Source organism: Cygnus olor, chromosome 3, assembly GCF_009769625.2.
Source record: "Cygnus olor isolate bCygOlo1 chromosome 3, bCygOlo1.pri.v2, whole genome shotgun sequence".
Taxonomy (NCBI): Eukaryota; Metazoa; Chordata; class Aves; order Anseriformes; family Anatidae; genus Cygnus; species Cygnus olor.
Genome location: NC_049171.1, coordinates 105269173 through 105413351, shown reverse-complemented (window position 1 = coordinate 105413351; position 144179 = coordinate 105269173). Strand labels below are relative to the sequence as shown.

The 144179-nt window shown below is 39.6% G+C and overlaps 1 protein-coding gene across 1 annotated transcript; it reads left to right on the top strand.

Moving 5' to 3' along the window:
- The first annotated feature begins 24450 nt into the window (after nt 1-24450).
- On the top strand, nt 24451-110252 carry LOC121067686 (follicle-stimulating hormone receptor). The gene is made up of 10 exons (XM_040552492.1): nt 24451-24738; nt 58309-58380; nt 81354-81428; nt 81848-81922; nt 88465-88536; nt 90710-90787; nt 93685-93753; nt 93869-93943; nt 99126-99311; nt 106992-110252. Exons 1-10 carry the CDS (start codon nt 24587-24589, stop codon nt 108217-108219), a joined length of 2082 nt encoding a protein of 693 aa, XP_040408426.1. The 5' UTR covers nt 24451-24586; the 3' UTR covers nt 108220-110252.
- The last annotated feature ends 33927 nt before the right edge of the window (nt 110253-144179 follow it).

Here is a 144179-nt window from a genome sequence, read left to right as displayed (position 1 = left end):
GGAGCTAGACACTCTTTACTCTAAATGGAGAATAAGGATGGAATAGAGTATAGTTTCAGAATATATATTGAGTGAGCTCTCTGAAAAACAATCTCCTGCAAATCTCGCTGCATCTGTATCAGATGATCATGACATCTGCTGATTACTTGTAGCTGTAGTGCTAGAACAATGTGACTTGGGCACTTCAGACTAGTACGTCTTGCACCACTGAAGAGCTTTGTGTTTGGGACTTTATTTTTATCAGTAAGTTAATAAACCAGTGCAACTGAGGCTTGGACGCAACGTCCTGCTGAGCCATCCTTGCTTCTGGTTGGTAACTTTTAGTAGGGGGACACTTATTTGACATCTTCAACTACTGAAATTAATTTACCAGAGCCTGGAGCCCGTCTTCACTCTGCTTCAGTCCTTGGAAAAATTATTTCTTTGATAGAGCCTAATGAACAGTTGTTACAAGTATGGGAAGAAACAGATTGAAAAAAATATCCCTATCTTTTTATTTTACCTGGGGGAAGAATTTCATATGGCAAGACTCTCAAGTGGTAGAATAGATAATAGTTCTGTGGCTCTGTGTTGCCTTGTTATGTATCTCCATGGGAGGCAGTGCCCCCTCAGTTGAAAAAAACGCTGCTTTCCACAGCCTAATGAACAAACTCTTTCATAATGTGTTCCCCCAGCACTTGGGAAAAAAAAAAAAAAAGTCTCAAATTGAATATATTTTTAGTGTTTGTAAAGTGAAAGGGAATAAAAGGGCTTGTTCCTGAGATATAAGATTTTAATTTTTTTATCTCCTATTTTGACATCTCTGATTCCTCTTGTAGGAAAAAGGTTATGATTGGTAGAACATTATCTTGGTTTAAAGAAATGCATCAGTATATTCCCTATCCTTGCATTAACCAGAAAACGACAAAAAAAATATTTTTCTTATTTTCCCTGACATCTGATTTCTTGGTGAATTACAATATTTATGTTATTATGTCATTTCTTACTCATTCCTTGCATAGCCTTGTTCAGTTGAAACCTTTTTGAAATTTTATAAAGCACAAGGGATCTTGATTCAAATGTTTATTTATACCAGGAGCCACATTGTCTGTCTCAACTCACCCAATTTATGTTTTCTCCTTCCTGGTGGTCATTCTGTCAAATCGCACCAACAGCAGTGAGAAGCAAACAGTCAAAGCAAAAGGCTCCCAGATCAAGGACAAGTCCTCTTCTAATTTAATTAATATATTTTCTTCCAAGATACCTGGCAAATATTTGCTAACACTAGCAAGGAGAATAAGTTTTGATTGGGAAAACCAGTCATGTCCAGACTCTGACATGCAGTGGATATGGGCCAGAAAAATGATACACAGATGGGGGCTCCATATCCAGCAGGATTCTTCGGTGGCCCAAACTTCTAACACTTTTTATGATCATGAATTGCACCAGCACAACAGAAAGCTGATTGTACCCCCTTTTGCTCTATCCTACTCTGTTACTATTTTAGTAGTAAGAGAAATTTTCTAATAGTCAATTAAATGTACTCATGGCAGGAAAGAAGCATAATCATTGAAGAAAGGATCTTTTTTAAGTAGATAACATGGATTATTCTTTACCTGTTTTCCTTTGATGTTTAAATGACACATATTGAGCTCCTAGGAACAGTGCAAAAGTACAGGAGGTTGTGATTTGGTAAACTTGTCAAAAACAAATCTGTAGTGTGCGAACATAAAATGCTACATATTCACAAAGGAAACTCATGAGTATTCTGATTTAAGGCATTTATCTGGCTGTCCTGAAAGATAACTGCAACTTCATGAACTATCATGATATGACCAGAATGAGCTCAGTTCTGCTTCAGAAATTGCAGAAATGTGATAGCAAACTGGCATAGTCATTTTAACTTGTACTTAAAGAATTATGGTTATATGTACTGTCTTTATCTTTTTCTTTTTAAAAATAAATAAATAAATAAAAGTTTTGCAGCCTCTGTAACCTAAGTAAATCAGTAAAGTACTCTTGTCATCCTCCTATAACTCCATACTAGATCCCACATTCATTTGTGATTTAATGATTCCCATTAATTAATCATCCTATGAAAAGCCTTAAGTTTATTTGTTTCTAGTGTATGCAGTCCCTGCAGTTATTAATCAAATTAGAAATAAATACCAAAAATGAATAAAGGAAATGAAAAAGAGAAAAAAAACTGCAATTACAATGTTAATGTGAGGCAGTCAAATAGCCAATGAGTGCTAGAAGACACTTGATTGTGAATTGACACTAAATATAACAATAATGCTTTTAACTCTTTGAAATCCTACTAAGAGTGCGTCCTTTTTCATTATAAAAGGGATTTAGTACTGGTGAAAGATGTACTGCAAAATGACGCTGCCTTTTTGCAAGATGGATGTGTAGTATCAGCAGTGAGCACTCCCACACTGTTTAGGTGTCAAATGGTCTGTAGGCTTGTAAAATTAAACCAGTTGTTTGGGAAGAAATCTGTTTGTAGAGGTGCCACAAATGTAGTAAGTCAGCCGAGAAATGGCTGTGAGGCCTGTTCTGGTCTCTCAGGAAACTCTTTTGCAGCAAATGGTTGCAATACTCTCCTTGCTATGCTACATCTTTGCTTATAAAAATCTGTGTGAATTTTTTGGGGTCATTCCTTGTCTCACCCTGAATTGCTTAAATTCAGAACTGTAGTTCCTAGGCCTCACTATGGGCCCAGCCTTTTCTGGCACACCACCACATCACAGTATCTCTTAAGCGCGTGATGGCAGGACATAAACTACACACTTCCATACAATAAGTAGGTAGGGACGCTGCCTCCAGCGCTGCTCTGAATTCACAGCTGCCCCATACAGACCAGTCCTATTGCAGTTTACCTTTTGCCATTGCTTTGAGCAGCTATTTGGACCCAGACCTGATCTCTATGCACAGTGTCTCCCTGTCGCTGACACATTTGTAGCAAGCTGTTTGCTTTGCATGGTACTTCTATAAGCTAATGTAAACTCTAAACAGGATCATATTTTATTTTGTGCAGTTTGTAGCAACAGCCTACTCTCGCCAGCTGGCCTCAGAAAACATATTTTGTATCACCTGCAGTTGGTGACACTTGCCCAGTCGAAGATTGCGGCTTATCATTGTTGTTTTTATCATATTTTATCTGGCTCCACAACCCAGCTGGAATCAAAACAGTCATTCATTTCATGGTATAGCTTCAGATATGGCACCTGAATGATAGGTGACTGACTTCAGCTGTGCATATGCTTGCTTTTACTGAAATTACATTGCAGGCATCTTCCTCCAAACTGAAGCCCTCTGCATTTTGGTGTGTATATGCAATGCTTATGCCGTTCTTCCTGAAATAGCTGCAGTGCTGGGGATTACAGATGGCTCCATTTCACATCCCCCTTACACCTTTCACTCTCTTCTTCTTCACGGTAGTCTTTAGCTTAAACCCATTTCTTTGTGGTGTTTTTTTTTGTTTGTTTGTTTGTTTCCCCAAACTGAGTTTTGGCCTTTTTCTCTAATCAGTCAGGTGGCTTTAGTGGGGTGGGAATATTTGGAGGTGCTTCCCTGGGTGGAAAGCATTCTCTATAGGCAAACTCTGCTGTAGAGTGCGTTCGTAGGGAGGCCTAAAGTCTCCAAAACTGCAGGTAGATGAAAAAGTTTTCAGTTCTGAAGCTTAAACTTCCTGATGCTTAGTTTTGTGTCAGTACATGGTTGATCTTTTCTTAGTTTGTTTGGGATAACAGTACTTAATCAGTCCTCCTATCGGATGTCAACACTTTCAGATATTGTTCTCGGAAATGGTGTTTATCTCACTTTGCCTTCTTTCCTTCCCAAAGAGAGAGCTAACCCTGCATTTTCAGTTCTTTATCTTTTAGCAGCCATCTCTCGTTCTCTGTACAGACTTTGTTTTCCCTGAATTTATGTTTGTGCCAAATTCTTTGTTAGAAATCCAGCATGGCCAACGGTCTGAGTCACTCTGTGCTTATCATATTCTCTTCCTTGCTGTGTATCTCAGTAGAATGCCTCCACTAAATTTCACATACCACGTGTTGGCTCGTAAAGCAAGAGGGTTTCATGCTGGTAAATGTAAGTTGCTCTTTATTTAGAGGATTACTTTAGAGGTACTGCAAATGCACCATAAACTCTGTCTACAATATAGAGGCTAAAGTGATGTTTTTTCCTTCAAACTCTTCCTCCTTGTGCATTTTATGCACTTCAGATTTTAACAGGGAGAATATCTCTGGGGCAGAAACAGTAGTTTTGCCTCTATTTCCCTTTAGTGTTTAGTACTAAGCAGACAGCATGCTTGCTCTTTCTAAGAAAGGCTGCTCACTATGCACCTGCACAACAGTTTAAAACTATGCCAGAGAGGCAGTCCACCTGATGAATACCACATCACTTCAAGGGTGCTCCTAGAGTTGTATGATTGTCACGTATAGTTTTCTGAGGTCTGTTTTTCTGTTCTGGGAAAAATTAATCTCTCTTTTCCCATTTGTCCGCTTCCTTGTAAGTAATACAAAGTGTCTCTAAATGCTTCTTCCCTATTTAATGAAAGGAAACACCTTTGTAACAGGACTAGGCTTTAAAAAAAATGTTTGGTGAGAGGGCATCTGAAAGGTTGGACTTGCTCTAGGAAGCCTGGGTTCTGGCCCTGGATCTGCTGCAGATTTTCAATGACCTCATCCAAGACATATATACTCAGTACATGTTAGATCTCCTATGTAAAGCAACACCTAGGCACCCTTTTCTGACTTAATAGGTAATTGTTTTGGAATAGGTGTTATTCTTTGACTGGCACCTAAAATGATGTGGTCCTCTTCTAGCCTAAACTGGTGAAATCTCAATATTGTCCCCTCCAGTTTTGTATAAACTGGGCAGAGACTGAAAAATAACTGCCCAGACTGAAGAAGGAATGTGTTTTTCAGATGGAGTTGGAGCTTGATAGAACTCAGGGGACTGAACTTGCCCCAAGGAGAGATTTTGCTGTGCAAAAAACGATGACTGCTCGTTTGACCTTGTTTCTTTTGTGCACATCAGTACAGTTCTCAACTTCAAAGCTACATACTGAAAATCTAAAACAGTATTTGAAAAATGTAGTTATGATATACCAGAGAATGTAACCAAGCTAGTGAAATCCACAAGCCCAAAATGAAGAACTTTTATGTACTGATTTTTTAAGTCACAAGTTTCAAGGATGCATCTAATACGTTTAACTACAATATTTATATTATTTATGCAATGCAGTATTTACTGATGTTGGAACATCAGAAAATTAGTTTCAGAAAAACAAAGATGTTCTTTTATGCTGAGCTTGTAACTTAGAAGCACTTTTCTCCCCCTCTTAAGGCATAGAAGTTAAGAAGCATGTACATACAGAGTTATGTAGAAATTCTATGATAAACTTATTACTCCGCCTATTATTTATCAGAAACCTAAGCCAAAGAGGATTGAAAGGGAAGAACACAAGATATCACGGCTGGAGCACTGCTAATAGAAACCAAACATTTTAAGAATTTTTTTTTTTTTCTTGACTAAATGGTGAATTTGGTTGTATTGCAAATGCTTTTTTTTTTTTCTTGATTGTAGTTGTAGAGTTTAGGCATATCTTAATACGTGAACTTTAAAAGGGATCTACAAAAAGGACAGACTAGATGTTGACTTTTTTACTATACTTCTGTAGATTTTGTGTTCAGCTAATTTGCCTGCATCTAGTTAAGTTTGCAACTTTCTAGGTTGCCTGGAGAATTCTTATGCCCTGTTCAGCCTTTTATTCTGCTTTTGTTTGTTTGTTCATTTGTTTGACTATTAGAAAACTTTTGATACTGCTGTAATAGAAACAGATGTAATATATCAACATATAAAAATATAAGTTGTTGTGTCAAAGTAGCACAAGTTGTCAGACCTATTTCCAAGCCTGACAAAAAACAGGGAGGTGGGGGTAGTCATATGTAAAGAGCTGCTTGGAATTCATCACCTCAACAACTGAAATCATTATTCCTAATTGTGGATAATCAACAAAGAAAAGAATTAAATATGCAGTTTTATTTAACAGAATGCTTTGAAGATGTATGGAATTCTTTGTGAATTATTCATGCCCTTTAAGATCAGAAACTTTGAAACAAAAAAAAAGGTAGGGAATTCTGCAGGGATGTGCCAGTTTAGAAACAAAGCAGCACTCCTGCTACATGTAAATGCACCTGAAGTGGGACAGCAGTAACATCAGGGAAAAAAAAATAAAATAATAAATCTTTGGTAAAAAGTTCGTAGCAATGTAGTCGATCTTTTCTTCCAAAATTAAATTATTCATTTTGTCCTTGATCAATTCCAGTTAACATGTATTTGTGAATCTCAACTATTTCTCTAAAACATAAAAGTAACTCACAGAGAAAAAAAGTCACACTTGGGGGAAAAGAATCAAGAAAACCCTGCCACAGTGTAGCCTTCTCCATCTTATTGCCCCCACCAAGCATCTCTGATGAAATAATCCCTTCAATGACTTTGGCACTGACAAGTAATTTAAATTTTCGCTGCCTCTCTCAGTACTTGTTTTTAGGCTGTATTAGGTACAAAATTGAAATAAAAAAGGAAAGGAAGTATTGGAATATTCGTTCAACTTGGGGTCACTGGTTGAACAGTAGTAGGTGTATTGTGAACTGTCAGGTGAAGCCTTAGGAGGGACAGGTGACACCTCTGTCACCTTATGCAAACTACCACATGCTCCCTGCTGTGGTCTGCACAGAAAGAGTAAAGTCTGAATTAATTTTAAAAAAATAATAATAATGTTATGTCTGCAAATAGAGTCCCTAGTTTTGCAGTCCAAACTGAAGGCGATTAGAGTTCTCTAGTGCTTAAAATTGATCCTTCTTGTTTGAAGAACTGTGACTTTGTGGATTGGACAAATAGTCACTGGGGTACTTATTGTAGTATATGCTGAACAGTTTGTCGTTACTGAGGAGGCCCAACTAATGGAGGCCTTACAGCTTGCTTTCAACTGTGATATTCTAGTGTTTGTTTTTCCCTTACTGATAGAGAGTGCATGAAGCAAAGTGTTCTCCAGAACTGATATTTCTGTCTGGTTTTCATGGTGCTTTGGTGACTTTTGGATCATCTGCAGCAAACAGATTTCATCTAACATTTTTAATTTCTCTGAAACTTACATGCAAACTGTTTATGATCAGCATCCAGAAGCAGAAATACTTCTGTGAATGTTCCTGCAAACAATCAGTTCTGCTTTCTGTGTGTGTGCTAGATATCAGCATATCTCCTCTCATTCCCAAGGATGAACAGAAGAGGACACCCTGAACTATACAGGTGCCTCATAGGCATGGAAAAGAAACATGATGTGTCCGGTTACAAGCTAATGCCAGGACATTTTCGCAATCCAGGTTGTAAAATGACAGTTGGCTGAGAAACTAAACAGAACATAAATGTGTTAGTCTTAAAATACCTCTTTACCACTTGCTACTTCTTTCCAAAATATGTATATATGAAAAAATAGTTTGGAGGTAAGATTCATACAAATGAAACTGTCTGAGCACTAAGCCATTTTTGGAATTACCACAGTGTGTCCTGCACCAGTTCTTTTCCATTTTACATGCATACAGAGAAGGTCAAGCAGTGAATTAGCAGACAGCTTTGATGGTGCCAAAGACAACAACCTGCTTCAATACATTATCAAATAATAGACTATAAATTATGTACGCACTGAAATGCCAAGCAGCAAACAGCATTTCCACTGCTAAATAGAATCACCGAATTCATTAGAAACTGCTAACCCTGATGATGTATTTCTTCTGAGGAGTCTGAACATTAACTATTTGTCACCAACCTTCCTTTCCTTTTTGTCTCTTTACCAAATGTGCTCATTTTTTGATCACATTCCCCCATTATGCGATTCTCCATCAAGCCCTTTCTCTATCATACAGAAGCTGTATTTCAATCTATGTTTAGACCAATTCCATAACCTGAAAGACATCCAAGGCACTAGCCAAGGCAGCTGTAGAGGAGCACCAAATAAGAATAAAAATGTTGATTATGCAAAGCTCAGGTGCAAAATGCCCCCAGATTGGTCTGTCATCAGGGAGTTCTAATCCTTTTTGTGCTGGTTAGGTCCAGATCTTTCACAAGCAGATGATGGAGAGCTGACAAAGCCAGAGCTCTGCACACATCTTTATATTACCTCCTAGCACAGAGACCTGCAGCCTGTGGGAAATAGGAACCCCAGCTGGCTAGGGCTTCAAGCATCTGTGGTAGTGAGAAGGTGTCAAGGGAAATGGAAACTAAAAACATTAAAGATGTAAAAGACAGATTTTACTAGAAATTTAACTATGATTTTTTATTTTTATCTATTTATTTATTCTGGAATGGGGAAGTGTTAAAGTAAATAGGACAGAGAGAAAAGAATTTTAAAGGGCTTTACACACTTCTTCTTGCATGTTCCTTGTAAGTCAGTCTGTATTTCTAGTTTGGTTTCCGTTACTTTGTAAATGGCAGCAAATTCTGTCCAGCATCTTCTGGTTCCTGGCGGAGTCTTTCCTGGAACTGGGCTGTTTGCTTCCCGTCCTCCGATTTCCTGCAGCCTGTGCTGCAGTCCACCCACTCTGGAATATTTGTCTTTGCTGCTACTGCTATTCCCTGCATGGTCACAGCCTTCTCTTCCAGAGCACACCCTGATCTTCCCCAAGGAAGACATCATCTCCTCTCCCTTCAGAAGGTATTTTCATGTCAAGTCTCCTTACAAGACCACAAAACATAAGTAGAAACACCAGGACAGATGCTCCCCGATGGACCTGCTATGTGGTCTGCACAAGTTTATTTCTGATCTCTTCCACCAGCATTGACCACCAATGTCACCACCAGTGCCATTGCTTGCAGCATCTGGCATGTAAGTGACCTAGTGTGTGACAGTGAGCATTACATTTTAGGAAAAATAAGTATAATCCTATGCAAAATATTTTAATTAGACCGAGGAGGAAGGATGTACAGCTGCACTGAACTGCAACTTACCGTTCCCAATGGCAAGTTTTGAGCACTTCAGTTTCAGGGATTGAAACCATCTCATTAGTGGTTGGATACATTTTTATGTATCCAAGTCAAAGAAGTCTTCTAGAAGCTGAAGCCTCCTTAAAAAGGTACGCTTTTATATCCAAGCTTATTTGTAAAGAAGTTTGCAAATGCTGTAGTCAGACAGTATTCTGCTAATGCAGTGGTTATACAAACAGGGACAAGTAGTGTGACATGCAAAATACCATCATCATTTATTGACAAAATGTTTCATCAACTCAATGGACTATGTATAAATTAAGCTAAAAATAAACAAACAAAAACCAAAGTAAATATTAATTAACAAAATCCATAGTCTAGCATAGCAGTGGGTCCCTCTTTAAGTCTGGCAAATAGCTTGAATATTAGGTGCATAGAAGGAAGGACTCAGAGGTATTTGCAGAGCCCTATAGGGAAACACAGTTGTTTATATACTGTTTTTATAGACTGCTATCAGTACATTATTTTGCAGAGCCACTAAAGCTCAGTGAAGTCATTACCAAAGGATAAAAAGAATAAAGTTAAAATACATCAGAAGTACAGGGTATGAGACCTTTGCCTCTGAACATTTTACTTTCTATACCTTTTTCTTTGAGGGGACTCTGCTGTTCCTAAAAGCATCTCTCTTCTTTACATGACTGCAAGCAGCTTTTAAGACAAATTAATTCTTAAAAAAAAAAAAGGCATCTTTTTTTCTGTGTTTTTTTTTGTTGTTGTTTTTGGGTTTTTTTTGCATTTTATCTGGATAATTCACTAAATAGAGTAATTTTGTTAAAGCCTCTAAGGCAAGGACAATTTGTGAATTAATTTCTCTACCAGCCTGAGAAAAGAAACCATCAAGAGAGCATTCCATGTCCTGTGGCACTGTGTTTTTGTAAGAGGACATAAGGTAAGGGACACATATGTTTCATAGCTGAAGTTTGCTCTGATGGTTTGTATGCTCATGATAATTTGCCAGTAATGTTGCTTAAGGCAAGGCTGTGGTAGTTTTGCCTCTTATTTCAGGTGGCCTTGCTTCCTTCTTCTTCAAGGAAGCTTGAATCATTGGAGAAATGTGTTTCTTCCCTTGTTTACTTCACAAACCAAGAGAGTGGAAGTCTTCTTTCAGTTACAGTTGCTCAAAAGTAGAAAGCTTAAATAAAGGATGAAGAAAAAGAAAATACTTTGAAGTATTTTCTCCGAAACAGGAGATGCCATCCCCTGCCAGTTTAAGCCCCTAACTAAGGAATATTCTCAATCAAGTACCCAAGTTTAAGCATGAGCTGTCATTTTAATGTGCATGAAATAATTCAGATGCATAAAATTAGACATGTACTTGGCAAGCAATGATTTCAACTCTTAGTAATGAACCACTGTCCTTGCGTGAATTTGGAGGTAGTAAGGATATATGACTCAAGAGCTAACTACTAGAAAGTGTCTCCGATTTCTAGAATTATCAGTTTTAGTGTTTAGAATTCCTTACAAGACAGTGAGCATATCAGAAAGACTTATGAGGTTTAACTAAATACAGTATTCCAATTAGCATAGTAGAATGTCCTCAGCTACTGTAAAAAGCTAATACTCTTTAAGTCAGGATTGGCCTTTGTAGGGTTTCACATGCCTAAAAATGGTGACAGTGTGTATACTAAGGACCCGCTATTCTAAGAACCCACTATTCTGTCTCCAGGTGTGCTAATAAATGGATACCTAAAGAAGAGGAAAAGCAGGGAAAACTTACATGATGGGGAAAACTTACATATATGGAGATTTCCTAATTCTCTTCTTTCCAGCCCATTTAGCAACCCTAAATCATCTGTCTTCCAAGTAATCGTCCAATCTTCCCTTGAATTAGTGTCCACTCTTGCATTCACAATATACTTCAAGAAAGAATTGCAGAGTTACATGAGTCTTTTGGTTTAGCTCCTTCTGAATTAATTTGATCCCCCTTAGATCTTTGTATAGAGGAGACAGTAAAAAAAAGTCACTTCCAGTCCAATTCTTAATTTGTAGATTTGTACCAAATTCTTCTATATCAGCTTTTTTCATAGCCTCTTTACTTTGATTCATGTGTCTCAGCTAGTTTTTTGTCCTGGTTGGAATTGTCCCATTTCTACCAAAGCTATTTGACTTCCTTAAAATCCTTTGATGAGGGACTTAGTCAAAAGTCTTTGGGGAATCCAAGGAGGCTGTATCAACTAGATCCTCCTTTTCTGCACATTTGTTGACCATTTCAAAGCATTCCAGAGGATCTGAAAGGCAGGATTCCCCTTTGTAGTTCCTCATATGTCTGGCATTTTTCTGTGTTCTGTAATTTCATCCTTTAGTGTACAGTTTCTGATAATTTGGTCAGTGCTCCATCATGATTACAGGCCTGTGATTCTCCAGGTCTCCCTGGGACCTTTTCTTTAGGGTTGACATTACAACCATTCTTCAGACTGGAGGAAGTTTTAAGCGGATACTTTAAGTGGGTGTTACTATTAATAACTCAACTTCATGATCCTTAAGTTCTCTTATACCTCCCTGGCAGCTGCCATTTGGTTCTTCCGATAAGTTACCACTCATCTGGAGCTGAAGTTAACCAGTGTAATTGTATTTTCTGCCTTCACAGCCTCTGATTCCTCTCAGCACAAAGCGGGCACCGTCACTGATCTAGTAGGGCAGTCAGTAACAAAGATGCCTCCTAACAGATATCCTTATTGCTAGAGGGTCTGTGGATGTGGTCCGATGTGACCACTTCACCCTCTGAAAACATCTAATCATTTGATACATCCAAAACATCCAGTGATGTTTCTTGGGCTAATCGTCCTCTACAAGCCTCTCCCCATCCTCTTTGTGGGCAGCAGCATTTAAAAATAAATGTAAGCCAGGTTGAATGCTGGACCTTTTACTGCATCAGGCCTGACCTTTTCCCATGCTGTGCCATAGTCAGTTCCCTCTGAACCGGGGTGGCAGAAGTAGGCTGATCTGAAAAGCCACATACAGTTGGAGCTGTGGAATCTATTGTTCCAAGCTTTTTGCAGCATGGGGTGGATTTGAATCTTTTAAATGAATCTGGCATTCCAATCTCATCGTAGGATCTGAAGACTAAGAAGAAACAATGTTTACTCTTCTGCCTTGTTCTGCTGCCAGAAATATGCCACATTGCCCTCTGACAAATCACTTGGAGACAAAAAAGAAGAAAAGGGATAAAACAGGAGCTGTTTACAGATTCATGGCTTAACTTTGGTGCTGTCACCTTCATATATGGCAGAAACATCACCTTCTCCTACACACGTTGGAGAATTCACCCTACAACAGCTGTGGTTTGTCAGTGATGAATACTGGAGATCGCAGTAAGATGTGAAAGTGTGAATATTGGCCATGATCAGCCCTGCAAACTTTTTCCTGCTGGAGCTGGCATACTTTATGACCATAAGTTGTATGACTTTATGGTGCTCTGTCAGATGATGCTAGCTCTAGATTTGGCCAAAATCCAAATCCTATATAAGGGTACACTTCAGCTGGGTTTCTGTTTCCCCCCAAACTGTAATTTCATAGACCTTTACGGTGGCTTATATATCATGGTTGTTATTAATCTTTTTTTCTTTAGGCACAGTTCTGCCTACTGTTATGCCAGTATGGCAAGGTTGCATAACCACCATGCAGAAGTGAAAGATTTCAGTTTCTTAGAGTTGCTTTTTTTTTTTTCCCCAGAATGCCTTTTTTAGTAATTTTCTTATTTTCTTTCTTATTCAAAACTCAGTTTTCTTCCCACAGTTCAAAGTCACCATTAGCATTTTGTAAAATCACTCCAAAGTGTATTTGAATTGAGGTATATTAGGGTGACCAGTGGCTTAATGGCTCAACAATAAAATACTGCTTGAATAAGCTCATGGGCAATAAGCAAGGTAAGAATAGTTCCTCATCTTGTCTGCTGCAGTACCTGAGGTCCCTGCAGGCAGTCATTATTACAAGTTACTTCCATACACTGTTTGGCCAGATAATGCCTTGCAATTAGGTCTTAAGAGTAAGCAATGGAAAGCTCTCTATAAAAGTTGATTATGCTAGAGCTCAGCAACATATCCATATCACTATTTTCCTAGATTTGTTGCCTTTTTGATGTCTCACTGTTGTTGCTCTGATATAGAGGCAAGCTCTTTAGCCAGACTGCTGCAGGCCAAATCTTCAGCCATGGTGCTCTGTCATAGCTGCACAGAGGTCAAGGGAAATATGACCTGGCTTCTTGTTACTTACATTCCTTCATACTCCATGATGTTAGTTGTATCTCATTGGTACGTTTTCGTTTCAATTATTGTCATATTCATCTTCAAGTGGTATAAATAGTGTGTCAGCATTAACTCAAAGGATCCATTATTGGAATCTGTTCTGCTTCATGGATTTTGCATGGATGATGAAATGTTTATAGGGTCTGTGGGGAATAGCACAGAAACAGCAAACCCTGAAAGTATGGTGAATGTCAGTCCAGTCTGGGAAGATGTCTTCACTGTTCCATATGGTTTCACTGCCATGTGTGGAGTGGCCAGACAGCACAAAATAGTTCCCAGCCGTAGCTGCATAGCTGAGCAGATGGAAACTGCTTTCATCATGCAGGATAGAAAATAAGTACAACTGGCTAAGGACAGCTCTACATGCCCAGGTTTCACAGATTATGGTGGGGTGAGGAATCTCTAACAACTGGGAAAGAAAGTTGATTTTCAGCTGCCCTGCATTCAGTAAGAGGGCATCAATATGTTGCCAGGAGTATTCTTTGAAACTACCAAAGGTAGTTTGTGGTTTGGGAGGGTGTAAAGTAATTTGCTTTGTTTTCAAACAAGCAACAAAAATCTCCCTGAGGCTGGGAACACAGTGCTTTCTCTCCAAGGGCACACCACACGTTATTTTGCAAACAGAGGCAAAGTCATTTTAGCCACATGCCAGGCCAATCAGAATTTATATGAGCAAGATTGGTTCATCGGATTGTTGTGCCTGAATAGTTCTCAGCTTAGCCCAAAAGGTTTTTTGTTGTTGTTGTTTTGTGTGTGTGTGTTTTTGTTGTTTTTTATTATTATTATTATTATTATTAGTTTGTTTTTTTCTCTTAGCCGGATGTAACATGATATAATGTGTCATTAGTGGACAAACTGTATCATACTAAACCACTTTGTGAGATTCAAAAGGATACAGAAAACTGTAGCAGAGGAATGAAAAAATGAAATATGCTGGTGGAGCATGGCTTTAAATTCTGCTTTGAATTTACAGTGTTCAATAGATTTATATTTTGGAGGAATATTTAACACTGTTCTCCTCTGATCCCTCAGTGAGCCATGCTCCAGAATTATCACAAGGGTGACAGCAGCCTGGAGACTCTTTCTGAGTGGAAGACATAATCTGTCAAGGTGTTTAGATGGGCAGGCTATGGAAATATGTTAGTACTTTTTTTTCTTTTTTCCCCACACAGGTCAGGATGTTCTGATACACTGGCCAGGTTTTAATCTGGGTAACTATACACCTCTGTGGACTTCAAATGTGGCTTCTATATAGTTTGGTTGAATTCTCTGAAGAGCACCTAAGTACTATGTAAATATCATGTGCAATGAAGATTTAGAGTCAAGCGAAAGATTAGGTGTTGACTGGGATGTGAGTGGGAGTGTCAGCACATCTCTGCCCTTCCTCAGGCTTCCCAATGGATGTCAGTGAGATTCCATCTACACAGGCAGTCAAATTTTAACTGTACATGCAGACAACAGTGCAAGTATCCAAACTGGCAGTAGTTAAGCTAGGGAAGACCAGGAGTCATATGTCTGGTTTTGCAGTGTGGTACCCTGAAGCACAGCTTCCTGGCATATCACTGTGTGAATATGCTTGCAGTGTGCAGATGTGTACCCCCCTGGGATCTGACTCTGGGGACCTCTGCTCTGCTTCCTAGTGGATCCACCCACCAGGCGTGGTGGTTTTACCCAGCAGGGCAGCTGAGCTCCACCACAACCACTCTCTCACTTCCCCTCCTCAAAGGGAAAAAGGGTGAAAATATGATGAAAAGTGCTCAAGGGTTGAGATAAGGACAAGGAGATCACTCAACAATTATCATCATGGGCAAAACAGACTCAGCATAGGGAGATTAGAGAAATTTATTACCTGTTACTAACAAGCTAGAGCAGTGAGAAACAACAAAAAAGCAAACTAAAAACACCTTCTCCCCAGCGACACTCTTCTACTTCCTCCTCCCAAGGGGCACAGGGGAACAGGGAATGGGGGCTGCAGTCAGTCCCTAATGCTTCATCTCTGTCACGGTCACTCTCTGCCCCTGCTCCACGTGGGGTCCCTCCCACGGGATGCCATCCTTCCCGAACTGATCCCACGGGGCTTCCCACAGGCAGCAGCTCTTCAAGAATGGCTCCCACATGGCTCCGTACCACAGGGTCCATCCCCCAGGAGCAAACTGCTCCAGCACAGGTCCCCCACGGGCAGCAGCTCCCCCCCAGACCCCCTGTTCCTGCGTGGGCTCCTCTCCATGGGCTGCAGCTCCGGCCCGGGGCCTGCTCCTGCGGGGGCTCTCCATGGGCTGCAGCCTCCTCCAGGCCACATCCACCTGCTCCACTGGGGGCTCCTCCACAGGCTGCAGCGTGGAGATCTGCTCCATGTGGGACCCAAGGGCTGCAGGGGGACAGCCTGCTCCACCAGGGGCCTCTCCATAGGATGCAGGGGAACTTCTGCTGCGTGCAGAAGTTTCCCCTTTTTTAAATCTACTCTCACAGAGGCACAGACAACATTGCTCACTGGCTTGGCTCTGGCCAGTGGTGGGTCCCTTTGGAGCTTGCTGAAACTGGCCCTTATCAAACATGGGACAGCTTCTGGATTCTTCTCATAGAGGCCACCCTTACAGCCCCCTGCTACCAAAGCCTTGCCATGCAAACCCAATACACCAGGGTGTGGGTGTGCCATAAATTTCTCTGACCCTAAACCAGATGCATCTGTAAAGTGATGCTAGAGCTCTTTCTGTACCCAGAAGTAGGGATAAAAATTGATATTAGAATTGTGAGGTGCTTTATTAACATGATAACGAAGGCTATAAAAGTACCTAAGTGTGATGGAGAAGATTGTTTTTCATCGCCTGCAGAATCTCATTAGTCTGCCAGCTGTTTCATTCTGTGCATTAAGAGCAACAGCAGGACCTTATTCTGCTCCTCCTCTCACAGAGAAATGTGACTGACCTCCTTACCATGTGCTGAGATCACTTGCAGACAGATGAAGAATGAGCCTCTCTGCCACCTTCCATGCAATAATCTGCTTCCTGGCAGAAGAGGTGTCAAACAAAAACTACTGCAAGGAACTATTTATCACTGAATAGTCCTATAGCACCAATTCTAGCTTGCTGATGCAGCTGGAACCTGCTCCTTGTTTAGACATGCCCAACTTTCCTTTCAGTGCTCATTTGCTTACATTTAAATGTGTATGTCATTTTTCATTATTTTATATGCTAAGGGACAGATTCTGATTTTTTTAAGCCATGTTTGGCAGAACCTTGTTTCAAAAATAATCCTATTAGCTTCAGTGGACCTGGGGGAGTACAGTTGAATAGCAGTGGAATAATCCCAGCAGGAAGAGCAAGGAAAAGTGAAAGAGGAAGACAGCTGCAAGAGATTGAATCACTATTTAGATTTTAATGTAGCTCTACATCAGGTATTGATTGAATTGTTTTGTTTTGTTTTGTTTTTTAATTTGCTGCAAAAGCTTCAGCCAGAGTAGGAAAAACCTTGGCTGCCCTTCTAGGGATGCCTTGAAACAAAGATGCAATATTCATTCTCACTGTGTTGTGTTAAAAAGGACTCCATGATTCTTTGGCTCCTAATTATCACCTCAGGCAGCTTATTTAGCCTACCTGCCAGGAAGGTAAGAAGCATACAGCATACTGTAACACTCACAAAGTAAGTGGGTCACTTTTTAGCCTTCCTCTATCAATATTAATAAACTGCACTAATTGCACAATGCTTTCATTTTTTTTCTCCTTTTTCTAAACCTGCTATAGGGATTTGCATCTTCTTTAGAGGCCTTAACAGATGTTAATTTGTATTCTTGTCTTGTGGTGTTTTGTTTTGTCGTTTGGTTTTTCTTGTATTAAGTGCCAAAAAAAAAAGATATGTATTTCCTAGAAGGATATTTAGTGTCTTTTATGTGTCAGTCAGGGCTAAGCTCTTCCTTTTCTCATGCGGAGGTGGTTTCTCCTAAGATGTAAGAGGTCGACAAAAGAGAAGGTATACATTGCAGCGTGACTTGAAAATAAAGACAAAAGTAGAAAGTTAAGTGACCTATGGTATCTGTCAAGATATTTCCATTTCAGACAGCTTTAATATATTTCAGTGCTTGAAATGCTCATCCAGTTTGAAAGAATTTCAGTAAATCTAGTTGCTCTGGCCAAGCAACAGGTTGTCAGTGCTGTCCATAGGCAGGTCATAAGTATTAGAGGAGTTAAGCAAGTTTTCCCTTTATGGATGTCTCAGCACTTCAGTCCTTGAAATTCCTCATGTGTGTTCTGCCAGGCTGCTTTCTTTCATTATTAGGATATGGTAATTACATTATATGTTATGGAGGCATTATTAGGATAAAGTTTTTTTAATTCATTTTATTTCATAATAAATTGTACTTGAAAATATTAATGAATTCTTGAATTTCAGTGAGTGAGACATTCAGGTTTGCTGCTAAACTGCACGGTTTTCTGGATGGCAGGCTCATGAACTTGGAAACAGTGGGCAGGAAGTACTGCCAGGCTATTTTTTCATGGATTAAAGACTAATGGCTGAGAAGTATATTGTAACCAGGCTCAAAAACAGCTGATAATGTAGGTTGGTGGAAAAGCATGAATAGTTGGCCTCTATTTTAAACATCCTGGAGAGACTGTTTTCTGAGCTATAAATATGATAACAAAAAAAGGTCAGGTAGCAAGGGACATCAGGAGGTGTCCAGTCCCATCTTCTGCTCAAAGCAAGGTCAGCTGTGGAGTCAGGCCAAGTTGCTCAAGCATCAGGTCTTTTAAACCACCAAGGAAACAGACAGCACAACCTCTCTGCCGACCTGTGCCACTGCTTGAATATCCTCAGGGTTTGTCCTCCGAGGTTCAGGGCTTTGCATTTGTCCCGGTTGAATTTCACCACATTCTTGTCAGGCTGTTTCTCCAGTCTGTCTAGGCTCCTTGGAAACTGGAAATTAGATCCTTAATTCCTGTGGATTTTTAATGAGGTTTAGGTACCCACGTTTTCTGGTGTATTCCTATTTAAACTATTTCTCTACAGATAATAATGACACGAACAATGGATGGTTGCTATTATTATGGATATGTCTACCTTATGGTACAGTTATGCAAGGTTTCTCTTGCCTCACACCTCTGGCCTTCAGATACACTTTGCTGATGGTGAAAGGCATTAGAGAAGAATACGTCATGCAAAGTGAGATTCTGGGCAGGCTTCAATGCCTCTTGTGTATTCTTTTGTTCTAGTCAAACCCATTCACAGACCGTGCAAAGGAAAATTATTTGCATAACTGTGCTTTTGCAGACATATGAAAGAAACCTAGGCTGTACCTTATTATTGACCAGTGGCGAACAGACTCAAGCCTGCGGAGTATTAGATGGGGTGGCAAGGCCTATTCTTTGGTTTCTGTGCTGCCTCTTGCATAAGATTTCTTTAGTCCTAAAATACATGAGGTGCTTATATCTTTAGACCACCTCTGAAAAATTGTGTAGATGAAAGGCTAGGCAGGACCTTGCCCACCATCAAAGCCACAAAAGTATCAGGCAGAGTGAAATAGTCATAATTCCCCTGACCCCTAGATCATAATGCAAGTGAGTTCTCACTGCAGGAAAGCATCAGCAAAAATGTTAGAGGGAGTTGAGACTCTTCCATGCTGGGAGGTGTCATTCCCTAGTTTAAATGGACAGGCAGGACCATTTACATCAGATGCTAATTAGGTTTTAAGGTGGGGCAGGGAGGCAGCAATAACAGGAGGCACAATGCAGTTGGTTATTGCTTTGTTACCTGTAATGCTGTACAGCATGCAGCTCTGTGGTCTGCAGAGGTGCTATATGGTAAGGGAATTGATCACGGTCAAGTTTTGAAGTCAAAGGGCAGACAGTCACAAGACATCTGTGTGAGACTAATTCCATACAGATTTTAATCCTTTCTTTATACCAGTTTGCTCTCTTTTTGAGTGAATGCACTCCCTCTGGTGGCTCATTTACTATCTCCATTTCATTTCTTTTTCAGTTAAGGCTGCATGCAAGCAACTGGCTTAAAATTGGGAGAGCTATAAGGTTATGCTTTTATTAGGCTAGCTTAATGTTTTATGTTCTCAGCGCTGAGGGCACAGATAAAGTTCTGTTACCATAAAAGTCAGTCAAAGAAACTCTCTAAGACTCAATTGTAGTTTTAGAAAACAGGTATTCTTTGATTGTGGCACTGGACATACAATTGAATTGTTCATGCTGGACACACACCATGCTGAATTGTTCAAGCTACAGGGGTTATATGCTATTGGAATATACATATTCATTAGATTTCCAAGAAATAATTAACATATTCATAACATTTCCTGTAACTTGTTAAAATATGTAAATGTCCTTGACGCACATGCATTTCTTTCTACTGGTGGTCTTTGGAGGTCTTCTGGTTGTGGTAGATAGTCGTGTCACTGTGTTCGGTGGCTGAACCCAGTTCTTGCGCATGCTCAGGTCATCTCCTTCTTCCTTATCTTATTGTTTCAACTTAGGCATGCATACTAAGCCAAGTCATTTATGTATCCAAGGACCTGTGCATACCATGAGTTCCTCACCTCTTCTTTTCAGACACATCCTCCAGGCCTGGGTTATCTTGTCCCTCCTCCCCGATCCTGAGATACAATTCTGCATGGTCTTACAGATAACGCTGACTAATTAGTGAGTAAGATGGCACCATAGATACAAAGTTTCTAGACTTTCTTCTATGTAACTAAACATAGTAAAGGTTTGGCCTATCTGTTCATAAAATTTTGTTCTATTAGTCTATCAGGGAGAGAGCCATATGTCCTTCTGACACCGTATCTGTCTAGCCATTCAAATGTCTTTTAAAATAGTCTCCATTCATGAAAAAATAAAACTTAAAAACAACAAAACCTGTTCAAAAAAAATTTCTGAGAAGGAAAAACCATTTTTTATCAGGTAAATATTTTGTTGGCCTCAGTGACCCACTCTTTTAAAACCCAAGTTGATCGTTCACAAAAGGTAAATCAATGATGAGTCCAACTCCCTCTTATTATTTTTCTCTTAGGTGTCTATCTGTTATGTCTCACACTAAGTTTTTCAGGGCAGAAAATGCAGAAAATTTTCTGATCATAGCATGGTAGGAAAATAAATGCCATTACTGCCTGCAAAGCCTACAGAAAAAAAAACATATGTGCTGGAAACCATCAAAAGAGTGAAAAATCTTCACTCTGAATTATGAACTACTTTTGGATGTGGTTTGCATGTCATCTGTTCATACAGGCAATTTATTTGCCTGAACATTTTATAGAACAATTATAGTTGAGCAAAGCCAATCTTACAGTGGTATTCAGTAATTAAACACTATTCTGAGACTAGGAAATATTATTAGAAAGAGTGTTTACTTAATTAGATATCGTGTTATGTTTCAAAACAGAGAAACACAAGCAGAAACTGCTGCAAACTTGCTTGCTTGTAGGTTGATGTACTCCAATATGCAGTAAACGTTCTGCTGTGCAACAAAACACTGTTTCCACAGCTCCAAAAGTTATATTTAGGTGCTGAGTTGACCATGTCCTTGCACTGCAGTGGAAGGACTTTGAGTCATTTTGGTGTATTTGAGGCAAGTTTAGTTAGAACAAGAGGGAAAGAGCTGGGATGTTTCCTTTTACTTCTCATTGTATACCCAACAATCCAGGTGACGGGCACCTTGGTCAGAGGGTGACATCTACAAAACACCTCAGTTCCTTCGGCTCAGTGCTTGCATAATTAGGCCAATGCTAATTTAGAGGCCAATCCTATTAACCAGATTAATTTACCATTGTCTTTAAAAAGAGCTCTCAGTGACCATATAACACTGAATTAACTGTCTATCCCAGAAGTCATCTAATTACGTAATTTACAATATCATTGTTGAGTTTCTGTCATAATTCACTTGATTGCATGTTTGTTGCTACAGTGCATCAATTTGAGGAAATTTCTGTTTCCTTACTCGGGAAAACAGTTTGCACTCTCAAGACCAATTTGCCAGCTGGAGCATAGTTCTTCAACAAAAGGATGCAAGGGCTCTTAGAAATATCTGAAGGCATCATCATCTCTGCATTTATACTTTCACTAGTATGTATGTCAGTGATGACACAACACAATTAACTATCTCCACGAGAGGTCCTTGCTCTGAGCATCTGAGCCTCTGAGGGCAGCAGAGTATGTAGTTGGAGCATGTCTATGGAGGCATTAATTTGCCCCCTGTGTTGCTTTGAACAAGCTACTGAGGAAAAGGTAAAAAGCCCTGTAGTGACATTAAGATGCAGGACATACATGTGACTAGCTTTAAGTAGCTGTCATGGATCTCCTGCAATAGGTTCTTTGGGTTTTCAGGCATGTTGTTTGTTCTAACATGGTGCTCAGGAAGGGCTTGTGAGTCCAGCCATCCCAGGAAGAGACCAGGAAATATCTTGGCATTTTTTTTTCCTCCTTTTCATGGGTGTTCATCCTGGGAGGAGACAATTGTATTCCTGAACTGGTAACACAACTGTAAAGGGAGGATCATCACCTGATTAATTAATCCAGGGGGCTTTAGTGACATGGCTGTATGTTAATTGACAATAATGAGCAGAAATCTGGAGAGAGATACCTGGTTCATTGAATTTAATGATAACTGCATATTTCCCTCAAAGTCTTACCTCCATAGTATTTTGACAGAATCATGGGTTTAGGCACTTTTGTATTATTGAATAATCAGCGTCTCACCTGTTGTAAATGAAAGTGGAGCACTGTGTACCATACTGATAAAAATGCCTCACCAAACAAAAACAGGAAGGAGACAACCTCCCTCCAATTTTTCTTTATTAAACTCATAATTTGTTGCTGGGCCTGACCTGATGTTTTAAAATGTCTCTGTTTCACTAACTGTTTTAAAATAAAGCACACTTGCATAGTTTTGAAAGTCATTAATAACTGAAAAGATCCCTAGTGATATTTTTTAATCTCCTGACTTGTGCATATAGAAAAATTGTTACTATGATCTGCAACAAATTTTGTAGTTTGATATATGAAACCCAAAGTTAATCAAATTGCTATGTCTTCACATTTGTCCTATTTATTTTGACATTCAGAGCATGTTACCGCTTTTTAAACTTTGTTGTAAATATTACTATCCATTTCATCAGTATAACATGACCATTTACACTGATATATTTCAGGATGAAGAGATATGGCTTACATTCATTTGTAAATAAATGAAAATTACTGAGGTCTCATTTTTGGTGGGTTTTGCTTTTCTTTTTTGTTGTTGTTTTGTTTTTTTAACTGACTGTAGCTGCAGAAACTGAAAATTTACTACTGAAAAAACAAACAAAACCAGAGAACCTAGTATGAGTTGTCTTCCTGGCCTTTGCTTAAATCATGAAGGGTCTAGCTAGTTCAGCTTTCAGTGGAATGCAGCCATTTTTTTCACTAAATGGGAATTTGTTTGACCATAAAACTTACTCCTGCAGTTTTCATCCCATTGAACAGGAAGGAAAGTAAAAGTTATGCTCATTAAAGAAGATCTCGTAGGTCTAAGATATTTCAAAGAAAATAATATGTATATGAAAGTATTTTCCAACCTAGATGATTGTATGATTCTGTTATATATATTCTATATTTCATATATGCATATATGAAAAGAACGAGGAAAAAGTCATTTTTTTTTAGTAGTCAGTCTGATTCTTACACTTACAAAGATGTCTTAACAAAATGGACTCTGTATTTCACACACATAGCTAATTTAATGCTCTTACAATTCATTACAAGCCTACCATTGTTAGAAAGAGATTGTCATGATTTTTTTTAAATAACTTTTTCTGTGTAAATATCACCCTTCTCATCCTGAGTAGGCTTGTGTGACTGGGGGAAAATAGCAAATATTTGGTAAAATTATGGTAACTGTTAAGGTAACTTAAAGAATTAGTTGAGTTATTTTTAAAAATAACTCAACTTCACTCAGAAATATGTGTATTTTGATACTTATTTTAAAGTTGAGGATGGTGGAGTCTTTCTACCAGCTCCTTATAGAGAAAAAGATGCTGTCTTGTGTCTCATTAGCTTTACTTACATTTTTGATTATGGAGGAATTGGGGGGGGGGGGGGGGGGGGGGGGGGGGAGGAAAAGAAACAGCAGTTTAACAGGTACTTTTAACAAGATTAAAATCCTTACAAGCAATCTGAAGAACTAAGTGTGAGTCAATTTCAGCAGTTACCCATGGAAATCCATCTGAGTTCACTTAACAGGCAAGCACCCTAACAGCTCTGTGTGTCTGAAACAGCCATTTACAGACTAAAACAAACAAACAAAAACTGTGTATCTCTAAACTCTCATTTCAAGTGTCTTCTAGACAAATCCTGGTTCCAGATGATAGACTGGTGCAGAATGACAGAGACAGGAAAGAGTTAGTAAGGTCCCTTCCACAAGGATTAATATTTGTAACAAGAAAGAAAATTTAACTCAGTCAAAAAGTAAATAGACAAGGACTCAAAGATGGGATTCTGTGTTCAGGCCTTATGATGATATTCTTGAAGCTGGTTTCCTCCTGTTGTGTCTCAAATCTGTTTATTTTCCAGATGATGAAATTAGGTTACTGGTCTCCAAAGACCTTTTGGGTTGTGGCACTTTCTCCCTTTGTGTTTCTTTAAAGATGCCGAGGAAGAAAGGAAAAGAATCAGCAAGTGCATGTAGAATAATCACAGCTAAAAATAAAGGTGCGTTATTTAGCTCTAGCTTCAGGGTTATATAGCTTTTAGCCTATCAAATAGATGACATACCTTATAAAATACAAATACAAATACATATATATATATATATATATTTACCTAGGAGCAACATAAAAGCAGGGACTCTTGGATTCATGAAGGGAAGTACAAATAGTACCTCTCCTTCGGTGGCAACAGTGCCTAGGCTCTAGGACATGAAAATACTTTCTTGTCTCGTCTTACCAAATAAAACATGCAAAATATAGCTGAGATGTAAGGCCCCTTTTCCAGCGTAGATATGCAGTGCACCAAAAGCACTCTAGTCCATTCAGCTGGGGCCTGTGATTTCAACGCCACTTAAAATAGAAAGTAATATTATAAAATAAATATTACAAAAAATATATTATAACTTTTATCATGGAAAACCACCATCACTTCTCTCCATCCCAACAGCAAGTCCATAAAGGATCTCTGACCATGAAGTGAAACTTGCTCAGAAGGCCTCCCCTAAGAGTCACGTGCTCTGTTTCAGCTTTTAGGGCGGATCTTCGACACAGGGAGACTCTCTGAGTTGCATAGTGAGGTCTTCACACTCCTTCCTTCTAGATGGAGGATTAGGGGACAGATGTGAAGACAGAGATGTTCTTGGTTCTCACATGCTCACTGATTCTCCTGGCAAGCTGCTCCAGCTGCCAGCACCACGCATGCCACTGTGCAGGCAGGATTTTCATCTGTCAGGAGAGCAAGGTGGTCCAGCTTCCTCGGGACATCCCCACCAATGCCACTGAACTGTAAGTGGGGAGAGGGAAGGGTTGTGAGCAGCAGCCTTCTTGCTGGCTTTCAAAATAAACTGCTGCCAAGGATTGGGTTTGTAGGGGTCACTGGGGAAACTTACACCAGCTGTTGGAAAAGCACAGAGCTTACTCTGACACTCAATTACAGCTTGAAGCTCTTCTCCCTCACTCTTATCATGCTCACTAAAATCTCTGTTAAGAAAAGATGCAAAGTGCAGAGTAAATTTTAAACAGGATTCTTTGGTACTGTAACAGCATCTTAAAGTATAAGGTCTAAGCTTTCTTTACAGCTTACTCTCACATTGTCAAAGCACGTAGTACAACTTGTCTGCCCCAAACAACTTGGTGAGCGTTTCTGTCTGTGCTGCAGGAGCTTTCTGAAGGTTTGGGCTTATTTGCCAAGAAGCAGCTTATTGTTTTCTGTTGGAAATCGTGAAGGCATTAAAGAAAGGGCTGCAATGAGGTTCAGAGAGTGACTCTCTATCAGAGGAGCTGCATGACTGAGTTGAAGAGAGTGAACCGTGTAAAGATACAATATTGCACTACTCAAAGATTTTTTATCTTAAATCTTACTCTTTGTTTTCCATAAAGTAACATGAACAATATTGTATGGCAGCTGTTTTCTGTGTCACTAGAACAGGCAAGCAAGAAAACTAATGCTATGTCAAGCACATAACTGTGCAAGTGATTGTTTTCTTTATCTTTTTTTTAAAAAGCAATTTATATTACCCCTTGCCTACACCCACAGGTGTCTGGCATCATTAGGACCTAACACAAAAAATGAAAGGAGTCGTCCTTGATAAACCCTTTTATTAATAACTGGAGTGGCAAGCTTGGAGGGAGGATACAAGGAAGAATGATATGTCCCTAGTTGAAAAATATGTCCCTATAAATATGTCCGTATCCTGACCTTACAGACCATATATATCCGCAGTTAATGTCCCACAGTTTTCCTAGCACAGAAGTTTTGTTTCATTCAGAAGTAGTAGTAGTTATGCTCACTGAATAAGCAGATTGTGGTGAAAACTTGAGAAAAATGCCTGAATTAACCACATAAGGTCAGTAAAAGTTTAAATCATTCTCACAACTAGAGGAAAAAATAATCCATCCATAATTTGGGTCATCTGAATCTTACATGAATTGTGTTCCAGGCACACACTGCTAATTTTGTTTAATTTTGCTGTGATTGTTTCTTTAGATTACACAGTTAAGGGCTGCCTTCCAGGGATTTAAAAAACAAAAACAAAAAAAAAACCTTTATAATTATTTTTGTAAAGAAGTAGAATTTTAAATCACCAAAAACACCTGCCAGTAAAATGGGGTTTGTTTCCAGCAGATCCTTGTTAACTTCTCTAGGGTTTTTTAAGGTTGCTAATTTGCTGGTTCTTTGGCACAACTGTGTGTTTCCGAGACAGGCTGACTACAACATTCTGTGACTGTAAACAGCAGCTGAATTCTTTCTTCTTGCAGTGTTGTATAAATATTGCAGTTTGAATCTCTTGCCTTGACTCTCTTCCCATTTACACCAACTTTTGTTTCCTCAGGGGGCAATTTTTGTCCTGTTAAATCACCATAGCCCTGCGATTAATTTCAGCACAGCTTAAGAATTTGTCCATGAAAACTCTGTAGACTCTAGTGTTAACGTGACAAAAAAAAACAGGTGCATTAGCTGAGGAGTTTTAAAGTGACAGACAAACCTTAGATCTTCATTCAAGGTCAAAAGGGTATTCTGGAATGGTGTCTTCCTAAGCTGAATACCCAGTGGGTTGTTTCAGCTGACCGAAACACTTTACCACTCCAGGTGCTGTTGCAAATGCACTGTTGGTAACAGAGAATAAGATCTCATCATGTTTCTTCCAAACACCTCAAGGAGTCAAAAGGGCTTTAAAACCAGCGTAGCAACTTGAGTGTAGATGGCAGTGGCATCTAAGGATCCTCTGTAGCACATGAGCACAGATTTCTCCCTGCCAAGTACAGCTCCTGCAAGGTGCTTTTTTCACTTAAGAACTCATTCTGAACATGCTGGATATGGTTTATGGTTAGACATACGTGTGTGTGTTGTTCAGTATTCTTGGCGCTCTTCACCTTCTATGAGAAGGTGGTCTAGACAGCTTTCCTAAGCTACCCTAGTGCCATTTAGATGATGAAAAACATGCACATGAAAGCATTGGGATGAAAAACATGCACGTGAAAGCATTGGAGAGAGAACAGCATAAGCGTCAAGCACTTCTGTTTCTGTGTGTTTCTGTTTCTCTACAGATATTTAAGTTGGGACAGTGTATGTGGCATTCGTAAGTACTATGTTACTTAGTAAAAAATCTCAGTATAAAAACATTGTCCTCACAGAATCACCAGCTGTATGCTGTACAGCAGTGCAAAGTTCACACTCCTGATACAAGAGCTGGGGCTCTGCTCCTGATTGGATTAGCACCAGCTTTGGCAAGGGTGGCACAAAGGGAAGAGGGGTTTGATAGAAGTAGGTACTGAAATGACTGTGAAAAATACATAAGGCTGTGACTTAAAGGACTGGAGACAACCCACGGGAAAAGGGAGGCAGAAAGTTGAGATGGAAAGCTTAGGATCATTTGTGTCAGTGTGTTAATTATTAATCACCTGGGGGGGGGGGGGCTCTGGAACAACTAATTATGGCAGTTCACTCCTCGAAGATTTAAAACAGTTTTAAAAGCCAATGTTAAGCTTATTAGTCCATTCTTACTATTGACTGAGATTTCATTTAGTCATTGGAGATCTTAATTAGAGAAAGTAACGTGAACAAAAATAACTTGTTCTCAGAATAGAAGGGATCCTTCCTAAGACTTAGCAAACTGCTTTAAGCAGAAATGTATAAATGTCAACTGGGAATACAACTAGAAATGCTAGGAAAAGCTTACTGATCTCTTACAGTACCCTTTCTTGCTTTTGGGTTTCTCATCTGAGAAGAGCCTTAAACCACTCTTAACCCAGGGAAGTAGAGAGCTGTACACCAGCAGTTAGGGGCACCCATGTGGGCAGTAGAATATACCTCTTTGACAAAATAAAGCAACAGTACAAGGCAACTTTGTAAGGGAAGTGGGAGAGGGCTGCTTGGTCCAATTCTACTTGCAGTTGGCAGAGTTATGTGAGAGAAATATTAATATCAGTGTTTTATCTGCATCCTGTAATTAATGCTATTATAAAAAAGTATTATGAAATCAAATTTGGTCATACAGTATTCATTATAAAGAGAAACTGTCTCCAACTCATCTAATTTCCTGATTTGCTGCTGCTGCTCCTGAAGGTTACTGTCTTGACGATTAACTCTCCTTAGCTGATATAAAAGTGAAGCAGCCCAAAGCAGCAGGGAGATGTGGACCAGTAGATACCTTCTGCTTTCCTGTTTTCTACACCACGGAGATGTTATAAGAAACATCTCTTGAGAATGGAGGCTCCTCAAAGAAAGCTTGCAAATGTGCCACTCAGCTAATTAAAAGTTCCCTTGTGAGCAATTGTTTAACATGTTAGCAGGCCAGAGGCTTCAGCAGGGGAATGATGCCAGTTTTAGAAAGGAGCAACTAAGGTGATTGAAATAATTGATAACAGAAATGGTCCATTGTTTTGCACCCATTGAAGTGCTGCCTGAGAGAGAGGAAAATTGCAGGTAAAATAAGTAAGGCTTAGGGTTGGTCATGTGTTGTTTTGTATTTTAAAATACCTTCTCCAGCTTCACTAACCAGTTTAGCCATCGACAGAGCAGTTTAGATGTATGTTATGCAGAAGGTTTTCTCCCAACTATCTGCAAACTATAAACAGTGGTATTTTTTCTTGCCCTTTGCATAGGTGTTTTCGTACAACTGCTCAAGGATATTTATTTTAGACTATCAAGTCAAGGCTGGGTAGACGTCTGCCCACTAGAACAGTGGCTGCCTTGAAATAGCAAGTTCTTTGTTATGAACTAAATGAGTCAGATGTGCTTCCCCGAGACACAAGCTACAAATGATGTGAACAGTAGCTGCAACGCTGTCATTGACAGCTGCAATTAGAATTTTTTATGCTTTCACACATAAAGTTGAAAGCACATTGAAATCTGCAAGCAATTACAGGTCTTACTCAGGTGTTTATACTGGAGTACTAACCTTAATATAAGACAGGGTGACGAAGACAAGCTAATGAAATGAAGACCCATGAAGCTGTCAAATATATATGTTACAGTAGTTAATTATCTAGTTAATCAATAAATCCATGCATTATCAGAAAGGGATGGAAATATTTGCACTGCAGAGCACATTCAGGGTATATTGCATGCTATCTAAGACTTTCTTTTTTCCTTTTTAACCAGCATTGCTTCTGCTATCAGTGTAGAAAAAAAAAGTCTGCAGTTAGTGTTAAATTCTTCTCTTTTCAAATTTATGACCAGTTCATACTCTGAAGCAGAAAGCTATAGAATTTGGTGTATGATCGCTGGCTGTATATTGCCTGAAAGGTCCAATGCATATGTTAGATTCTGTATGTGACATTTTCACTGTGAGGATAAAAAGAAATAAGCAGAGCATAACAGAGAATAAAGAAAAGCCCAAGGAAGGAAGTGACACTAAAGAAAGATAATAAACTCTGCAGGGCAGATCCTCAGCTAGTATAAATCGCCAAGTGTATATCTCTATAGAAACATCCAGTTTCTACAGCTTTAGAAGCATTTTAAGATGAGGCGGTGCACTGTGTGCAATACGAGGGGCTTTGTGCTGCAACACACTCTGCTGGATTACTCATTGTACTATGGCAATAAATACATGTGCGTGACTTTCACCTGACTTACAGTGACTGAGATGTATGATCTAGTCTGAAGACGGATCGGTGTGTGCACGTATCTTTGAAATGATTCATATTCATGTAATGTATCTTTGAAATGAAAGTGCATTCACTTAAAATGTAATGACAAGTATATGACTTGTTAAATCAGTAAGCTCTTTCCAGGAAAACACAGTGAAGGACAAGACTTGATTTTTGTTTTCATAGGGCACTGAGAGGGTAACAAGGTCTTACCCCAGCCTGTGACGCTGGGATCAGCTACAGATTGACTCCTGCTGTACAAATCCTGACTTTTCTAGCAGTCTCTGTCTTGCACATGCACACAGAAAACAAAGCTGATTCCTCATGAGGCATAAACCGGCATCCTACTCTGTCTGGAGCATCTCCACTCCCACTGCATTTTTGGAGCTGCTCTGCCTATGCAAACAGGTGTCACTAGGACAGAAGGTGTTTCTGCTCCCCTCCAACCAAACTGATAGCTTCAGTCTTCGCTATTTTACTTATTATTCTGAGGCATTTAAGTCATAAACTGTAACTGTCAAATGGAAGTGCTTGTTATAGGATGTTTAAAAACATTCCAGTTTAGGAAACAGAAGTTACAGAAGCACTGATCTCTGAATTTCATAATTGATAAAAAGGCAAGTAATTCTTTGCAACTGTGAAATTGAGGAGAGAAATATTTGTTTGGGACTTCATTGATGAGGGACATTTCTATTCTTCCTGTGTCTTTTTGTGTTAATGAGGAAGATATTTTATCTTCCTATATTCACAGTACGAGTGATGTTCAGAATCAAAGATTTGCATAAAGATTGGCTAATGAAGTACATGCTTATTTTTACGTTCACTCCAAGACTGTCCTAAGCACAAAAAGAACTGGGCTCATGTCACTTCCCCAAATGTCTGACAGAAGATGGAAAGAGTCTTGTCAGCTCTGTGTAGTCTTCTAGTCAGACATTTTAGATATAACCTGCTTCACTTCTACTTACAAAGAATCATAACTTGCTTATTGGATGAGTTTATTATCAATGTTTTTCTAAAGTGTTTGGAAGATTAAACAAATCATTTGTAGCTGTTTCATATTCTTCCCTTGTCTGGAATAGGATATCTTCATCTTGGGTGCCTCCCCATTCAAATCTTGTCTCATTTAATTATAACCTATGAGAGCCTGACAGTAATGTGATTTATAAGATGCAAGCTGGTAAGCACCAAGGTTTAGCACAGAGGAACAGCAAGAGACAAAAGTCCCAGTAAGATCAGAAATAAGTAGTTTTCAAACTAAATTGTGGTTAAAATGGAGAAGTTGTTAAGCTTAGGGGACATTACAATGGAGAATGGAGCTCAATCTTTTATCCCTCTGATAAGAATATGAATCAGAAAACAGACTTGAGGAATCTTGAATTCGCTAGTGTCCTGCAGCAGTTAATTTTCCTTTGCTCTAAACGGTATGCCTCACTAAACTCTTCAATCATATAAATGATTTCCTAGCTTCATTTACTCCCCTTTCTATGGCTTCTCACAACTCATCAGTTTTCACTACCCAGAATTAAAACACTGGTTTTTTTTAGACCTTGTTGCCTTCTCTTTCCTAATATTGAAATCTGTTAGTTTCGTGTCACATCCCATCCTGTAATACCAAGACTCTTTGGCCCAGAATCTTATTGATGCCTGTGTATAAATATTACTAGGCGGGAGAGCTCTAGGATGAAGTTTTTAAGAGTGTTTTTATGAGTTTGAAGGACATGCTTCTCAAATGGTTCTGTGTTTCTATTGTAGTTGTTCAGCTTAGCTAAATTACCCTCCCATTCCTTTCATATGGGCCTCAGGCTATTTATGCTGAGGTGGATCCAGAAAGATGCATGTTTGTCCTCCCACATGCCAAAGGGGTTCTCACTGGGCTGGGAACATCACTGAAAATATTAGGTACACGGAGAGCTTAAAAAGAGGAAAGAGAAAGAGAGCAGATAAGAGCCAGAACAGAATGTATGGTCATACTGAAGATCTCAAGTGAATATACTGGCCTGGAGGGGATAGCTGCTCTAAGTGCCTGCAGTTTGTATACAGGAAGGGGTCCTCTGAAGCCAAACCAAATTATCTAGCATAGCAAAGGAAAATAAACCTGTCAGACACCTAACTGAGGAATGGAAGAAATCCATGCAAAGTTCAACATGCTTCAGACAATCTCTTCTAACTTGACAGCTTTTTACTTTAGTTCTGCTTAACTTTCCTGAATGTCCTTGTGCAGGCAAGCTAAAAGATAATTGGGATAGGTTCACAGCTAATTTAAATTGTCATAGCTTCATTAACTTCAGTGGAAAGAACTGAGTTCATTTTTGCGGTCTGGCAATGAGGACCTCTGTCAGACACTGGTTGTTCATTTTGGTGGCAGTGGACTGGCAGTTTATTTGTGTGTGTATTTGGTAAACAAGATTTACTGGGCACAAAAGACAAGTAACATTTTTCATAATGGTGTATTAGTTTTACACTGTGAAGGACAAGCACTTTGGTAGGAAAAGTCACTTTTCTTTGTTTAAGACCTTGACCTTTCCAGATAAAACTTGTAAATTATTTCACAGTCCTTGCCTGTAGTTTGATTTGACTGCTCTTATTAGCAGTGAAATTTAAGTCATTAAAATTAAGTTTATATCAAATTATAGGTCAGAGTCAAGCCTGGGTTTCATATAAGAGTATAGAAAATTATTTCTTCTAATTGCCTTGCATAAGCTATAATAAGGAGCCCAATTGCTGCCTTTATTCAGGTGCAGCTTCCTTGATTTTTGTCATCTAGGGTTAGAAAAGCATGTGATTTGTTTGCTTTGCTTAATGTTTTTCTCCAAACATCCTTATGTGCTTCAGGAGCTCTGCCTGAAAGATATGGATGCTTCTTATCGCTCATTATCTTATCAGGCCACTTCAATGTATTTTTTCATAGTTAACTAGAGGAGAATTTGCAGATTTATTACATGCAAAGGGAGATATGTTTCTGCATGAAATGAAAACAGCCTTCAATCCAACTGAGCATGAACTAGTCTTTGTTTTCTGTAAGTATATTTCCATAACTTGTGAGCTTTCTGAGCCTGTGTCTTTGTTGGACTGGCTAAATAATTCTCTATCTTTGACTGTAACACATTCAAAACTTGATATAGTCAGGGCAGCCTGGACTTTGAACTTGTAGCTACTGGGTGAGCTGTGAGCTGAAGCTTTCCCCTCTGTACACTCTCTTATCTGCACAAGAATGTGGTTGCTAGTCAGCACGTTAGCATATTTTGCCTGGAAATCCTGTTTTGGGAAAGTCTTTGCTAGACAGCCCTAGTAATGTTCCTACTTACTTAAAGTTCCCCCATAGCACACATGAAGTTGTGATTTCTGATATGATGTTTTGCTCAAATATAGACCGTTACTTGGAACTAGTTTGTGAATAGTTATTTGTAAGTAACCTGTGAATCTTCAGTGGTTTTCCAAAACCACTATGTGCATAAACATGGGGTGGGGAAAAATTCCAAGTTTTCTGTGCTTGATTAATCCCTTGTTTGAGAGTAGAATAAGAAGGGAACATATGTTGAAATGATGCTTAGTGGACTTTTCTGGATTTGAAAGGGGACTGTGGAAATCATGAATTTAGATTCATACCTATTTGAACTGTTATATTAAATAAAGCACAAAGATACTTTTCTTTGCATTTCTGACCAACTGATATTATTATTCCAGGTTCCTTTCTTATAGAAAGCTTGTGGTTAGCAGAGCCATGAAAGGGAAGTAGCACCCAAGAACAAATTAATGGAGAAATATTAGTGGAATGCAGCAGGCTTGGGGAGAGCCCAATTTACACAGAAAGTTCATAAGCAGGGACAAACCACTCCACAATTTTAACTGTTAATGTTCCATAGGCAAACATGTCACCTTGCAGCATATTGACTTAATGGTTTGAGTATCTACTTTTCATAACATTTATATTATTTGAAAAATTAGCACTAGTTCTAGTCATAGACTATCTTTCAACCAGAAATATTTTAAATAATTTCTCATCAGCCTCTTAGAGTTGACCAGTCTCTATCAAGCTTAGGTTGTAACTAAAAACATTTCAGTAGGTACAGGACAAATCTTGCTTTCCCTGTTCTGAGATGACTTGTCAAAATAGGTGGGATTGCTTTTGTGAGTCAGAAAGGTAAGATTTAATTTATACGTAAATTACCAGCTGGCCACTCACTTCGTACAGAAAAATAATGAAGAATAGGAATTACCCTGAAGATTGGAAGAGGAAGTGGGAAAAAGTGATGTGTACTTATTTGGGTTTGTTTTTCTTCATTAAAGAGCATTGTCACACAGGCAGGCTAGGAATTCTAGTGGCTTTCTTTACGAACCTTCTGGAAAGACTTTCAGTGGTTTTATATTCTGTGCTATGCCTCATGCTTAGAAATGATCCCTGGTGTAACGCTCTTGCCAACTCTGGGCTTTGAGAAGTGTGGATTTCTGTGCTTTGATTCAGCTTTGATTTCTTTGTTCACTTACACCACTGCATGCAATAAATATACTCAGCTATTTACTTTTGTAGCCCACTAAGTATGTTTGAGGACAGAGCCTATGTCAAATGGCATGTTATTCAACTGGAAGTACTTGCATCTATGAGAGCCACAGACACTCATCTAGGCAAGACAGCAAACTTAGCTCCAGCAGTAGAAGTTACTGCCCATACTGCTCCCTCTAGCATCTCCAGTCTCTTCACAGTTGCAGAAAATGAGCACAGATCAGCCAAATACATTTTTTTCCTTGTTAACTACTGAGAAATAATCAATGCTGAAGTCTTTTCTTAGAAGAGTCTTGTCTCACAGATGGAATATTTACAGACATGGAAATTTCTGAGCAAGCTATATGTAAGAAGAGGGGTTATAAATCCCCCAATTCCCCACTACTGTTGGAAGGTAGAGGGTTGATGCTAAAAAACTTGCCTCATCCCTGAACTTTTCTTTGGCCAACAGAGCTGCTATGGAAATTGTTTCTTTTTTTCTTTTCTTGGAAAGTGGAGAGTCATAAAAGAAGTACAGACTGAGTCAGAAAATGACAGCAAAACAAGACATGCCCCAGCAGAACAACAACTCTCTGTGGGTGGAATTACTGGTTTGGGGAAACGTTCACTGTATCTGAATCCCAGGAGCTATAAATTTCCTATTTGCAGTATATTGTTGCCATGGCAGATGAAGCCCAGACCTTGTTCTTCAGCGCTTTGAAATTGCTATTAGTGGCCCCTGAGAGAGAATACCTTACAAGAAAATGTAGAGTTTGAGTCCACAAATATTTGTACACATCCTAATTGCTTGCCCAAGCAGCTCTGTGGCATTCCAGTGGGACAAATCACAGGTGCAAAACTACCCATCTGTACGTATTTGCAGATTCAGGACTTTGTGCTCTTGCACTGCACAGGAAACCACTCCAGGGAAAAATAGAGTTGTTGAAAGCACAAATGAGATATATATGTAAAAGTTAAAATATATTTTAAGTTATTAGTGAGGGTTTTAATTGTTTTAATAGGCCATACGGAGATGTAGACTTTCTTAGGGCTCACAAAGTTTGCTATAATTAGTAACAGATTTCACAACATTCTTGATAAGTAGGTAAATATAATTTTAGCCATTTCAGAAGTGGTAAAGCCATAAGATATAAGGGAGAAGTAGTTTCCCAAAAGTACAGGGTAACAAATAAATGGTGTAGCTGGGACTACAGCCCCTTCAGGATCTTATTCACTAGACCATACTCTTATGACAATGTATTCCCTTGCTCAAAAATAAAAAATAAAAATAACTTTAGCATATTCATATTACTTTCTAATAACTATTTCTTATCATGGAAATGCTTTGTGCTCAGCAGCATGAAATGCAGGCCTGCTGTTTTGGATCTCCTAAATAAGGAGTCATAATGTTCAAGCAATGTATATACAGTTTCAGGGTTTTTTTCCTCAAATGTATTTATACTGACCTGCTACCAGTGCATCATCATATTTTCCAATTTCTTCATTTGAATGCTTTCCTTGTATCAGTTTCTGTCACTTTACTAGAAGAGCAGCATTGCACAGTAGTGCTATAGTCTAATTTCAAGACAGCTGAGGTGAAGGTTTTTGTGAGCATTTCAGTTACAGATAATTGTTGGATCTGTTAAGAATCATTTAGGTTGGAGAAGACCTTCAAGGTCATCAAGTCCAGACATCAACCTAAATTACTGTGTCCCATCATTAAGCCACATCCCTTAGTGCTATGTCCATACATCTCTTGAATACCTCCAGGGATGGCGATGCCACCACTTCCCTGGGCAGCCCATTCCAATGCTTGACCATCCTCTCTATGAAGAAATTTTTCCTGACATCTAATCTAAACATCCCCTGACTCAACTTAAGGTCATTGCCTCATGTCCTATTACTTGTCATCTGAGAAAAGAGACTGACACCCACCTTACTACAACCTCCTTTCAGGTAATTATAGTGAGCGATGGGGTCTGCCCTCAGACTCCTTTGTCCAGACTAAACAATCCCAGTTCCCTCAGCCGCTTCTCATGTCCTCATACTTTCTAGTCCTTTCCCCAGCTTCACTGCTCTTCTCTGAAAGCATTCCAGCAACTCAATAGCCTTCTTGTAGTGAGTGGCCCAAAACTGAGCACAGTACTCGAGATGTGGTCTCACCAGTGCTGAGTACAGTGGGACGATCACTTCCTTAGTCCTGCTGGCCACACTGTTTCTGATACAAGCCAGGATGGCGTTGGCCTTCTTGGCCAACTGGGCACACTGCTGGCTCATGTTCATCTGGCTGTTGATCCAGCACTCCAAGGTGCTCTTCTGCTGGGCTACTTTCCAGCCACTCTTCCCCAGGCCTATACCACTGCCTGGGTTTGTTATGGCCGAAGAGCAGCACCCAGCATTTAGCCTTGTTGAATTTCATCTGATCAGACTCAGCTCATTGATCTAGCCTATTCAGATCTATCTGCAGAGCCTTCCTACCCTCAGGTAGATCAACACTCCCATCCAGCCTGTTGTCGTTTGCAGACTTAGTGAGGATACACTCAATCCCTTCATCCAGATCATTGATAAAAATGATAAACAAAACTGGCTGCAAGACTGAGCCCTAGGGAATGCCGCTTGTGACTGGCCTCCAACTGGGTTGAACTCTACTTATTATGAATCTTTGAGCCTGGCCATCCAGCCAGTCCTTCACCCAGTGAACTGTACACCTCCCTAAGCCACCTTCTGCAGGAGAATGCTGTGGGAGACAGCTTCAAATGCTTTACTAAAATTGAGGTGAACAACTTCTACAGCCTTTCTCAAAACTCATTATGTGTGTATACAGAGTACTAATTGACAGGTTTTCATCCATTATGAGTTTAGCTACTATCTTTGTGCAGGTTCTTAGCTATAGCCCTTCATAAATACATGAATAAATTTACACGATATGTTTTTTAAAATGTATATAGTATTAATGCTGCGAATAAGATTACTTTGGCTTCCTTCATTTTTGTGTATGTTTTTGCCATGTTATATTGTTGTGGATGAGACCATAGAATTCAGCGTGCATTCTTCTAGGACTTTACAGGAAGACAGTACAGGCTGGACATTGAGATAAGAGTCTCAATGAAGCACCTGTCAAAGAGTACTTTCCCTTGGGCATACTGATGTCCTGGTCTGGCAGGGACAGCCTGGTAGATTCAGGACTGTGGACTTGTAGCAACTGCTGCTTGTCATTTTGTTTGTCTGTCATAGGCGTGAACAGTCTGGATGAAGTGCTGTATGGTATTAGAAAAGAGGGAATCTGGCTCTTTGTTCAAGGCTTTTTTTTTTTTTTTTTTTTTTGTCTGTGTCAGGCTGCCAAGAGGTGGCCTTGGTTCTAGGCATAGATCCATCAGCTTGGTGTCCTTCAGGCTGAAGAAACATAGTTGTGATTATCAGCTAAAATAGGGAATGAGGCAGCGGGTGCTTCAGAAGTTCCTGCTTGCATCTACCTGAAGATTTTCTGCATTCCTTAGAAAGTTTGCTAACCTTTGCTTTTGAAGGGATAGCAGGCTGCTGTTCTCTATAAAGGAATGTACACATTTCTGTAAAGCACTTTATGGTGGTATCCTACTTTTACGAACAACATCTCTGGGCTTTAGCTTATATTGCATGGAAATATTCAGTGTTTCTTGGGTCCAAACTCTATGGATTCATGTGGGCTTTCAATCTTAGAAGCCCACAAGATCCAGAAGCTTTAATCTTCAATGTGATGTCAACTGCTTTTCTTAAAACACTCCAGAGATTGAAGACAGTGCACCTAGACTAGATGGAGGCCTAAATTTCACCTTTGGCATTAAGTATAACCTCATTGTAGGAGTTTCTGTGGCACTGAGCCCTTCCAACAGCAGTATCCATATTTCAGTAGCTGCTGTCACAGAACCCAGTGACCCTGGTTCTGTGTTAGCATGCCTAACAGCACACTTCCAAATTATGCTTGGTTTGCATGTTGATCCAAATGTTTTTCCCTCATGTTTATTTAAAAAGAAAACTCCATGGATCTTATAGAAAAAGTGGTGGCAGAAGATAATTTCTGGGGAAAAGAAGGTGTCAGACCAATTCCTGCCATCCTAAAGCTAAAATAGCAATGCTCGCTATGTCAGAGGCTACTTATGCCAAATAAAGGAATAAGTATCTGAAACACCTGTGTGTTTCAGGGAATTACTCTTGAATGAAGGAGGCAGGAAAATCAAAAGGCATACACAAAGGCAGATAATAAGTTAGTTGTGTCTTTCTGTACTTTCTTTACATATAATTTGTTCTTTTGTAACTCAATATATAGACCCTAAATACTGGTTTGGTGAATGATAGTATCTTATAAAAACTGTTACTTTTGCCAAAAGCAGCATTAAATAATCTTTTGAACAGTGCAGTCTAATAAACAAAGCCTTAGAAATAGATGTCCTTTACAACTGTCAAACTCAGAGCAAATGTTCATTTTCTCATCACTAAGAAAGTGGTAGAAAATGACCAAGATCATGCTAACTATTGCTCAGTCTATTTGCAAGAATAGATGTGAATGTTACCTTAAATAAGGAAGAAAAGAAAAAGAAAGAAAAAAAAAAGTGCTTGCATAGTGAGACGAAATAAACAGAAGTGCTGATTATTTACCAAGCGCTACATGTAACCCAACAGCTCAAAGGGTGTAAATTAGTGGTACATTTTCTCAACAAAGCTAGTAACACCAATAACCATTCATTTGCTCATTTTTTTTGCAAGACTAACTCTTCTTTAAAACTTAAGGGACCTTTTACCGAGTAAGATAGGGGAGGAAAAAAAAATGGAGATCCTGCAAGGAACCCATAATTAGAGGAGATCTTAAAGTAATGATACAGACCTTTGAAACAAGCCTGTATGTATGTAAAGATACTGCAAAGGTAAATGTGAAAATTTACAATGACGTTTCAGGTTCAGTAGTGACACTGACTGTCATTTTTACTGGCCCTAAAGCAAAACCAAACATAGTTAACCAAGTCTCTTGCAGCGGATTCTATCAGCTAGATAAGATGTGCAGCACTTAATGTACAGTACATTTGCTGATTGTAGATGTCGCTGGAGAAGAATGTGAGGCCAACTCATTTTTTTTGTTACAAACTCTGATCAGGACGATTCCATCTCTGCATAGAAAGATTATCATTATGTTCCTGATTAGTTTAACCTCTGTTCCCGTTACTCGGGCTTACGCATGTGATAAAAGGTCTATCCAATACACATTGAAAAATCAGTGGAAGAATTCCTATTGATTTCCATTGGATTGTGCAAGAATATTGGGTCTGGTCTTTTACTGCATTGCTTTAACATTTGGTCATCAGTACTAAAATGTCAGCTGATAAAAGCCAAGGAGCCTTGGCAACCTTTTTCTCATACTACTTGTGATTAAAGGTGTATATAAAACGAGAGTATTAGACAAAGCAAAGTTATTATACAATTTTTACTTCTTTAATTATCTTCTGTCACAGCAAGTTACCATTGCTTTTAATTAAGCATATGTCTTTGGAGTGGCAAGATGTGCTGCCTCATGTTTTATCCCTGCTGGAAATGTTTGTTTCTGTTTTGAAGTTGTAATATAAAATGTCAGGGGGTGGAAGGAGAGCAGAGATTTCACATATCCTGGTATCAAGTACTGTATATTATGTTTCCTTAACTCTGTCTTCAAGGTGAGCAGTCAAGATAAGCCACTGATCTGCAGCCCATCTAATTTGTTTTTCCATCATTTTCTCAAGTTGTCTTATGTCCAATAATCATTTCAGTGTAAGTAACACTGCTGGGAAAATCAATTCTTCCTGACTGAATAGAAAATAACTTACACTACAGTTGAATCATAATTGGTATTTTGTTTATTTTGTCAGACTTGCAGTTAACTTCTGACTTCTTTGGCCAAGGCAGTTCTGTGTCTTCTGCAAGGATACTGCTTGCAGAATTATGAAGTTAGTAGACTATGTAATATAAGTAGATTATGAAATCTACTCTGATGAGAATGTAATAAAAAACGCTTATGGATCTAAACTGAATTTTCTGTCAGATGGTCAATATTATCTCCTTGAAGACTAAAAATTCTAAATATTTATTAACAAGGTGTAAGGCTATTCTAGATCGCTTCTGAACCATGCTCATTACTAGAGTAGGTGCGTGACTTTCAGTAGTACATCTGACACGTATTGTGTTATAGTAAGGTTATTATTACCCTTTTGCTGTTTATCTGTGACAGACACTGCAACAAAAAAGAGTCTTATGTTCTATATGTGGGCACCAAACCCATGCAACCAATGGCAGCTTTTTAATGAGAGTATGAATGAGAGTTAGTGAAGGTTATCTGTACTGGGCATTACTCTCACACTTCTAAGGTGTCATGTGGTATGCAAAAAACCTTTTCAGTTATACTGTATTTGATTAAATACATTCAGGACTGGTAGTTTTGGACTTGGCTTAATTTTATTAAGAAAACTATATTGAAGGGGGAAGAGAAGCAGTGGTTGTTTGTTTTTACAGTGTTTCTTGTTGTTGTTGTTGGTTTTTTGTTTGTTTGTTTTACAGCCTCGTTTAGACAAGAGAAGACACCCCTTGGCTTATAACGTTAAGCTACTGCTTAGATCGATTTGATCTGTGCTTTTGTCCTTCATCATAATTTGAGCTATTGATTATATTTATTAAAACGAAATCTCAAGAAACACAAACCCTAAGTGCTATGCTGTTCCAGATCAGGCTGCTCTGGGCAGTCTGATCTGAAGCTAATCCATTCCCTGCTGATTTATTTTCACTCTGTTTTCAAGCAGAGTTCTGTTCTGTGTTTGCTTTTTTGTTGTTGTTTTGTTTTGTTGCTTTTCCTCTCTCTCTCTTAGGGGAAAAAAAAAAAAAAAACATTTAATTTTACACCTCTAATGGGAGCAGAGGGGTCTGGGTCTGGATTCATTTTTCTGATATACAAAGTGAGACCATGAAGTTTATCTGGCTCATATTTGTGCAGATTTTTCTCTCTGCACACCACAACACCACATGACACCCACACTTCACACTTCCCCAGACCTAGTCTAGGTTTTACTAACTCAGTACATCTTCAGCGTATCTTCAACTGCTGAGATTGTTGGCTACGTGCTACATGAAGGCATTTGATGCAGGGAATTACTCAGGGATCCTTTGGTTAATCCCAAGATCAATGAAAGCAGGATAACCCTTGGGGGATGAGGGGGAGTGGGCTAAAGTTGCGCCAGGGGAGGTTTAGGTTGGATATTAGGAAGAACTTCTTTATGGAAAGGGTTGTTAGGCATTGGAATGGGCTGCCCAGGGAAGTGGTTGAGTCACCATCCCTGGCGGTATTTAAGAGACGTTTAGATGTAGAGCTTAGCGATATGGTTTAGTGGACTTGTTAGTGTTAGGTCAGAGGTTGGACTAAATGATCTTGGAGGTCTCTTCCAACCTAGATGATTCTGTGATTCTGTGATGGTTTAGTGGGTGATATCAGTGGTAGGGAGATGATTGGACCAGATGATCTTGGAGGTCTTTTCCAACCTTAATGATTCTAAATTATCTTTTCACAAATTATTCATTAAGTCTGTTCCTGAGCTTATGGCAGCTTCTTGCATCCAGGCAAGCTGTATGAAGGAGTTCTGGCAGTCTGTGTGCAGCATGAAAAGCCACGTCATCTTGTTTGCTTACAATTTAGCTGCCTCTTGGCCTCACACGATGCCTCTGTTATTTCATGTCTTTGATCAGCCTTATTGCCCTTCTCTTTACCTCTCCCAATGCTAATATAACATTTTGGAGGTGAAGGGGATCAGAACTGTAACCTGTATTCAAACAGTGTGTGAACCACTGTTTTTTACATGGAAAACAGGGAGAAAGTTATTAGAAAAATAGTGTAGCAAACAGGTCACACACAGCCTTTAAGCATTTGGATTATTATGAGCCTGAGTCTGCTTTACAGTTCAAAAAGAAATCTATTCCAGCTGCTACCATCACTTATCCCTGGTACAAAATTCAGGGCTTTGTGTGTGAAGTCTGGGAGAAGCCAATCCATAGCACCCACAAGCTGTGAGCGAAGGAGAAGATCACCTTTTGGTCAGTAGTTTGCTTCCTAACGGACCTAGTCTATGAGAAAAGAAATTTCATTCTTGCTGAGTTTCTGACTCTCTGGCTATTTTTCAGTAGATTATCTATTGCAGTTTGATATGATAAGTGGGAAGCAGAAAGCTTCAAAGAAGAATGCTTTTGAGGAAAGTTTCGGACATGGAAAAATAAAATAATAAAAAAAAAAGAAGTACAGGTGGAGAGGGCGGTAAGGAAGAACTTGAAATTTCATACTGGCAGCATATTTTCCCTGTTGTTACAAAGATTAGCAAAATGACCTTAAAGAAGAGTTTGTGGAGAGATGAAGCATTCTTTTTATATTTTTATTATTATAGAATGCTGAAACATTTTGGTGTCATTTATTTTTGGAAATGTTTTGTAAAGCCAATTCTGTGGGATGAAATAAGAGTCTGAATGAGACACTGAAAGCATGACCTCTGATTCAGTTTTACCTTTTGATCTGCTGTCAAAGACAGTACACTAATCCTATAATCATTTTAATCTAAGGAGCAACCTCTTCTTCTGTGATGTACAAACACTTGCACTAGCTGTAAATATTGAAGAATATTTCAACACTTCAGTCTAGACAAAAATCACCTGTTCCCCATAGTGCTAGAACAGGTGGTGTTTGCCTGTCCTCATGTTGACATGTCAAACAGCAAGTCCTATTTTGACAGAGCTGCCCTAGGCAGGTTTTTTGTTCCTCTGATGTGTTTCTCAGTGGAGAGATGTGTGTCTCTCTAGCCCTGTCTGTCTCAGGGACATCTTGAGTGTTCTATTGTTTTTGTAGTCAATCCTTTTCACATATTTTACTTACATGAATTTATCCATTTCTTCTTGAATGTCCACCACCCAGTGTGTCCTATAGAAAGGAGCTGCATAGCTTAACTAGATGCTGTGTAAGAATTAAATCCTTCCATTTTTGTAACTCTTCTCACCTAGCTACTGCCCTGATCATCATGGACACTTGTCACCTTGCTCCTCACTCCACTTCCAGATCATTTTTGACTATGGTATGAAGACCCTGTGCAGGTCTCTGTGGAATGCCTATTATGACATTCCTTCACTTAGATAACCGTTATATCTTTGTTTCTTCCAGTCAGGTTTTATCCAATTTCACACAAGAAGTTGTCTGTCACTGTCATTCAGAGACCTTATAATTCAAGAGAGCTGATGGAAAGGTGTGTAGGAAGGGGGCAGAAGTATAGGTTTCATCCACTGAGGCTAGATATCGGAAAGGATATATTTTTCCAAGCATGACTGCTAAGGTTTTTCTTTGGGGTCTTTCATAATCTGCAGCTATGACATGAGAAAATCAAGCTTCTCCTGTCTCTGTATCACAATTCTATTGGCCTCTTTAATAGAACCATCTATGTTTATTAATTTTAGTTTTTAAAAAATACATCCTTCCACAGAGGGTTCATCTTCAAGCAGAACTTGGAAGATGAAAGCACTAAGCATATCTTTATTCTGAATATAAGCTAAGCTTTCATTTCCCAGTGTCATCAAGCTGGCATCTTTCTGAAAAAATAATACTTGCTTTCAAATTCGTTAGAGATCCATTTACGACGCTAGTACAAGATTTTCATTGTTTGCTATTTATATGTCAATCTTAAACAAAATACTATAGTTAGTATTTTTAAGGATAGTGGTACACTAGCTGTCCTACTGTATTTGTTCAGGATCATCATTTTAGCATCTAAAGGTAAATCCATGTCTAGTGGAAGGTAGATAAATTCAGCATTTCATAAAACCATAGAATAGTTTGGGTTGGAAGGAACCTTAAAGATCATCTAGTTCCAATCCCCCTGCCACAAGCAGGAACATCTTTCACTAGACCAGGTTGCTCAAAGCCCCATCCAACCTGGCCTTGAAAACTTCCAGGGATGGGGCATCCACAGCTTCTCTGGGCAACCTTTTCCAGTGCTTCACCACCCTTACAGTAAAGAATCTCCTGCTAATATCTAATCTAAACCTACCCTCTTTTAGTTTAAAGCCATTACCCCTTGTCCTATCACTACACTCCCTGGTAAGGAGTCCCTCTCCAGCTTTCCTGTAGGTACTCCTTAGGTACTAAAAGACTGCTATAAAGTTTTCCCCAGAGCCTTCTCTTCTCCAGGCGGAACAACCTGTTTCCTCAGCCTTTCTTCATAGGAGAGGTGCTCAAGCCCTCTGATCATCTTCATGGCCTTCCTCTGGACTCACTCTCATAGGTCTATGTACTACTTTTATTGGGGACGCCAGAGCTGAATGTGGTACTACAGGAGGAGTCTCACAAGAGCCTCCCTGAATCACTTCCCTTGACCTGCTGGTCACACTTCTTTTGATGCAGCCCAGAATATGGTTGGCTTTCTGGGCAGCAAGCATGCACTGCTGGCTCCTGTTGAGCTTCCAAACAACAAGCCCAAGTCTTTCTCCTTAGAACTGCTCTCAATCCATTCTCCACTCAGTCTGTATTTGTGCTTGGGATTACCTTGACCCAGGTACAGGACCTTGCACTTGGCCTTGCTGAACCTCATGACGTTCACATGGTTGCAGTGGTGAGCTAGTCTTTGCTACTGTCATGGAAAGTGCATTTTATTTTATTTTATTTTATTTTATTTTATTTTATTTTATTTAGTACAAGCGGAAGTAATAAGGCTTCCTGGGTTTGTCATTTGCTTCTGTATATCAAATTGGTGATGTCTATGGGGAAGAGATCTCAATAACTGAGAAAGACTGTGAAGGAGAAAAGAAACTGTCAGGGGAGTGAAGAATGAAATTGAAAGAATCCATCCACCTGCAATTCATATCCCTGTGAATGTTTCCCTCAGCAGTAGTTAATAGCTAATCTGAGAAAAGTTTGTGACATGGAAACTAGAAAGAGCTTGAAAGAACACCAGTGACTTGCAAATACACGGTCAGCAATGGCAATAAACAGAAGTGTTTACTGGACTTGAAAGCAATGTGCAAAGTGTGGCAGTTGTTATTTGAAAACCTCATTGTGGCTGTTGCTATTGCAGTGCAAGGACTACAAGCGTTCTTATGCACACAAGAAGAGCCTGTTGCTCTTGTTGGTGCTCCCATGCTTGGTGTGCCATGTCCTTATTCCTCTTGCACAGGCAGCAGCACAACCAGGAGACAGCTGTGGACCCCTGGCATTAGTTAGCTGGCATATTCAGATGAGAGGAAGGCCTGAGCAGAGGACATGAACAGGAGGTTTTGCTTCTTTGCAAGGTGCTAGAGTAAGAGGAGGATGGGATTTTTCAACTTTGTCACTTCTGGTGTTGGTTATTTCAAAACATAAGTATCTAAAATTCAAATGTACATTTTAGTATGTAAAAGGAAGGAAATGCTCCACTCACCACAGTGAGATGTGGGATCACATGGCATAGGGCAAGCATATTTCTGTATTAACTGAATCAACACAAGTCTAGCTGGTGCCCTGAGAACAGCAGAGGACATGCCGTTCACATCCTGGACCTTTCATTTGGGAGATGCTGTTTTCCCCAGACTGCAGGCTGAGTTAGTTATTTTGGCACTCATGATGCTCTTTGGAAAATACAGCACATATTGAATAGCAGAAAGAACATTTACAATTACACAGCTCACACTCAGACCCAGAGGGAAGAAAAAAAAAAAAAAAGTACAATTGAGTCTCCAAGTGCTATTTCTTAAACAGTTTCTGACTGCTCAGGTATTCGGGAATATCAGATATCTCATTGCAACTTCAAACAAGGCTTTCGATGTATCCAAATGAATCCAAATATTTGGTGGCAGCCCTGGTACTTCTTAGGCTGTGTGCACTAATTAAGGGAAGTAACAGTGAGTATCTTTTCTCTTTATTTTATTATTCCATGATATTTCAGCTTTGTCCCATTAAACAAAGTTGTCGTAGTGGTTATGAGGATATGAAGAATGTGAAAAGAGGTTGAAAAGCATGCTACTTGACACACTAGAGGGCTCAGCATTCACCAGTTGTATGAAGTTGAACAGGAACAAGTTCCAGATTCTGCTCCTGGCATAGGGCAACCGTGGATATACATACAGACTGAGGGATGAAAGGCTGGAGAGCAGCCCCACAGAAAAGGATCTGGTGGTTCTGGTCAGTGGCAAGTCAACAGTGTGCCATGACAGCCAAAAGGGCCAACCATATCTTGGGGTGCGTCAAGCATGGCATTGCTAACCGGTTGAGGGAAGTGATTGTCCCACAACTTGTCTGCGCTGGTGTGGCCTCACTTCAAGTTCTGTGTGCAGTTTTGGGTGCCACAATATAAGAAGGACATAAAACTATCAGACAATGTCCAAAGGAGGGCTATGAAGATGGTGCAGGGTCTAGAGGGCAAGACATATGAGGAGTGGCTGTAGTCACTTGGTTTGTTCAGCCTGGAGAAGAGGACACTGAGGGGAGACCTCATGGTGGCCTATGGTTTCCTCATGAGGGTGTGGAGAGGCGCTGATCTCTTCTCTCTGGGGACAGTGATAGGGCCCAAGGGAACAGCATGAAGCTACATCAGGGGAGGTTCAGGTTAGATATTAGGAAAGGGTTCTTCACTGAGTGGGTGGATTGGGCACTGAACAGACTCCCCAGGAAAGTGGTCACAGCACCAACCCTGCTGGAGTTCAAGAAGCATTTGGACAATGCTTTCAGACACATGGCTTGATTTTTGCTTGGTCTTGTGTGGAGCCAGGATTTGGACTTGATCCTCGTGGGTCCCTTCCAGCTTGGGATATTCTATTATTCTATGATCTTTCTAATGAATTAGTCAAGCAAGATGACAAAGGAATGTTATTTGGTGCTTTGCTAAACAGCAAAGGTTCAGCAATACATTATGCAGAAATACTTCCACTTTGAAGAGGGTTTTACCTTCAGTAAGGCATCCAAACCAGAGCTTATGGAATTTTGTCCCTAGACAATTTGTTTCAGTCAATAAAAACAGCATCATATATGGAGAGATTGCCAACTCAGAAAGTCCTGAGGTCTTAGAGATAGAAACACTACACACAAAGGACACCTGTCACCTTTCTGGTATGACCTCAGCTGATGAAGAAACCACTGCTCCTCTCCCTGCTGAGGAATAAGATCTTTTTAGACACATTCTTGGGACAGGAAAAGAGCTGAAGTGACCAGCTGTGTGTAAGCCAGATGGCTATTCTTGCTCCGAATCAAAAGAGGGGAAGAAAGTTTTGAAGAAGACAATACCTAAAAAGCCCCCCATCTGCTTAGATTGTAGACATTTTCCATTACCCTATTTTCCTTGACAAGTTGCCTGCAGGAAAGAACATAAAGTAAAACACTCTCTGTGGAAGAACAAAATACCTAGGACTTGTGCAGTGTTCCTTTTGTCAGGAAAGTATGAAGAGATATTAATATAAATAGATGCAACACTGAGAGTTTGCTCAGAGTGAATGAATTTTTAATAGCTCCTCACCATAAAGATGGTTGTAAACATCAAGGTCAGATTTCAAGGAAGTTGCATGTTTTATCACATGCTGTACATTTCTCAAAGGCCCCTGTAAGTTAAGCAATGAGGAATGAGGAAGTGCTCTTCCAAAAGTAGCGTAGTGTCTCACAGGATAATCAATACTAATAAAGTACAGCTATTTGTAAAAATAAAGCAATCACTATTTTCTGGTTCTCTGTAACTGAGACAGAGTAACTTCATTCACTTATGTTATTTATCTTAGATGAAACACTTTTCACAGCATGTCTTTGACATTAATAGAAGCAATTTTGTCTGAGTTTCCAAGCTTACTGCTGGCGTTTTTTGTGGGTAACTCATTCCTACCAGTTAAACTCTTCCTGAATGTGAGCATGGTAGCTGTGATTCTGTTCTCTGAACCTAAAGAGAACTCGTTTGTTTTTGCACTTTGTAACCTGTGACAAACTTTTTTTTTTTTTTTTTTTTTTTTTTTGTATGTATGCATGTACTGAAGATACCAACATCCTTGTGTCAGAGGGTATTCTGCAGTCATTCTGCTCTGGGCATGTCATTTGTGTTTGTTGAATGTGCTGCTTATTATTGGCTTGCATCTAAATCTTAACAAAATTATTTGTCAGACTCTTTGCAAAATGAGTTGACACGTCCAGGTGACTAGCCTGAATAATCACAACTCTGCAGAGCTCAGTTCCTCTCCAGCTTTATTTCAGTGTAAAAAGCAACTCAGCCTAAATAGATGCAGAATTTTCACTAAGCAAGGAGCACAGAACATCTCAGATTGAGCTGTGGTCCTGGTGTTTCATCTCTTTTCCTGGTTGTGATTCTTGTAATCTACTTTTTTCTCCATCCTGTTTTTTTTGGTTTTGTTTTTTTATTAAATCCTGAGACTCCAAATTCACCCAAAGCTACTCAAGCAGAGGTATTTAAAGTAATTTTGGAGCTTTATTTTTAACTGTCTGCACGTGTCCTTAGAAAGAAGCTATCTGCAGCATAATGGAGCAACAGTGTTACTGTTCAGTGGATGCTTTGTCCAGAAATGAAAAGTGTATCAGTTCTGAGACTAAACATGCCATGTTTTTTGAAAAACTAAGGAGAGGAGGGGAGTGAGCTTACAAGCATGTTGCTTGATGATTTTTTCCAGTCTAGCAGTATAACTGGTGCTTCTTTTTTTTTTTTTTTTTTTTTTCCCTCACCAAAAAATTGTGTTCTTCCTCATCTCTCCGTATCAGCTGTTAACTGGTGAGAGGCACAGCATGCAACTTATTAGCTGACCTAAGCAGGGACTTGATAGAAAAACAAATCCCACAGAGACATTTCTGTGTGCCTGTGAGCAGCATTGCAGCTCTGTTGGGGAAAAAGGACCTCAACAGGGCAGGCAGAGAAGTGCCTTGTTAACTATGTTACGGTATGGTGGGCTCTCCAATGAAACATCAGCTGTTCCATTAAAATGCTTCTCTACAGCTTTTTGTGTCTGGATGGCATTATTTCACCTAGTAAGTATTCACTGCATTTAAAATAGGAATGCCATCACTACTATTCATTGCACTTCTAATCTAATTTAAAAAAGAAAAGGAAATTGATTTTGAGGGAGACCACTAGTAAAAAAATGAGTAAATTTTCATGAGCAACTGCACATATTGCCTTTTAAATTCAGCCCTGCAAAGCAGGCAGACATTACTAATAACCATACCATCACAGTTCTAATTGTATTTACTTTGTCTGTACATTACTTTGTTTAATAGTGCACAAATGAAAACATTTTCTTTCTCAGAGGTGCTTACTTACGTCACTGCCAGACCTGGAGAGATTCTAGAATAGCATACCTGAAAGAGTGACATGTTCTTTCCCACATTTATAGGACATTTTTCAGCCAAACTTATATTACATTTTTCAGTCAAACAGAAGAATGGTGTGACTGTCCTATCTTCAGAAAGTATACAAACTTGAATGCAGCTGTAATGTTTGCACTTCATGAGTTTCATTCCAATAGTCTCTTGTAAAAATTTAATGTTTCATCAGTTTGCTTATTTCTGTTTGTGGTTGCCAGCTGTGATCAGATTGCTTCCATTTCTTCCATTTTGGTGGAACTAGAAAGACAAAAAAAAAAAATAGTATTTTACAGTAAAAGATAAAAGGGTGACTTTCTGACTATAATGCTGACCTGAAACTCAGGATCTCTAGTTACAAGCCATGACCATGTGACAAATTTCCTTTGTGGTCTAAGAAAATATCTTCTGGTTTGTGTTTGTATAACAAAGGCAAATGTAATTATTTCTGTTGGAAATTAAGGGGAAAGGGCAGCAAGATACCTGTAAAAATTTCTTATAACCAATTTTCTTTTGGTTTTGGACTGACTTAATCCTTTTTCAGGACCTGATGCCTCCTTTAAAATATATGCATATATATATATATTAACCAGACCTTTATTTTGCCCATTGATTCTGTTACGAGGTCTCACTGAGGGGATGTTTGGATGTTTGTTTTTCTTTGGAATACTCTCCTTTACCTGCTCTTCTCACCCCATGTTCATTAACCAGCTGCAGTCTACATAACTTTTCTTTTCACAAGCATTTGAATTGTTTGAGTAGCTGATTTAAGCGTGGACAGATCCCAGTATGTGAATGCAGTGATCAGATGCTTCCAGCCAGATTGTGCACATTAGCAAGGGATTACAGTTTCTCTCATAAGTCAATTTAAATGTGTGTAAAGTAGGGGGTTCTCAGACCCTTAAATGCACTGATCATGTCTCAGATGGAAAAAAAAATGAATTGTAAGACTCTTCCTCCATTATTCAAGCATGTCTGTGCCATTCAGGTCCTATTTTTGCAACAAGTTTGTAAATCAGTTACATGAATAGTCATTACGGAAAAATATTCTGCTTGGTTTTAGTTTTCATTTGGATGATGGAGTAGCTCTGTGAAAAGATGAGCCAGTAGCATGCTAGAGCAGTGTTTTATCAGTACTGATGCCATTCCTCCTGATACTGTCAGACATATGAAGTCTCAGCCTCAATGTCTCATGGAACTGAGGCAACTTATATAAATCTCACTCTTTTTTTTTTCTTTTTCTTTTTCCAAATTAAATCCTCATGACTGCTGAAAATAGCTTTAAAACATTATATGAATGCACTCTAAAGACTTGGAAATCAGAAAGGAAATAAAAGCAATCTTTTTGCGTTTAGCTCAATGATATATGAAGTCTTTTTTGTGATGGTTTTGCGTCTGGTTTATATGTTTTGAATTCCACTTTGCATGCTGATAGGAATGGGGAACCATAGCTATGTCCAAAAGCAGCTGCAGACTGCTTTGTAGATGACAGATATCTTCCCCCTAGACAGCTGATTTTCACACTGATCCATGAAAATAATATTTTTAAATGTAAAATTTAGAATGTTTATGTTTAATTACAGTTTGGGAAAGGAATCATACATTCATACATACATTTGTTTGTAGATGAACATATTGCAACTCATGCTTCAAGATTCACAGGGTCCGAAGTCTGTCTGGGCTCTGTATGCACCCTGAGAACAGTGCTCTTCCCCTTGATTCAGGGCACCTGCCTTGGGCTGAGTAATCTAGCCACCTTCATGCCAAAAAAACATGAAACAGCTGCCTTAAAATAAATTTTCTAAGAAAAACAAAAGGCTGAACACAGGGTCTAGAGAAGACAATTCTGCTTAGGGATTCAGGCAGCTCACTGACTTACTGTTAGGATTTCTGTGCTCAGTGTATGAATTTCTACTCCAAAATCAAAACTCTTAATTTTTTACCATTAACAAAGTAGGTTTTTCCCTGTTATATTAGCAAATTTCTATTTTCCCCTAATGATTCATTGAAGTATTTCAAAATCTTAAGAAAAATATATTTATTTTATGACTAATTCAAGGAAAAATATTTTTATGTTCATGTATTTCTGCATATTCCTCTTCCTAGGGACATATTAACTAGACCCACACCCTAGTCAGAGATAAGGCATTTCAGTGAGCTGGGGGCTTATAAATTTTCTTTACAAATTTAAATCAAATCAAATCTGAGCTCAAAAGAATTTCATGATTCATTCCAGTGAGAATTAATACAAAAGTTTAGGGCCAGGCTGACACAGACAGATTGGTTTACACCATCTAGGACATAGTCTGCAATGTCTATTTGTTTTCTGTTACAGAACAAAAAGCAAAATAATCCTTCACTGTTGCATTGACTCACCAAGCAAAAACACAAAAAAAAAAAACTTGGGGCAGGATTTTGTAGGTTCTTGTATTTTGTCAAAAGAACACCAAGTAGGTCATGGCATCATATTGTCTTCTCCTGAAATATAACACAGTCTCACCTGTTGCTTGTGCTGGTACCTCAAGCACATCTCCAAAGCAAGATGCAAAAACAAAGAAACAACAAAAGAATTACAAAGAGAATAAATTACATTTTATTGTAAATCTGTCTGTCTGACAAAATGCACACTGCTGTAGAGGATTAGAAGGTGATAGCATCAGTCTATTAGCTTGGAGACTAGAGTAAAATGTTTTTCAAAATTCTATATTTATTTCTTCGGAACTGAATTTGGTTATTTAGCATTATGGTCACCAAATCTTTTGGCTTTTTTATTTTGTTTCTATATCCGATTGACACTGTTCATTTTAGCATCATGAATTTGCCATTTACATAAGCCAGGATAGACAAATCTACAAGATGCGTACTTTCTGATTAACTGTGTAGATCAGAGAAATTGGTTTTAGAGTGTTTTGAAAGACCCAAATTCAGCCATGCTTAATGAAGCAGAAAGTAATGTGGTTTTTTTGTGTGTGTTTGGTTTGGTTTTTTTTTGGTTGGTTGGGTGGTTGTGTTGTTGTTGTTGTTTTACTAGTTTAATTTAGGATAATTGATGCAGTCCCTTGTTGTGCAAGGTTATTGTTGTTGGGGGGGAGCTTTGCTGAGGAAAGAAAGGAAGGGAGCTGGGAAGAGGGAACACCAGCTCAATGGGAACAAATTCTGGTGGAGACCTTTGCCAAAGAGTGTTTTCATAATTACTCAAGGAAAAGTCTGTGGGACCAGGGTCTGAGAATTCATTTGATGAATACAGAAAATACAGCATTTCATACGTAAGTGACTAACCTCACAAATACAGTGTATTTGCTCACTGCGCCCACTTTACATGTTTTCCATGTATTTTTGTTTCTAGAGACAATTTGCAGACCTTTATGCATCCACTTTTCTAATCTTGTCATTTACCAAGTCTTTTTACTTACCCACACCTTAGACATCAGACACTTGAATAATTACATACAGTCCTCTATCTCTTCTTGGTGAAGTCAGTCTGATTTCTCTCCCTGAATTCATATAGGGTTGAAAGGAAGGATATTTTTTTTTCTGGAGGATTTTTTTCCCCTTCACATCTTATGCTATGTCTGTCTGAACTACTTCAGCTGCAGAAGACTATTTTAGGAAAAAGTTCAATAAATCTCTTTGTAGCTGAAAATGTTAGAGGGTTATTCAGGATCACTTTACCAGCACCTGATAATTTCTGTTCTTTGCATCATGTCTCCTACAGGCTTTGAGATTAACTTGGCGCTGTCATATTTCTCTTATACTAGGCACAGCCATACAGAATCAAGATGTTTTTGGGTTGTTTGCTCTTCATTGTGATATAAGGTTGTGTAAGTCATCCGTGTCAGTGGGTTCATATTAACTGAGACCTTGCCCTCTTAAATAGCCAGCTTTATATGTCTCTGTATAAATAAATAAATCAGTAGGAGATAGCTCTGATCTAGTCCTGACAGGTCTAGCCTTAATTAGAAACAGTTTTTTAGTAGTTTTCTAATACAAAAACCTACTCACAGCTATTCATGAGATGAACAAAAAATGATAAAAGGCATATAAAATGCACAAAATTTAGGAATGAAACATGTGAAAACCTGTGGGAAATGTGCATGTTCAGTCCAAAGAAATATCTGATAGTAAGCTTTATTGTCTCTCCAGATGTAAAAGTATTTTACTGCACAAAAGAAACCAACTACTCCCAATGGTCAGAAAAACAGAAGGGAAAAATCAGTTAAATATTATGCAAAGTTGTATATTTAAGTGTATGTTTATACTGTAATTTTTATATATATAAAGTGTAAGTGGGTTTGCACAACTGTAGCAGCTAACTTTAGTTTCTATTAATAAGCTCCCAAAGAATCACTTTCGACAGATGTGTTTAAATCAGGATTTAGAAACCTCTCCAGCACTTTAGGGGTTCTGTGCAATGAGCAATGGGCCAGATTTAAATCTAGTTTATACTGCTGTACCTAGGTAATAACAGTAGTTATTATACCCATCTTGTATTTCTAGACATGTAGGACGCAGGATAATCATGTTCACCATTTGGGTTTTGTTTCATTTCCTGTCATTGTTTCTGCTTTCTCATTATTTTTTAAGTTTTTGGTGGCTCCAACACTGGGGGCCTTGCTAGAATTTCTAGGATGTATTGTGGCATATATAGTGATAACACTAACATTACTGAACTTTGGACTTAAGTTTTTTTTTTTTAATCTGTTCAAAGGAAATCAAATCTAACTGTAATGCCTCGAAAGAGAATGCTAGGGTTAAGATCCCTCTTGTCCTCCCTCATGGCACAAGGAGTATCATAGCCCTGGCTGCGCAATGCTTGAGCTGCAGCTGGGCGCAGGGAGAGGTCTCTTGGCTGCTGAGCACCACTTGGGGTGAGAGGGGTACTTGAAGCTGAGACTCCCATTCCCTGTGTCTGTCCTTCTGCTGCCAGGACAGCACTGAGAGAGCACAAAGCCTTCCTCCACTCCAGCAAAGCTGCTGTGAGCAGGGGCTCTCTGGCTTTTTGTACATGTGGAGGGCATACAAGACCTGGATGCTTAGGAGTTGAGATGGAGACCTGCATTTAGTTTCCTGGGGGCTAGGTCTGCACAGCTCACTGCTTAGGGTACAGATTTTTGGATCACCTAACCTTTGGTCTAACCTTTCTCACACCTTGTGCCATGCACCTGGCTCTTGGTTTTTAATTTCACATCATGTGCTTAACTTTGGTTTTCAGTGCTTTCTTTGCAGGTGCCTAAGTCCCAGCATTATTTTTTAGTACCAAATAATGCATCTCTCCATTAAGCACCTGTTTTTTAAAGGATGTTTTTGTTTGCTTTGACATAAAACATGCTTGAAGAAAAGTGGACTGTATTCATGTCTTTGACTTTAAATAATTCCAGTAACAAAAACAAGGAAATGTTTATCAATTATTTTCCCCATGTACCACAGCAAGAATTCATACTGAATATCAGTATCTCAGGTAAAGCACAGATTGATTCTTGGAGCCTCATTTGTGAGATTTATTGACAATACAGCATGCCAGTAGTTATAATGGACTCCTATTCATTACACAGTTGATAATTCAACAAGTAGCTGATTCTGATTTTCAGTGTTAGTTATAACATTAAAGCTAACTTTATTAGCCTAACAGGGACATTTAAATACAATTAACCTTAGTTTTTTAAGTGGAATGTGTGACTTCAGCTATTAAACTTCAGTTCTACTTTAGCAGCTCCAGGGCATCAGATATGTAGGTCCTGAATTCTGGCACCTTATTAGCACAAGAAGGCAGGCTATTCAACAAAGAAACCCAAGGTTTGATCCTTCTGTGCACTTATGGCTTTATTTCTGCGGGTAACCTCATGTATCAATGAAGCTTCTTTCTTTTAAAAAGTTTCAGGATCAGGCTGTAAGTTTTTATTGTGGTAAAGAATGGCATAGGCCAGTATCTAATTAAAGAATTGCAAACCTCTTGATGATCTACAGAGAGAGGATTCATTTTAGAGTATTGCCATAAAAATAAAAAAAAAATAAAAAAAATAAAAAAAAAGGTGGCTTTTCAGACTGAGCCCACTTTCTAGGGCTCCAAATTCAGGCATGTGTTTCTACAAAGGAGAGGTTAGAAAAGGTTTCAAAGCAGATCAAAAAGTTGCCTGATGGTTCATCTTTGCAGTACTAAGCCTGCTGGGTGTTCTGCACAGATCCAATATCTGAACTCTGAAAGTACAGACTAGCATTACACTAGCCATGTTTTTAGTAGGGCTTTACAAATTGCCTGATCCAGGTTAGGCCTTTTCTGGAAGCTCTTTAATCCTTCTAACATTTGCATAATGATCTCAATTCTGCAATACTTGTGTGACAGTATTTAGAAGCTTTTTCTGACTTACGTTAATAACCGTACAAGAATAATGGAATACCAAATTTATTATCTTTCAGGACTGAGAATACCATGCATTTCTTAATGCTTAAAAAAAAAAAAAAAAAAAGAAGTATGGGGCAAAATTCACTCCTCATGTAATCCCAGTGGCATCTGTAGAGCTAAATGAGGTGTACATTGACTTTGTCATGTGTAAGTAAATACTAAGTTGTATTTGGGAATATAAATAAGGAGGTAGATCCTACTAAGATCTACGATCAAAAATATATATATATACGTATATAGAAACCTATCACTGTGTAATTCTATCAGAATAATACCTTTCTGCCTACAATTTTGACTAAAACATGATAGTCTCATATGAAAATTCTAAACTAATCAGCTGAAATAAATAAATAAATGAGGCTTCTGTAAATAGCCCATGTGAACAAAAAGAAAGAATGTCTCTAGTTTTTTAGGTATTGTGTTTAAATTTGCAGGACTACACAGCAGGTAATACCAGGCTGAGTACCCATTTCTGCCCTTCTGCAGATGTTAAAATAAGGCAGCACAGACACGGACTGAAAGGAGACTCCAAGCAGTCATGCAAAACCAACTCTTCTCTGAGATGATTACAAATAAGTCTAGCAGGCATGCTCACTGGAAAAAATAATAATAATAATAATAATAATAAAATAGTAATTCAGAAAACATTTCCATTTCCATGGGAAAATAGACCAAGAAACTAAATGATAAATTGGTCTCATGTATGTAGCCACCATTATCTGATGTTTCATTTATGTTACCTGCTTGGTGTTTAACACCTGAGAGTTTGAGTATGATTTTATTTATGACAGTACTTCTCCCTGCAAACTCACCATAGGGTTTCTCATGCCTCAGCTATGCTTTCTTGACCTGCCATCTAGTCATATGCATATCATGTGAAGCATGTGTCTTGATGAGCAGGTCATGTTTATATATGCAGTGATTCGTACTCACTACCTATGAATGATTAAATGCATGAAAGAAAATAATTACCTAGCTAATACTTTATTTCTCCTAAGTGAAATTACAACTCCTAAGTTATTGCTCCTAAGTGTAGTAGATATTCTACATTTCATTTTTTGAGTAACATCAGAAGTTTTTTAGTCTTCTTTGTTTACTGTGATAAAAGAAGAGTTCAGGTTAACAAAAAGGTTTATATGGTATTTTAAATACTTATTCTTCATAAAGTATCTACAGTGACCTTTAAAAATGATTAAAATGTTGTCTTGGTTCCTATGTGATAGAGGTGTGTATTCTGAAGTCCCAATTTTATGGCATATTATGAATTAATTAGAAGGGAGACTTTGAGATTAAATTATAAATTATCTGTGCAACAGTTCAGGGCTTATCTTGCATAAGCATGCGTGTAGCACCTTACAACATTATGTAAGCAACTCACCCCAGTTCAGCTCCACAGAGCTGTTTCGTCCTGTGCTTGAGTATATTTCAAAAGAGAGGACAAGATGAAAAAAAAACACTGTTACCTCCCAGCATGCAACACAGCTGTGGTGACCAGCTGTTTGTTTCTTACTGAAGCCAACAGGGTGCTTGCGACTCAGTGGTGGATGCTTTTTTCCCACCAGCTCCAGCAGCAGACCAACACAGTGCTGTAATTTTGACCCAGGCAGGCAGCTGGAGATCTATGAAGCCTATGAACTTTATAGCTGTATTTAGACTGTGAAGCCTTCAGGCTGGACACTCCTTGTATCAGTGATATTAGCCTTGTATCAGTCTTGGGGCAGAGTGGCTTGAAAGCTGTGCAGAGGAAAAGGATCTGGTGATGTTGGTCGATGCTCGACTGAACATAAGCTGGCAGCGTGTTCAGGTGGCCAAGAAGGCCAACAGCAGTGTGGCCAGCAGGACCAGGGAGGTGATCAGATCATCCCCTTGTACTCTGCTCTAGTGAGGCAGCACCTCGAGTACTGTGTTCAGATTTAGGCCCCTCACTACAAGGACATCGAGGCCCTGGAGCTTGTCCAGAGAAGGGCTATGAGGCTGGTGAAGGGCCTGAAACACAAGTCCTGTGAAGAGCAGCTGAGGGAACTGGGGTTGTTTAGCCTGGAGAAGAGGAGGCTCAGGGGAGACCTTATTGCTCTCTACAATTACCTGAAAGGAAGGTGTGGGGAGCTGGGGGTCGGCGTCTTCTCCCAGATAACCAGTGTTAGGACTAGACGGAATGGCCTCAAGTTGTGCCAGGGGAGGTTTAGGTTGGAAATGAGGAGACATTTCTTCTCAGAAAGTAATCAGGCATTGGAACAGGTTGCCCAGGGAGGTGGTTTAAGAAATGGGTTGATCTGTGGGTGTTTAAGAAAAGGTTAGACGTGGTGCTTAGGGACAAGGTTTAGTGGTAGTAAGGGGATGATTGGATCAAATGATCTTGGAGGCCTTTTTCAACCTTTATGATTCAATTTCTGTTCTGTTCTATTCTATTCTAGGCTTCTTCTATTGTATTCTAGGCCTACCCTCTTCTGTCCTAGGCCTCTTCTGTCCTTGGCCTCTTCTATACTGACAAAGGCTGTCACGCAGGCCGGTATTGTGAACAGTGAATAATCACCCCATTTTCTCTATTTTCAGGAGATTTGTCCTTACCAAGATGAGAGTCATTCCAAAAGGAGCTTTTGCAGGACTTCATGACCTAGAGAAAATGTATGTATTGTGTCAATATCTACTAGGAAACAACTATTTTACTTTAAACAACAGTTTCTAGCTGCAGCTCCTTTTACTGCCTGTAAGCAACTCCTGTCTCTGAACTCAACCTAGTTTCATCTTTCTTTTTTTTTTTTTTTAATAATAATAATAATAATAATTTCTGGTTTTAGAACATGTTCCAAAACATTGTTGTCATAAATACATTGTTATATCAGCAAGTGGGCAGTCCTTGGTCAAAGGGTTCATTTAGCAGGGAGTGTCATTGCAATCACACTCAAACAGTTATGGTCAATGGCTTGATGTCCAGATGGAGACTGGTGATAAGTGGTGTTGCTCTGAAGTTGGTATAGGGACTGGCACTGCTTAATATCTTTCTTGGTGACATGGACAGTGGGATTGAGTGTGCCATCAGCAAGTTTGTGGAAAATGCTAAGCTATGTGGTGCAGTCAGCACAATGGAGAGAGGACTTGAGACATGGGCCTACGTGTACGTAATGAGGTTCAACAAGGCCAAGTCCAAGGTCTTGCACCTGGGTCAGAGCAACCCCAAACAGGAATAAAGACTGGACCATGACTGGATTGAAAGCAGCCCTTAAGAGGACTTGGGTTGATGAAAAACTCAACATGAGCCAGCAATGCATGCTTGCAGCCCAGAAAGCCAACCATATTCTGGGCTGCACCAAAAGAAGCATGACCAGCAGGTTAAGGGAGGCAATTCTTCCCATCTACTCTGCTCTTGTTAGACTGCACCTAGAATACTGTATTCAGCTCTGGAGTCCCCAGTGGGGGGTACATGAACCTGAGAAGTGACATGGACCTGTTGGAGTGAGTCCGAAGAAGGGCCACAGGGATGATTGGAGGGCTTGAGCACCTCTCCTATGAAGAGAGGCTGAGGAAACAGAGGTTGTTCCGCCTGGAGAAGAGAAGGCTCTGGGGAAACCTTGTAGCAGTCTTTCAGTACCTAAAGAGGGCTACAGGAAAGCTGGAGAGGGACTCCTTACCAGGGAGTGTAGTGATAGGACAAGGGGTAATGGCTTTAAACTAAAAGAGGGTAGGTTTAGATTAGATATTAGCAGGAGATTCTTTACTGTAAGGGTGGTGAAGCACTGGAAAAGGTTGCCCAGGGAAGTTGTGGATGCCCCATCCCTGGAAGTTTTCAAGGCCAGGTTGGATGGGGCTTTGAGCAACCTGGTCTAGTGAAAGGTGTCCCTGCCTATGGCAGGGGGGCTGAAACTAGATGATCTTTAAGGTCCCTTACAACCCAAACCTTTCTGTGATTGTATTAATTAATAAATAAAGTGCCAGAAGACCATGGGAAATGATTAATTTAAGAGTTTTCTAATAGATCACAATAATCAGTGAAAGATTAGGGAGGAAAGCACTGCTGTTCGTAACAGGTAAGCCAATTCTAATAAATAAATATGACTGTATTGTTCATGTTCAGGGCCAGTAGGAGGGTGTGAGAAGTTCCTTGCAGATGATAGTTCTGAAAAACTTAGCACATAAAGAGAGCAAGCATCTAATTTTAGTGATAAGCCTGAAGATATAATTATGAGCACTCTTGATGAACGGATGTATCAGGTACCCATTAGTCTATTATGGATGTATTTCAGTCCTCCACCACTAGTGTGATCATATATTTCCTAATATTCCTTAACTACAGAAAATCTATGGGTTAACTGGTGCTAGCACCTGAAAAGATAACGGTCACCATCAAATCTGAACTATTCCGGGGCATGTATGTTTTTTTCTAAATTATTTCATCTGTAACCAACTCACATTTTGTTTAGAAATGTATCCAGTATTTGCTCTCACTGGAGAGAACCACAAAGATGCTGTTTGTCCAGGAAGGGTCTGAGGCAGTGTAGGGAAATACACTTTTATATTATACCGTTTCAGTCTCTCTGTGTAGGGACAAAACTGGAAAGGAATCAATTGCCAACATTTCTTTGCTTCAGCTTCTCCTTTTTCCCCCTCATACTCTTGCATAAGTAAAGGATATAGCAGAAGATGGGCACACCAGAAGAGATGACAAATAAAGGAAATGTATTTGAACCTAGAAAAGTATAGACGGATGAAGAACAAGCAGTGAACATGCTAGGGGGATTCAAGAGTTGTTGGTCAATATCAAGTTGAACCACAGTAAATGCTTATTTTCTTGACAAGAAAAGAAAAAAGGTCTTATTTTCTGTGGTCCGGAATTGCCTGTTAGGGGTAAGATCAGCACTGTGTCACCAGTTTTTTGGCACTTCTTTCTCCGCATTCATGCTGGATTCCTTTAAGTCTAGTTCTTATGGAAAACCATTCAGCTCTCTGGGCAGTGTAGTGGGCTGCAAAGTGCATTGCTCCCATTATCTTTAATTACTCAGAAACCATATGTCAGATATGTATGAAGTTAACAATCACATTGAATGTGATGTCTCTAAGTGGTGATTTATTGTTGACCAAAGAAAACACATATGGAAGTAAGCTAAATTTGAAAATATATCTATGTACTATTATTACCTGGAAGAGAAATGGGGACAGGCAGTTTGTAGCAAAATATCCTTGAAAATAAAATGTGATAAATATGTAAATGAGACCAATCAACATCAACAAAGAATACAGTATTTGCAAATGGTGTGGCAAACAGATAAAATTTGAAAATGATCACAAATCCAAAATCTAACCCATAAAACATTTATCAGAAATATTCATGATAATGTAGGGAAAAAAAAAAGTGTGCAATCAAATGATATATTTGCATATAAAAAACAGAGTCTTTGTATGAAAGCCTCTTTTTTTCTTGCAAGATTATGCACAAAAAGGAAGTTTAAAGCAAACTGCAGTTTATTTAAAGAACAGAGCTATTAATAATGTGATATCTCCATGTGGTAAAATGTAGATAGCTTGATGTATACAAATGAGGTACTTCAATGTAATGCACATAAGTGTTCGCATAGAACTAAATAGATTAAAAATTAGGAGAGTGACAATATATTCCGAGTGTGTTACTGATGAAAAGCAATAGCTTATAAAAACCCAAAAGATCTGTGCATGTTTTCATCAGTTATCATCTCTGGTTGATTTCCAACAGTGTTTCTGAGAATGGAGTAGGTTTTAAGGTTCACAAATTTCAGGGAATGGTCATCTTTGCAATCATCCATAGGCAACGAGCTAGTCAAATACAGTCAGAGATGAGTCCTCCATAAGAATCTTAACTCTTTTGTGTTTATATTCAAAGCAAAGGAAGGCTTTTAAATACAGTCACCAAAAATGACCAGTTTTCAAAGAAAAATCATTCAATAACATTTTCCATTGTTCCTGCTTTCTTTATGCATTTAAGTTTCATCTTATACATCCAAACAACTGAAAACCTTGAACAAATGTTTTTGCCACAAAATGTTGAATATTTCCAGTCAGGTGCTTTCAGTCAAACTCCAGTCATGGTACCCACAGAAGATCTTGTTTGTTTTCCATTTCTACTGTCCAAGGAATCTCCAATATGGACACTAACTCCTATGGAAAAAAATAGTGTGACCTCAAATGTCAGCATGGAGAACCTGATCTGCCCTCCCTGTGAAGCTCCAGTTTTTAGTTACAGATCAAATTCTTGGTTTTCATCACATGCCAAATACAGATATTGGGGGAAGAAGAAAATTGTCACTGGAAAACTTCTACCATTTTGTGATTTTTAAAAGAATGAGAGCCCATCTGAAGCAATTCCAGCTTGTTTTTTTCTTCTTGCCCATCTAAATTCCTTCAGATACTGAAAAAATATGAAGTGTCCATTCTGCAGCCTGTCACATGGACAATATTGTCCAGGAAAAAGATCTTTGCTTATATATAATGTTCTAAGTTATGAAATATATTGGCAGGTGTAATTGTAAGAGATTTCTCTTAGTAATGGTGTAACTTAAGATTTCTTATTGAAAACTATTTCAGAAACCCACAGGTCTGAGGAGCAGCCTAACCAGCTTATTGCTATTAGATCTGCGACTTCTACACAGCTCTGAGTTCATGTTGATTTAACAAATAGTTGTTCAGGGAAGCAGCTTTGTATTCTCATTGCAAGTTTAGTTTTCTTCTGAGAAGTCTTGCCCAAGACTAAGCTGGACCATGGCAGCTTTTCTAGACCTCCTGCTCAACCAAATTATTTACACTACCAGAACTGATTAATTCTCCAGTTACTAAAATAAAAAGCAACGTCAGGCAGGCAACATAACTGGCAAAATCAATTCAGCATACTCTGCAGCTGCTATGTCATCTTCAACCTGCACTGAAGTGCTTAACTTGGAGGAGGAGAGAAAGCCTGAGCAATATTGAAATCTCATTTTTTTCTCTTGCTAAGTTTCCTACAGATTCTACGATGTAGCAAATTTTTGAATGTTGATTTAACAATGCGTGACTCAGGCATCATATTTATAAGGGAGTTTGGTCTGATCCTCAGTGGCTGAACTAATGATGGGAGAATTAGGATATATATTATTACTCTAGGGAAAGGTGAATGCCTCAGTCCACTTGGAAAAATCAATTGTCAGAAATGCCTGGTGCTAAGTGTGAGCTTTTATTTCAAGTCTTGGGCTGAGTGTGGTAGAGCAGAGAGAAGAGGGATGGTGACTAGTAAACCTTAGCCAAAGAAACTAGGGGAACAATTGCAGCTCCAAATCGTCATGTGGATGATAGAAGCAGTCTGAGGATGCTGGTCTCCCTTGGCTGTTGAAATACCCTGTAATGATTTTGGAGGACAAACCAAGTGTGACTTAGGACTTTGTCATATTCCTGATCTGTGTCATTGAGGAAAGATACTAAGTGTAGCCATCTTTCTCTGAACAGTGATATTGTAGTGAAGAGATAGTATTGCCTTACCCTGTACAAGCCAAATAGCCTTTACTTTTGTATTCTGAAGCACAATCCCCTTGAAAATTTGTTGTCAGTTATTTCTTCTTTTGAAAGGTTTAAGCGAAAAAAATAGTGCTTTACTTCATCATTTGCTATCAAATCTAATTTGTGTCCAACCCAAGGAAATTCAACCATGTGGATGAAAAAATTATTGAACTACAAGACATCACAGAGAAACACGTTTATTGACCTATTTTGTAGTTTGCATTAATGGGAGAAGTGGTTTTATTTTACGTTTCTGGCAACAGCCACATTTTATGAATGCAAGCCATACTGTGACCATCAGAGCTTGATGAGCTAGATCCTTTATGAGAGCTCTGAAAATCCTGGGAAGTATTAAAACTTTTAGAGTTGAGGGGAATCTGCCAGAGTTGACAGTCCTGGAAACTGAAGTCTTCTGTCCATGGAAGACAGAGAGTATGTAAGCACTAGCTATCTATAGCATCCACATGAATTTGTAGAGAAATATCCTCTGGATCATATATTTATTTCATCACTAAGTGCATTCAAGATTTTATGGTTTGTTTTTTTTGTTTGTTTTTGGTTTTGCTGGGACTGTTGACCCAGTGATGGTTCATTTGAACAGATTCTGCTGGTCTGCTGTGACCTAGATACATGGCACCAGCTTATTTCATATATGACAACCAATCCGATATGATGCCCAAAATCTTTCCCATTTGCTCCATAGGCTAAAAGGCTGGGGTCATGCATTCCTTTTCAAAATGAGTTATCATATAATGTCCAAACCAAAGGAAGTACTTGAGAACTGTGAAGATTCTCAGGAGAATAATTTGAGACATGCTAAAGTTGCTAAATCAAGGTATAACTTGCTTCCCACAAAATAGAGAAGGACACAAATTTCTTCGTTTGATTGTAAAAGTGTTTATCAGGAGACTCTGGCATAGTGGAAAGTATCACGGACTCTAGTCTTTGCTTTATTTAGCAAATTTAAGCAACCTGGCAAATTGGTGAACTCACAATCCAGGCCTTCTTCAATAGTAGCCTTCAGAGCTACTGGGATAGCAATGGCTAAGGGATCACCGCCTCTGCTCCTGAAATTGGTTCAGTCAGCCCAGGCATGGTTCATAACACTGGCAGCACATAGCTCAGAAAGAGGTGAAGAAGTGAGGAGGCAGAAATTTGTGATCACTTAAGGGTGAGCAGTTTCTATTCTGGTCAAAAGAAAGCTCGTCAGCACGCTGCACGTTCTCCATTTTTTCTTGCACAGTGTATTGCGTTCCTGCCTCATTCATTATGCAGAGAGGTCGTGATTAAATACAATTATTAAAATTCTTTGAGAAAATGGATAGGATTCAATGTAGACAAGACATTGGAACTTGGGTTTAGTCGGAGCTCGTTTCCATCTTTCGTCGTATCCATTGGAAAAATCTATTGCCCCCCCCACACACCACACCCAAGAAACAAAAATATGAATTTGCAGGAGCTGCTGTGATATGCAAATTAAATAGTGCATGTTTACAAAAATATTCTATCCCTAAGGTGAAAGGGGGACACAATGCAATTTGAGTATCAAAAATCTTACTGAATCAGTAAGGATCATACTTTGGTAATAAATACTCCAGGGTATATTCTCAAAGTGTAACTCCATGGATATTGAATTCTAGTCTATACATAGGAGTTATGCGTAACATTCTGCATCTTAGGGGCATGTCATGAAAATAAGTATGCTACTGATTCTTTTAAATGAGTCTAAATATGCATTTTCTGTTAGGGAACGGGGAAACTACAGTTCAAAAATACTAAAGCCAGTAATCAGCAGAGCAAAGAAATTCAAAGTTCAGGCTGACTCCCAAAGAATAAATCTTTCATTGGGGCCACTTTTATTAAAAGGGGATTTTTCCCTCCCTCTCCATGGTCTAATCCTTGTGGAACCCACAGCATCTAAAGGCTGCCCAGCATCACACACTGGTATGAGGGCAGTGATAAATCACATGAATTTTCCAGGTTCCTGCAGTTGACCTGCAAGTCTCAGAAGCCTCTGACACAGTTGACTATCCAATTTAACATTGATCAGTGATTCTGAACTATCTCTTGTCTGTATTGGAGTGTTTGCTTGCACTTCAGGCCTCTGGTTCAGCAGAAAAAAAATCATGTAAAGAAGCTTATCCTGCACTGTATGCATTCCTTAGCTCAACAGTGTCCAGGGCTTCAGCCTTCATTTCCCCATTGCTGTGCTCTGCCCTTTGAAATGGGTTCCCATAAATGGGGTTTGATGGGGAGCAGCCATGCAAGCTTCTCCCAGGGCACCTGCAACATATCATCAGTGGAGGAGCTGGGCAAAGCGCTGCCTTTGCTGCTGTTTCTCAGCAAGGCACTGAGTGGCTTAGACACATTTTCTTCTAGAATGAATGCCGTTACTTCAAATGACTATTCTCCAGCCTTTGCAAATATCATCTGTGGACAGCAAATTTTAGTGTTTGGTATGAAAACATATGAGGCCTGTTACGTCCTTAATTAAATTTATTTTCTGAAAGTAGAAGCTGTGCCTTTTGTTCTAAATACAATAAGTAATGAACCAAGACCATTTTTTTATATTCTAATCTATAAATGTTTTGCTGCATCCTTGCCTAGCATTCTGCTTTTCCTTGCCAAAGCTTATCTGTGGAAGAGATCTTACATGCTGTAATTGTTGTCACCCCTTGCACAGTTACAAAAAAGTGAAGTCGACATTTAATATCCATGTCAGTGACTCACTGCTGATGTCAAAGAGCAGAGATTTTAATTACAGCTTTGTAATACTTAAGTAAATGCATAACCTGATCTCAATCTTTTGATAGTGCTTGGTGGAACAAAAATCTACAAACAAATTAAAGTACTTAAAAGAAGAAGATAGGAAATGTAAAATCAGTTCATAGTATCCATATAAGAATTTCTTACTTTCCAATTTAAATGTCCCTTAGATCATACTAATAGATTAGGTATGATTTAATTTAAGTATGTTAGAGTGCAAAAAACGCAGGTATTCTTTCTGTGTGGTTTGGTATCTTGATGCTTGCTGATACAAAGAGTTTCCATGTAAATCTGGGGAAGGAAATGTAAGGAGTTGCAAGAGGATTATTATAAAAGGGCTTCTGTCTACCAAACAACAAACAGACAAAAACCCACAACCACCACCACCAAAAAACAAACAGTGCAATTCTGAGAGAACTCAACCACATGCATCAGAATCACAGAGGTTTCCACTTGGCTGTTCAGATCAAACATGTAGCAACTCCACCTCCTCTGCCTGACAGACTTGCTGGTGAGGGTCTATGGTTCAGTATGCACCACAGTACTGTTTTGTTGGGACTCTGTGGGAATTCGGGTGATGGCATATCCCAAGAGGCATAGTAGATGCCATATCCTTCCAGGTATATCCAGCCTCTGGGTTTTGCTTAAAAAGTACTGCTACGGAATAAATAATAATAATAATTAAATAAATAAAAAGTATGCATTTTTAAGAAAGGTAGGGTTTTTTCATTATCAAAAGTTTTTTATTATTTTTTCTATTAATCTTATTTCTGTGTGTTCCTAACTTCAACAGTGAGTGCAAAAGGTGTGACCTAGATGACACTATGCCTGACTTATTTTAGATGGGATTTTATTCAGTATTTATGTTACCATTACTAAATGTTTTTTGTTAGAAAGAGGAAACTTGGCACCGGATTAGAAATGGTAATTCAATTTGAGATGACTTCAGAAACATCGTCCCATATTAATTTTATCTAGCTTTTCCATTTATTTTAGAAATAATGCTAGTGGAGTTGGCACGTTGCAATGCAGAATTGCTTCCCATTGCTCTACAAATGCTGATACAAACCTCAACATTTATGGAAAACAATATTGAGATGAAGTCAAGACATTATTTTCTAAGCAGGAGATGTTGATTCTCTGACAACACTATATTGCACAGCCTTTATTTCTATTATACCAAATGATTGATGTGGATTTAATAGTTTGATGGCTGTTTTGCTCAGCGGAGAGGCAGTTGAGCATTCATCATTATAGTGAGCTGCATTTTGATTTTTCTATAAGACGCTCTAGCCTCAATTCATCCCAGGTGGAAATCCAGAGTTCCATTGTGCCCATTGTTTGCTTTGTGACCAAGCCAAGAACAATTTGCATACAAATTCAGTGAATATTGTGTTGATTTTTTAAGCGGAATATGTTTTTTGATGAAGATCTCCATATACGTGCTTAATTCTTTAAAAAATAAGGAATTATAAAGAGTGGTACCATTTGTGAGTAAACTAACATGGAAGAATATATATATATATGTATATATGTATATACACACATGCATACCGGTATATGTATATATGTTTATATATAGTAGCCTGGAAAAGATTTCAAATTGTTAGGATTTAGAATGGAAGAAAGAAACCAAGCCAGAAAATATTTGAATGTTTAAGGGAGCCAACGCAGCAGATGGAAATTACCAACACAATGTGAGAGAAATGCCAGAATATTGGACAGCTATTGGTGTCTGTGCGTTTTTCAATGCAGTCAGCAGAGAATTAGAGCTGGGGACAGTAGCAGGCTGGTGTTTTTTCCCCTGTCAGAACCTTGTCCTGAGATCTGCTAACTCATTTACTGAAGGAGGACATTCAAGAGAACATGTCTGTAACAATTATGGAATATTTTCTCCAGATGGAGAAGTATATTTTGTCCATCTCCTGGGTGCTTTCTACTCTGAGGAGGAGAAATGCATGTATAAATGATAAGGAATAGCTGTCCAGTGTGGATGCTCAGCACAAACTCCTTGAATGGTCCTCTCTATGTTGCCTTTGTGCTGTGAAGTTTCACCACTAAAACGGGAATAATGCAGAATTTCACCTGTGGACGAAAGTAAAATAGTCTTTGTTATTTGGAAGCACGATTTAGTTCCGTCTTGTTTGTCTATTCAAGAGCACAAAGATTGCATCTTTATGTGGAAATGTATATCCTTTCTATGAAGTGAAGATGCTCATTAGACATGTCAGAATTCTTTGTCAGTCATCATTTATTTTGAATGAGATTTTATGGTTAGTGTTTTCAGCTTTGTCTTCCATAACTTTAAGACTTCCTGGTCTAGAATTCTTAAGATTTTGGCTTTTCTCACCTGCTCTATTTGGAATTGTACAAGCGGGATACAGTGGAATGGATTTGATTATTTATTACTTCTGTGCCCAATTAGATGATGCTCCTTAGGAAAAGTGACAATGGCAGACCTCCCTGAAGGAAGTGGGATTGGGCATTCCATTTGCAGGCGAATGAGCAATGTTCAAAGGGGAGCAGCTTTGAGGTACTACAAGTAGCAGGAATTTTGCAAGCAGAGGTGGAAATGTGCCACTTAGAGACTGCACTGGGGAACAGTCTCCAGTGATGAACAGGTTTTCAAGGAGGTCTGAGCAGAACTTACTGCCACTTGGAATAAGTCATTGAGGAACTCTAAACCTTCTCCAAAGGCTCTGGAAGTAAGGGGAGGGAGATGTTTAAACACATTAAAGTTCTCTTCCACCTAGCCTCAATTTCCTTTGAGGTTTTTCTGCTTTATAGTTAATTATCCTTGTTTATATTTAACAAAAACTGTCTTTTTGAGCTAAAAGCCTTTCATTCTTCTTTGGGGTATTCTATACATAGGAAGGTCAACTTGAGGTGCTGTCTTACAGCACTATCCAGATTTCCTCACCATGACATTTCACAGTGTGCAGTGTCTTTGCTCCTCCATTCCCTGAGCCCAAATCTCTGTGCAGAGCTGAGCTACAGTAAAGAGGTTATGCCCAGCAGGAAGAACAGAGGGCAGAGCCAAATGGCAAGACATTTTTACAAAGAGGCAAGTAAATAGATCACAGGTAATCTGTGACAGCCTCCTGCCTCAGTATAATTGACAACACACGCTGTTTATTTAAAAATAAGCTTTTTTTGCCTGTGTTTCTTGTAGCAGATTGTAAAAGTGCTAACAAGTAAAGTGGCTTTTCATGAACCTTCATCTGTCAGTACGAAGGAGCCTGTTTTGTGTTCCCTAGGCCCAGAATACCTCTGAAAAGCACATCATGTTTTCATCCAAACTGTGCTGCCAGGCACAGAGCTTTCAGACTAAGAGAGAACATGTTAACAGTTGAAAAAGATGGTAAAAATGATGGGCAAATTTGTCAGTGATGTGCAATCACTCAGGTCACTAGAGGAAGGACTTCCTAATGGGATGTCATCTGAGCACTGAACTTGCTTAAATCCCATTCCTGTGTAATGTTCATTCTCACTTTATTCCAGGTTTCAAGTATCCTTCCCACACAGAAATATTGATTACAAATGTAGGGACACTGATAAAATCTATGACATACATATTTTTGCTTTGTGGTGGTGTGAAGTCAACATCAGTCCCAACAACGTACGCATAAGTATCTTTTTGCCTGCAAATCTAAGAATGTTTCCATTCTCCATATTTTGTGAATTTGTTGATGGTTTAAAAGCTTTCTGCAGTCAGGTAAATGGCAAGGTTCTCCTTTGCCATGACTTCTTTGTTCATTGGAGAGTGAGCAACAGCAGAACAGCAACCATCCACTGGGGCAGATTGTCCAGGAGTCTGCTCATTCTCTTCTAGCCGTTATTGGCTCTCAGTAGCCTTTTTTAAAATCTATTGAGCTTATTCCAGCAATAACCTTGTCTAATCATATTGATTGTTACTACTGAAGGCTAATTAGGAAGCAAGTTGCTATGGTAATTCTTGAGTCATACATATAAAGAGAAAATACTGCTAAAACCACTAGTGCATGGTGACTATTAACATAGTTAAACAAATTAAAAAATATAATTCATTCAGATTAATTCTGGCATTCAAATGAAGATACAACATGCAACAAGGAAGTTTTTCCCTTATTTCCTACTCTTTCCTCTTTTGTAGTCATTTGTTCTTTTATTTGTCTGTTGTGAATTATGCATAATTTTAGGACCAAAGGACAAAGTAGAATTTGGGTTGTTCTTCCTTGCTTCCCCATCCTTCCTCCCACACAAAATATGCCACAACAAGCTTCCTATGACAGGAGGATGACTCAGAGCAGAGGGTAGTAGGACTTGGAACCCCCAGAATTCTGGGTCATTTTTTCATATCCAGTCTGCATATGTGTGATCAATGGTTTATTTTCAAATGGGTAGGTTGGTGGATTGCATACCATGAAATGCCGATCTCAGATTGTACCTTCAGGAGATGTGATTCATTACAAGGTGTGGCTGCTGCAGCTGGCTTTAATCAAAAGCCTCTCTTGGCCAAGCTTTTAAATGTCTCTGCAAAAGAAACTGGTCACTCAGTGGGTAACCAAGCTCCACCTGTGGGACACTGTGGGAAGGTCAGATTGCTTCTGCTGTGTAGTGGCTCATTTTTGGATAGATGGAGGATTTCATCAGTCTTATATAATAAAGTCTTTCCATCTTACTTTTAACTAAATGTGACCCAAAGGAAAATCAAGGGCTTTCTTCCCGATTTAATGGGAGTCCTCTTTCTCCCCCTTTGGCACCTTACTCACCAGTCATGTCGTGCACAACATTTAACTCTCCTAGTGAGTCTCCATCTCCATCTGCAGATCTTTAAGGAGGAGGAAAACAAGAGCAGGCATCCTGTTGCTACTCTTCTGGACCATTTGAATGAGGAGGCAAAACATATCTAGGAGAATCACTGAACTGGATGGGATATAGGAGTGTACTGAGTCCAGGTAGTACCCAAGTGAGTGTGAGTTTCTTGCCCCTCTCAGTCTTCACTGTATGACCTTAGCAGCACATGAAGAAAAAAGTGAGCAGAAGTTCAGCCACTGTTAGCATGAAACTCTCTTAAATAGGTATCATAAACAAAACTTTTTGCTAGTTGGACTTGTGTGCTTGTAGAGTTGTATTTGTCTAATTGAAACTGAGATATAATGTATGCCACCTAATAGAAAAGAAAGAGAGGACAGCGAGTAGAAGCTTGTTGATTAGGATCAACTAAATCTGAGTAAAACTACACTAACAGTAAAACGAAAGCATATGATTGGAGGCTTTGCATGGTTCTTATGTTAAATAGGTGCCACTGTAGAAATAACTCCTGAGCCTACCATTTTGAAGTACTCACTTCATTCTACCAGCAATTTGACGCACAGGGAAGCCACAAGTTAAAAGCCCGTGTACTTACCTGCTACTTAATCCATCCAAACCAAAGGCTACCAGCTGAGAATGGGAAACAAGGGATTCACCTGGGGAATCTTTTCCCTTCTATGTCTCTTAACCTGAGCAATCTTGCAGAGGTATCTTCAAACTAGTAGAAAGAATATAACGAAACCACATTACCTTGACTGTCAAATTATTCTGTATAGAAAAACAAAGTATGTGTTGTTCTTGCTGGTCGCTTTCTGTTTATTGTACATTTCTGCATGTAAGAAAAATACAATCCTCCCCCAGGGATCCACTCTAAATCCTTAGGGCTTTGGGTAACTTCAAGTTAGAGGATCTTTCAGAGGGAGATCTGATGACGTTCCATAACATGCGTTATATTTGTTCCTCATTTTCTTGTGAAAATAAGCTGCTCTAGACTCAAAATACATTTTGTTTTTAATATGATGAAAAAAACACTATAGCACTTACCTTTTAGTTTTTAATTTGGTATGTAACACACACAAAACATTCATTTAAATCTGAAAACTAAACTGTTCTCAGAGGATTGCTTTCAAGTGTCTGCACTTCTGTGTCCCTTTGTGTATTGAGCTGTGTGGTTTTCTAGAGACAATACTTATTTTAAATTACAGAAAAAATTATACACTTCTCTAAAATTTAGAATGTTAATGTAAATACAGATCCAAATATTAAAATCAATGGATTTACGTGCCTTCTACAGTAAAGTGTGAAATCTCCTTCAGTCTCAACCAAAGCAATAATAGTAATCAGAAATCATGCACTTCATTCTCCTTTTTTTTATTTTTTAATTGTATTTCATCAATACAACTTTTCCAAATGTTATTTTTTGTGGTTTGGGATCTCTTCTGTTTTGCTTTCTCTTCTTTTTTTTTTCCTCCCTTATCAGTATTATTTTTTTCAAAATGCTTTACTGGAAACAAGAAAGGTTTTGCCAGGCTTGTGTGGTGTGAGTATGCTGCAAGTCTCAGTTTGTTTACATTGTTACAGGAAGCCAGACAGAAAAATGTCATAAGTATATGCAGTGCAGTACAGCAGGGGAAGAGATACAGCAACTTCCAAGGACAGCATCGTTTTCTGTTTTCAAACCACATTTCTTGTTCAGCCTCCTCCTTTAAGCGGTGTGGCTAGAGAGGAGTATCCCACTTACTTTTCCTTTGATGAAGAAGGAAGAACTACTTCAGATAAGGTTTTCTGCATCATCTTTATCTTCAACTTCTTTCTGTCTCCAGTAATGTATGACCCAGGATAATGTGAAGAGCTCCCAGGGAGACCAAAGTGGTCTTAACAGATCACTCCCTAGCATCAGGAGTTGCCTTCTCAAGGGTTGCACCTTGTTCCTCTGAAGACTTCGCTGGAGAAATTAGTACTGAAGACTTCTGAAAGGGCTGAGTCCAGCCTGAGGAGTTTCTTGTGAAAGCACTAGAGCTGCAGATGGTAGCAGGAAGCCCTTGTTTGTCTAAACTTTCTCCAAATATAAGGTTACACAGCATAGTTGTGCCAGAGACTCTCATAAACAAAGTTCATGAACATCTTCCCTGTAAATGGAGTTAGACATGCAGTAAGGGCTCCTGCTCACTAATAATAGTGAGTAAGCACCATCATGTGGCTATTATTTTATTGCTTTTATTGGAATATTCTGTTTATAAACATACAAACACAAACAAAACAATATATTAATATACTGGATTTTCACTCAAGTTGTATGACATAATTCCTTCCCCCTGTTAAGACTTTCTTACCTGTGTGCAGTCTTGCAGTGTTTGCAAGTGAAGAGGATTAATTTATGCCAGGGAAATTCAGGTGGAAGTATGTGATTTCCCAAGGAGCAAAGGTTTCACAGTGGAGATCTGATCAGTTATTTGTCAAATAAGACTCTAGATTTACTGAATGAGGCTCCTCTTTGCTGTCGTTAGCTCCTTGGAAAAAAAAAATAGGGATTGTATGTAATTCCTATTTTTGTATAGTGTGTCATCTTTATGTCTTCCAAGAGAGAACCTGCAGATTTGGGCTTACTAGTGATTTTTGTCTGCTTTTGATAGAACAGTTGTCTGTTCAACCTCAATCAGGTAAGTCATCCTCATTGCATGTTTGTTTTTTAAAGCTTTTGACTCAGTAGCTTTTTTCTGGTGTTTGTGTTTTCCGTGGTATTCTGTTACAAAGAGAGGTTTGGATTTAACTTTGGAAGCATAGTAGATCCCTTCACCAGTAGGTTATATCTGGGTGCCCCAATCAAGCAATATTTATGCAGTAGGGTCTTGGCTGAATCTGGAGCCAAAGCTCAAAAATAAAAGTTTGTGGGGTCAAGCCTACATTAGACAGAAAATACAAGATTAGTAAGTAGTTTTTATGGAAGGAATGAATGAACACAAAGAGAAATGAAGAAATCTCTGTGATAGAAAAATATATTTTGCAGGGATTGTGGAACACTGACTAAGAAGAGGCCGAAATCCCTTCAAGAAGACATTTGGAAGATGTAGTGGTGATGGTAGCAGCTGTAAGATAATGTCTGTATTCATAATTATATTTAACATTAGACAGTGCAAATATCTTTCTAATGATAGGTCAGGGGGATTTATTTTCATTGAAGTGGGTGTAACGTACTGCATGATGCTCTGGCAAATATTCAGGGTCTTCTCATAAGCCTGGGAACATTTTTATTGCCATAACTGAGGAGTAAAGAGAGTTTCTTTTTACAATTTTTCCCTCTTAGATAAAAAGTTTATTTGTGCATATGTGAGACACTTGTTATTCTGGATCTCCCCATTTCTGTAACACATTGGAGTTAGTAATGAACAGTTCTCCGGGGGCATTTCCTTTGTGTGTCTGCTTGCTTAAAACATTTTAAAAACTGGCTGTTAAATTGTCCAGGAATATCTGCTTCAAGATGGTCTCTTTTGAAAGACTTTGGGTCCTGTAAGCCAAAGTCCAAGACAATATGCCTATTGATATTTCCCTGAAATGAGTTTGAACTGTAGTTTGCTACAGGAAGATTATTGGGGTCAGGCAGGTGTCAGTCGTCCCTGGAGCAAGGCTTCCAGTTTCTTCATTCAGCTGCTGTCCTGGTTGATTATCCCCAGCATAATTTTCTCATCTGCCCAGGTCATTCTCAATAAAACTATTCATCATTAGCTGACTACTAAAGCCAGGAAAGAAGCAATAAAAAATAAGTGGCAATAAACACTGCTAGCCCATTTCCATGGGAGTTATGAGGCAGGCATAATGCTTGTGTCAGCATCTCTGAACGAGGAGGACCCTTTCTCAGCTGAACAACCACCTTCTTTACCACCAGGGTCTCAAGATCCTCTGGGGCCCATCATGTCTGAGAAAGAAGTACCACTGCTAGGGTAGGTGCTTATATTTCAAGGAATCTTTCTGCCTTCCCTACAAGCTTTCACAGTCAATGTAAAACTCTAGTGACTTCATCACCTTCCCCACAGCACTTTGGTTGTTGGTCAGCCAGGATGCTGGGGCAGCAGGTATATCTATCTGCCCAAGTGGCTGGGCAGCACCAGGGTACAAACATCTTACTCTGTGCCACCAGCTGTGATAGGGAGGACTGAGAGTTTGTGTTTCATCTCCTCCAGAGGAGGTCCAGGCAGAGCCTCTATCTCTTTTTAACTGCTTCAGAAAGAACCTCCCAATATATACAGAGGATCTCGTATGAACATATGAAACCTAAATCTCAACACCTGCATGGGTATTGCTTATTAAGTACTTTTGCTTTATAGCTACTACTCAGCCATTTTCCCTGTAGTTTGCACCTTCCAAAACTGCACACATGCCACAATAACTCCCAGTCCACTGCAAGCAGAGTCACATCAGCATTCCTCTATTAAGAGCAGCCTGGAACTGCTTACTCAAAAAAAGAAGTGGAGATTTGGAGTTTAATTTTAGACCAAGAGAGCAGCCACAGGGTAGCAGCTATCCATCCCAGATGTGAAGTAGAAGGATGGTGGTGCAAGGTCAGCATGTATACTGCTGGCTCCAGGCCCTGGAGCCTTCTTTCTGCTGAAGGCTGCCGTTTCCTCCAAAGACCTGGTCCTGGTTTGTTTGACTTGCAAGGCTTCATTCCATTTCAGCTTTACTGGCAATAAACTAAAATTAGTATAATACATCCCCTCAGCTCTGTAGTGCGAGGTATCTATCCCCCAAAACTATACTGATTATAAAATCAATTCTTATGATGATGTGGCTTCTGTGGCTGGACTTGGTCATTATCAGCTCCAATTCTGCAGACTAATCACATGCTTTTCAGACTAGAGAGACCAATTTAATACTGTTACATGGACAATTAATTTAATGCAACCAAACTCTCAAAAGACTTTCATCTGGATTGCTGGCATGATGCTAAAGCACTGATAGAATTAAAAACCCCTTTGCTTCAGTCAACCATGTGGAAATTTGTGTTTTATTTTTCCCATGCCTGAACTGATTTACTTGAGAATATGGTGCCATGCCCTTTGGAGAAGGCAGGAAGACACAGTATTGGTGCCTCCTGATAATCTCCTTCAAAGACTTACGTATAGACTATTTTGTTCTAAGTGTGAAATCAGTATTAATACTCAGCTGGCTAAATGGACATTACACTTAGTCAGGTCAGTACACCATGTGTGTATATCTTCACAAAAGTAAAGAGATGATGAGAAGAGTCGGTGTTTGAATTCATTTTTGAAATGTCAATAACTACTAAGATATATTAGCCTGTAACTCCCTGGTGTTCAATGAATCATAGTAGGGAGACAAGTTTTTCATGTTCACAAGGACAGTGGCAGGATAAAGTGTCAATTATCTATTTTTAAAAGGTTAAAATTCTCTAATACTTTTAAGAAAAATAACCTTTCTTTTGTAACCTGTCTAAATCAATGTGGTAGTATTTTGCTGTCACTGTCGAGGGAAGTTTTCAAAAGGAGATTCCAGATTGGCCTGGTTTTGATCAGTCCAAAACAAATAAGAGCTCCTCAGTCTTCCACACTGAGACTGACATAACAGTGCTGAGTGTTTAATTTTTCATTTCAGACACATCACAGGCTGTTCCCAGGGGTGCTCACCCAATGAATCCTGGGTGGGGTTCTCTGTGTGACACCAGCTACTGCTAATTCCTTCTTAAACTTGGCTTAAATTTTTGCATCCTCAAGCCTCTGAGTAAAACTGACCTGACAAATTGCCTGATATAACTGCAGAAGTACTCTAAAGAATACGTATATCTAAAGGAAGGAAAAATAAAAATAAAATTAAAATAAAATAAAATAGGATCCAGCAGGTCCAGCCTTCCATGGGAAAAGGGAGCTTAGATGAGATTACCTAGCACCCCATCCAACTGCACCTTGAAAACCTCCACCACTTTCCTGGAGAGGTTGTTCCAGTGATGGATTGTTCTTGCTGTAAAAATTTCTTTCTTGTATCATGAAACTTCTGATGAAAACTTCTGATGAAACTTCTCCTGATGCAATTTGTACCCATTGCCCCTTGACTTATCCACATGGCTCCTTGTGAAGAGAGACCCTCCACCCATTCTGTAGCCACCAGTTACGTACTGCAATACTATGACGAGGTCCCACCTGAGCCTTCTTTTCTCCAGGGTGAAAAGACCTAACTCCTTCAATCCTTCCATCTTCATAGGGCAGGTTCTCCAGCCTTTAGATCATCTCTGTGGCCCTCATTTGGACTCTCTGCATTCTGTCTGCAACTGTTTTGAATTCTGGGGACCAGAACTGGATGCAGTAATCCAGGTGTGGCCTGGCAAGCACTGAGTAGAGAGGGATGATTGCATTTCTGTCTCTGCTAGCAATGTCCCTGTGGATGCATACCAGGATCTGATTTACCTTCACTTCTGTAGTGACACACCCTGTATATGGAAACATACACACACACGTATTTAAAAGCCACATTTTCTAGCAGGGAAGAAATTGCCCTATCCCTGTCTATATGCCCCACACTGATCCTGAAAGAAATTTTTCTCGTAATAGACAAATAAATGCCCAGTCTTTTATTCTTACATTAATTTGAAATGTGAGATCGCTTGGCTGTGAGACCATTAGTTTGTGAGTTTAATGTAGTCTTGATTTCACTGTAAGACTTTGGTTTAAGAGACTTCTTTAGAGGACTGCAAAGAAACTGGCATGAACTATAAATTCCTTGCTAATAGAATTGTTTTAAAAGGCCATTTCAATGTATCTCGATTTTTATAGATGGTGCTTGGCATGCAGCTAGCTTGAAGGGGAGTATTTCGTATGCCTCATGCTGGGCTCTGTCACAGATGTCATCAAAGCTGCAGTACCAGCCCTGCCTGAGGGCAGCTTTGCAGGCAGGTCATCTTCCTCTTCACTTTCCTGCTCTCCCCTTCCTCTGACTATTGAACATAGAAACACTGCACTACAATCGGTTCCTTCTGAACAGATAATAATGATTACTGTTTGCTATGTTAGTAGCAAACTAGAGATGTTTCTTTGTGTGCTATTGTCATACCTTAAAGTCATCTGTTCTCTTTAAAGAGAACTAAAAAATAATTATCCTTAATAAAACACTTTTACCGAATTCTCTTCCCTCTTTTAGGCTGTGCTTGGTAAACAATTTATGCTTTTGAGAATCGCTGTTTATTTCAGTAAAGCCGTGCATGCAATGGAAACTGAGTTTAGGCAGATGCTTAAGCATTTTGCAATATTGGGGTGTTAGTGAGTGATTTTGGGTTTTGGGGGTGGTCGGTTTTTCTCTTTAAGAAATTGCCCCTGATTGTTTCACATACCGTATATTCAAAAGCTTGCATGCATCAGGAATTATGCTCAAATTACTGACTGGATTTACTGTGATAGGTAGCACTAGTGCTAATATTATCATTCATTACAGGCCAACAATGTAATAACAGTCCCATCTTTTGTCATGATGACATATAATAAGATCTGCATTATGAGCAATCATCTACTGATGTGTATTTATACTGTAAAACAAATCTCATGCACAAATACTAGCCAGCAATCTGCTTTTTTCTGTTTGTAGCTACTGCTGCAGGTGTTATTTGCTCTCCTTTAGAGAGGATCTGAGTCTGTTGAGTTAGTTGTTTGGTGTGAGCAGCATTGGCTTATACTTCCAGTGCCAAAGATACCACTGTTGTCCAAGACAGTGTTCTTCAGGTTTTTGATGAGCAGGGTGTGCATTTGGCACTATTTATGAATGAATAAATTGTTCACAGAAATCATGCAAACAAAACCCAGACTGGTGCTCATTGTTCACAGCATGTGACTGCTCTCTTAAACTGAATCATTCTTTATTTCTCCTTCTTACCTGAATGACAGCCTGTAATAGGTACATGGAGACCCCCAAGGCCAAGAATAGTAATGGCTTCTGTTAGGAAGAAAAAAAAAAAAAAAAAAAAAAAAAAAAAACCACACTTCCATGCTGGGAAAAAAGCTGAAGACTGATTCCTACCTGAAGAACTTACTTGTCTTTGCGAATGTGAAGGGAGGACATTCATATGGAAACCAAGTCACTCCCCAGATATCTGATCCTCCCTCATACGAGTATTATTTAATTCTTTTATAAAGTTAATCTTTTAAAATCAGTTTATGGATTCCTATTCCTACTCCTCTTTCATTCCTTTCTTAAATCTGTATTCTCCTAACCTTCCAAAGTGTCATGACCTGTTCATGCACTACTTTAATCAGGCCTGTATCTCCCATTTTTCAAACCAAAACAAAGCACATAACTTATCCCAGTCCTAGAAAGCCAAAACACTCTCTTGACACAGAAACATTCTTTTGTAAGAATTAGATTAAATGTTTATATTGTCCAGGTTGGTTCAAAGTTAGATAACAGACTGAATCATAAAAAATTATTATTCTCAACAGCCCTGAGGGGGAGATCACTACCACATTGTGGTTTCTTAATAAACTTTTTATCTGTATTAGGCCAACAAATCTGCAGCACTTTGCCCTGAGCTATTTTGTGGTGTGAAATTTCTTCTGGCTAAACAGATTTATTTTGGTATTAAAAGTTTTGCTTTTTCTATGTTGGGTTGTTTGGTTGTATTTTTTTTTTTTAGAAACTGCTTTTTAGACTGTGGGAAATGCCACAAAAACATCCTTGGTGGAGACCTGTGAGTTAATTCGCTATGGTACAGCACAGCAGGGGCAGCACCAGCTCCCTCCAAAATGAATGACAACCCTGGGAACTGGGACTCATCTCCTCTCTCTCCCATGGACTTGCTGCATGAGACCCTGAAAAAGTCACTTCTCATTTCGTACCTGTTTTCACCACTTCCCTTTGTCTGTTTAGGTGGGAAGCTTTCAAGCGCAGTATCCCTTGTGATGGCTGTGTACCTTGCATAGCATGAAGGAAACCAGCCGAAGCATCTTGTTGCTGATGATACCTAAATGATAAAGAGGCGCATGTTCACATGTGAGCTGGTGCTTCGGCACTGTTAAACTCTTTCCCATCATGGTGTGACTACAAATCGCTCCCCTACCAGTAGCCTATTGGTCAGTCCTCATCTACTTTTATTTGCTTATTCTCTAGTTACCAGAGCAGAGAGCTGGATTTCTTCTCTAAAAGCCTTGAGTATACAGAGTTATTAAACTAAAAAGTACCAAACCACTGAAGTGTTTTTTTTAAAGCAGAAAAGGTCAGATGAACAATTTATCTTCTTTTGCAAGGTTTTTGTTGTCTTTAACGGGTGAGTAATTTGTCAGGTATACTCCAGTTGTTACTTAAAGGTAGTGGAATAATTTTTATATTACTTGTAATAATTTTGGCATTTTTTTCACTGTTGACTGTGCACTGAATCGATTGTAACACAATCCATTATTGTACCTCAGACCTATTTGAATCTATTTGCAGCTATCACAATTTCAAAAGAACAATCCAGGAGTGAGTTATCCAGGAGCAAGTGATGACCACTTTACAATCTGACTATTTATTCAAGGTTTAATTCAAAATATGTGCAAAGTTATATTACCAGAAAAATCCAATGGACCATCACACTATCACCAAGTTATATCTGCATTAAAATGTTTACTTCCAATAGATGATCCCAGCCTGGGAAATAGCATTTTTGCAACATTTTCAAAAATGGTCATGTTGAATCTTTTGGCATAGTCATCTTCACCTCAACTTTCCTGGTCACTGTCAGCATAAGGGAAGGAATCAGGATGGGTTGCACTTCAGTAATTTCCCCTTTATTTACCAGGAGAATTCTTGAACTCTGAATTATATTAAAGCCTGAGCTATCTCTTTGCCATTCCATAGATTAAGGAAGCAATGATATATGTCCTCTGGACTAGCAAGAGTTTTCTGGTGTGTTGATAACAGAAAACTAGCCATTTTTATTCTGCAGTTCTGTGGCTGCAAGTGGGCATTAATCATATATAGAAAAGATTAAATAGGGTTTTCTCCAGGGTATGGAAGAGTTCTTCACGTCTGTGGTCTTCAGCTCCTGTCAATAAGGATGTGTCTGTTGGTGACTTAATTTTAATCTCTGAAGTTTACATCAGGTCAATATAGCAGCATGTCTTACTTGCTGAGGCTGTGTCATATTTCTTGGGAACTTCATAGCTGTTTTCTCCATTTCAGTCACCTTTCATGTCCTATTTTCTGCACTGAGTTAAAAGCTTTCATTAATTCTCCATCAGTAATTAGTGATGTCAGAGATCCAATACCCAGTGGTGGTGCCTTCCAATACCCACAAGGTGTGGTGACAGAAGGAGGTGCAGGACTGCTGTTTTAAATACAGGCTTCAGCCTCAGAAGATGTATTGTTCCAGACTCTCATTGTTTGCCTTTGGTGGCAGCTCATAGGCATTTCTGAGGTCTGTTTTATTATCTGATGTCGACCTGATTTTTATAACTGATCTGTAATCTAGGAAGAAGTTCCATGTGAGTTTTTCTCTTGTACATTCTCTGCTTTCACCCTTTGGCTGAAAGCATGGCTTGAAATATCTTGACTTTTTAATTATTTTTCAGAGAGATCTCACAGAATGATGCCTTGGAGGTCATAGAAGCAAATGTGTTTTCCAACCTTCCCAAACTACATGAAATGTAAGTAATGAGTAAACTAAATTCAAAGAAGACAATTATAAAGATGAATTATAGGCAAGTATCAAGGTTTTGCAGTTTGGTTAAGGTAAGATCTGAAGAATCCATAGTAATACAGGAACATTGGAAATCTCCCTCTGTCTTTCCCATGTTCTTATCTAACTCTCATTCTTTCCCTGGTCAGTCTGAAACCTATCCTCAAACCACTGCTGATATCAGAAAGCGGTGGGGTCTGCCAGTCTGTGGTAGGCTGCTATTTGGAAGCAGATCTGCTCTCAAAAAAAATAATAATAATAATAATCTGTCAGTGTATAGTACCGCTACATCCTGGGGCAACCACACATATTTTAGGATGCAACCACAGACAGTTTAAGATCAATATAGTGATGTATTTCTTCTGATGTTTCACTTTCTCTTTGCAGAAGAATTGAGAAGGCCAACAACCTTGTGTACATTGATCAAGATGCCTTCCAGCACCTTCCAAGCCTTAGATATTTGTAAGATTTTTTTGCTTTTTGAAAGTAAAATAATTTTAAATGATACAGATGTCTTTCCATCCAACCTGTGCTAAGCAATTTGATGATGACATGGTAATGCCCAGTCTTCACTCCTCCACCCCACACACTTAGTTGCGTATTGTCAACCACATTTTCACACCCAAGCCTGCACACAGTCCTCAGAAAAGTTGAAGGTAATATTGTCTATGAAGAATCTATGGAGATTCTCCAATGATCTCCACACACTAAATATCTGAGCTTTTCTAAGTAGCATGTGGAAACTGAGTGATGAGAGAAGGATGTGGGCATTTATTTTATGGCTATGAAAACAGGTCTAGGTTGAAATTCCTCCTGAGAACTTTAGGACAAAAAATCTCTCATCTGTCTTTGCTATGGCTGTGTCTTCTGTTATACTTCATACACATGGTCTTAAGCATTCAAGTTCTCTTTTCTTTAGCAATGACAGTGTTATAGCAATGATTTTCACTAACACTGGATGTGAGATGATTAAAACCTTAGAATGCAAATGTACTGGTGTATGCTATAACTTTATTTTATTAGCCAGCTTCATCAAGAATGCAGTTTGCACAACTGTGGTTGCCACATCTGCTCTCATGGGGTTGCCATCACAATTCAGTGACAATTTAATCCATCCTTAAAATAAACTACTACCCAAAATATTTTCACAGCTTTTAGCATGTGACCTTAACATGACTAATGACATCTCCTCTGCTATGTATTAAAACCAATTAACTCCATTTAGCAGTAATTGTTTTTAATGGCTGTAGCTTAAATAGGCTCCTACAGTGCTCTTTGCTGAACAACAGCATATATACCAAACAGGATATTATCTGGACTTTCATATGTCCATCCTGCTGAGCACATATACCCAACCTTCTTTTCCTTGCTCATATAAGAAGCTTTGCTGATCACAATCTGTACTTTTGAGTAAATAAGTGCTTAATTGTCTGGTTAGCTGCTTCTTAAAGATGGGATAAAATCAGGTCAGTGGTCCAATAAGCATGAGTGTTTCAGGTCTCTGAAAATCACTGGTGTCTGGCAGATTCTGGGCTCAGAAATGCCAAGAGCCATTGGCTTGAATTTGAACTTCAAGATTCAAGATTTAAGATTTGGACTTTAAGATATAAGGTTTATTCAGCACTATACAATGTATCCCATTTCTTACTGTCTCTATTCCATGTATCCCATTAATTAGGTAGTTTATTGACATTATTGATGCTCTCCACTGGTCCCTCCTTTCTCTGTTCTTCATAGAAAGCTTTTACAGAAACACAATGATTTGGTGACTAGAAAATTTCTTCAGATTTTATCCATGGCCGTTTTATTCCAGTTCATTTTCATTCCAAACATTTTCTCTAATTTAAATTGAAAAAATCCATCTTTGGTGTTTAATACACTAATGGGTTCATATTGCATCCACTACATGTTTTTTATTTTAGGAGGCAAAAAAGACTCTTGCAAGACTGAATAGTACAAAAGGTGCAGACATCATGGCTCCTAGAGTCTGAACTACTGAATGTTTCTTTCATATTAATGACAAGGTTTGAGGTAGCTGCATTGTGGCTATAAATCTATGTAACACCTTTGGCTTTGGTGAAGCGACATCAGTTAACATCACAGGAATATGGTTAAAACACTTTAATTGAGATAGCTTTTCAGCAGTTTCTGAGCTATGTTCCCCACTTAAAAAGGGCAGGTGTGTCTGAATTAGTAGAGCTGAACTTGCAGTAAGTTGGCTTACCCTCAGATGCCCCAGTTCCCCAGGGGCATCTCCGGCTGGGGTCCACACCAGTTTTCCAAATAGACCACAGTGAGGCAGCAGAGCTGGAGAGGAAGTCATCTACTTGGAGAGGTCCTTGTCCCAATCTTTTGCTGTAGACCTTGCTGTAAGACCTCTGTAATCCTTCCTGGTCTATCCCACAAAGCAGAATAGCTGACACAGGCACCCCTGAATCTCAGGATAAAGAAGTTTAGTGAGACCCACCTGCAACCGGCACACCAAAGCAGGGGGCTCTGGTATGCGCACATTGCTGAGCTTGCTGCGATTCTTTCTTAAGTTTCCAGCCTCGGTGGCAGGCTGGCAGGGTATGAGACATGTAGTCTGATTCCTCATGACAGTGCCATGGCTATGACAGAACTGTTAAAATGCAGTTCAGAAAACCTTTCAGAGAAAAAAATATATATATATATATTTACTAGCCATTTTCAGAAGGAAAAAGAAAAAATGAAAAGAAAAAAAAATAGACAAATTAATCAGTGTTAATGCCTGACATGGAGGCTAGACACCATAGCCCATCAGTTTAATGACCTTTGCAACTGTTGCTTCCAAGACTTTATCTGTGCTGCTTCGAAAATAGTCATATAGCCACTAGATCTTATTTATTGGCAGGCAAGAAGCTCTGGCTAACATTGTCAGCCCTCTCATCAGCTTTATGGGCTCGTTATAGCCACTAGCAGTTGAACATGAATATGCTTTTATCTGCGTCAACTTGAGTACAAATACATTTTCCACTCACCCCACTCCCTTTGTCTCCTGCATCATCATTACTAGTATGGCAAAAATACTACGGTGAGAAAAATACTTTTAAAATCCAATGCTGAAATATCCTAAGCCTTCTAGAAAAATGCAACCTAAACTTTCCTGCCAGTCTTTTAGAAGAGGATGTGAAGAGGATTGTTAATTGGTCTTCTTGGATATGTGCCAAAGAGACAGACTGCTTCGAAATGGTAACTTGTTGACCTTTTCATGGGTATGAGATTATTTGTCTGGCTCTCATTAGGGAGAGCTGTGGCATTGTCTGTTTAATAATGCAGTGATGGCTTTTCAAACCTATTTTCTTTCCAAAATTAGTTCTGTGTCCTTTGGTTGTTTTACAGTGCATGCATCGATGTCCTGTATTAAGCAATCTCATCTTAAAATAGAAAGGTTTAAATGTGACGCTTTTTTTCAGATTAATTTTAAGGGCATACAGCTAGATTGTTGGTGGGAAGGGAAATGTAGGCCATGAAAACATTTTTTATCTCTAAAATATTTTTCATTGTGGAGAGAACAGCCCAGCCCCAAAAACTTGCAGGTGCTTGTACCTGCCTGTCCTTATTTCATGGAGAACCTGACACACGTATGCCTGGCGTGCTTCTTAAATCCGATCTGTATTTGTTGCAGATGAAGCTAGTCATGCCTAATAGAGATGTCCTGTCCACAAACTGATGACCCTTTTCATAGAATGGGATTTTCAATAAAAAGAAGTGACGATCCACTCCATCCTTCTGCATGAGAGCCTCGTGTTTAAAGACCTTGCCCAGTAGTGAGTGCCATGGATTATAGACTCAGCATTGCCTGCAAGGCCAGTTCACATGAGTCAGAGGACTTTCTTGCTGGAGCGCAGTACAAAGTCACTAGTGTGATTAAGGGGCACATAAATAATACTTCCTGAGTGATGCTGTATTTAACTCAGCCTACCTTGCATTTGCAATTTAGCAGACATCCTCAATAAGTTGATGGAGTAAACTGTGGTCCAGATTTTGTTAGAATAGCTCCTACCAACTTGGTATAAAAAAGGTCTGGAAATTTGCTGTATCTGGAAATAAGCAACCAGAATCTTCCAGGAATTAGTTACCGAAAAAATTGTGTTCTCTGGTGCTCTTGGTGCAATGTTTTCTTAAATGCTGACTCCAGTAAGCCTTTTCAGAAAGATAATTAAAGCTTTGGAAAGCAGCCATCAGCCGTTTGAAAAACAGGTTGTTACTGAGCTGTTTATATATGGCAAGGGGGAACTCAGTTAAAGCACAGATTAAAGAGGACACTTGTTTAAAGCAAGGCTACTAAGGATGTATACATTATATGGTAAACATATTGACAAAACTGTCCTTCAAGAAAGATATTCAGAAAATTGGATTATCTACATTCTAACAAGATTATCCACTTAAAGGCCTCTGGAGATTTGTTGGCTGAATAAAAAGAGAAGAGATCTAGGCCACACTCTAGCTAAGTATTTTTTCAGTTCTTTTTCTGCAATTAATTAAAAGAACATCCTCTCCTATTCCTAATCACTGTTCTGTGCCTCTGTGCAATCAGTACCTCATACCCTTAGATTTACTTCAATATGTAATGACTTGTTGAAGATGCTTTCCTCTTCATCTCATGCTGCTCACTCATGTGATGTCAAATCACTCGTGTAAACTGAACCCTGAGCAATTTTGGGTTACTTGAAAGATCAGTAGTATTGTGGCACACAAGGCCTTGAATGTGTTTATTCACACACATAAGGCAAAAACCCTGCTAACCTGTTTTGAGTCATTTGGATTAAGTTGCCATTGAGAGTAGTGCTTGAACAGCATATAGTAGAGTACCATCATCCTTCATTACCAGAACAAGAGGATCAAGCTTTCCTTGCGAAAGTAAAGTAGAAAGGAAAGCTTTTCATGTCTTCTTGGTTCTGCAATAACCATGCAATATTTGGAAGCAGTTTGCTTCTTCATTTACCTATTCAAGCAAATGTGTGCTGTAATTTGTATTTAACAAGTGGCTCTTAAAATGAATTGCATGAATTTTTAGCGTATGACTCATTTAAAAGTAAAGGCACCTTTCAAATAAAACCCTGTACTTCTCCAATGATTTAGAGAGTGTACTTTAAGATATTATAAGGGGGGATTTGAAGGTTCTTCTTCTATTGCTTCTAATTTTTTTTTTTGGCTAATTCCTTTCACAAAGTATAAGTGCAGAAGTACTTTAAATAATAACAGGCTTATGAAATCCACCTGTTTCATTAATCCTGCTTTCTATTTAACTACATGCAATAGTTTTTCAAAGGCATTTTTGTAGAGCTTTCTTGGTCACACATGACAGCTGTGATTTTTAAGCTAATGTAATGTCAGACCACTCTGACTCCTGGGATGAAACAGTCAATGACATTTCAGCAACATTTCCAAATTGGCTTCATGAATATTCACTACACTTCTTTAATTTTTTCCTACATATAATGCAATGCTTTTTGTTATGAGGAAGATAACCAGTTGGCTTTTCAATATGAACCTCTGAGAATATCCAAATACCACCTCAGAGTGCTCAGATGAGTATTCCTACAAGTGAATGACTATTTATGGACCTTTTTGGTCCTTATAGATTTGGTTGTCACATTTGGCTGTTTGGTTTCAGTTCAATTCGTAAAACTTGAAAGTCTGCAACTGTTCTGAAATGGTCTAGGTTCATAATAAGCATCAAATGAATGCCTTTACTTTTTTCCAGTCTCAAGCAGTGCTTTTCGTCACCGTCTAACACCATTCAGGAATGAATCTGCCCAAAAAAAATTGCATCCAGTAATGGAAGAATATTGTTCTATTTAAGTGCCAAGATAAAAAATGCTTTCCATATACTACTAATACACACCTTAAGGAACCAATATTCTCAGTAAAATATTCTCTACATCTCACACACTAAAACCACAAAGAGATAATTACCCTTTCAAGAACCCAAATTTTCTCTTTCTTTGGTAGCATCAGCATGGTAATGAGACATTTTGGTGGCTGGGACAAACTCCAGCTCCTCTTTCCTACTGCACTTCCCCAGCCAGGCATTCAGCCCTCCTTCCAGCCATCAAACAGCCACCAACCTTCTCTTTCTGTATGGCAATATCATTTGTTGCTCCTGTCCTACCCTTACTACTGTTTTGGACAACAAAAATTGATTAATTGGACATGGTGCAGCTCTGTCAATAGCTGTGCCCCATTTTCCTCCCTGGCTGTGGGCACAGGATTGTCCTTCAAAGTCAGCATTTCTGGGATAGCGTTTCACAGATGTGAACAGCAAAACAGAAGCCAGCAGTGCCCAGTACGGTGGGAGGCTGAAGGTGGCTAAATGCAGAGGATCAAGACCATTTCCCGTCAAGCAAACTGCTGAAATGTTCCCATGTATTCAGTTCCTTTCTATCAACGGTGCTTGGGAACAAAGTGTCCTAAGTTTCTCTAACTTTCATGAAAAAATGATATTTCCAATTGAATTAATGTATCATCATTTAGATTAGAAGATTAAAATTGTGGTAAGTGATTTTTTTATTATTATTATTATTAGAAGAGCTACTATGAAAATTGTTGGACATGGTGCTTAGTGACATGGTTTAGTGGGTGACATTGGTGGTAGGGGTATGGTTGGGCCAGATGATCTTGAAGGTCTTTTCCAACCTTAATGATTCTATGAAAATAATTATCCTGTGTCAGTGTGGTTGATTTCTTAGAATATGGTTGGGAAATTAATACTGAAGATTTCTTGAGATCATCAGGAGGAAATGTAATTATCCCAGATATGTTTTCTCCCTTGATTGCAGTGGGGGACAACTCAACTTATGCTTTTGACAAAAACCTTTTTACATTACAATATCAAGATTCCTGTGGGTAAATGCTGGGTATGTGGCGAAAGTCTGCTTCTTGTGGCTTACATTTTAAGTACAATCTGCTTTCTTCTTTGTTAGTTATTACTTCATTCTTGGGACAGAATTAATAATCTTAATTTCTCCTCTCTTCTTTAGGTTAATATCAAACACTGGCCTTAGGTTTTTACCTGTTGTCCAGAAGGTGCACTCCTTCCAGAAAGTTTTACTGTAAGTTGTAATGCTTTTAAAAGCTCCTTTTGAACATTTTGCTGTTCTAACAAAATCTTTCAAGAAGCGATTGCCCTTATGCTTGCTTATTAGCTTCATGATAACATTTTGGGTTGCAATTTTGTAGGCATTGATGTTAATGTGGCCTAAAAGGTCTCAGTATTCTCTAGTTCTTCTTTCTATCAAGCATTGTAGCTTGCAGTCTACCGACTACTCTTCCATTAACTACATTATAAATGCACAGCGAGATGTCTCAGGGGACTGGTAGTCCCCTGAGTTCTGTTTCACTGGTTGAAATTCAAACCAGGCTGGTGGAAGTGGAAATTTGTTGCCATCTGGTGACAGTTCTCTAGCCTGCATGGAGAGTTGCTGATCTTGGTGCCATTTTCAGTAGACAGATGGCCACAGCAAAGAAAACAAAAAGCAAGGGAAAATAACTCTACCATGCTCATTTTTTTCACTGGCAATAAAACTGTCCAGGGAATTAATTATATTTTTTCTAAGAAAAATTCCAGTGCCATCAAGGGGATAAAAATGTAAAATTTTGTGTGAAAGCAGGCTTCTGTTTTTAATGTAAAAGCACTTTTTTCTGAAAAAAAAAATGTATATCATCAAAATTTGAGTTTTTTTCATGGAAAAGTTTCCCACCAGTTCTGATTATAACTGAAAGCAGAAAACCTGGGAAATAGGCAAATATTTGTTCTCTTCTTTTGGACAAGATATATTGTTAGTGCATAGGACAAGTTTTGAATCTTCAAGTCTCTGATTAGAAGATTAAAATCTGCAGAAACATTAATCCTGCAATTGTCTTAGTAAGAGCCATCAGTATCAATAAAAATGCATAGAAAGCTTAGAGGGAGACACTTCAATATTATATACACACATATAATAAACAAAATACCTTTCTGTAATACGCTTGTAATTTTGAGAACTGCCCTTCAGGGCTCCTTGAAGCCATCAAGCAAATGCAATAGATGTGGAGGTACAGAAACTTCCTCCTGTATACTTTTATCATCAGTCTTAACTAGACTTGAATTACCATGTTCTGCTGAGCAAGAGATTTTTTCTTCAGGTGAAATTCCTCACTTTCTGTAAGAATAACTAGGCCTTAACATTGCTTAAGACCTGAAATAGACCTTGCTTCAAACCTTGCCGCCACAGAGGTCAATAAGAAAATTCTTGCTGGCTTCAGTTGTGCCAATATTTAAATCTCAAAGATAGATCTTGATGGGTTATTGAGGTTTATAAGGGCCTCATTGTTTCCCCTTAGCAGTGGGAAACTTCTGCTTCTATGGGTGCTGCACTCCCTCCCTATTCCTACCTCTGCTGATCTCCACGTGCAGAAGTATGGAAGTGTCAGCTAATGCAGTGTTGTGAATGGTAACACAGTTGTGGTTAAATAACTGTCAGTACGAGATAATTTTGGAATGTCTTTTAACTTCAAGCTTTGCAGATAATTCATTTTGTTCCATGCTTTCCAACAGAAACAGCATGAAAACAACCATATCCCCAGTCTAAATTATGAGTAATACTGTTTAACTTCTTTGAGGTCTATTTTGAGCAAGCAACAGAATGTATATCTGCCGTTCTTTTTGTGCATCAGTCAAAACTGCTGAAAGACTGAAATGCATACTTGTCACTTCAACAAACTGAACTGACAGGGGTCCCGTTTCTGAAGTTCTTAAGCACATACAAAAGCTTATAATCAAACACATTGACATTAGGAGGGAAACTATTCATGGAATTATATTCATTTAGGTACCCTGCTGAATCAGGCCAAAAAGGCTAATGGCTTTTCCATCTTCTGTTTGGGAGGCTCAGAGAAGTGGTGTCCTCCCAGTCACTCAGCTTGCATTTTCTGGATAGTATATTTTCTGGAAGAACTATTTCATTCACATTAGGGTTATGAGACCAAACTTTTATGCATTTCAATGGCTTAAACCGATCTGTGAGGCAGGTATGGAGGTGTGGAGAACAAGAATATAGAAATGTTTTGCCTTCAACTTCTTCTGTCAGAAAGGTTTACTCTCTTAAAATCTTAAGTCATCAGCCTTTGCATAAAACAGTTCCTCAGATCGAATATAAGGAAAAATAACATTTGAAATACCTTAACATATTGAGAGGCTTACAGAGGTGCAAAAAGGTGTAGTTGCTATTGTATTTTATTTTTCAGAGATATTCAAGATAATATAAATATACGTACAATTGAAAGAAATTCATTCATGGGCCTGAGTTCTGAAAGTGTGATTCTGTGAGTAAGACATAACAAATCTATTCTTCTTCTTGATAGCTTGTTCCTTCTCCGGAATTGGGTTGAGAGTATGGTCTCTTTTCTATCAGCTTCCAAATTCAATTACAGGTTTTAGACTTCTCCTCTATCCCCAAAATCTCTGTATTCTGCTTTACTGTCATGAAAAATGAATGCTTTTGTGGTTTTTGTTGTATTCTAATTCTGGCCCTAATTTTAGAACCACAGTGTAGAATTAATTTTGTAATTACTGGTGCCAAGGTTAAATGTATTCCACCTACAACAACAACTCATGTGATACAAATTGTGTTCAAAAGGATGGTGTGACTCATAAATATTTACAGTCAGACACATCATTCAAAGAGGTTTGTTACTCAGGCAAAATATATGTAGATGTTTTGGAAATGTGGTATATTTGTATACAAAGTTAATGCATTGATACAGGCCAGTTCACTATGCAGTTTCATGCTGTGTGGTTAGATGACATTTTGTTTGACTTGAACGGTCATGTTTTTTAATAAACTACTTAGCTTCTTTGATCCTTTCTGTTAGTATATCAAAATGCATTGTGTGCTTAATAACAAGCTGCCTTCATTTTGCCTAGCCAGACTGGAAAAATTTCCCCGTGTGTGTGCCATTTATCTCTCATACCAAAACAGACAAGCAAGAACTGATTGATTTGGTTCACATTGATTTTGATGGGACAGAGTCAGGCCACCAATACTTGAAGAAAGGACAGGAAAAAGTCACTTGGCTGTTATCTCTCCTTTTTCCCCATCAGTTGTCCACAACCTCTATGTCAAGTTCCCTGAAGTTTTTTAACACACACACAAATATACACACACACAGCTGAGATATTCATTCAGTTAATTCAAACATATTCAAGTAACAATACCCCAAATGTACTTATTTATCTTTTCTCCTATGATGATAGTATTTGTTAACCACGTGAGACTTGATTTTGTCAGAGCACTATGTAGCACATACCTTATTTATTTCCATAATACTACTATGGGGTGAGATATATATGCCAGATTTTAGTGTGATTTGACCTCCCAATACCACTCAAGCATTCCAAACACCCAGGACCCACTGAGCCTCCACAGTGTGGGGAGAGCCAGTTTTACTAGGTTTACTGTAGCAGGCTCCCATCATGTTCAAGCCAGTAATTTGGATTACATCTAAGCTTACCCTATGCAGGGATCAACACAGAGCAGGTGAATTTTAAATGGGTTTTAAATATACTAATCTAGCCAGGAAATGGTGAGTAAAAGCCCATATGTCCAAGCTCTGGATCTGTGCCTCCATTGTCACTTGTTGCTATAATAAGACTTCCAGTTTATTCAGGGGAGTCAGTAAGGATGCTGGTTGAAGTGAGGAGAGAATTTGTCTCAATAGAAGCTTGTCCAGGTAACAATGGAGAAAGAAGTACAATGAAACCTTGGGATTTAGTTAAAATTTTGTTTTCTCTTTTTACTACCTGAATGCAATTTACCAGGTAACAGGAGTCCACACTGCATGGCAACAGTAATTCAGATTTTATGTCCTTAGTATCTCATTGTATTAGCATAATATTCAGTGAGAGAAAACAGTAAGAGCTAATCCTGTGATTAAATGCATATATATCAGCTTGGGAGCTATGAATGGGTAAGACCAATGTAATGTAATAAATGTTTTAAATGCTATAAGCAGGGACATGTCTCTCCTGTGTGCCTGCTCATCATGTCTAATACTGTATGCAAGTGAAGGGGACAGTGACAGTTTTCTTGATCTGACCTGACAGACACTGGAATTATGCACATCTGCCTTCCATGGTCAAAAGAGTAATCCTTTCAACCAGACCCATAACTGATTTTCATGATGACCTGAGCTCACCACCTCAGATAAGTGGGTCACTCGCATGCTCAGTTTTCAGTGTGAATTAGAAACTCTACGTCCATGTGTGCTGATAGTTTCATTAAATCACGCCAGTTTTGCCACCTATCAAACTTGTCATGCCCTGTTGGAAAGAGCATGAGTTGCAAAGCAACAAGATGAAAGATTGCACTGTAAAGATGATAAATATAACTGACTCAAATGTAAATTTTCAGAACCGTGAAGGGAAGAGATGGAAAGACATTAAACATTAATTACTTAGTGCACTACAGTAAAAACTTGGCAGAAAGCCCCCCCAGTTCGCTACCTGTGTCTTCTCTCAGGAGAAGGATCCTGGGGAGATGGAGAGCAGGAAGGCAATATGATTTGAAGAGACAGCAGGTGCAGGAAGAACCAGCTGCTTCCCAGGCAGTTTGTTAATAGTCTCATCCTTTTTTACTTCCTGGATCTTGGGTTTTTTGTTTTGTTTTGTTTTGTTTTGCTTTTTGTTTTTTGTTTTTTGGTTTGGTTTGGTTTTTGGTTTGGTTTGTGTTTTGGTTTTTTTTTTGGTTGGTTGGTTGGTTTCTGGTTTGGTTTGTTTTGTTTTGTTTTGTAATTATAGGCAAAGGTTAAGCTATTTCAAAAACATCTTGAAAAAAGCATCTTGTAGATGACACCAACAGCACCAGTAGGAAAGGTTCTGGTCTCACCCATTCTGGGGTTAACCTGGACCAGGTTTGTTAGATTCACTGGAGGCTTCTCAGGGCAGCAGAGCAGCACCGGTGTCTTAATCAGTTCTACTTATGTTTCAAAAACTTACTGTAGCTGTCATCTCTTATGGTAATGCTGATCTGCCCTGTTCATATCTGCATTCTCTAAATCCTTCCTCTAACTGTTGGGAGCTTATCAGCTGGGATTCACAGAAACTTCATAATTTAAGCATCTATTTAATAATTTTACTTGTTTGAGATCCTTTTCACTGATTTTAATTACATACATATAAATTGTGAACATATGTAAGAATGCATTTTTTTTCTCTGTTGCAGATGGCTAAATAAAAATGGGATTCAGGAGATTGAGAATCATGCATTTAATGGAACCTACCTGGATGAGCTGTAACTATTTCTGTTGTTTACTTTCTGAAAAGCAATTATTAGAAGGTAGCTATTTCTGCAAGTTTTTTTTTTAATTTATTTCAGATTGTTTTAGCATCAATATTGTGTTTTTCAGAAATCTAAGTGACAATCAAAACTTAGAAAAATTACCAGATGAAGTATTCCAAGGAGCCAATGGGCCTGTTGTTTTGTAAGTAATATTCAGATTTGTTTTTTGTTTGTTTGTTTGTTTGTTTTCTCATCATTAAGCCCCCAGAAAAGGTCAAAGAAGAACATATGAATACAAGCCTGGATTCCAACATCTCACAAGTCCTGCAACTCAAAATTGGAGGTGTAGTTCTGAATATAAAAAAATGGAAGCCAAGAGAGTCTAGATCCATGTTTTCACTCTGTCCTCAGGGTTTTTGGAGTATTTGCATCCAGGGATTTAGCTCCATATTCCTCTACATGGTGGATTAAGCTCTGTAAGAGCTCAGCTTCTTTTTTTTTTTTTTTCAGAGAAAATGCTGTTTGTTTTTTGTTTGGAGCAAATTCAGGAATAGGTGAGTTAGTTCTCAGTGCTTAAATCTGAATTGCTCCCCCTTGAACTATTTAAAACCAGTGAAGATCTGCCCTGCATCTCTAAAGCTTAGTCCTAAAGATAAAATCCCTACCCTGCAGGGACAGGGATCCCTATAAATATATATATATATGCACACACATATATACACATATATATTACACATATATATCACACAGTTATAGCAGGATCTCTTTGGTGGGTGGTAAGCTGGAAAGCAAGATCTCAGCAGTAGAGAGTTCAACAGTAAGATGCTCATGTCTCTCAATCACCAGCACCTCATGCTACACTTTGACAAGTTGTAAAACACCTGAGAGTGTGCACAACTTCTTGTGAGCACCAGCTACAGAACATAACAGCTGCAGCAGAGACAACGGTGTCTTTTTTGTGTCACAAATTCATCAGCTCTTTTCTTTCTTCCCGTTTATCCTGGATGTCCAGAGAGGGATAGGAGTCACCCATAAAAGGTGAAAACAGGTATTGGGAGCCGCTGGAAGACTTTACACAGAGGTTAAAGTGGTTAGAAATCTAAAAAAAAATGAGGGGAAAAAAATGGCCAGTTAACTTTGAGTTCAGATAAGAGCACTTCTGAAGGCCTTTTTCCATGTTGTTATGATACACCTATGACACACCAATGATACAAAGAGCTACCGTATGGGTTACTGCATTCTGCCCTGCTTCCATCACTCCTTCAGTGACTTTCTCCTTTGGAAAAGACTAACAGTGGAGCATCTTTTAAGCAATAATATCATTGATGTTTCTTTGGAAAAGCATTGTTTCCTGTAGCAAAGAGTAAATGCATTTTCTTTGCAAGTTGTAGCTGATTCAAGAGGTTTATCAAATTGATTTGGCTGTAGTTCAGATTCATTTGATAGTTCAATTTCTAACACTAAGTTATTTGTGCAAGAAGTTTTCTATTCAATTACTTGTATATCCACTGTTCTATGGATGGGAAATTACCTTTTTATCCTGACGGAGATCAAGAAAGCTACATCTGTCACTGTAGCTTACACCTGGAATGTGCTTTGTGGAGATGATTGACCCATAATATCTTTGCTGGGAAAAATAGTGCTGTTGAAATAAAATTTGTGTTGCAAATTGCAATGTTTTATTAGACTGAATGTCAGGATGTTTTAACTCTTGTTCTTCCTGAACCAGTGCTCTACAGTCAATTAATACCAACTCCTATTTTATATTTCAGAATACTAAAACAGTATGAAAGACAGACAAACACAAATAGTAATGTCAGAAAGCACAAGCCTTAGCACCTCGTCTGCTTTATACTTGGCTGCACAGTTTCAGCAATCAATTCCTCTCTTAGGCTTACAGCTTTTGGCTGAATTAGAATCTCTCTTTTGGAAAGACATCAAGTTTTGAGTTACAGGATTTCAGTGCTGACAGTAACCAAGTAAATCAAATGGCTAATTACTCCCACACATATACACATTCCTTCTATACAGAAATACACTTTATTGCTAACTTGGAATTTTGTAGCTTCAATTTTCATCCACATTGTTTCGTTTAGTCTTTTTCTGCTGCTCCCATAGCTGTAGCGGCCTACATGAGCTTTTACTGGTGGCCCTACAAAACTCTGCATCGCATAAGCATTACGATCATATTGGGAGTACCAGCAAATTGCAGGAAGCTACAGAAAGCCTCTCAGACTCCCCCTCTCTATAAATATAGTTCTGCTGCTTAATGATGATCCATTCTGGGCTGAGTTCTCTGGCTGCGTCCTGCCTCGGAAGCAGGGCAAGGTATGTCTGTGGTCTGTCCTGTCCTTGCAATTTGTTTTCTACAGGAGACCTACGTATGTGAGCCATGGGAGAGCTCCAGCAGATCTGAGCTAGACAGCTGAATCCCTGAAACACAGCCAGAGAGCAGTTTAGATACAACTGCTGAGAAAATTGGTCTCACTGATCACTCCTCTCTGATGTCTGCTCTGCCAGCCACATTTTGCTCTCTTGCTATGTTCCTTTCAGCCCTAAACAGGACTATCAGCTGGTCAGTATTTTGACTAATCCCAGTAACTGATTCCCAGAGAGAAAGGGAAGTGTTTGTAAGAAAAGTCAGATTCACTTTGCTGTTCCTGCACCGGCTGCTGTCAAAGCTGATGACTAGCAGCCAAGCATTAATAATATGACATGTATTCCTGTCACTGATGCTTTCTGGTTTGATTTCCTACTGCTATTTTATCCTCTAGTTCATCTTGCGTATTTAATTTACCAGTCCTGTAACTAGGGAAACATCCCAAAGAAACTCTGCGCTGAGTTCTGCTCTGTGATGACTCAGTGGATAAAGTGACCAAACCACGTACACAACGTCTGCGTTTCTGTTTGCGGGGGGAGTCTGCCGATGGTGTATCGATAACTATCCCTAACAGGCATCCCAGCAAGCCTTACAGTAGTTTACAAAGCACTTTCCTCAGCTCACTTTGGTTTATGGACAATAATGAACAGAAAAAAATAACAAACTTCTTAAAAGAAGAAGAATTTTCATGGGAAAATATTGGATATTTATGAAATTGTTTAGATATGGCCAGAGACCCAGTAATATTTTAGCTGCTGGAATATCCAGGTGATATTCCTATTCACATTTACTTGTTACTTCTATGCAGTATAATAACAGTTTGGAGGCACTGAAGATTTCTAGCTAATGAGACTAGGAAAACATTTTTGATTCTTGTTCAGAATTATGAACCCTTGTGAAGTTCCGTAGGCTCTTATTGATGCCATGAGTGATACTGTCTGTGGATTTATATAGAAAAGTGCTGTGTAGTTGGTGAATAATGAACATGTTCTCTAGGTGACAGTTTTCATTAGGCAGTGAACTAAGGACAATAGTCAGTCCATGAAACAATTGAGATTGTTCACTGCAACCCAATTACTACTTTAGGTGTCTAAGTCAGAAATCAAAAGCCTAAAATTTCTCTTCAGCTGCTCCTGTGAGACACAAATCAGTCCTAAAAGAACCTCAGGACCAAACCTTGGCTTCTCTCAGCCTGACTTGCAGAAGTATTTCTGCTTCCACCATTCCATCTTGTCCTTCTTGTCCATAGAAGTTATGACCCTAGGTCAGGGCAGCAGCATCGGGTCCATCTTCATTCCTTTGCTTCCACAATTCACTGTCCAGTTGGCAACTGAAGCTGCCAGCAAGCTACAGGTGTTAATACCCCAATATGAAAATGGGCATATCAGCGGGGCAGCACAGACTGCCTTCTGAAGGTGTTACCTGAAGATGGGACGTTCTTTCAGAGCCTGGAACCAAAGCCTCCAGCTGTGGGCACAGTATGGACACAAAAGATCCTCTTTAACCACAGCCAGTAACTGCTTTATTAGCTGAATATAAATTTCTTAGATGTGACCACCCTACTCTACAGACAGAGTTCAAACAGAGACATTTCCTGGTATTAATTTTGGTTTTGAAATAGGAGAACAGAGGTGCAAATGTGCGTGTTGTACATAGAGAGGGTCTGAACTTCATTGTACACTGCCAAAATTTGGTCTCCCGTTCACGTAGCACCACTCTACTGCATTAATATGGTAATAAAAGCAATTTGTGCCTGTTATGTAATAGAGATAAAATAACATGTTGTCCTGACATCGTACCGTTATAGATTAATGTACCTTGGGAGGGGAGGCATGGAGAAAATGACAAATATTGTCAGTTCAATTCCCTTATTAGGGGAAATTCTTTTCTTTTGTGAGAGAATAAAGAACAGAGCAGCCTCAGCAAACACTGCATTCTGCATTACTCTCATGCCATAAGAGCATGGGAGCTAAGGGAGGACAGGGTGATTTTTATGTAGTCCATTTCACTGTTGATCTAAGAGAAAGAAGTGTGCACTTCTGCTGTCGCAAGCTGAGGGACACTGTCTGTTCCTAGCCAAGGAAATATGTGGATGTTTTGCCCCAGCTGTTACACCCTGGAGCCATGGAGACAGGTTCTGTGGAGATGAAGCACCATTGGTCCTTCTTCCCTTTCCCTACCTGTGTAGCACAAGTCATGATCTAGTGTTTGCATAATGTTTTTCCCCCTGAAAGCCTCGCTGATGCTCTCTGTGATACATTTGTAGCTGCTGCTTCCATCGCTGCCTTTGATAGCCCGTCCCACACAATAATTGCCTTCCACGTAAATGCATCTCTCCTAACCTCCTCTAATCTTACCCCTTCCTTTGCTTCAGTCTGAATTCTTTGTTTTTTAAACCTCTGGAAATATTTTGATATTTTTGTTCCTCAAAGTTTGAACTACATCACTTTTGCCTCTCTTTAGTCTCTTTTCCTTCCTAATGAGTACAAAATCTGGTATCCTCAACCTCTCCTCACATCTGTAACCTCCCATGAGATTCTCTCTTTGTGTTTATTGCCTTTTCCATGGTAGGCTTTACATGATGTGATGTTCATGAGGAACATCACAAAATTCTCTTGTGATTTCATCAACCTTTTCTTTTTTTCCCTCCTGTAACAGCGTTCTTGGATGATTGGTGTGTTTCTTTTGTTATTTACTAAACCTAGAATCATATGGATCTAATAGTTTATGTCACTGCTAATCTTTACCCAGAGGGTTGTGGGATCTTTTTCTTTTTTTCTCAAATCAGACTAACATCACTTGATTGTTGTTTGCAATGAATATTAGTTAATGTTTCCTTGAGAAACTCTTAGTTTATCACCTGATCCTGTTTTCAGCACAAATTTCCAGCTGATCTCTTTTTAATTGGTACTCTGATACTCACTAGGACAGTCTAAAACACATATCTACTGTAGAGCTGAAGTAAATTTGCTTTTTATCATGATTTTCATATGTTTTTTTAAAGGGATATTTCCAGGACAAAAATCAGTTTCCTGCCAGGTCACGGATTAGAACTCATTAAGAAGCTAAGAGCAAGGTCTACATATAATTTAAAAAAACTTCCTGATTTAAGCAAATTTAGATCATTGATTGAGGCAAATTTCACCTATCCTAGCCATTGCTGTGCATTTACAAGCTGGAAAAGACAAAAGTAAGTGATTTCATTTGTTTCTCTTTTTGATGCTTCTCAGCCATTGATAGTGAATTAAACAAACTTCTTCAAAATCTGGATATAAATAAACATACAATACATACATGTTTATTCATGTTACACAGTGCACTGCCTCTCCATTCCAGGTTGGTAATAAATTTTGATAGTTGTATTAGCATCACCGTTTTCTCCAGCTGAGACTGTAGACCGCATACATCATAGGGTCATCTCTCACTGGGACCTGCTGTCCTGGATCAGCCTGGAGCCACACTGAAGATATCCAACAGAAAACATGATGATAACCTTTCAGGAGGTAGCTGGAAGGATATTTGTGTTTCCAGAGAAGATGGTCAATACCTCACCACCAATTCATGTGGGTAACAGAACTGTGGAGTGGTGTTAACCTCTTAACCTCAGGAAGCCACACTGATGTTGGAACCAAATAGAATAGAAGAGAATGGAACAGAATTCATTTGGAAGGGACCTACAAAATCATTAAGTCCAACTGTCTGACCACTTCAGGGCTAACTAAAAGTTAAAGCATATTAATGAGGGCATTGTCCAAATGCCTCTTGAAAACTGACAGGCACAGGGCATCAACCGCCTCACTAGCAAGCCTGGTCCAGTGTTTGAGCACCCTCACAGTAAAGAATTTTTTCCTAACATCCAGTTGAATCTCCTCTGGTGCAGCTTTGTACCATTCCCATGTGTCCGACTATCGTTGGTTATCAGGGAAAAGAGACCAGACCCTCCCTCTCCATTTCCCCTCCTCAGGAAGTGGTAGAGAGCAACAAGGTCACCTTAACCTCTGTTTCTCCAGACTAGACAACCCAAGTGCCCCCAGCCTCCGCTCATAGGACATGTCTTTCAGCCCTTTTACTGGTATTGTTGTCCTCCTCTGGATGCTTTCAAATATCTTAACATCCTTTTTATGTTGTGGATCCCAGAACTATACACTACATTCAAGGTGAGGCCTCACCAATGCTAAACACAGTGAGAGAATCACCTCTGCCACAGATATTTTGTCTGTCACATCTACATACACATCATTTTTGGACATGATTTCTGAAATGGTTAATCTAGAGCAATCCCTTTAAACCCAAATTCACTGGGACAGGGAGGTCTTTTAGACTCCCAAACTAATTTTCAGTACTTGTTTTGATTTGCCATCATCAAGATACATTGAGACTTCAGGTATTAATGACTCACATTGAGTATTTTCAGCTGCTCAGATAAACTTTAAATGTTACATGAGAACTAGTTAATGAACCTCATGAATTTGTGCCACTGGAAAACCTGAATGATTGGTACCTATGGGAACATGTTATTGTTTGAAGTTCCTCTTTTACTGGAAGTCCTCAAAAACTTGGAATTTGCCATGGCAGAAAAAAAAAATAGTTTTATGGATCATTGTTACAGTTCAAAACATTGTCTTCAGAAGATGCCTAAAATTTCAAAGAAAAGTAAAACCATGCATAAAAAGTATAAGCTATTTGTAAGCTTCATTTAAATACTTTATAATAGCCATTTATTTTACTTCTAGCAGTGTACTGTCACTGAAATTAAAGGCAATGAAAGATGCCTGGTCCTGCTATGCTGATAGCTAGTACATATCACCTGCATGTGTGTTGCAAAACTACATGGGAAAAGTGCAAGTTTGATATCAGACAATACAGTGGTAAGGGAAGTATCTGGCAGAATCTATCCTTCATTGCCTGTTTTTGATCCAAAATTCTAAACTTTTTGCTACAAGAGGTTATCAGCAGGTGATGTTTTCACATATTTCTACAGGCTTACTGAGGCACAGTGCTTGGTTGCCTGCTAATTAGAAATGGTTCCAGTCCTTCCAGCACTGGTGGCAGGGTGGTATTTCCCAATGAGTTCAGAGGAAGTATGTTTAGTTCTAAAAAGCTAAATCTGCAAAGGGATTTTTGATATCACTCTATCATACATATTTTTGAAGGTACTTGACTTCTGGGCTGCCTGAGCCAAATCAAGACCCAAATCCTAGAATCCACACTGGAAAGTAGGCAACAGGGCTCTTCAAAATCAGGTTAAGAGTTACTGTTGAAGGAAAGCAACAGGAGGAGATGGTACTGAGCTTTTAGTAAGCTCTCAGCGTCCCCTCACTCTGAATAACTTTTGTGCCACAATTACCCAGGGGAATTGAAACTCACAGCCCTCACTTCCCCCGTAGCGTGGCTCCACTTTTGGGCACCTCTGCCCTAGCAAGTAAGAAACCAAGGAGGACACTGACAGCCCTTCCCACAGCCTGGGTGAGTGTAATTTTGCAAAGAAATGCCAATGAATTGTGCAGAACTCAAAAATCAAGTGCAGATGGCCAGTGAGCTGAGCTGGAGCACAACACAGTGGTGGGGCTGCTTCTGGAGCATGTCTGGCCATGATTCCGCAGTCCCCTACAAAATGTGTTGTAATGCAACGGTGAGAAATAGAATACAAGTTGGAGATGCTCCTCTTTGTGCTGGCTTTGAGAAAATTCTTTTATTGATATGAGCTCCTCTTCTACTGCTTGTCCTTAAGGGTGAAGGAGTTTTCAGGTCAGAAGACATCACAGATAATTTGTGAAATCCAGAAACTTGTGTTCACAAGTTGCCTAAATTTAAAATTTCAGTAAAGGAGTGAAATTAAAAAAAAAAAAAAAATCAATATAGGGCAACTGGTACCCTACGTGGAACTTTCTAAGAAATAGTTTTGGTGATTTAAAAATAAAAATAAAAATAAAAATAATAGTAATAATAATAATAAGTTGCTGCCACAAATGCAAATAAATACCAGAGCTACTTAAATTTACTTAAGCTGACCTATCAAATCTCTGTTGTTCCCCATAGAGAAAAAAAGGTCTTAAAATGTCTTCTTGCCCTTAATGGTGCGAACATTTTCTAGTTCCTCACTGAATATGTTTTTTTCTACAGGAGGTCAGTTGAGCTCCAGAATACCTCCAATAAGTTATCTCAAAAAAATCTATCTTGAATGAATGAAAAATCCTTCAAACAGCAGAAGAAAATTACTTATGATCTATTTTTGTAGAGTTAGTAAAACTGAATTTTAGTGTGCATTAAAAAACTTTTTGTTTTTCTAAAGTAGCTATACTTAAAATATTGAAAAGAATATTAATTTCTGATTTTACAAGCTAAAAACACTTTTGAAAGGGTAGCTATTCTTTAGCTACAGAGACTTTTTTTCCATTTCAACTTATTTTAGTAATTTAATTCAAAGAATATTCCACTTAATTGTAGCTGACAAGGCAGGAAGGCTTTTGTTTATTATAAAGTAGGTGTAGAAGAGGAGAGACACACTGAAATCTAGAAGGACAAGGGAGCAAGAAACAAGCTGTGCCTATCTCTGTCTATCATTATGAACTCCTGTGTTAAATAAATACATTTAGATAAACTATTTTCTGTATACAGTACATTCCAGGTAGTTTAGTTTCACTGTTAAAATAACTGATTGCTGGTTTCCTATATTTTAATATTAGTTAAGTTTTCAATCAACTAGACTAGGACAGGAATCATTAGGAAAATAGCATTCATTGTCTTGTAAAAGAAATGCATCACTGCTGGGTAAAAAATATAAAAATTCAGACTTGAGATCCATATATGCTCTGATATATGATTATTTGAATAAACATATACATATAAGCTGTATCTCCCTGATCAACAGAACAAAGTTGAATGCATTTATCTATGTTTTTAATGGTTGACAGAATTATCTTTTAAAAATACTAGGCATAAATACAAAATGATTAGAACCAATGATTTAGATCATTTTTTCCTGTTAACTGCATTTAAACGCAATTAAAAATGTTCATTTCATTCATACAGTCATGTGTCGTGTACTGAAATTGGTGGAAGACCAATATCCTCTCTCCAGTTTAAAGAGAGAATACGTGTGCATGTTAGTTCAGTGCTGTGAGTCTGAACGCGAAAGGTATTCCCATGCACTTCAGCAGAGATTAGTCACATATGCAGCAGCTACACCCACTTGCATTTCAAAGCAGTTTTCTTGACAAGATGTGTGTGCATTCAAGACTGCTCAGGATTTTGAAGAGTTATTAATAGTCTGCAATGTTTGCTCACACAACATCTAGTATTTCTTTGGCAAGAGCTGCACTTGGTTTAGTGCAGCAGACTTTTCTTATTCTGGTGGGAACAGTGATGTTACCTGACTTACTGTGCATCTTCACAGGAGCCACTCATTCCCCTGTAACAGTTTAGATCTCAAAATATTTCCCAGTAGTACAGGAAGTATAAAAAGGATGCCTCATTACACTGTAAGTGCATTTCTAAGGATCACCACAGCATTTGATGCTCACGTGGGAAATCTCAGAAGGAATTAAGTCAGGGGTGTGTGGCCCCTTCCTGGCTGCCTCATTTGTGTAAGGTTTCCTATCTTTGATACTTCTCCAGCACTCAAGAACCTAGATAAAATAAGTCTCCATAGTAGATAGTGAGTGATCACCTCTCCTAAACACATTTGCACCAGCTCTGTTGTGCTAATGGAAATATTAAACCTGTTATAGTGGCAGTGCCTTCTAAATTTTGGAGGATATTGCATCAAGCAGAGACCTGCCAGACTGAGACACAAATTAAAATGTTGGCAGTTTTGTTTTTGTTGTATTTTTTTGTTTGTTTGTTTGTTTGTTTTTCCCCATTCTAAGAAGGATTGTATGATAAATATTGATCTGAAGATTTATTACACTGGAATATTGTGATGGTGGCCTAACAGGAGCTAACCTGCTTTTTCGGACAAGGCCGATGTAGTGTGTTGAACTCTCATGTTCTCCTGTGACTGGAAAATAACATCATTCAAGCTTGGATAGGGTAGAAGTTGGATGTTAAAACCCTCAACTTGACATAGCCCATTGACTTCCTTGATATAAAGATCACCTTCTGCTTAAAAGATCTGCATCGTTATGATGCTGTCCTTACACACGATCATTATTTTTTGGAGAAGCTATCACTTGAAAACCTATTTTTTTAAAGAACACACCACACAGAGTTGTGTTTGGGCCTTGTTTCATGAGAACATGATACCAGTTGCTCCCTACTCACTTGATGTCACTTTTTGGTAAGGATGTTTGGTTCAAGATAGGGCCTAACACAGAACCGAGGTCTGGACTATTTATTCTGCTAATTACTTTTCTCAGCACACAAGATCCTGCTGTCACCAGATCCAAATGGAGTGCATGAAATAACTACTTGCACAAGGGTAGTTATATTTGTCAGAGTGCTTTGCCAATTTCGATGTTGCTTTTTAAGTTGTCCTTTTTCTGGTTTATTATTCAGAGTGTTTACTTGAGCAAAACTATGTTAAACAGTAGCAGAGTGTTAAAAATAGTTTGAATACATAACTATTATGATGCTTGCCTTCTCAAAGGAAAGCAAGGCCCAATCTCTTGCCAAAAAATGTTTTAAATTATTGTTCTGAGAGCACAAGGGGCAAATATCTCAGGACAGTCAGTACTAGATGATGGCTTTTCTTTCCCTTGGGAGTTTGCAACTGCCCGTCACTCTGCTTACAGTGCAAGGAAGCAGCCAGGAGACTCCTCACTACCTATCCTCAGAACAAACATAGTGGCTAACTCTGTGGGAGTCTGATTTTGTTTGGGAGCTCTGGGTGTTAAATAATTCAGGAATGAATAAATAATAATAATCAGAAATATTTCATTGGCCTTACATAGCTGTCTTATCTGTTGGATAGATTTAGCTCCAGGTAGTGCCTCCATAATTTAGGAAAATGTTTATTTTTAACTCATAGCTGGGAAGCAATTGGATGAAACCCTTTTCTTCAGTTCATTTACAAAGAACTACTAATTGCAGTAGTTTTCAGTGCCCTCAAGTGCCTGTTACACTCAAAACTGAGGGACTTTCTCATCCATTATTGCTCCTTGGAAGCATATACTCCCTCTCAGATAGAGAACTGTTGATATATTGATCAATATGCTTGGCCCCTCACTCATCCTTACGCAGGCAGAACACAGGGGAGCAAAATGTAATGCCTTGTTATTGCAGTTGTGACCTCCATAGTGCATATTTGACCTCACAGAAAATCGGCTTTCTGCCTCAGTTGACAGGCAAGATAAAAAATATTGATAATAGCAGAGGATGCTCGAAACCTCATAGGAAATGTTCCTCACCTTCTGGTGCTGGGCCTTCATTAGTTTTTTCTTTCTTCCTTTTCAACTTGATTTTTGGAAGATGTAGTGAGTGCACAAAGTCAAAGGGTAAAATTGGGTTACAAAAAAAAAAAAAAAGAATCCTCGCTTTTAATCTGCTACAACTTGTTTAACCATTTCGACCTAGCTTGCCTATAAAGCTGTCCTCTCAAGTGTACTGCAGATCAGGGTGGAAGATAAGCTAGGGTCCTGTCCTGGAACACGGACACCTAATTTGCTGTCTAAACAATAGATGAAAATAGGCAGAAACAGTTGGTTTTGCAACACACCGTCAACGGTTTTATTTGCTAACTCAAATTAAGTCTGGATCCATCTTTATGCAAAGTAATGGATGCAAGTTTCTGGGGCAGCAAACTTCAAAGGAGGTCTAGGAGAAACTTATTCAAGGCTGACCCTTTGTTTCTTGCTAACACACCTTGATATTTGTTAGCTTGATGGAGCTGAGCTTCTCAGCCAAAACACTTGTTTCTTCAGTTGGTCTATGCATGGAGAAGACGGACTTGAGGTTAATCCTCTAGGAAACAAAGCTAAATATAAACTGTTTTTAAAATAATAATTAAAAAAATTTACCTTCAAAGGAAATTTTTCCTTGAAACTCTTTTCCTTTATTGACTTTTTTTCTACTAAAAATTCCCAACACGATTTAAAAAGGCCTTCTGACAGAAACAAAAGCAACTATTGTTTCTACAGAAATGTTGATTTAGTTTGGCTTGGCTTGGCTTGGTTTGGTTTTACTTGTTCACTTCACTTCACTTTCCTTGAAAAACATTTTTTAAGCAAAATGTTCTACCATGTCTAGTGTTTGTATCTGTGATGACATCTGGCTTTCAGAGACTATCTGGAAACCCTGCATGATCTCACTTATGTTATTTATTTACTTTAATAGCCAGTGACCAATATGATATGATATACTTAAAATGAATTGCACAGACTGGAGCTGTTCTGTGCCCTGAAGGAGTTTTGGTATTGAATATGACACACTGACTGACAAAATCTTTAGGAAAAAGGAAATTTAAGAGTAATACTAATGAACAGTGGAGTGATTCTGATTATACAGACTCCTTATCTGCACAACTGAATTGTCTCATTCTTCAAAGTCCAGTCATATGTAGGAATTCATCATTATGTGTTTCCCCCATGCAGAATCACTTATCATTGTCAGGTTACATGAGAAATTCAGTTGAAATAGTGGAAGCTTCTTACTGAATGTTTCTGTCCAGGTGGATAACATCATCATGATTGTTAGTAAGTCAAACATCAGGCTTTCCTTTCCCATATGTTTTATGTTTTAAATCCATCTACATTTTCATGTAATATTATATAAATAGGCACTACTCTGCCTATTAATTTCAAGCTCCAAGGAAATCGATAAAATCAGCTAACCCAAAAACTGATTTGTTAATGTAAACTTCATGATTCAATGTTTGTTGTATGCCTCGTGTTGTGTGTCTTAGTTTCCAACTCTTCTCTTTTTATAATTTCAGCACTGAATTACATCCAATATGTAGCATATCTCAGGCTAAGCAAGACCTTGATGAGCAACCTGGCAATAAGATACATAGACGATCTGCAGCTGAAGATTATATTTCCAACTATGGCATTGGTTTTGACCCTGCAGAGAATGAATTTGACTATGGTTTATGCAATGAAGTAGTTAATGTGGCTTGCTCACCTAAACCTGATGCTTTCAATCCATGTGAAGATATTATGGGTTACAATATTCTGAGAGTCCTGATATGGTTTATCAGCATTTTAGCTATCACTGGGAACACTGTTGTCCTCATTATTTTAATAAGCAGTCAATACAAACTCACTGTACCTCGTTTTCTAATGTGCAATCTCGCATTCGCAGACCTCTGCATAGGTATCTATCTGTTGTTTATTGCATCTGTAGATATACAGACTAAAAGCCAGTATTACAACTATGCCATAGACTGGCAAACAGGGGCTGGATGCAATGCTGCAGGATTTTTTACAGTGTTTGCAAGTGAACTCTCAGTCTACACATTGACTGTGATAACTCTGGAAAGGTGGCATACTATCACCTACGCCATGCAACTGGACCGCAAGGTTCGATTTCGGCATGCTGTGATTATAATGATTTTTGGCTGGATGTTTGCTTTCACGGTGGCACTTCTTCCCATATTTGGTGTCAGCAGCTACATGAAGGTCAGCATTTGTTTGCCCATGGACATAGAGACACCGTTTTCTCAGGCTTATGTTATATTTCTTTTAGTGTTGAATGTACTCGCCTTTGTGATCATATGCGCCTGCTACATCTGCATCTACTTTACTGTAAGAAACCCTAACGTCATCGCTTCAAACAGTGACACCAAGATTGCCAAGCGCATGGCTATATTGATCTTCACAGACTTCCTCTGCATGGCGCCAATATCGTTTTTTGCTATATCAGCCTCACTCAAGGTTCCTCTCATCACAGTGTCCAAATCCAAGATCCTCCTGGTTTTGTTTTACCCCATCAATTCCTGTGCAAACCCTTTCCTCTATGCCATTTTCACAAAGACTTTCCGCAGGGATTTCTTCATTCTGTTGAGCAAGTTTGGTTGCTGTGAAATGCAAGCCCAGATTTACAGAACAGACACTTCCTCATCTGCTCATAATTTCCACACAAGAAATGGTCATTATCCTCCAGCATCAAAAAACAGTGATGGGACTATTTATTCACTGGTTCCTCTAAATCACTTGAACTGAAATGCCTGCATGAGTTTGTGTCTGAGGCAGTGTGATAATCACTTTCAACTGTGAATTTGAATAATGACTACAACATAGCATGGAAACTTATTTTTGATGGGAAAACATTTTTATTTCCTCTTTGCTTTTTTGTTCAATGAACAGTCTTCAGAGATGACACATGATCTTCATTAGTTCTTGAAGGACAAAGAACAAAACTGCAGTATATGTCAGAGTGTCCTTGTAGAATTGTCTCCAGAAATAAATGAGCTTATAAACAGGTATCTCATACTATACAGGCAGAGATTGCTTTCATTCTAGGAAGATGTTACCTGCTTACTGACAATTAAATAATGGTTATATGTAGTCAAAAGAAAAAAAATATGTAGAATTATTTTTTTTTTGTCTGTGAAGCATGTTATAACAATGACCGATAATTATCTCTTTTCATTAATCATATCTTCTAGGGTTACAGGAGAAAGACGCCCAGTCTTTAAGGTTTTAAGCCCTCCTTCAGTACAAACTTACCAGTAATGAAAATATCTTCTGTTGCTTCCATTTGTGTTTACCATAGCAGATGGGCGGATGCATCTTCAGTTAGGTTAATGTTAGCTGTCCCACACTGTGTGTGCATACTTTAATCTGCACAAAAGTATCACGTTGGGTAGGATTGTGTTGATCTAGACTGGTAGGCTCAAAGAAACAGATTTCATGTGAATTAATATCAAGGATTTTAGTTTGACTTGGGTTTTGTTTCCAAGACAAGAAAGAGCAGGAACAAAACTAGAAGAAATCCTTCATAACAAGGAGGATGCTTCCTCAAGTTGGTTTCACAAAGTTGGGTTGAAATAGCTTTTCTGGGGTTGGACCCCTTGGTTATTTGGACCCCTTGGATATGTGGGTTGTTCTAACATGATTCCTCGGGCTATGTCAGGGTCATTGTATCCAGATGCATCCTTTTGGCTTTTGAATATTTTTAGCTTTTATTTTTATTTTTTTTATTTTTTATTTTTTATTATTTTTTAGCTTTTTTTACTATTTTAGCTTTTATGATATTAGAAGTACTCTTTCCCCTTCCCTTATAAATAATGTTTCATGTGCAGCCTATAAGATGATGCTCCTGACTGAAAGATGTGAGAGGCATAAGCTGCATAGGTTGAAATAAGGGGGGGGGGGGGACCTTATTCAAGATTTCCTGATTTTACAGATGTTTTGAATACAGATGTTTTGAATAACATCTGAATGTGTGTGCAATCTTTTTGCAAGGCTTAAAAATTAAATGGTACAGGTTAATCATTCCAAAATGCATTGAGTATTTAGAGTTGGGTTGTGTTTTCTCCTGGTGATTATGTGTCTATGTGAAGATATGGAGACATAAAAAAGCAAAGAAAAAGCAAAGAAAAAAAAAGCAAAGTCTGAACTTCATTTCCACCTCACAGACAATTCACGTTTTTGCCCCATGAGATTAAAAATCTTTGGAGTCTTCACGGGTTAATATGATGAGTTTTGAATATTTCCTGTTTACAACTCCTAACATTTCAGCAGCTGTTTTGATGTTTCCATCCATAATTTTTCCTGTCATCAGCTTTACATGTCAGCACCTGAACCTGATGTGAATAACTACAGGAGACGATCGAATCCTAGCTGGGAAAGAAGGTATTAGCATAAAATTAGCATAAAACAGGGGAAAACAAAGACGGGGGGATGGGGGAGAGAAGGATGGAATTTTCTTTACTCAACGTGGGTAACACCTCCTCCAAGATCCAGGAGGAAGAAGAATGGAAGAGCTAGACCGCAAAGACAGTCCATCTCTGGGAAGCCCTTCTGAGTACTCAGAGGAATCATTTCTTCACAAACACTTTATGTCATATACAGTGTAGTTGTATGCAGTGATTAAAACCCAACCTAATGGAAGTGTTTTAAGGGAATTGGTGGAGTCCCCATTCCGGGAGGTATTTAAGAGATGTGTGGGCATAGCAGTAGCGGACATGGTTTAGTGATGTGACTTGGTAGATCTGGACTTGATGGTCCTGAAGGTCTTTTTCCAATTTAAACGATTCTATGTCTTGATGATGTTCCAAAATGATAAATAGTCTAGTTGCATTCAGAAAAAGCTCCTGAATCTATTCTTGGGTCAAAAATAAGGGGTGTTCTTTGGCAAATGCTAGACCATTTTTGTTGACAAATAGGACAAATTTATGCAGTGTGTCATGTTTGCCTGGCCCTGACCATTTTCAAAGGCAACAGAATGAGACCTCAAAAACCTTGAAAGGCAGGCATTCTGGATTTCCCTGTGACTGTTTCACACAACATTTAAGCAAGCTCTTCTTTCCACAGGGCACAGTCCTCGGTGCTTGTGCAACAAATAGCTTATTGTGATCAGTATTACTGCCCTCAGGATCAAGCACAACTCACCCTGACTGAGCATAGCAGAATAAGGAGTTTTTTGTGTTGGGTCATGTTGTGTTGGGTCAAGAGACAAAACCTAGAGGGCAGTCATATAAATCATATGTGGCTATATTGTGCACACAAACTTGGTACAGCTCATCTAGTTAACTGTTCCCTGGACATTAGCAGAATCAGGACCCAGTTAAACATACTGTACAAATAAACACCTCTGAAAAGAGACCTTGCAGGATTGCATCTTGTGCCCAGAGTCAGACCAGGACTCAAGGGATGAAGCCATCAGGCCAATGCTCTTCTTCCAGAGGGAAGAAAGGATGATACTTGAAGAGCAGAGCCTGAATAACTGAACACCTTACCTTGGTAGGACAGGACAGAAATGCTTGAGACACATGTCATCCTGCCTATACATACTGCACAGGACCTCCTGTAGCAGCTCAGCTCATGGCAGCAGCTCCAAAACTGGCAGGCAGTCCATGTGGTTGCCAAGATCAAACCTCCTTCTTGTAATCTTGTGCTGTTAGCTTCTCAGCAGGCACCTAAGCACCAGTCAGCTGCTTGCTTATTCCCTCCCAGTGAGATGGGGGAGAGAACTGAAAGAGGTAAAAATGCAAGAAGTCAGGGGTAGAGATAAAGACAGTTGGGAAGGGAAGGGAAGGGAAGGGAAGGGAAGGGAAGGGAAGGGAAGGGAAGGGAAGGGAAGGGAAGGGAAGGGAAGGGAAGGGAAGGGAAGGGAAGGGAAGGGAAGGGAAGGGAAGGGAAGGGAAGGGAAGGGAAGGGAAGGGAAGGGAAGGGAAGGGAAGGGAAGGGAAGGGAAGGGAAGGGAAGGGAAGGGAAGGGAAGGGAAGGGAAGGGAAAAGGGCATTGTAGGGCCTGTACCATTCCTTTTGTGGGACATTGGTCCTTTTATAGCTGTTCTCAAGGTAGTGTTTTTTACACTGAAGAAAGAAAAATAAGAAAAACTGCAAGATACATTTTATTCATGCTTGTAAAGTCAAAAAAAGCCAGCTTATGTTTGGTGTGGATTTTCTCAGCACTGAACAATGTGTTTTATTTGTGTAATCTTTAAACTATTTTACATTTTCCCTTCTGAAATCTAATAAAACCAAACAAAATGCCTTGAGAGCAAGTGTACAGGCAGAGATATGCTGATGAAGTAAGCAATTAATGTTACTGCTTATCTGGAGTTCCATTTATGCAGCGCAGCCTCCACAATCGGGTCATTGTGACCTACGAATGAAACTCACTTGATGAAAGCCGCCACAATAAAAAAAATAAAAAATAAAAATAAAAAGTAGTCTCCCAGAGAGCTAAGAAAATACAGAAAAAATGTGTTTGAAACTTCTAAAACAGATAACTTTGCAGCACTCATATGTCATTGTTTTAACCAGTCTCTTCCATTAATTCACACTTCTATGAAGTAAGATACAAATCATTGACAGAGTTTTGGTCCTTTTTAATATATAGAAATGACTCTTCTTAGATGAGACACTATTCTGTCCCTCTTTTTGACAGGCAGTGTGTCTGATCTGAAGACTCATCAAAACAGAGATTCCAAGCCCTGGTGGTCATAAGATGAGCCACGAGTAACAAGGAAACTGAGTCGTTGCTAAGCTCTGTCTCACAGGAAAAGATTTGGGGTTTTTCTAACCTGAAGCCTGTTGCCAGCCTGCTCCAAAGACCATCTGACAGCTGACAATACTGTAATGCCTTCTGGTTTTCCTCCCTACCGTTTGACAAGTGCTGCACAGGCAAGGGCAGATTTCAAGACAGTGCAGAACTCATGGTTATGTCACAGCTTGAGTCACTGTGCAGTATAAGGAGACCAAAGGCCCACCATGACAGGCCGAGGCCTGGTGCTCTCCCCCACTCCCATGAACCACCAATGACACTGCAGACTCACACTAACAGAGATAAAGAGAACAAAGGAATGCAAGTGTTGAACAAACTCAAGGACAATGACATGTTAGAGACAGCCCAGAGCATGAACTGAGCACCAGGAGCTCATCATGAGCACCAGACTAACATTTAACTAGTTTGAAAGTACTGAGCACAAGGCCTAAGATTCAAGCAGGCACAGTTTGAGCTTGGTGAGAACATTGCAGGGAAAAACAGGAAAAACAATACCAGAGGTTTGTTTCTTCTCTCACTGGATGTGGGTGAGAGCAATGATTCATGAATATGTGTTGTTTGGAGAAAGGCCTTAAAGAATCAATTGATTGCAACGACTTGTCTAGCTGTAAACTTTTCAATGTTTATTTTCTGCTCTTGTTTTTTTCTTCCCGTTTTTACTTGGTTTACATTTCCTGTGAGTGATTGCTTGATTACTCCCGGAATCTGAAAGACATCCCGGACACTCCTCTACTGCTGCCTCACACCCTTACACGGCCCTTGTATTTCAGTTTCCACCAAGCCCCAGAAAATGCCTGGTTAAAGAGGTATGGCTTCCTTTCCTCTTACAGTGCCATCGTCAGAGTGACATAAGAGATTGTGCTGGAAGTGAATTTGCTGCCTTTGGGGACCACTTTTTCTTGGTCTGCCTGATGGAGGCATTACCCCTTCAGGCATGTATTTTGAGTGGAACCAATACCTGACCTCCCCAAGAAACACATAGCTAGTGTTGTGATGGGAAGTGAGAAATGGGGCCACTGGCGTGATGGACTAAAGGTCACATCATGAACATTGCCACCACAGGTAGAGTTAATGGGAGCAGCTGGTCAAAAGCATCAATAAAAGCAAAAACCTAACTCAGTAGAGAAAATGAACCATGAGCCGTTTTCTTTACAGCATTGCTCTGGAGGTTGCACAGATACACCAAGCAGGGTTTGCTCATTAGAAGGCAGGTCTACATCTGAGCTTGTTAGGAATGCAAGATGAGGCTTTGCATCCCATTTAGCAAGCCTTCAGTTCATCTGACTGCATTTCTTTCCTATAGATTCCCTCCTAATCATTCCACTGAGGACACAGCAGATAATCTTACGTTTAATTTATGCAGCTTTGTTGTTAAGAAGAGTTAATAATGCAAAATGATTTATCCTTAAGGAATAATTTAACCATCCCCCCACTCCCTGAAAGAAAGAACAGAAAAGGAAGGTGCATCCAGTTCAAATGGTCAGGTAACCACATACAAACCTCCTCACATGTTTGCATTCTTAATATTGGCATGTGTAATCTCCACTGTGAATTGCAAACATGAATTGCATGGAAACACTTTTCTTCAGAGGGAGTTTTTAGTCTAAGTACTTAACTGCAGACACATATTTGAAAATCTGGGCCTTGTTGCTTTAAAATATTCATGTACAGGAGCAGGATTTTACAGCTGTCATCTGGATAATTAAGCTCTTCATTAACAGTTGTTCTCAAACCGGTAGGTGACCTTTAATTTGGGATGAAATTACTCAGGAATGGATTTCAAGCATTAAAAAACTGCAGAGTACTCCCTCTCACCCTGTCCATTGAAAATCTTTTGTAAAGCATTGGTTTTCCAAGAGAAGTAATGCTGGGTGAGACAAAAATATATTTCCAGGTCTAACATAGCAAATGAGTGCTTCACTTAACTTTATTGTGACTGAAATATAGTAAATTTTTTTTCTGTCTCATGCAGTCTTTGCCGTGTGTCACCTGGATCTTTTTTTCCCCAACCCAGGCACCAGCAGCAAGATGTATCCACATCAAAAAAGAACCAGAAAAATTAGTAAGACCACTGTGAGAGCAGTGGGAACATACTGTATATATGAACAGGTAGAAGATTGCAGGGCAGTATGGAGCAATATAGACTTCTGTTGAGTCATCATAACATCTATTGCTAAAATTCTTCATTAAAGGGGCCATTTTGGCTTAATACCTTGATAGGTGAGCACTGCTGGCTGAGTAAGGAGAATGACAAATGGGACAGATGGACAGCATCCAGGAAAACAAGATGCAACAAAGTACTTAAGAGGCGTTTCAACCATACATCAGAAGTAGAATGATTTTCCTAATCTTAAGGCCGCATCCAGACACCAGATGATATTGGGACAAAATCTTCTGAGTTCTGTGCCCTTCAGCCAGCAAGGAGAAGATACAGTCAGAGAGAGTCCTGAGGAGGCTTTCAAAGGCTTTTTCCCCTTTAATGTTGGCAAACTCTGAAGAAATGCTATTGAGGAGGGAGGGAGGTAGAGAAAGGGAGAATTAAATTTCACTTATAATTCTTATGAGGCAGTGAAAAGAATTCCACAGAGGAGGCTAATAAAAAAAAAAATGTTTAATTTTTCTAAGCTGGGTGTCCTGCAAGCAATGGTCTGCACCAAGACTAATATTCATCCCTGTTCAGAGTACCAGCACAAGGACCATTTCCACAACAAATGACCTTTAAAGCAGGGCTGACATGATGTGTAAGTTTTGTGCTGGCCCTCTGCACTGCAGCGAATTGCACGTCAAGCAGGTAATGCTTGCCTTTCACCTATGAAAAATTGCCCACGTCCACCCCACCCCCCAGATACTTCTAATGCACATTTCTTTACATGTCTTTTTGACTAGCAGGCTCTGCATCATGAAATAAAAGCAGAGTAACTTGCTTTTTTGAAAAATGCATGGGAAAACACAGCCGTAAAAAAATGGGCAGCTTCTAGCTATTACCCGGGGTCTGGATGGTCTTTTTTGAGTTGAAAGGCCCAGCAAGGAGGCAGCCAGGCTACAGGAGCACCTGAGTTCCTATCTGTTCCAGTTGCATGGAAAATGAAAGAGGGAAGAAAGCCAAGGAAAAGGGAAGGTGTCACAGGTCTCAGCCTCTGCAAGCAGCACCCTCTCCTCCGCAGACAGAGCCCATGGAAGCTGCTGTTCTCTCAACAGTCAAGCAGAGGGGATGTTTGTTGCTTCTGGAAAAGGATGCGTTTGTATCCTTACCTATAAACAACCCAAATGAGTTTCTCTGCTGAATTACAGCTGTATTTCCCCATGCACGCACAGACACAAAAATAAGTTGTTTCATCACCACCTGTACCACTGCTGAACACTGCCTCCTCATCTCCAGGCTTTATCTTCATCTTTTCCTTCACTTTTAATGAAAATGACCCATTTCTAACCAAGTCCCTCCTACCACCAAAAAGTTTGTCTGGAACGAGCGCCCTTGTCATGTGCAGAAACAGGCATTGTGTGGTGCCATCCCTTTTTGTTCCCAGAGTGCTAATGTCCAAATCAGCAGTCAGTCACAGCTGTGCCTGCAAACTAACTCAGGCCTCTCCTTCGCTCCTCAGAGGTCATCAGAGCTGCAGGTCCTGGCAAGCTTACACATGTATATGCAATGCATGCTTTCCGCAGGCAGCATGTTAGACACTGCAAAACAAGATCAAGCCCTCAGTGCTTTTGCAAAATTGCTTTTGATCATATACCGTGTGAGAGTATCTTGCAGAAAAAAGCATGGGAAATAATTGAGCATATATTGTCCCACCTACCGTGCAGGCATAAAAGCAAAATAGGTGGCAGGGGCTGCTTGGAAGAGAGCAGACAGTGTGCTGGAGAGTCCCTGCCCTCCCCCCATTTCACAGAGCCTCCTTCATCCTACTGCAAAATTTCCCAGGAGGTTTGATGCAAATGTGTATGATAAGCAAGGGATCAAGACCTGAGCTGGGGAAATAAACATGTTTAGCAGCTTGTGCTTTGCTACTGCATTCTTCATGCTACTTATTAAGAACCAGGACACAGAAATAAGATGGTGCTTGAACAGCATTAACTACTCGTGGTGAGTGATCCAGAGGAATGAGTTGAGCTGGTTGAGTGCTTTCCTGTTTATGCCATTTCCCACTCTTTTACTTCTCTTTGAACCAATACTTTCACATCTCACTCTTGTCTCAGCACTTGTTCCTGCCTGTAATGGACACGAGTTTTATAGAGTTACAACTAATGTCTGAAACAGAAAAATATTGCAATCAAGAAAACTCCCTTTAAAAACTAACAATATATTTTTCCTTTGATTTTTTGTGACTTTTTTTCCTTCACAACATTCTTTGTAATCCTGAAAGGCAGTGTGAAATGGATGATGACAGTTCTCATTTACTTGAGAGGACTTTTCAGCACAGGAAATGTTACAGCGTTCTCTTCTTTCCCTCTACACATATATTTGTCTCCTCTCTTCCCCTGCATACACAAAACACTCTCTGGTTTTCTCTCCCGTTCCATTTTCTATTCTGTGCCTACAAGCAGAGACAGAGAGCATGGCTCTTGGACAGGAATAACCTTTACTCCTCAAGCACATGAACAACTTGTGCAGAGGTTTAGCGGGCTCAACACAGGAAGCGTGAGCTTGCTCAGTGTTTCCTAGGGTAAGCAAGAAGCCGATGGGTTAGATGATTTGTCTGAGAAAATTAGAAGACATAGAAGCAGGAGCCTTGAACTGAAAGTACTCATGTCCTGACTTGGGATCAACTTTTGCAACCAAAGAACATTCCCTTCAGAAAAGCTGGGTTTAGATAGATTGAGATTGTCTGCTGTGAAGGAGAAAGGTAGTGAGTGATGCTAGCAATTATGAGAACTGATCGTCACATTATTTACATGACACTGGCTGGCATTTACCAGTTAATAAGAGCAATAGCAGAGTAGAGAAGCTGTGCCGTGTTTAAAGCCCTGTCAGGAAAAAAATAAAAAATAAAAAATAAAAAAATAATAAAGCACTACAGCACTACTAGGAAGCCTCCAGCCACAAAGTCAGGCTGGGGAGGTACATACCCACCTAAGTCCCACATTTCTCAGGGAACCTGGGTGGTGGGCTGTCCTTGCTGGCCACCTGGACCTGCCTGCATGGCTTGGTGGGGCAGGAAGATGGGGTGAGCTTGTGCAGGCACCTGCCCCCGTTCAGCAGCACTGTTTTGTGACCATCTGCTATTTTTGTATTTGTAAGCCTTGATCACAGTTTCCTGCCCGTTCCCTTAATGAGATTAACTCACAGTTGCATAAAAAAATCCAATCTCAATCCATCCATATTAATAAGTCAGAAGCTTCCCTTTCCTCTTCAAGTCGCAAGCAGCTGTCCTGGATTCCTACAGCATCCAGTGCTTAGAATATGAATGTGGTTGCATTAGTTACTCCTGTTGCTCAGTAGCAGTTCCTGTCATATCTTGCAGCATTATTTATAACCTGATTACTATGCTTTCTAGACTTAGCCCATGCATCTTCCAGGAATGGACTTCAGGCTGTCTTCTCAGAGTGGCTCCAAAGGCAGCAATGAGCATCGCTTTCTTCTTTCTCACACCTGCAGCCTGACAAGATTTTTTCTGGACAGCTTGGTTAACCCTTTCCTTTGCTGTGACTGAGGCTGAAGGAATTGTTATCGTTCTTCCTCCAGACTTGTTCTCTTAGGGCAATTAGACCAAAATGACTATGCCCATAGCTTTTGCAGGTTTATCTGGTAGAAGGATGTGAGATTTTAGTGTAACGTAATGAAAATGTGTGCATAGTACTAGAAAACAGGACTTATTTAATGCTTTCAGTGTAGAAAATGATAGCTTTTGCATTACAGCATACACCCTACATGTTCGTTCAAGTTTCTCTTGACCTCTGAGTCATATGGGGCAAACGGCATAAAGTTTTCTACAGAGGCATTAGGCCCTGACACTTTAAAGATTGTTGTGAAGTAAAACCCAGTGAGTTTTGCAGCTGCTCAGGTCAAAGACCCTTTTTGACCTCTGACTTCTTTTTCTTTCTTGGAAAGAAAGGTTCCATGGATGGTCAGGAAAATTTATTTTTAATAGCTAGTTCAATTAGAAAAATACAGTGAATTCGAAAAAAAAAATTTAATTTCATGCATCAGGAAAATGTACTCATTGTGCCATAGAATTTCCAACCTTGCAAAGTTGGTAGGTATGACATTTAAAAAAAAAAAAAAAATCCCTTTCTACAGCATCCCACCTCCCTCCCAGGCTGGTGTGCAGGACGTTGCTCTGCTCCTCTGGGAGCACGGTGCCTGTGGACACGACTTCACACATGTGTACTGACTAGAATCGCTCGCTTAGAGCTGTGCTTCCCTAACATCTTTGATCAGGTTCAGGCCATCACATCTCAGAGGAATTTATTATGAGGTGCTTTCATGGCAATCACTTTATAATAGCAAAACAATAAAAATACTAATAAATTCTGGGCTTGTTTTTTAGCAATAAAATAAGCTTTCATGTTGGAGGCTCAGAGAAGGACATGAAAACCAGGCCTGTGCAACAGAAGCTGACTGAAGTATCTGAATGCTTGAAAACTTTTGAAGGGTCTAGAAATCAGATGCTTTACCAAAGGGAATTCAGCAAACCTTGTGACCAGGAAAACTGGAGGTGGTGGAAAGGAGTTCCCTCCTTCATCCACGGGCAATGTCTGAAACACCCCAAAGCAAGCACAGTCTGCAAGGGAAAACAGCTCTCTCCTGCTGCAGCAGAGCCAAGGAATCAATTTCTCCTGGATCAGCCCCCTCACAGCGGGCAAAGCAGCCTTTGGCATGGCTCTGTCTTTGGCTTCTCCCCCAACCCAAGGTCAGTGCTGTGGTCAGTCCTCCTCCCTGGAGCTGCTGTGCCTGAAAAATGAATGACTCCAAGAGTGGCATGGCAGAGTACTCCCACACACAGCTGCAGAGTGTTATTTAACTGCATAGATGTTATTGAAGTACAGACGGTAATGCCTGTTTTCCTCCAGGATTATAAAAGGCAGCATTACATCATGCCTATACTGAGAAACACTCCTTCCTTAAGGACAACAGCAGAAAGCTTATCTCAGAAAAGCATGATAAAAATGCAAGGGTGCTGGCAGGTGGGGGCAGACAAGGCTGGATCCTTCCACTCCTACACCTCGTGACCTTGCCTGTATTGCTCATCTGCTCCCTGTCCAAGGCATGTAACTCACTGGGGAGAGGCTGAGGCATGCAAGGGAAGGTTTGTGGGGCCTCCACTTCTGCTGTCCGTGTTGCAATCATAAGTTGTATGATAGAAAGTACCAGAAGAAGTACTAAAAGGAATTTGGTATGATGGGGATGTTGTAACTCACCTATGTAAAAATGTTAAGGTACCAAATGTCTCCTGTGGGCCTGGGAAGAGCCCAGGACCACCCCAGAACACATTCAACTTCAACATGGGAGGGTCAGAGGGGACCTAAGGGGGTGCCCACATAGCTGGCCCTGACCTGTGGCCAGCCCTGCTAGCCCGTTGGAGAGAGGCCTGGAACTCAGCCCAGACAGGTGGTACTTAACTTGTTCCATCCACAAGCGCATTTCCTTCTCTCTGCGTGTCAACAGCATCTGCAAGGTGCACAGAAAAACAAGAGCTGTAATCAGGCTGAGTCAGCTCACCATGACCAGGGTTGTAGTTTCTCCTGTGGTATGTAAAAGATCCCTGGATTTCATTTCTGCTGTCTGTGCTCTTGATGATGACAGGAGTTAGGATATATTTAATACCAGGTGAAAAGTTTGAGATGGTGCTGCACACATGGGTGAACCCTTGTAGGAGTCTGACAGAAAAGATTTGCTTGCAGCAAAAAGGCAGACATTTGTCTTGATATATTTTCTGTCACCTACTGCTGCAAATATGTCATTTTGTTGCTCTTTCTTCTCCTTCTCAAATAAGCATTTCACCTAGAAAAAAAATCAGAAAAATAAATTTGTTTATTTCCATCTCTATAACAGATGCACTTTCACTTCAGGATTTTTCGCTCTGTGCATGGGTAAAGGTATACTTTCAGTAGTTTTTCATATATTTTTCCATTTATGGGTTGACAGATTAATTACATCAATAAAAATACAATTTGTTCTGCTGTATTGGGGGAACAACTCCTGTGTAAGGGCAACTTCTCTGAGGTTCTCAGTATCTCCTCTAAAATGTTCCACAGCTTAACGTCCTCCTCAGGATGAAGAGCATCCTCAGAGTTACCTTGGGAAGACAAGGAAATACATATTTGAATACATATATGAATACAGGTAGTTTAAAAGTGGTGGTGGTCACTGAAGGTTTACTCTTGATTTATTTAATGATATCAGACACTGTGTGATGATTATATGGAGAAATTGGTAATAAATCTTCTTTAATAAGAAAATAAGATTATATTTTGAAAAACTAATAATCAAGGGCATAACATTCCTAAACTACTAGCTATAGCACTGTTACCTAGTATAATATCAAGAATTTAGGTGTTATATGTTGGCCTAGCCCATTCACTTTTGTTTATAAATGATAATCGTATTAAGAGATGATTTATTTGAGAGAGAGAGAGGGAGAGAGAGAGATGTCTGAAAATTAAAACAGCAGCAGCAAAATCTCCACAAAATAGAACCTTCAAACATGTTCCTGGAGCTATTATTGAAAAGGTTGTCGTATTTGTGTGAAATCACAGCGAGTGAGTGTATGCAAGCATTCTGCTCAGCACGAATGCCAAACACCCACCACAGTGCTAGATTAAATTTAATAATAATATGTTCCAAAAGGGAGATACACTGCAAAGCATATTGCATAAGCCTTTAGTGTGTTTTGACACCCAGAAGGGAAAGGTACCAATGTAATTCTTTTTTCCACCAGACATACCAGATCCACAACAATTAACAAGAAGGCTGCAAGAAAAAAATACAACCAGTTTGCCAACAATAGCAAAATATGACCACAGAAGTCAGTCTCTGAGGAAGAACAGGCTCCATATGGACTTGTTGCTCCCAAAAGGGCTGGAGATACCATTTCCAGAAAGAACAGACTGTAAGCAGGGGCTTTATCCTGGAAAACACTCATTTCTTCTTAGAAGCAATGTTATTGAGCATGCATCATTGTTGAGGAACAAGCTTGTTTTTTTTTTAATAATGTAACGCAAAATGAAATTACTGTAGTGTCCTACCTTTCCCCCAGTAGATCAGAGACTCATTCCAATGGGTGTGCTTGAATTTCATGAAATAATGAGCAAGGGAATACCTGCAACATAAAGTGTAATATTTTCATATGCTTTTGGTGTATGCGCTTTTTTTTCTTTAATATTTTCTTCCTCTCTCATTGATTTTCTAAGAGCAATGAAGATTTAAAAATAAAGGGCATCCTACCTCACATACTCCATCATTAAAGTTTTCACGATACAGGTGATTTATCAGCTGAACATATGGTGAATCACACTAGCAACATGGTCAGAGCATGGGGTTAATCTAAACCTCACAAAGGAACAAAACTATACAACCCATTGTTTAAATCATTGTGTAGATCCAGATGAAGCAATCCAGTTGTCCACTGGTGTTGTGGTTTAGCCCGGCTGGCAGTCAAACACCACACAGCCGTTCGCTCACCCTCCCCCCTCCCTCTCTGGGATGGGGGAGAGAAACGGGAAAGTGAAGCCTGTGAGTTGAGATAAAGACAGTTTATTAAGACAGGGAAAAGAATAACAACAACAATAATAATAATAATAGTATTAATAGTAATAATGTGTACGAAATAAGTGATGCACAATGCAATTGGTCACCACCCGTTGACCGATGCCCAGCCTATCCCCGAGCAGCCGGCCCCCCCCCTCCACCCCGGCTAGCCACCCCTATATATTGTTCAGCATGACGTCAGATGGTATGGAATACCCCTTTGGCCAGTTTGGGTCAGCTGTCCTGGGTCTGTCCCCTCCCAGCTCCTGCTGCATCCCTAGCCTGCTCGCTAGCAGGACAGAGAGAGGCTGAAAAGTCCTTGGCTTGGTGTAAGCACTGCTCTACAACAATTAAAACATCAGCATGTTATCAGTGCTCTTCTCATCCTAATCCAAAACATAGCACCCTACCAGTTACTAGGAGGAAAATTAACTCTGTCCTAACTGAAACCAGGACAACTGGGTATGGTTGTTATGCTTTTCAGGTTGCTAGAGGTATATATTCTCCTCAAGGGTAGCTCAAGGCTCCCCAGCTGTTTTGCTGCCTCAAGGATGAGGACAAAATAACTAACACTGGAACATTGCAGTGACAGCCATCCAGATCCTGCCAGCACTGTCCTCCCTGAATAAACCAAGCCCGACTGATTTGGAAAAATCTCTTCTTTATCATCACCTTGGTTGGAGGTATAGAGGATTTTTTTTTTTAATTGTCACACATCACGTTGTTCCTTTTTTTCTAGAATGTGAAGTGACTGGCCCGTCTTTATTGGAACAGGTGTTCTATGGCCTCACATCTTGTATTAATTAATTGTCCCTCGCCAATTAATTACATCTCCATTCCTCCAGGCAAGTTGAGGAATTATGGTTTACAGAACTGAACAGTGTTTTACATTTAGCTCATTGGGAATCAAATAACCATGAGGAAACACAGAATCTGATACATAACAAATATCTAGCTGAGACTGGTGCTGAGATTATTTCTCCTAACTCCTGCATGTAAGCCCAGACAAATGGAGGCCCAGAATATATGCCATGTGACTTTTATTAATGATCTTGAAACAAATCAATGAGATTTTGACACCAGAGGTTTGTGTTGCTCTGGAGGCAGCTAAATTACTCCATTTGCAAATTATGTTGAAGATTTGCAGGGTCTAATAGATCTCAAAGAAAACCCTGCTGGAGCCAGTCAGAAAACAGCAGCCAGGTGAGTTTCACATGACTTTTGAGTTTGATGGAAAATATTTCTCACTGCTGGGTAGAAAGGAGTTACTGAATTTAATTATTTCAAGCCAAATCATAATAAGTAATAATAATAAAATAAAATGAAGATATATTTGCCTTTGCTTCACAACAGAGAGAAAAACCAACAAACAAACATAATTTGGAACTATTGTCAAAATGTGCTAAAAGAGCTCATTAATGCTGTTAACTCAGCCTAACTCAGTGTAAAGAGGAATGCTTTAAACGTATGAATATATTCAACACATCTGCATATGAGAGCCAGTTGTCTATGCTGAGTGCCCTGTAAGGACAGATACTCGCCTGAGCCAGGATTGCATGAGCAGCAAACTCTTCTTTCCAGAGCATACCCACCCTGTGGTCTCAAGAAGAGATGTTCTACCATATTAGAGAGACAAAAGCAAATATTAATGATGCATTAGTGCATGAAGGGCTGTTATTCTAGGATTCAAAGCTGAACTCCAGTGATGTAGTGTAACCATAGGAGGCTTGTGCTGAATATAGAGGTTATGTGAGGACTTTTCTTTTAAAAGTTATCACATTCCTAATTCATTTTTCTAATTCTCAATACTTTATTGGATAGTTTGGGAAATAATGGATTTTTTTTTCTTCTCAGTTTCATGATTGGTCTGAAAACCTATAAGAAACTGGTTTCAGGTAAGATCAGAATATTGGGGATTTTACCTGGAATACGGCAAAGGAAAAGTTATAATCTGGATGCTCATTTTCTTCCTTCTTATCCATAATACGAATCCTGAAGGGCTGGTTTTTTTCCACCTTCCTCTGAAGCACAAGAGCATGTCCACAGGAGACATGATAGTGTGCTCTCGATACTATCAAAACCCAGGTGTCCAGCTAGTGTGTTTCCCTGACTGGTTCAGAGACAAACTCGTCACCTGGCTAGGAACTGAAACGCATTTTTTCTCCGGATTAGTTTGCAATGATCATTGTTTCCTGGCTGACTGCTTTTAGTTTCTTTGCTGTCCATCTTTTCCTGTTGCTGGTATGGCCTACTTCCTGAGTATCTGGGAGTTTTTCGCAAATTAAATCTCACTTTTTCAAGAGTTGTGATGCTGGAAACGTCCTCAGCTGTCCCGTGGCACAGTGTATTTGGGGGTTTGGTCTTACACTACATTTCTTCAGTTAGTTTTGTAGTTGATGAAGAAAGGAATGATACATGCAACAGATGTTCAGTGGTTCTTTAAAATAAAATGCCTAAAATATGGTTGTCTGTGAATGTGAGGGGTGGGTCATGACAACACAGCTGGTTCCTTCCACCTTCCCACGTGGCAGCATTTATTTACTACATGCTATTTGGGGCTAAGCAAGCGATAAATGTAAGAGATGAAGGAGATGTGACAATGACTCACAGTCTTGACCTTACCTCTATGTCTGTGATGAGCTGAGTTGAAACCCAAGGTCCAAACAGTACCGAACTCTGGCCAAAACCAGAGCCTGACAACAGATTTGTAAAGTGCCTTTTTTAAATTTTAGTTACACCATTTCTTTGTCATTCACCACTGCATGATACATTCCTTCTGAAAATTTGAAGACAAAGCCAATGAGGAGTGCTGACTCTGACTAACACTGTGGAGCTATGATGCTTGTGCAAAAGGGGCCTGCTTTTCTTCACATTTCTCCCAAAATCTGCCAATGGTGGTTAATGTCAAAGGGTCACCAAGGGCTGTGTGCTTGTGCATTATTCAAGACATGCACTTTTTTATGAGAAATTTTACATGGAGAAAGCAGGCACTGGTGAAATGTACTATGTAAATAACATGTGGAGAAGTTATCAGTATGTACACAGTGATAATATTAGGCAATAAAATTCCTGCCAAAATTGATTGATACGCCTTAATAATGCCTTGCCACTTTCCTAAGGGAGGAAGAACAAAATGGAACTGAGACTTCCCTGTGTTGGAGGTAATATTTTGTAAGTTCCTATTTCTTTTCAGTCACTTTCTAGGAAAGGTTTTTGCACTGATAGTGTAATCTACTCCTAAAGAACCCTCCTAGTGTGCTTCTCTTTATGAACTGACATTAGCTGTTATTAAAATACATATTTATTTACATGGAATTGAAAGCACACTTATTACATTTGGCTTCTACAAGTATATGGTAATAGCAAATGTATCGGGTCACTGCACTTTTTGTATCATGTTATCTCCATTTAGATTCTTCTTGCAAGTATAGGAATAGATTAGAGCAAAATATATTTTAATACATAGCAAAATACAAAGTACTTCAAAATAAAATCATTCATTTCCATCTGCTTTTTTTTTTTTTTTTTAAATGTGTTTTGCCTAAGGGTTTGATTTCATAAAAACTAGACAGGAGTTCTGCAGTTTGTGCCATCCAGAGGCTTTTATTGTGGGGATGGAGATTGTAAAGGTGGTTTGAGATTTTCAAGCTGAGCATTTGTGTTCATAAGAAAGAACAATTTGCTGATAAGCTAGATCTGTAAAGGATCATTAAAATTCTGGAGTCTGGAGGAGGGAAAATTAAAAAAAAATAAAAAATAATAATATGAATCTGCCAGTGTAAACAGCAGTAAACAGCTGCTTTGTGAGAAAAGCCCAGTCCTTCACTATACAGATAGCCTCAACCACCCTTTTATCTCTAGCAGAATTCCACTAGTTAGCCAGCTGAGCTTACTCACCTCCTCAGCCTGAAGCTACTGCTAATTTAAACCAGTGAAACTTTCCTGGCTTCTAATATTTTAAGACCAGAGAGACAATTCCAATAGTGATATGTGCATGGCAACAGCCAAACAATTCATATTTCATATTTTCATAAGTGTTAAAATAGTACTGAAATGCAATCTCGTGTGCAATAAACATACTCTTTTTGGATAACATACTCTTTTTGGATAACAATTTCCCATTCACAGTTGCATTCTGTAATTTAGCAGATTAATTGGCATACAAACCACCTAGTAAGGGCCCACCGTGATATTTGCAGACGGCCAATCTTTTCGTCAAGATGGCAAATTTCAATTGTTTTGCAGAAATCAAAATATGTGATGTTGACATCATTAAACTGAGCAAACTGATGTTTCATAAACCCAAAGCAACAATTCTGTTATTATTTTTAATTCATTACTTATTGATCCTCTTTTATTTTTACATGATTTTTCCTCCAGAGAGCTGCAAAATTAATTGGTCTATAATTTGCTGAGTCATTCAATTCACCTTTTTAAATTGTGTCACAATATTAGCTCTGACATTCCTCAGCCCTCATGCTCCAAGACTTGCTAGAAATCAGTGCAAGCAGGTCATAAATATCCTCAGGCAATCCTTTCCATGCTCCTGGATATAGGCACTAGATTTCTGAGATTTTAAAAATGCTTAATTTCAATAGCTGTTGTTTAATATCCTCCCTAATTAAGAATAGAACAGAAAGTGTATGTTACTATGCTGAGACACAAAACCATCATTCTGCTTCTTTGTGACCATAGAACAAACCATTTTTTTATATATAAACAATACCTTTATTAGACTAACAGAAAGCATTGATCATAGAGATAGCAAGTCTAATAAAAGACTTTATCATTCCCTGCAAAGTTTGCCTTACCTAAATCTTTACACCATCACAGCTCCAAACAGTACCATTATGCGGAAAAAAAATATATATATAATTTAAAAAATCAGTGTCAGGACTAATTTTATCATCCTTGTCTATGACTTTCCATGCACCAAGGCTAAGGTCTCATCTGTTCCTCATATATTTGAGGAATCCCTTAAAAACAAAGATATTTAGACTGTTCAGCACTTTCTTTAGCCTCTTTTATCTATTTTCTGAATTTTCTGTCGGATTTAAGAGCCTCACATTCCCATTTCCTATATGTGAATGTGTATGAATGCGTAAACATATCTGTTTTCTCATATAATTGCTGCTCTCACTTCTAATCTGCAGCAGGTTGTAACCTGTTTTTCCCTGATTGCTGAATTTCAGGGGCTTGAAATTTAATAAATCTTTCTTCAAGAGTTTTCTATTATCAATTGTAGTCTGATGTTTCAATTTTTCTCATTATCAGTTTGTCTTTTGAGAATTATCCATTTTTAGAGAAGAGAGAAAGCGAGTGAGAGAAATTGCTGGATATATCTGTCTTCCAGTTAGGATCAGCAAATGCAGCTGGGTTTGATCTCTCATGTTTCATCAATGCTGTTTGCTTTCTTGTGCAGCCTTATGCAACAAAATAAGACCTGATATGGGTATTTCTTAATAATATTTAATAGCAATTTTGCTTTCATTCTTAGAAAGCTACATAACATTTTTAGAAACTCTAATGAAAGCAGTTTTAGCAACTGCTTATTCCCTCTGCTTTCCTCACTCAACTTATAAAGGGATGCTCTTGGTGACCTGCAAAGGTCTTTCTCCCTCACTCTTTCTCCTCCATTCAACCACTGCCTCTTAGCCCTTCCGTATGGAGGCCTGTGACCATCAACATGCAGGAGCTCTTCATCCTGAGAAATAGATGACTCTAGGGTACAAACAACATCTTGAATGCAGAGAGCTTCTCCCAGGCTACCACATGAACCCAAAACCTGCTGCCCAATTTAATTTTCCTGCAGAGGCTATGGCCAGTGATTTGGGCACTCCAGCTATCTTGGTCTTGCTACCAGCTCTCAATAATACTAATAATATCCGGTTTCTTTTCATGAAGGGGAATGTGTAATTACTCTTGTTTATGACCCAAGGTTCTTGTGTTGGTAAAAAGGTTCTTAAAGGACTGCCTTTCTTTAAACCCCTCAGTGCTTTGGTTCGTTGCATCACTGTAACCTTGAGTTTAGGTAATACGACTTGAGCAAATGTGCTGTGTTAGCGTCCCTTAATTCATTCTCATTTTTATGCTGGTTTAAAATCCTTGGGGTCACTTTAAGCAGGTAACTCCCCACAAGTTGGACAGCTGTCTTAGACCCAAGGCAATTCACATGCCTTCCAGTCCTCCCCTGTCATGCCCTGCGGTGTGCTGTCACCTGCAGCTCTGCAATGCCGATTTACTGCAGGCATAAAACACTCCCTCTCACTTAGAAGTACTGGTGTCGAGAATCATGTCCAAAGCCTTTTTTAGATGTACTTCCTCCTTTATCTAAATCCTATATTTTTTAAGCCCAGGCGTCCCCTTCCAAGTACCTTCACCACGGAAAGCTCTTTTGTATGTCCATACAGCATAGTGATGTGTACCTATTACAACAAAATTATTAACCATGCTGGTTTTGCTGACCACTATTTGTGTAATTCACTGCTTCAGCACACATAAAGTGCCTCCAGTTCCATGTATAACAATTTCCCTAGGATATAAAGCATTATGACCACCTGCTGCTCCACTAACAGAGGTTACGGGCAACCCATTTTATTGTGATGCAAACTTGCAGCATCAACAGAGGTCTGGAAGACTAAACATTCGCCCTGTTATACACAAACCCACCCTCCCCCAAGCGCCATTTCCCTGGTGTTGCTTGCTGTTATAAATAAGCTGCACGCTAGCTGTTCTGCTCTCACTGACTCGTGTTCCTCAGTCAGTTTTGTACAGCCTTGGGATGAGCTGCACAGATTAGCTCTGGGTGTGCAGCCCTCCAGCATGTATTGTTGTCAACTGTTCTCTTTCTTTTTTTCCTGCAAGGGAGAGGAAATCTGACAAGTGCAGCTAGGCCTGATAACAAAGCTATGGTGGGAGATCAAGTGAGAGAGGTGCCAGTTACTGTGTTGTGTCTCCTTCTGTTCCCTTGGCACCTAGCAGTCTATTTAAATCCTTTCTTGTGTCCATAGACAAAGTCTGGGACACGTCATATTGCAGAAAAACAGCCTTCTCATCTTCACATGGTAAAACATGAGCAAGTCACTGCAGAGTATTATCTGGGCTGAGCCTGGCTCTCTAACTGGGGAGAATGGCATCCTGCATGTTTTTGCACAACAATCTAGAAAATGTATTTGCATATTAAGGCAGCAATAGGATAAATCCTCCCATGGCTCTCTAAAGTAAACAAACATTATCTTCAGTGGGACAGATCTGCAGATCATCGCTTCAGTGTGAACTCAGTACGGTACTGTGGTCCTGGACAAATGTAATCATTAGGTACATAATTAAAGAGCATTGATAGAGAAGTAGAGAGCTTAGATTTTCTCTGCACATGATACTCACCCACCTGTGATGGAAATACTGTGTCGGTTGCTCAAAAAAAAATCTGAAAAAAAAAAAGATTAAAAAAAGTAATAATAATAGCCTGAGCATGATTTGGGGATATGACAACACAGTTAAGGACAACTGATTCAAGGAGCTCAAGCTATTTATCACGTCAAGGCACAGAGGTTACTTGGTTAGGTCCTAGGGAAAAATATTTTGAGCAGTATTCAGTCTGTCATCTAGCAATAAAATACATCAAAGATCAGATGGCTAGAACCTGAAGCTAGGAAAAGCTGGAGACTGGGAATCCAGTATAATTTTTTTTAAATGTTTGTACTTAATCACAGGCAAATTGGATTCTCCATGACAGGAAGATGTTGCAATAAAAAGTTAGGATTTTTTTGGTTTCAGTAATAATTCAAATGAGAATTAGCTCAGGAGAATCCTGTGACCTTGATGGCTGCTTTCAGCTTTTTGGCCTGTTGTTTTTCTTCTCCTGACCTGCAGAAGAGGCAGAAAGCAGAACAGCTTTCTGCCACCCTGCCCTCCTGCCATCGACAGAAAAGGGACCTCTGCAGGTCCCACCACAGGAGGCCTCAGTGGACATAGAAAAGGGACCCACAGCACCTGCTTCTCCAGCCACTGCAGGCAGGTCAGCCCCTCAAGATCATCACATATAAGTCGATTCACCCCTTCATCCCCTTTTATTTGGTGTCCTTCAATATATAGCATTCAGCCATGTGTGAAGTTACATTCCCCCTCCCAATGGAGTTCAGCTCCATCCACACAAACCCAATGCTGGCATATATTTTCTTGAAATTATACATTTTGTCACTCAGCATCCTTGTCTGTAGCAATGATCTCAAGCTCATGCTTTCAGTAAGAAAACCAAGCAAAGTACAGAAACAGACAAACAGCAGAAGTGCCTTTTAAATCCCACACGACTATTGCTAGGGCAATCCCATGCTTCAGAAACACTCTGCCATTCACCTCAGGAGCACAGAAGCTCCTCTTTAGGGACTTGTTCACACACAGGCATACTGGGGTATGTCAAGGCCAATCTGCTGCAGGCAGGAGACAATGCATGTTATTCAAAGCACAATCAGCCCGCAAGAAGATGCTAAAATAGCTTCAGGGTCCAACTCTGCAAGATTTAGCTGGCATGACAGAGGACGCTGCCTTTCCCACCTGCCTGCCCTCTCTGCTTATTCCTATCACCAAAGCAAGAGCTCAAGACAGGAAAAGTCTAATTCACAGCATCACAGCTCATTGACTCAAGAGTTAATTAATGCAAACCACAATTGATTGTGCAAGCAATTAATAAGTCAGTGATAAGCGCAGCACTGCAGAGAGGCTGAGGGCAGGCCAAGCTACAATCCTGCTGAAAGAGTCTCAGGCTGGAGGAAGGAAATCTTCCCAACATGAATCACCTGAGTTTGTGCAGCAGAGTCACTATAATTTAATTCTCTGAGGCATAAACTAGAGATCTACAGCCACTTAAAACACCTGACGGAGAGCATCCAGGCATGCTATGAATTTTGCTCAGTGTCTTCACACCTTTACTTCAATTTCTGATTCTCATGCAGACATGGACCAGGAGTCATAAAACCGCTTTTCAGATTTGGCCTTGTGCACACTCCCAAGGAGAGGTTTGATCACAGAGTGTCTTAGTGCTTCAACCAGAAACTGGATTTTTGAGAAGCTGTATGTGCAACTCTCACCCTGCTTCACTGTTTGCATCCTTTACCAATCCTGCTGTGAGAGGGGTATTTACCCCAAAATGCTGGTTTTGTGATTAGGTGTGAAGTGTTTACAGGCCTCATTTAGACCTGATATTGTCTTATGCAGGGATTTTTTTAGTTGGTGTATGTGCATAGCAGAGTTCCAGCTGAATAAAAAACTCCAGTTCCTTGCATCCAAGTAGTGTATAAATTTTGAATGCATAAGGTTTTAAAAATTGAGCGTCTTTAATGAGGTATGGGTTATAAGTGCTTCTGCTGTTTTTCCACGTTACTAAAAACTACTGTGAAGATTAAGGTAGTGAGGTTCAGAAATGTATTTTAATCATTATGGGCATTTTATATGAGAATTATGATTCTAGATCCATGCTGCTGAACACACACCTAAAACCTAGCTGGGTTTTAAGAATAGCATGTCTTTTGATTTGTCTTTTATTCAAAGCCAATTAATATTTATATTTTACAGAAAGCTACAACTAAGCTTTAAAACCAAGGAAATCTTTTCTATTTGAAACTATAACTGCTTAAATTATCCCTATCTTGTCTGAAACTGTTCCTTCCTTTAAACTGTAAGGATAGCACTTCCCTATACACTCAGTGATAGAGTGGTGATAAGGAAATTTTTGAATCCAGTAGAATTTCATCAAGCTTATAAATGTCACTACGCTTTTATATGTAGTTCAGAGATTTTTGTTGGGTATTTGGCTGTTTATTTTAAAGAATTTTTTTTCTTTTCCATACAGCATCAGAATATCACTCTGTGTTTGTAGAAATTATTACAGCTCAAAAGAGCCTGATCTCCACCAGTCAGGAATTTACCCTCATATATGTAAATCAGCTCCTGCGTTAATTTAATAAGCACTTCTGTCTGTTCTTATCTGATCTTTTGTAGAAGAGGAAATGTTGAAAGTGAACCAGGGATGTTGGATTAGAAATTTTAGTTACATCTAGAAGGCAATCAGCAGGCTGGATTAGTCAACTATTTCCAAACTCTTTCGGCTGACACCTTTTCTATAGAAAGTCATTGTTGGGCTCCAAGAAGAGGCAAAATGATTTGACCCATACTCCCTGCAGTAACCAACGTACATAGATACTTCAAAAAGTCTTGCTGGGCCGTCACCTTCCGACCTCTTCCATAAAAGACCCTGAGGCTAATGCTGGACTCCTGCACCACATCCGCACTTCCACCCCTGTGCATGTTTTTGCTGTGCAGCAAAGGGGGGTTGCTATTTGCCTCCCTATAGCTGAGGACCTGCTACCTGACATTTCCTAATCTGCTCCCTGCATGGGTGCAGCAGCTACCAAGCACAAGATAACATGGCACAGTCTCACCCTGGCTCTCTTTGTGATAACCCATTTATCTCGCCCTGCCATTAATAAGCCTTTGCAGCTCAAGAAGCAAACATCTTTGGAAACAACAGCTCAGAGTTTGTCCTGATTTCACTCCAGCTCCCTGCTGACAGATACTACGAGCAAGCTTTTATAACTTGTCTCACTTTTCTGATTAAAAGTGTTATATTTATGTGAGGCTAGAATTTAAGGCATCAGATTGGACTCCAGCCGTAGTTAAGTGACAGTGTTTGCTAGATAAGTATCCTGAAAGCTTTGCTGAGGGTTTGCTCTTCTGAAACAAACTGTAATGATACCATAAATAAAGAGTGGCACACAGGAGGGCTCAAATTGGATTTCAGCCTTAGTCGAGTGATAAAATGGCAGTGCCTTTTAACTAGGATACAAGAAACCTTTCTGCAAGGGGTCCTCCAGAAATGAAATCCAATAAATGCACACAATTAAAAGAGAGGGAGAAAAGCAAGGGGCTGTGCAAGGACAGTTTTCCCAGGTAAACTGGAGACAAAAAGTGAATATGCAAAGTACCCGGTTATAAGAAAACACATATGAGCTCATCAATCACTTTAAACCATAATCCTCAAACAAAGACAAGTCTTTTTCTTACCTCTAAAAATAGAGCTGGATCTTTAACCATGTCAGAGCAGCAGATAATAGCCATCAAGAACCCACAGAGATCCAACTACCAGCATGAAGATTTTATTCCGTATGAGAAAAAGCACAATTTCAGCTTTCCAAACATAAATGCGAAACAGCATAGGGGAAATCATAGTTTGCTAAGGGGAATATTTTTTCTAGGTGGGATAATAATAGTCTTTTCAGGCTATGTCACATACATAATTGGTTCTCTTTTTTCATTAATGAATTTCTATCTCTGGCTCACTGAACTGGACCACATGAACAAAGGTGATCTAACAAAACATAATACACTTCACATTAGTAAAAATCATTCGTTTGTAAGGATGTATGGGAGAGGAGAAGTAGACCAGTGGAAGAAAGGCCTCCTCTCCATATATCCATAGAAATGAATGATTTTACTAATGTAAAGAGAAGTCTGCCGCTGTTAAGCCTTGTCAATGAGATTAGAAACAGGGCCCTGCTGTCTGCTCCTTAAAGTATATTATTTTTTGTTAGATCACCTTTGTTCATAACACGGTCATTGAAAATTTAATGTTCTTACATATATCACTGTCAGACTTTATTGCACATTCACGGAAGAAAGTAATTCCATCAAGTGATAGACTATGAAGGCTACTAAATATAGATTTATTGGAAATTCCTGTTGAAGGTAAGTGAATCCTTTCTGCCAGCTGGAATAGAGAGCTACAGTCAAGACATTTTCTTACCTGTCTTGATGTAGAAAAAATGATGACTGCTGAATTCTAAAATCAGATTATCACTGCAGTGCCTATAAGCTTACTTTTTAGTATCCAGTATTTGTCTTACCTCTCAAACAAAAGTGATTTTAGTCCCTAGACTAACCGTTTGTTCAGAATCTACTGATTAAGGCAAATCATGAGGGAAAAAAAAATCCCCTTTGCAAAAAGGTCCAGTTTCTGTATGTTACATTCAGCACATAGTTCCCAAGCCCAAACCCGAGAGCTGGTGATCAGCAAGGTGATGTAGGGCATGTGAAGATGACTGCAGCTCTGTACCATAAGAGAACCTCCCCCATGAAATGCAGCCTGGGCAGATGGGTGTGCCACAGGCTCACGGTCTGATTCCTTGGAAGGAAGGCATGCAATTGCCAACCAGAATAAGATCATCAGTAAGCCAATTTGCTTTGGTCTGTCTTTCACTGCAAACCAGAAAGACCACAGTGGGGCATGTGGAGGCTGCAGCAGACCTGCTGATGGGAGCTGGTGGTCAGAGAAAGGGTTGCTGCCACAGCCTGCATCACGATCTTCCTAGTGCCCCATCTTTTGTCAAAAAGGGCTGGGTCTATAGCCATATCCTCGCTGTGGATCAAGATGCCTGCTGCTGGATGTGTAGCTGTGGTCGTCTCTTTTACACATAACTCAGCACTCACTGAAGGCTGCTTTGGGCAGAGTTCACAATAGAGCCAGGATGGGCTGTAGTAGGTTTGAATCAAACCAGTTGTAGAAAAAAAAAGGGTGCCTCAGCAATACCACACTCACAGATTTTGGTCTCAAAAATATATTAAGTCATCCACTCCTCCACTGATAATTACTTGTATCAGAATCATGAAACTGAGCTTATACATTAATATGTATAAATAGGGAATTTATTTTAGAGCATTTAAAGCTTTCTCAGGAATGTGATTCTCTGCCTCTCCCCCACAGTTTTCGCATCATGGTTATGCATGGCCCTTGTGTACTATTAGGTTTGATAAAGAAACCTGCGTCTTTTGACATGCAGAGGAAAAAGTTTCGGCTTACTGGGCTTTATCGATTGCATATATTATCAGGTCTGCTGTTTCATAGTTCTTATCATCTTCTATTTTCTAGTTTGAAAAAGCTGTGAAGTGGGATTTATTTTGCTTAACTTCTAAGATCTAAAATAATTAAGTTCTTTATTTCACTCTATTTTCATCAGTGGTCAGGAATATTGTCTGAGTGAATCTTAGATTTTTTTTTGTTTGAGTTCAAATTAGGCCAATTAACTAACAGCACATTGGTAAAGGGATGGGTGTAGTCTCCAAATAGTGATTCCAGACCAGTAATGCCAGTGGTTTATCCTAAGGCTCAACCTTGAATAACAAGTGTCCCCATCTAACCATACCACTAAAAGAATGAACTCTTTTAGTATTTCAGTTGTCTCCAAATGCCCGTTTATGGATCAGTGTTACCCTTCATTCCATTTGTCCCATTTCATTCCTCTCCACTGTCTGTAGCTTTATCATGAGCTGTCTTTCTACAGGAATGGTAAATCCATCCCAAAGGCAGTACATTTATTTGAACCACGGCCACTACAGCAAAAGGATCCCCAAAAGCACTCAAGTCCTAGCACAGCTCACCGATTAAGCCTAACTGGTACCTTCCCAGCAAGGTTACAAGAGACAAGCCAGTTATGTTATCAAAGCTAAGGGGGACAACCTCTTCTCTTTAAAAGTCAGTATTCAGAGCATTTAAAGTGCCCCACTAATGTGGACCTGAGTCTCAAACAGACTGTGAAACTGTCCAAAGCATTCTGGCTTCTTGACAGTATGGAGCCATGTTGTAATTGCAGCTCTTTTAGTACGCCCAAGAATAGTATTTAGCCTGCAAGAAAAACAAGCATGCGAGGAGAGAACACCTTCCTCCTTGGAGATATTCAAACGCCATTTGGATAAGGTCCTGGGCAACCCTCCCTAGGTGTCCCTGTTTGAGCAGGGGGATGGACCTCCAGAGGTGCCTTCCAACATCAGGCATTCTGTTATTCTGTGATAGATAAGGGTACAGATGCAGATGGCTTAGATATCATATTGCCATCAGAGCTAGAATAGGATAAGAATAAATATCAACTTAGAATATAAATATCAATTTAGAATACAAAGCACAGCAGTCAGACTATTCAGTGTAGCATTGTCTAGGCTAACCTGAGTTTGGATATCCAGGAAATGATATAAAACCCAAGCAAAGATCAGCTGGATTTTTTCCACCAACAAACAAGAAAAAGACTACATGGTAACCAGTAATAGATATATTTTTTTTAATGACTCTAAATAAGGCAAAAATAAGTCCAGGGAAGAACATTCACCTACCCTTGAGCCACTATTTTTATCCAGAAGTTCTTATTTGCAGATACCCCTATTCATCTCAAAAATTTGCTGTCTTTTCTGCATAGCAGGTGAATATTAGTACTCTTTAGGATAATCTTTCCTTTGGATTTTAAATATCCATTCAACCCTTTACATTTATTTTTCTTCTCGTTTAGTATCCCCAGCATAGGACTGAGCCATGTTGTGCAGTATGGCACCACTCATTACTTACTTTGTGCACTGCATAATTATCTGGTTACATATAATCCTTTCCATCTGTTACCATGACAGCGCAGTTGTCTTGGGGAGGCTTCCTTGAACTCTCATACTTCCCGCACAATGGAGTCAAATAACAATTACTTCATTTAATGACATCTACTGTACACATGGAGACTACACCATTTCCAACAGCATCCAGTGAAGAGTTAAGCTCAGTGGAGAGATAAAGATAGAGCCTAATGCTCATAGAGCATACAAATTGCACAGTGCGTGTGTAGGCCAACTAACTGAAAGGCTGTCTAGCCTGCCAGATTTCACGTCCACTGGGTAGCTTGGGGGGACATGCAGTAGCCACCAAATCTGACTTACACCCCGTCAGTGTCAGCTCAGATCAGAGAACTGGCAAGAGCCTGGAAAGAATGTTGCTGCTATCTGACTCTGTCAAAAGGGGTTTTATTGTAGTGGTTTTATCTTGGGGAGATGTGATCTGAGAAAAACAGAAGATGCTTAGATGTACTTTCAAAGAGAAAGTGACAGACATATGTAAACGCCTGAAGGAAGGGGTAGGGGAAGGGGACAGGACATATGAGAGGCAAGAAGGATCAGAAGACTCACATAAGGGATAGGGATGCAGAAAAGGGTAATAAGAGGTTAAAAGCAGTGTGAGAGTAGGTAGCTAAGCAAGGTCGGAAAAAAAAAAAAAAAAAAAATAGCATCTTTTATGCTCTTTTTCCCTCAATCAGATGAGTTAAAGGATCATAGAATCATGACAGTTGGAAAAGACCTCCAAGATCATCTAGTTCAACCGTCCACCTACTACGAATATTGCCCATTAAACCATGCCCCTAAGTACCACATCTACCATTTCCCAGCTCCCCACACCTTCCTTTCAGGAAGTTGTAGAGAGCAATAAGATCTCGCCTGAGACTCCTCTGCTCCAGACTAAACAACCCCAGTGCCCTCAGCCGCTCCTCACAGGACTTGTGTTCCAGGCCCTTCACCAACTTCATAGCCCTTCTCTGGACACGCTCCAGGGCCTCGATGTCCTTCTTGTAGTGAGGGGCCCACAGTTGAACACAGCACTCGAGGTGAGGCCTCACCAGAGCCAAGTACAGGGGGACGATCACCTCCCTGGCCCTGCTGGCTATACTATTCCTGATACAGGCCAGGACGCCGTTGCCCTTCTTGGCCAGCTGGGCACACTGCCAGCTCATGTTCAGGCGAGCATCAACCAACACCTCTGGATCCTTTTCCTCCGCACAGCTTTTCAACCACTCTGCCCCAAGCCTGTAGCACTGCATGGGGTTGTTGTGGCCAAAGTGCAGGACCCGGCACTGAGCCATGTTGAACCTCATCCCATTGGCCACTGCCCATCTACCCATCCTGTCCAGGTCCCTCTGCAGGGCCTTCCTACTCTCCTGCAGATCAACACTTCCCCCCCAGTTTGGTGTTGTCTGCTAACTTACTGAGGGTGTACTCAATTCCCTCATCCAAATCATCAATAAAGATTTAAAGAGGATCAGCCCCAACACCGACCGCTGGGGAGCACCACTCATGACCACTCTGGGCCTGGCCATCCAGCCAGTTTTTAACCCAGCAAAGAGTGTACCTGCCCAAGCCATGGGCTGCCAGCTTATCCAGGAGAATACTGTGGGAGACCGTGTCAAAGGCCTTGCTGAAGTCTAGGTAGACTACGTCAACAGGCTTTCCCTCATCCACCAGGCAGGTTTCCTGGTCATAGAAGGAGATAAGGTTGGTCAGGCAGGATTTGCCTTTCATGTACCCATGCTGGCTGGGCCTGATCCCCTGGTTGTCCCGCACATGCTGTGTGGTTACACTCAAGACTATCTGTTCCATAGCCTTCCCTGGAACCAAGGGCAGGCTGACAGGTATGTAGCTCCCCAGGTTCTCCTTACAACCCTTTTTATAGATGGGCATCATATTAGCAAGTCTCCAGTCATTTGGAACCTCTCCGGATGACCATGACCGCTGATAGATGATGGAAAGCAGCCCAGCAATCACATCCACCAACTCCCTCAGCACCCTCAGACTGATCCCATCTGGCCCCATGGACTTGTGACAGTCCAGGTGAAGCAGCAGGTCTCTAACTGTTTCCACCTGAACTGTGGGGGGTTTCTTCTGCTTCCTTTCCCAGACTTCCAGGTCAGAAGGCTGAGTACCCCAAGGATAACATATCTGACTAGTAAAGACAGATGTAAAGAAGGCATTAAGAACCTTAGCCTTTTCCTTATTCTTGGTAGTTATATACCCCACCATGTCCAGTAAAGGATGGAGATTCTCCTTGACCCTCCTCTTACTGTCAATATACTTGTAAAGACATTTTTTTGTTCTCTTTTACCATAATGGTCAGATTGAGCTCATGCTGGGCTTTAGCCTTTCTCATTTTCTCCCTGCATATGCCAGCAATTTCCTTGTACTCTCCCCATGTTTTCTGTCCCTTCTTCCACTGGACGTAAACTCTATTTTTCTCATGGAGACCCAGAAAAAGTTCCCTGTTCAGCCACACCAATCTTCTTCCCCACCAGCTCATCTTACAGCACACAAGGACAGCCTGCTCCTGCACCTTGAAGACTTCCTTCCTGAGGAGCATCCAGCCTTCCTGGACCCCTCTGCCCTTCAAGACTGACTCCCAAGGAACCTTCCCTACCAGCGTCTTGAACAGTTCAAAGTCTGCCCTCCAGAAGTCCAAGGTAGAAGCTTTACTGCTTGCCACACCCACCCACCCCCCCAACTTCACCAAGAATAGAGAACTCTACAATTTCATGGTCACTCTGCCCAAGACAACTCCTGACCACCACATCTCCCACCAGTCCTTCTCTGTTTAAGAACAGCAGGTCTAGCGGGGAACCCCCCCCCCAGTAGTCTCACTAACCAACTGAGTCAGGAAGCTGTCTTCCATCCACTCCAAGAACTTCCTAGACTGCTTTCTCAGGGCTGCATTGTATTTCCAGCATATGCCTGGGAAGTTGAAGTCCCCCACAAGAGAGAGCACTGGAGATTGTGTGACTTCCACCAGCTGCTTGTAGAATGCTCATCCATCTCTTCATCCTGGTTTGGCAGTCTATAACAGACCCCCAGCAGGATGTCTGCCTTGTTGGCCTTCTCCCTGATCCTTATCCACCAGGGACTTGACATTATCATTCCCAGCCCTGAGCTCTACAGCATCGAAACACTCTCTAATATAGAGAGCCACACCACCACCTACCCCTTCTGAAGAGCTTATAGCCACCCATTGCAGCCCTCCAGTTGTGGGAGTGGTCCAACATTTCAGTGATGGCAACTAAGTTGTAATTTGCCTGCCGCACGATGGCTGCCAGCTCCTCCTGCTTGTTGCCCATGCTGCATGCATTGGTGTAGAGGCACTTCAGCTGAGCTATTGGCCTCACCCTCACTCCTTATCTTCTTCAAGGGAAGGGGATACAAGAGCTGGCGGGGCTAGTCTGCGGTCACAGAGAGGTGGCTGGCAAGCAGAGAAGCTGGACTGGACAAATCAGCCCACGTTTGTACACCACAAGGATGCCCAGCAGCACAGATAAGGGACATCTAAGTAAGGGGGGGGGGGGGGGGGGGGGAGGGGGGTGCAGCAATATAATGCCTAAATTTGGCTAGCTCATCACAGCAGTATGAGAGGTGTAGACAGCTGGGGAAAGTGCTAGTCAAGAATGAATCTATTTCATGGGCAGGGGACTGATGTGGTGGGAGGTCAGCAAGCTGTACCAAGTACTCAAAGAGTTACAATTACCTTCTTATAATAAAATAAGCAGGATTTTCAATACTGCACTGGATAAATTGGTTTGGGGGGGATCACGGCACCCATTTCACTGACTAAAGTATAAACAAAATAGGGTGGAAAACACTCAGAAATGACACATCCTTTATCCAAGCCACCATGTGAACTGAAAATGTGGTTGGCAATTACAGCCCCCCTGTATAATCCTAACTCTTACAAATAATGCTTTTATTCCCACCAGAGAAAAGGAGGGATTGAATTGCAAAGTGAAGAGCTCAGGTTGGCTGATGGAACTTGCTAATTCTGGAAAAGCTGTGTCTTGAAAGTCAGAAATTGGTAAATGAATGTAAATCCACATAAAACCTTAATTCCGCTATGTCTGAATGAATGTCTGTGCATTCTCTTATATCTTTACTGCAACTCTGCTTTTGAACTGAGCTATCAGGAGCCAAAAGCTCTGGTCCTGTAGGCTACCACTTAACTTTCTGCACATACAGAGCAGCACAGCTGCTAAACTGCACAGCCCTCCTCCCCTGCTATAGCCCAGCAGCCTTTCGCATGAGAAGCCACTTACGAAAGCACATTCACCTATTATAATTACATCAGCAACCCACGATCACCTCCTACCAAACTGCTGGCAGTCCTTTGGCTAGAAAAGCTTCGTGGCCTTCGATTGACACAAGTCACACAGTGCAGCAGTGAAATAAGAAAAGGCATGCCAGATCTCTGCAGGGACACTGTGATATCTGTACTCGCACAGAGGTCAGGCAGAGGGCTGTGACTTTCCCAGATTGTTTCAAATCAGGCTGCTCTAACATATCTACCAGCTATGCAATGCAACTGCCTCTGACACTGAGAATGCAGCTGGTGTGTTGGCCACTGCCAGCTTCAGGGAAGCCAGCTCACTTTGGCATGTCTATGTGCCTTAATATATTGCCACCTGCCTTGCTGAAATATGGAATTTGCAGAAGCAGACCTTCTGGGAGGACCCAGGCTGGCTGAGACATTGGCTGTGCAAGTGGAGGTTCTCTTTATTTGATCAAATTTGAAACCCACTGTAAAAGAGTGTAGTGAAAAGTTTTATTCACACATTAAGTTTTACGAGTTTGTAGTCTGTATAGGACATAATATATGAGGGAAAAGGAGTAGAGAAGGAAAAAGCAAGATAAATTATAATGAGTTCTGAAATGCAGTTAGATATATTACATACAAAGAAAGCCACTTGTGCCAAACTAACTTTCTGGGAATGGTCTTTCCCTGAAAGAGCACAGGCAGTTTTGATCACCTGTGGTGAGAGGGTTGAGATTTATATTATGTCCAAATTAAATTAGGGAGAAGAGTCTAAGTGCAATTTGTATTGCAGAAGGAGGGACTGGTGGTGTGTTTTGATTTGAAAGCTGCGTGAAGCAGGGTAGGGAATTGCTGTTGGTGTGATGTGCACAGTGTGTAACACACCAGGGGTTGGCATCCCTGCAGAAAGAGTCCTTGTGCTGGCACAGTGCTATCAAGAGACTTGGTCCTGTCCCACTGCCCTGTGGACAGGCACAAAATACACCAGGTAGTTTTTACAGTAGTCGCACATCACTTGTTTCATGAGGATTTGAAGGGCCAAATACCTCCATCCAGTGCTTTCGTACCTAAAGATTCTTGTTTCCTTATGAAACATTTTAAAAGCATGTCTATCCCCAGGACCACCCCTTTCTCTTCTTCAGATGTGCTGTATGTTGTTTTGCGTTATGATGCACAGTATTGAGCACTGTCTGTCAGATCATGTTAAGCTAAAGCAGTGGCCTGCAGCAGAGACTCAGTGTGATTCCCAATAAATTGTCAGCAGAGTGGAAAGCAATAGCTGCCCATAATTTGAATTTCATGCCTGCTCCTCATGGAAATCCTATGTGACAGTTTGTTGTGCCTAAGAGCTAGCTCAAATAGATGCCTGCGTCCTTAGAAAGTCTGTCTACTGGTCTGTATTGCCCACACAACTTGCTGGTCACTCATCTCATGGCATAACATTGCTATACTGGCATCATGAATGCTTAAAACAAGAGGTTCATCAGTAGTTTAGAGTCCTGGATCCTGATTATAACGGCTGTGTAGAAATGGAAAACTGAAAACTGAAATTGAACTAACAACTGAAATTGAAATTAACTTGGCAAGAGAAAATAAAGAAATTTAGATGCTTTTATTCTGGCTCAAACAAGGAGTACACACACTGTCCTTCTGGGCTGCTGATCTATTTTAGGCTTTCATGCTGCCCAAGAGAGTTTCTTGAGGCAGCTCTCTGCCTGGCCTTTCCTTAGGGTAAGTGCTTCTGCAGGAGACAACTTTGTCCCCTCCAGGTGTGCAGGAGTTGGCCCCTCACCTGTCCACGTTAGGAGTTCCTGAGCTAGGATGAAGGCATGGTCATGGCTAGGACCACACAGTCATGCTGTAAACACGCAAGATCAGAATCCCGCTGTTCACTCAAGAAATGAGATGAAGGCAATATAAAACTGTGTCACTTGATGGAAGGGAACACCGAGGTGCTGTCACTCATCACAAAGAACAGCAGTCTTCACACCTGGTCCTCTGTTATCAAGGGGTTTCTTGTGGAAGAGTTTTTAAAAGGGATTTGAAGGGAAATAATGAGGGGGTTACTGATTTTTTACAGGAAGTTTATTTAAGCGTGAAAGGCAACATGGAAGAAGACAGAGAAGTGTTTACAATGTTAATAAAGCAAAGGTATTGGAGGCTGCTGTTTGGAGCAGGCAGAAAGTGAGAGTCAATGTCTTACTGAGAGATAACACAGAAAGGTTATCAGAATATGTCACTGAAAGTGAGGACAAACAATGTGTATTTAGGGCTTAACAGAAAAGGGAGAGCTGTAGAGAAGTACAAAATGAAGCACACAGTTGAAGAGACTGATTAGAAGAGTTCTCTTTGCAACGTCATTTGGGACTGATACATGCAAGTCATAAATAAAAGATAGTGCTTGACCATCTCAGGTACTTTGCATGGACATGTACGAAAGTAAGGGTCCTTCACTCTGGAAAAAGCTCTTGTGAATTCTGTTCTTCTCAACATTTCACAGGACAGCTAAAAAGCCTCCAAGATACTCTGTTTTGTTCTCCAGAGCTTTGGAGCAGTATCTACCGAAGCTTTTACTTTTAACATCTGGGTATCCTGTAGGCACATTTGCTACAAAAGATGGCTCATTCCAGCCAGGATTTGTAGTTACTGTGCCCACTCCAGACTGAATACTTTCTATGCCTGTTTTCACCTCTAGTGATCAATTATTTGAGAGAGAAAGCAAATCTCCATAACACCAAGAACGCCTTTCAAAGCATTCACACATTCTTCAAGCTTTGTGTGAACACTACCATAAATTTCATTCACAAGATAAATAATGAGAAACTACCTAACCTGAGTTGTCACATTCCCTCAGTTTTATTTTAAGAAAAATCCAGAATCTCAGATCTGAGATAGGTCTTCTAGATACAAATGCAACACTGCTGTTACTAGTATGATGACTGCTTCCACTACTAGTTGTAAGTAAAGAAAGAAACATCATATTCTGTGATTCTATATGTATATAAAGGTGAGAATGAAGCTAAAAAAATGGCAATCTCTGATCTCTACTGCTGATACAAGGCAGAAAGTACATGCCAGCTCTTTACTTATAATAATAAGCAGAGGGCAAGTAGCACCTCCACATTTTACCAGGGAATTTTTTTCTCTCATATTGCCAAGGAATCTGTTTATAATGCCTGGTAGAAGGCAGGTTTTGTCTGCTTGGGATGCTAGGGAACAGGTAAGTAGCATTTGCTCATCATGCCACCCAACTGTGGGTCAACTCTGACACCAAGCTGAGTGGTGCAGTTGATAGAACAAAAGGAAGGGACGCCATCCAAAGGGACCTGGACAAGCTTGAGAATTGGGCCCACGTGGACCTAATGATGTTCAACAAGTCCAAGAGCAAGGTGCTGCACCCGAGTGAGGGCGATCCCAAACATGAGTACAGGCTGGGAGAAGAACTCATTGAGAGCAGCCCTGCTGAGAAGGACTTGGGGGTTCTGGTGGACAAAAGGCTCGACATGAGCCAGCAGTGTGTACTTGCAGCCCTGAAGGCCAACTGCATCCTGGGCTGCATCAACA

Bases quoted from the DNA above. Each gene is read 5' to 3' on its own strand.
- LOC121067686 (XM_040552492.1), top strand. From the start codon at position 24,587: ATGTTCTTGGTTCTCACATGCTCACTGATTCTCCTGGCAAGCTGCTCC. The intron at 58,381-81,353 runs GTATGTATTGTG...ATTATTTTTCAG, and splicing joins CTTCATGACCTAGAGAAAAT to AGAGATCTCACAGAATGATG. The intron at 81,923-88,464 runs GTAAGATTTTTT...TCTCTTCTTTAG, and splicing joins CTTCCAAGCCTTAGATATTT to GTTAATATCAAACACTGGCC.